The sequence below is a fragment of the Cornus florida genome, unplaced genomic scaffold, assembly GCF_030987335.1.
Source record: "Cornus florida cultivar Cherokee Brave unplaced genomic scaffold, ASM3098733v1 CherokeeBrave_3.0.0_Hap2_Chr07, whole genome shotgun sequence".
NCBI lineage: Eukaryota > Viridiplantae > Streptophyta > Magnoliopsida > Cornales > Cornaceae > Cornus > Cornus florida.
The window spans coordinates 75,172,383-75,316,561 of NW_026775577.1; the positions used below are offsets into that span (position 1 = coordinate 75,172,383).

General features: G+C 38.7%; 1 protein-coding gene, 1 long non-coding RNA gene and 1 pseudogene across 2 annotated transcripts; 2 read left to right on the top strand and 1 right to left on the bottom strand.

Moving 5' to 3' along the window:
• The first annotated feature begins 21,307 nt into the window (after positions 1–21,307).
• On the top strand, positions 21,308–91,820 carry LOC132267311 (RNA cytidine acetyltransferase 1-like). Its single transcript, XM_059768452.1, has 26 exons — positions 21,308–21,608; positions 21,770–21,861; positions 22,663–22,834; positions 22,987–23,109; positions 34,785–34,958; positions 35,183–35,293; positions 35,390–35,523; positions 35,626–35,719; positions 41,191–41,289; positions 55,387–55,523; positions 55,728–55,825; positions 56,845–56,968; positions 57,050–57,137; positions 57,219–57,318; positions 57,395–57,447; positions 61,419–61,595; positions 61,679–61,716; positions 67,335–67,428; positions 78,215–78,394; positions 78,729–78,837; positions 78,932–79,001; positions 79,079–79,226; positions 89,562–89,690; positions 90,380–90,505; positions 91,049–91,114; positions 91,202–91,820. Exons 1-26 carry the CDS (start codon positions 21,504–21,506, stop codon positions 91,457–91,459), a joined length of 3,099 nt encoding a protein of 1,032 aa, XP_059624435.1. The 5' UTR covers positions 21,308–21,503; the 3' UTR covers positions 91,460–91,820.
• Positions 91,821–130,325: 38,505 nt separating this feature from the next.
• On the bottom strand, positions 130,326–135,416 carry LOC132267312 (uncharacterized). The gene is made up of 2 exons (XR_009468975.1): positions 134,828–135,416; positions 130,326–131,927 (listed from the first exon to the last, which is right to left on the bottom strand). It is a non-coding gene; the product is annotated as an uncharacterized LOC132267312 (long non-coding RNA).
• Positions 135,417–137,912: 2,496 nt separating this feature from the next.
• Positions 137,913–138,011, top strand: LOC132267763 (small nucleolar RNA R71; annotated as a pseudogene).
• Positions 138,012–144,179: the final 6,168 nt, after the last annotated feature.

Consider the following 144,179-nt stretch of genomic DNA (forward strand, 5'->3'; position numbering starts at 1 on the left):
CCGAGCGATCAGAGCTCCTTCTCAATCTGGGCCTCCTGCAGCTGGTGGCTCTGCTTCTGCTTCAGGCCCCCCTTCTATCCCCAGCTTGCCGCCATGGGCCCCTCGGTACACTCGAACGGATGGGACGTTCGTGAAACCGAACGAGACCATGCTGAAGGATGGCCAGACCGCTATGGCCTACTACAGGAGCATGTGGACTCCGAAGGACATTGAGGCGGCAAAGGGCCTTTCCCAGAAGGACGTGTTCAGTCGCTTTCCCCAATCTGCTATGGAGGTGACTTTTATTTTCTAACTCATGAATTCTCTTATATTACTTGGTCTTGCCTTCTCCCGTTCTGACTATTGGTTTAACCGTTCTTATTGTGCACCTATGCAGACATTGTTTGGGATGATGGCTATGCAGAAGCAGGTGGAAATGGGGAACGCCAGGGCCCGAAAGTATTCTGACAGCCTGGAGGTGGCTAATAAAGAGAACGACCTCCTTGCCATGAAGAATACCGAGGTGCTGGTTCGGCTTGACAAAGCCGAGCAAGAGAGAGATGTCCTGAAAAAGGAGAATGATTCCCTTCAGGATGAGAAGGACGCCCTCCAGCTCGAGAAGAGCGTCTGGCAGACTGAGCAGGAATCACTCAGAGAAGAGAAGGCAGAACTCCAACGTCTTCTAGCTGATGAACAGTCTGCTCGGATGGCTTTTGAAAAAAGAGCTCTGGACGAGCGTACCGCTCTGATCGACGTTATCAGCAGAGTGGGTGGTGGGATGCTGGCCCTTCATGCTCGGTTCTCCAGGGTCGGTGCTCTTCGGTATGCTCAAGGATTCCGGGAAGGCTTCGCCGACCGGGTTCCGGATGAGGGACAGACCAGCTCCTCTCCGGATGAGGTAGACAAGGATCTGGGGATCGAGCCTCTGGGGGTCTATGTCGACCCAGAACCCACCGAAGCGGAGCGTATATTTGATGAGTGCCAGGACATCGCATCCTCAAGGATCATCACAGCTCCTCCTACCGCTCTGCCACTGACCGCTCCCCAATCGTCAACCGTGGCTCCCTCTGTAGCCACTGCTGACGCTGAACCCCAGCCGAACGACTCAGTTATTCACCTGGATTCCCCACCTCATGAAGGTGAGGCGGCTGATGGGGCCGAGGAGGCGAGTCGGCAGGACCAGGATGCTGTTGGTACTGAGGCGTCTAGCTAGGGCTCCTTCGAATTCTTCCAGTTCATATCTTCTTGTAATGATGGACACCTCTCTTTTGTAAACTAAATGTTCAATATTAATGAAATGGCCGAACTCTTTTTCTCTATGTGTTGTGCTCTGTTCAACTTATCTTCAGTACATATATATCTTTTCTCTCTTTTTCTTTTTATATTAGTTTTGCTGTGTGTTTGTACGGCATGTGCCTGGCGCTCGGCTAGAATGCCACTTGCCACTTGGCTTTAAATTTTTAGCAAGTGTCTGGCGTTCGGCTTATAGTGCCACTTATCTTGCTTAAGTGCCTGGCGCTCGGCTAGAATGCCACTTGCCACTTGGCTTTCAATTTTTAGCAAGTGTCTTGGCGTTCGGCTTATAGTGCCAGCTGCCACTTATCTTGCTTAAGTGCCTGGCGCTCGGCTAGAATGCCACTTGCCACTTGGCTTTCAATTTTTAGCAAGTGTCTTGGCGTTCGGCTTATAGTGCCAGCTGCCACTTATCTTGCTTAAGTGCCTGGCGCTCGGCTAGAATGCCACTTGCCACTTGGCTTTCAATTTTTAGCAAGTGTCTGGCGTTCGGCTTATAGTGCCAGCTGCCACTTATCTTGCTTAAGTGCCTGGCGCTCGGCTAGAATGCCACTTGCCACTTGGCTTTCAATTTTTAGCAAGTGTCTGGCGTTCGGCTTATAGTGCCAGCTGCCACTTATCTTGCTTAAGTGCCTGGCGCTCGGCTAGAATGCCACTTGCCACTTGGCTTTCAATTTTTATAGTAGACCATTGGAAAAGAAAATTCTTCTCTTCTTTTTTTGTAAATTCCGGTAACTTGCTCATTCATATGTATTTGATTAACAACAAATAACATCCAATTAAAACCAGAACTTAGCTTCTATTGATAGTACCTCTTCAGAGACGTGGCGTTCCAGGGCTTGTTGACCAACTTTCCCGCCATGGTTTCCAACGTATATGCCCCTTTGCCAATGACTTCTGCAATTCTGTATGGGCCTTCCCAGGGTGGCATCATTTTTTTGACCATCCCCACCTTTCTTTTCAGAACCAGATCGCCCGGGGCAAAATCCCTGTGTTTTACTCTCTTATTGTGACTATTCGCCAGCACTTGCTGATACGATGCTAGCCTTATAGCCGCTGCGTCCCTCCTTTCGTCTATCATGTCGAGGTTCAATCTTAACATCTTGTCGTTCTGATCTCGACTCCATGCTAAGCTTCTGATAGTGGGGACTAAATGCTCAACCGGTATAACTGCTTCGGTACCATACGCCATCGCGAACGGGCTCTCCCCAGTCGGCCGCCTTGGGGTGGTTCTGTAAGCCCATAGAACGTTCGGGAGTTCATCCAACCACTTCCCCTTATGATCTTCCAGCTTCTTCTTAATGCAGGCGAAAATGGTTCTGTTTGTGATTTCTGCTTGTCCGTTAGCCTGAGGATGACTTACTGCAGCCAACTTCTGGTTGATTCCATACTCCTCCAGCAGCTTTCTTACTTGCCTGCTGTCGAGGTTTGTGCCATTGTCCATGACTATTGTTCTGGGAACACCGAAGCGGCAGATAATGTTGTTCCAGATAAATCGTCTCACCTGAGTCTGAGTCACGCTAGGATACGGTTCTGCCTCCACCCATTTAGTGAAATAATCCGTGGCCAGTAACACATATTTGTTCTGAGCTCTTGCAGTTGGCAGAGGACCGACCACATCCATCCCCCATTGCGCGAAAGGCCACGGCGAGGCCATTACGTGCAATTCTTCAGGTGGTTGGTGGATCATTGGTCCATATCGTTGGCACTTATCGCACCTTCGAGAGAACTCCTCCGCATCTCTTGACATGTTTGGCCAAAAATACCCTTGTGTCATTGCTTTATGCGCTAACGATCTTCCCCCAGAATGATTGCCACACACACCCTCATGAATAGCTCGCAATACCTGCTGCGATTCCGCGGGGGTGACACATTTCAAGTACGGGCCAGAATAGGACCTTCTGTACAGCTGGTTCCGCACGATGGCGTACTTGGCAGCATTCTTTTTGAGTTTCCTAGCTTCATCCCTTTGCATAGGCAAAACGCCATCTCGAATATAGGTAATGATTGGGTCAATCCAACTCGGTTCATACGGTATGACGTTGACTTGCCAAGGGTCCGAGACCATCGGTTCTTCGAAAATGGACGGCTGGGTCACTATTCCCACTGGAATCACCCTCGCCAATGTTTCACCACAACTTGAAGCACTGCATGCTAAACGGTCTGCATCTGCATTCTGTTCCCTTGGCAACTGTATGAATTCAATCTTTGCAAAGTCCTTGGCTCTACGCAGAACGGCAGAACGGTATGCCCCCATCATGTCATCCTTGGTTGCGTACTCACCATTTACCTGCCGAACAATCAGCTGCGAGTCACTATACACTGTCAAACTTTTGATCTGTAGCTCTTTGGCCAACTTTAATCCATTTAGCAACGCCTCGTATTCCGCTTCATTATTGGTGGCTCGGAACTCAAGTCTGAGTGCTTGGCTCAAGGAAGTACCTTCTGGGGTTTGCAGTTTGATCCCAATCCCAGCCCCCGTCGGGTTAGAGGAGCCATCCACAAAAAGTTTCCAAGAGCCGCTTCTAAGGTCCTCTTCCGTATCTTCGGCATCACATTCTAGTAGGAAATCGGCCACCGCTTGCCCTTTAATAGCTGTTCTCGGCTCGTACGTTATGTCAAATGAACTCAACTCTATGGCCCACTTTGTCATTCTGCCCGAGAGCTCTGGCTTGTGCATGAGCGTTCTGATTGGGAAAGTTGTTAGAACAGCTATGGGGTGGGATTCAAAATAATGCCTTAACTTTCTTTTTGCATTTACAAGTGCAAGTACCACCCGTTCGGCCTTTGAGTATCTTTTTTCTGCCTCCATCAGTGTCTTGCTTACATAAAATACTGGGTATTGCACCCCTTCCTTGCAACGAATCAGAACGGCACTCGTCGCGACACCAGATACTCCAAGATATAGAAATAACTTTTCTTCCGGTTCTGGGGCTGACAGGACTGGCGGATTCTGCATATATTGCTTCAAATGAGTCAATGCCTGTCGTTGCTCATCCCCCCAGACCTGCCTTCCATGGCTCCGAATCGTGTCAAAGAATGGTTTGCAGTGGTCTGACAACTTTGAAATAAATCGACTTAATGCAGCTATTCGTCCTGTTAGGGCTTGCACCTCTCTGATCGTCTTTGGCTCGGCATTCTTAATCAAAGCCTCTGCTTGAGCGGGGCTAACTTCGATGCCCCTGCGGTTGACCACGTGTCCCAGGAACTGCCCGGAACTCACACCGAACGAGCACTTGGTCGGATTGAGCCTCATCCCATATCGCTTTAGTACATCAAATACATCTTGCAGATGCTTCAGATGATCATCCTTTTTCCTGCTTTTCACCACCATGTCATCAATATAGGCTTCGACAATCTTACCCATTTGATTCTTAAAAACTTTGCTGACAAGTCGTTGATAAGTTGCTCCCGCATTCTTTAATCCAAAAGGCATAACCTTGTAGCAGTACGTTCCTCGCTCGGTGACAAAAGAAGTTTTTTCTTCATCTGCGGGGTCCATAGGAATCTGATTATAACCTGAATATGCGTCCAGAAAGGTTAAACGCTCATACCCCGTGGTGGCATCCACCATTTGATCAATCTTAGGCAACGGGAAACTGTCCTTCGGGCAGGCTTTGTTTAAATTGGTGAAATCAATGCATACGCGCCATTTCCCATTTTTCTTCTGCACCACAACGACGTTGGACAACCACTCAGGGTAGTGCACCTCTCTGATAAATCCCGCATCAAGCAGCCTATCAACTTCTTCCGTTATGATCTGATTACGTTCTGGAGCAAATCTTCGCTGCTTCTGTTTCACTGGTTTGAAATTAGGATTGACATTCAGGGAATGACAGGAGACGGAAGGACTAATTCCAGGCATGTCGAGATGACTCCATGCAAATACGTCGACATTGTGGGATAAGAAATCCACTAGCTCTTGCTGCTCTTCTCTGGTCAGTCTTATACCCACTCTGGTAGTTCGTTCTGGCCTGGACTGATCGATCTGCACATCCAGAAGGGGCTCCTCGGTCAAGTCGGCTGACTCCTCCACCCTATTCTGCTCGAGTGGAGGTTCCTGTAATTGCTATCTGGGGCTTGTCGACCGGACGGGCGCCTTTCCCTTCCCTGCATGCTTTAGTGTGACGGAATAACACTCTTTGGCTGCGACCTGATCCCCCCGAATGTCTATCACTTTATCTCCATCGGGCCCGAGGCACCTCATGACCTGATGCAGAGTTGAGGGTACACCTCGGACTCTGTGAATCCATCCTCTTCCCATCAGGAGATTATACGAGGGGTGAATTTCCACAACCACAAAAGTTTCCATAAGAGCTCGCTCTGCAGCTTGAACTTCTACTTCCACCATCCCGACGGGTTCCACCCTCTTCCCATCGAACCCTAATAAGGGATTTCCGGTGGGCTTGAGCCTCTCTGGTTTAATGTCGAGCCTGTCAAATGTGTCCCTTGGCATAACATTCGCACTGCTCCCAGGATCGATCAGAACTCTGCGCACCAAGCACTCTGCCACTGTCAAACTGACTACCAACGGGTCGTCATGAGGCAGTTGGACACGCTGCAGGTCTGTCCAGTCGAACTTTATCTGCATTGACGGGCTCTGTTGGTGTAGAGTGGTCACATTGCCGACCCTTTTCTTCATCTGTGCCTGCCGCAGGCGCACCCGTAGCAGCTCATCTGGCTCTTCACTAGGCTCGGGTCGACCATGGATAGCATTGATTATACGAACTGGTTGCGAATTGTGGGAGCTTTGTTTATGACTCCTTTTTATTTGTTCCACTGGTCGATTCTGCTCCATCGCCGAGCCTTGAACATAACTCGCAAACTCCCCTCTAGCTATCAACATCTCCACTTGCCTCCTCAGGTTCCTGCATTCGTTAGTCTGATGTCCGAAATCAGAATGAAAAGCACAATGTTTAGTTTGATCCCTCTGTTCGAGGGGTTGTCTAATTGGCAGTGGTGGATGAAACTTGTCCTTGTTCTCCTGATATAACCTCGCCAGAGTGACCTTCAGCGGAGTAATCAACTCTTCCTCCCTGGACCTTTTTTCAGCCTTCCAAGTGGTCTGACGTTGCGGCTGAGCCTGCTTCTGCCTGATCTTTGCCTTGGACTTTTCCTCGGTCGACACAAGCGACGTTGTCCGAGCATTAGCTGCCTCCTCTTCTTCGAGGCGCACAAAGCCATCGGCTCTCTCATTGAGTTCGTCCATGGTAGCTGGCGTATTCACTACCAGACTGGTGTGAAACGGAGTTCCGCGTGTCATGGCTAACTTGAAGGCTTGAACTGCCGTAGTAGGATGGCATTCGATTACCATACTCTTAGTGAGATTAAACCTGGTAAGAAAGGCCTGGAGCCGTTCATCCTTGTGTTGCCGCATCGTGAACAGGCTCGAGATGTCCTTCGGCGGGCGTTTGTTCCCGTAGTACTGGCTTATGAACCGATCGCACAGGTCCCTGAAACTGCCAATGGAGCTCCTAGGCAAGTTTTTGAACCAGCTGAGCGCCGGTCCGGCCAAACTTGTAGGGAAGCATTTGCACATTAAAGAGTCGTTTTCCGTGTTCAGGGCCATTTTCAACTGGATATGATACACATGATCGATCGGATCGGTTGTTCCGTCAAACAGAATAAAGACTGGCATAGCAAACTTCCTTGGATGCGGCGCATTCAAGATCTCGTCGGTGAATGGTGAATCCACCGTCCGAGCTGCGGATCGGAGAGCTTCATTCTCTCTCTGGAGTCCGGCGGTAGCTCTGTGAGTTACGGTTCTGCCCTCCGAACCGTGATGAGTGACAGTAACCATGGAGGGCCGGTAAGACGGATCGAACGACCGTTCCTCTATGAACTCTCTCTGCCAAGGCGACGCTACTCGACGGCGATCTACCTCCATCACTTCCTCTCGGTCAAACCTTTCCCGCTGCGGATCAACGTGAGTCGAGCCTTCGTGATCTTCAACTCGACGAACATTTGGCGGCGAATTGTCCATCATCCTTTCATCACGGTGGTGAGCTGACTGATTGTTCTCGTTCTGATCGCCTTGATGCGCGATACTAGATGGAACACCTCCTTCTCCGACCGGAAGCGGATGCGAGACTGCGGGTATTTGCCGATGCTGCAATCCAGCTTTCAATTCTGCATTTTCTTTTCTGAGAGCTTCAATCAAATTCATCAACTCTTCAAGCTTTGTTTGCTGGACAGCCTCCATCGGATTGGAGCTTTCACCTATCATTATTCCCGAACGGAGTAAAGGCATTAATCTCAAGCTCGCGAGTAGATCTAAGCTTCGTGAGTAGGAATTTTTAGATCTGGCTTCTAATTCTCCGAATTATGCTCACTGTTTACAAGATCTGAATTGCCTGGACTCTAAATCCGTCAGATCCTGTCACAATCGAGCAACTCGCGGTTGCGTAGATCTGAAGTCACTCCTGCCAAAGCTTCAAGAATCGTAATTCCTCCAGAGTAGGTCACAATCGCTCAGATCTGGATTCAAATCCGCAAGATCGAGTCTCGATCAACCGAATTGGTTTGAATCCATTCGATCCTCCTCATTGATCAACCAAACTTTTATGCGTTTCCCACAGACGGCGCCAATTGAAGATGCAAGAAACTCCTTCTATTCTTTCTCTCTCTAGAATTCTTACACCTCAACCCGAATCAAGATCCCCCTCCTCTTCATTCCAACTCCTATTTATAGATATTTACAAGATATTTACAAGATATTTACTAATTGCTGGACCTGGGCCTATTCCTCAGTAAGCCCTGGTCACTCTTGATGGGCTTACTCCCGCTCGGCCCATATGGCAGTGTCTTTTTATGGGCTGACCCAGCTGTTCGGACTGAAGGTTGTGTTTTGCGAGTCGGACCTGGCCCATGTCATCCAGGGCCTCCTCAATGATGCATGAATAAAATACAAAAAGAAAAATAAAGAAGGTAAAATGCAATGAAAGAATATGTACAATGCAAGAAATGAAAAACAAAAACTAAAAAAGAATGAAAGAACAAAATAATGATAAATAAAAACTGTTTTTTTTTTTTTTTATGACATAACAAGTATGTACACACACACAATAAAATGAAAAGAAATAAAAATAAAATAAATGAAAATGCAATGAAATAAAAAATGCAATTTTATTTTTATTTTATTTATTTATTTATTATTATTATTTTTAATGAAAGTATGTACAATGAAACAAACTGAAAGAAAAATAAAGAAATAAAAATGAAAATGAATATGTATGATACAAGAGATAAAAGACACAATATGTCATGTGGGTGCTAAGTTTAACGTCTCTAGCAAGACGAAATACTACTTTGAAAAATAATCATTTATTATTATTATTTTTAATTTATTTTTATTATTATTTTTTTTTTAAGAGAAAAGAAACTAAATAAAATAAAAGAAAATGATAAAAGTAAAAGAAAGTGAAAAAATAGAAAAATAAAAAAAGAAAAAATCAAAAAGTCAAAGAGGCAAAGCTGTGATCGATCATAACTTGGATCGATCACACCATGATCGATCTTTATGCTCGCACGATGGGACAGAAAGTATGAAATTTGCAGAGCTTCGGAAATTTTCTAAGTATGGAAGTGAGATCGATCATGGGGGCTCCAGGATCGATCAAATAGTACTTGGATCGATTGAACATAAAGTTCGAACGATGGAACAGAGAGCTGAAATATGCAGGGTATGTTCGAACGATGAAACCGAGAAATGAGAATATGCAGAGATGATGTTCGATCGATCGAATCTCTCTTGTGATCGATCGAACTGGCACCAAATGCCTCATTTTGAGATGAAAGTGCAAAAAATCCTATGCTAAGCCCCATTGATGGTAACAAGAATAAAAATTGAAAATTGAATGGAAGAATGTACACAAGAACGAAAAGTTAAAATAAAAATAAAAAGAAATGAGGGAGTAATAAAGTTTTGAAACTCTATGAATACTAGTGTTTAACGTCTCTAGCAAGACGATAGACCAACTCACTAATCAAAAGAATCAAAAACTGGATATGAAACATCCTTATTGATCCTCTTTTCACTTTTCTCATTTAATGTCCCACTTATGACAATGAAATCATCCTCCAAAAGAATAACTTGAAAAGAAATGAAAGAGATGATATTGTTCTTTTCATCCACGGTCTTGAAAACAAAATCAATTATGGTTGGTCTTGCCTCTTTGTTATGTTCTTGAAACACATTCAAATGATCATTCACTTTGATAATTGGTGAGACATTGTCTTTCAAAGACTCATTTGGAATATCAAGAAACACCCTCTCCTCATCCCTCTTCTCTTCCTAAAAAATAATCATCTCCTCACCTTCCAAGTTAGCTAAGGAGTCCATTAGAGAGTTCACTTCATTTTTTGAGCTTTTAAAGTCAAAACCACAATTTTTAGATATTTCAAAAAGACATGTCTCAAGACGATCTTTGGAGATAATAGAAGGAATGCCCTCTTCCACTAGTTCCTCCTCCTCCTTTCCTACCTCTATAGTGGTCAACATCTCCTCACTCTCTAGAGTAGCAATGTCCGAGATAAAATCATAATCAAAATAAGGAAAGTCCTCATTAATCATGTTATACTCTATTGGATTAACTACTAACTCACTTGTCACTTCCTCCTCTATACAAGATAGAGTGCTAGGCATTAGCTCACTTGTCTCATCCTCCTCTTCACTCTTACCATCCTCATCTATATACATTGAAGTTCTTGTCATTTTTTCATTTGCCTCTTCCTTCTCCTCTTGACATGAAATAGTACTTGCAATTTGCTCAACTTGAGCTTCAAGTTTGGCTAAAATTTGATAATGTGAATTAACAAGTGGAGTTTGTGAAATATCACATCAAGTAAAACTAACACTTTTTCTTCAAATCCGGGTGAGTACCTAGAAGGTGGTGAATTTGGTTCTTCATAAAATGGTGGGGAAGGGTAATTGTCACAAGGAGGATAATGAGAATAGTCAAGTCCATAATAAGATGATGCGTGTTGAAATGAATTGGACTCAACCTCATAAGGATTAAAATATGGTGGAAGAACATAAGGTAAAGGGATGTAATTTCCCCCCAAACTTGGATCAAACAATGGCTCCATCCATATTCAAAATCCAAATGCAACAAATAATGGCCTCCATACGGCCGATGCTTGGACAAAGATTTAAGCAATAAAATGAGCCTCAATAAGGGCTATCACAAGCATACAAAGAAATGCACAATTAAAATACAAGAGTTCCAAGAATTGCTCACAACAGTCCTTAAGCAACTCCAAATTTTAATGTTACCTTTAAGCTCCAACAATTGCTTCAAGTTCCAAAGTTTGCCTCTCTTATAGTCAAGTACCTAATTGACAAATAATAATGAGAACAAGAGAAAAGAATATACAATGGAAAATAAAATATAAAAAAATAGAAGCAATCTAATGAACACTATTGTCTAGTTTAATTTCAACAAAACCGTTAATCCCTAGCAACGGCGCCAAAATTTGACAAGCCCCTTTCCAAGTGTTTAGAAAATGGACTTTTTAATGCGAGAGGTCGCTTCGCAAGGTCAAGATATGAATGTGGTTTCGGAAGCCTTTCTTATCAAATTTATATTTATAAAAACCCCTACTACAACTAATGAAGTATAGCGAGTAGGGATCGTCCACAGAGATTATACGTGTTGGAATTTAACTTTGACTCTAGTGGATCACAAGATTGCGAATGAGAGATTGATTGTTTGATTATACTAAAATTCAATTAATTAAAATGCAATTAAAATAAACTAAGTTGAGATAGGGATTTAAGAGATATGAAGAGAGGTCTTAGGGTGTTGGAATCACCACTAAGCTCATGTAATTAACCACTTCCTTTCCATTAATGGGGAATACATTGTTGTAAACAAAATGCGACTATCAATTGCAATATTAAGCATGGACCATCAAATTCATGTATGAATTGTCTACCTAACCAACAAATAAACTAAGTGTAGAACAACCCATCAAATCTAAGCATGACCCATCAAACTAGTCACAATTGTAGCACACATCAATCTAGAGAATCATAGAATTTGCAATAATAAGGCATGGAATATCAAACCAAGTATAGATTGTCTACTTACCTACAAGCATGAATTAAATTGTAGAACAACCCATCAACTATAAGTATAATCCATCAAATTAATTGACAAACCCATCTAATAAAAACACATGCTTAGCCATTACTAAATCCTTAATTAATCACAAATAGACATGCAACTAACATAGAAAATCTAATGTAGAGATCAATTCCCCAAATAATCACACATAATACAACATGTAATCAAATAGAGAATCAATAGAAAGAATTAATCCATATGAATCATGTAAGAAATAATTCCTAATTTAATCACACATAGACATGTAAATAAAATAGAGAATTAATAGGAAGAATTAAACCATAGAAATCATATAAATATATCAAGATTTATTAAATTCACATGGCTAGAACACTAATCATAACAATATATATAAATTCCCAAAAATAGAAATACAAGGGTTTAGATTACACAAAACATAGGACTCATCCAAGCCCTAAGTGTAGATCTAGCCAATCATGGAGGAGGTAGATGTGGTCATGAAACCCTCAAGGGTAAGCTCCAAACATGGCTCCATCTTCTTCTTCTTCCTCTTCTTCTTCTTCTTCTTTGAAGCTCTAGAGAGAAAGTGTGTTTGGATCTAGAGATGGGTTCTTGAGATGTACCTCCACTTCCCTCTTTTCTTCTAACCCTAATCTCTAACTTTTCTAGAGTGAGAAAATAAAATTACAATGTAAAAGTAAAATTGTGACGACCCTGGTTTTTAGGCCAGCGTGTCCTGTGATGAACCGAAGATTGACCCGATAACGGATCCGATATGAGGAAGCGAAAACAGAAAACAAGACTCTAAGAAATCAAAGTGACCTTCCATGAGGTCGTGGAACTCAATGAGAACTGATGCGGGAGCAAAAGATAAAAAATATGACAAATAAGCCCCCAGGAGCAAAATAGTCATTTTTGAAAAATGCGGATTCGGGTGCCACCGGGTACACTGTTGGAAAGACAACAAAAAAATAGTCAGGATGGACTCAAGAATCGTATGATTCGGAATCCGGACAAAGGAGAAACGACCTGACGAAGAAAAACGAGCACTTAAGGCTAAAAGGGTAAACTGGTAATTATCCAGGAAGATTCGGATTCAACCAAGCACACCGTTGAAAAGACAGCAAAAAATTAGTCAAGTTCAAAAAAAAAGTTCACTCGATTTGGAGTCCGGACGAAGGAGAAAGAGGGTTTGAAGTTGAGACGTCGCTGCGGCTCGACGAAAGTCATGGCGCACACGGCGGCCATGCACGAGCCCACCGGCGCAATGGCATGCACCAGCTGACAGTAAGAAAAAAAAAGTGAGGTTCCAGAACTGAGGCTTGAAACGGAGGCCGAAACGAATTTTTATGGAAAAACATGAAGAAGAAACCCCCCCTAAAATCGAGTTTTCTACCCGACATTATGAACGGAATCGAAAAAAACTCACTGTGAAATCCCCAAAATGCCCCTAGATCAGAACTGACAAGAGGGTTAAAAGTTGCTACAGTGACTGTCTGCAACTGAGAGCAAAAATGGGTTAGAATATGAATTTTTCTAGAAAAAAACAAAGAAAAAACCCCCCTCAAAATTGAATTTTCTACGTGACTCGCAAGATAATTCAAAAAAATGTAATGTAGAATGCCCGAAATACCCCTCCATGAAATCTGGTCATGGGGTCGAAAAAGCTGCTAAAAAAAAAAACAGAAAGCTGAACTTTGCGATCGATTTCAGGCACCAAGACGACATTTTCTGAAAAAACACGAAAAAGAAACCCCCCCTAAGATCACATTTTCTAAGCGAACATGTTAAAATAATAAAATAAAACTGATGTGAAAGGTCTAGAATGCCCCTAGAACAGATTACGCAACAATAATGCAAAATGAGTCCATAGGAGGCTTATTTCACCAAAAAAAGAGGGTTTGCCCGGAAATGACCATGCGCGCAAACGTAACTTACCTATTAGGACGTGCTACAATAGTCCACGACTTAAAAATACCACCGATGCAAAATTTGACCCCCCAACAGCCGAAAAGGCAAAAATGGACTTGAAATGGAAAATATGAAAACCAAAATTAGGAAATAGTTTCAAATGGCCGTTTGGCCCTTGGCCACACTTCATACAAGATAAATGAGACCCTATAAAAGAATGAGAATAGAATTCCCACACTCGATGTAACCATGGTGAAGCATTGACTTGCGATTTTTCAAGATTTTCATAATATTTCATGAAGTTAAAAAGTACATAGAATACAATATAATGGTCATTGGCCTCCGGCCTCATCTCATACATGTCAAATACGTTGTAAATAGTGTACTCATGTACACACTACATATATGAAATCAAATAATACATATTTTGATACATAAGGTTACAAAGAGGCATTTTATGCTAACACTTGCATACAATGGAAACTTAAAAACTATAAGCCATCCAAGGAGCAATGAGCAACACGAACCAAGTCTTCATACATAAAAAATGTCCGCACTACGTGGGTGAGTAACATAAAGCTACTCGTAGGAAATGAGCATGCATCGACCTAGCATTTTACAATTTTATCACCTTAAGGTGAAACATGTTAAAGGGGCTCATGCTACCTAACGTCTATGTCCAAGTGAGACTCGGGGAGCATCCTAAGCTACCTTAGAGTCTAAGCAACAAGAATCATGATATACATACGTGTATGAAACGAATCATGGTTGGGATAATCCAAAGAACACGATAAGAAGAATGCTTGAGCATAGATTAACATGAATTGTATTTTCAATACAACTGAACTAGGTCTGGAGTAATCCATACAAAATGACAAAAGCATATTTGAATACAAATTAACAAGAATCACATTATCCATGCAATTCAACAACAAAAGAGCATGTTATACAATGCAACAAGGTATAAGTTCTCAAAGCCATCAACTTAGAATCTAAAGCACAAATTAACAGTAGTGGTTCATGCCACCTAACGTCTAAGTTCTAAATGAACCAATAGGATCAATCATAAGCTTTGTTAGAACGTCCAACCACAATTTTCAATATCGATGCAATTTAACCAACATTGGAACTTCCAATATAGCGCATAAAGCACAATTTCGCAAAATTAACATCATGTAACTTAAAATGGAACGACAAATAAGGAACCACAAGTTACAACATCATCTAGTTATCAACTTGAAAATGAAATGCGAAATCAAACAAAGTGGATACTCGGACGTCACGCCGGATCAGACCGACAACATAGTTACTTTAGGGTTACTAGCCCATGGGTAACCTCCCTATGTGCGCACTAGACTACATAGAGGGACTATCCCTCGTACTAGAACCACTTCCTAGCTATAGTCAAACAACGACATCCCCAAGTTTCCAAAATCAACAAGTTGTGCAACAACGCATATATCAACAGGAATATGTAAGATAATCAACTATCTACCAAGCACAACCAAATTTGGAAACATATACAATACATGCTCTAAATCCACAACTAATATGATATGATGAATGTCGAATCTTTAGTGTGCGATTCATTACACGCTATGCATGAAAGATGTTAAATACGAAGTGTGCAAAGTATTACACAAGGCAACAATATATTCAATAAGGAAAACATATTCTCATGAGTACAAACATAGCAACTATGTTATCCAATGTTCAAAACATAACCAAATGAATATACAACAAGTCTAAATCCATGATTTGAATATAGAAACCACTTTTAAAACCCAACTAGATCATGGAGCAAATTAATAGAATTTAAATAGATAAACACAATTAAATTCTCTAAATTCCAATTCAATTCCAATTAACCTCAATTTAATACATGTTAAAGGACATGGCAAGGTCATCACCTATATCCATTTTAAAACTCAATTAGGTTGTTAGAACAACAAAGTAGAACTTTAATTAAATCATGCTAATTGAAATCCTAAGGTTCTAAAATAACTTCAGATAGTCCCGAATTAATATATACTAGTAAATGAGTCATGGCCAATACAAATATCAAGTTAAAACCTTAATTAAGCTAATGGGACCACGAAATAGATTTTAATTAAAATCTCTAGATTTTCAAACTTAACCAAATGCTCTCAATTTAACATACCTTAGAGAACATGCCAATGACTAATGTAATATCACATTACAAGTTTATTTCATTCAATTTAAGACCATGTGAATTAAACTTTCACTAACGTTAAATATAAATTAAAAGTTGCAATTCTCATGCAATTAATCCCAATTTAATATATGTGAACAACTATACCTAAGCTTAATTTTCTAGCATGCCACAATTCAATTCCAAGTTGTATATCACCATGAGGAATAAATCTTAAACAATGAATTTAATTAAATGAAAGGTTTGAAAACCTAACCGAATATTCTAAATCAAATATATGTGAAGCTATATGGGATGTAAGTCAAGAATATCAAATCGAAATTTAAATAAAGTGAATAGTACACTCGGGGCAAATTAATTAATCAAATTAATTAATAATTACTAATTTTCAAAACACCTCCAATTACTTTCAAATTCAACTATGTTGAAGAGCATGCTAAGGCCTAATATCATATGCTAACACATATTAATTTCAAGCTAGTTAAGGCCACATGATTTAATATTTTATTCTAGTAAAATATTAAATAAAATCTTCGTTACTTGTCCAATTTCTCTCAATTTAATATATGATAATCAACATACCAAGGGGTAATATTCTATCATGTCACATGTTTAAACAAGGCTATAGGTAACCGAGAAAATTAAATCACGTGTTACAAAATAAACAATTAAAATCTCTAGATTTAATATCCAAGCATGTAAACAAGTATCATAAGCATCACAAGCATGCTATATAACAAGAAAACAACCTAAAACACCCCCTACCTCAATTTGAGATGAAAACCTCAAATCCCCACTGAAAAAAAAGTGTCTCGAATTTGCTGAAACCGAAGGGTTTTGTCGGGGACAACACGATCTACATGAAACCGAAGGAAGCCCCATGAAAATCACAACTTGACCTCAAATCCAAACTCAAGAAATGGTCAGAAATGAATTCTAATAAAGGGGAATGATAGAACACATCGAGGGGAACAAAAAACGTGAAAGCCGAAGACTTTTCACTTAGGAAAAGTAAATCAAAGGAGGAAAGAGAAGGTGACAGCTCCATGGACGTCCATGGCTACTTCAGGCCGTGCATGGAGAGTGAGAAAGATGAAAAATAAAATATTTCACCCCCCTTTTATAGAAATCTCAAAAAGTGCTCCGAACGGGCCCCGTCGGGTCTGGAAAAGTGAAATTTGAGCAAACATGCTCAAATGGAAAAACTTCGTGAACAAAAAAGATTCAAAATTATAAAATATGAACAACGGAAGAAACGACGTTGAAAATCGAGTCCCGAGCATAAAGTTATACCCCAAATAAGTTCGGTAGCAACCGGGTCCAGAAACTCTGAAACTGGAGAAAAACGACTAGAACGGAATTCTAAGAGTCCACGACTTGACGAAATGTGAAAATGAATCTCGTACGAGGATCCAGGCTCCAGATGAGACATTTTGCAATAACTTTCGTTAATTGCACAATGGCCCCTACAAAAAGGGTTAATTGTGAAACTGCCCTAGAATGAAAATATCTTCCAAAAGATATTTTCTTAGATGCCCCTGAAATAAAATATATTCAAAATATATTTACGAAAAACACCCCAAGAAATGAAGAATTGTGCATCTATGCCCCTGTGGGCACCGGGAGCAACCAGAGTACTTTCTTGCAAAAGTAAAGATACGTATTTCAAGGAAACCACCCAAGATGAAGGCACGTGAAGTCAAAAACTACCCAAGATGAAGGCACGTGAAGTCAAAAACTAACTCCGAGCATGAAAAGTGAGGTTGTGCCAAAAACTGACAAACGGAGATAAGACAGAATAGGGAAAAGACGAAATAGTGAATAGTGTCCGAAAAATGAAAATGCAGAAATGACTCGATTCTCAAAGGAAGTTGTCAATCCACGGAAAAGAGTCTCAGAAATCATTTTCAAGTACTCGAGATGACACTAAGCGACAAGAAATAGAGTTTAGAAAGGAAAATTAAACGAAAAAAATTCATTCTTAAAATTTCGGGAAAAAGGAAAAGAAGACAAATGACCGGGTCGTTACAAAAATAATAAAAAGCTCCTTACAAAATGAATCAATTCCCTTTAAATAATAGGTCATTTTCTTAGCCACTAAGTCAGAAATATAGCCCAAAAATATCTAATCCCGCAACTTTTTGGTAGGTAGAGATCGGCGCGCTCGGGAATCAGACAGCTCACTGCAGCACATTTTCGATTGATCAGACCTTGTTCGATCTATCCAACTTTCGATCGATCCAACTCTGATCAATCTCACCTTTCTCAGATCTATCAAACTTTTCTCAAATCTATCCAACTTTGCAGTTTTTCAGCATCAGCCTCATTTTGCTCCAAATCGGCCTCCTTTTGCTCCCAATTTTCACAAAGACTTAGTTTGACTCCAAAGAGGCCTTAAGAAACCATTTTTAGCTCATTTTAACATCATTGACCTGAAATAGACAAAAACACAAATAAATACTAAAACGGGTAAATAAAGATAGATAAATGGACTAAAATACCCTCACTTAGGGGGTTTAAATGCGCACTTTTCAGCGCTCATTACCACACAATCCAACAATTGATATAACGATTAAAGAAATATATCAAACAATTCAGAAATAACTATGATAATATGGTATCAAGTTATCACAAAATATGAATGACTTATTATTTATTTAAGCTTCCTATATCATATGTCCTACATAAACTGAATCTTATACATGATGATATTTTATTATACCGTCAAATAAACATTCTCCATATCTAATTCATCATAAACATTTAATCTCAATTGCTAAAACATTTTAAAAGATTAAATCCATTCGTTTATTTAAAACATTCAAATAGCAAACATCATTATGATTGAGTCTATTTAAATTTATTTAAACCCAAACCTAGTTCCTATTTAATGTTCCGGAATCATAGGCATGTTTCTACGTTTCATTCTATAGATATGAAAAATACATAATTTAAACATGTAAAAATTCACACCGGAAATCAAATCAAAATTATGCATTTATCAATTCATAATACAAGAACATATATGAATCAATTTCATAAAACCTATATTCTAATCAAATTAAACATGCATAATTATTTAATTTTATGTGTTTAATAAATCCTGAAATTTCCTAGGTATGTGCAGAAACACGAATCAAAGGGAAAGAGATAGAAGAAGAACTTGCCTTAAACTTTCGGATCGAAAGTTACACTTTTTCTTCCTTGATCTTCTCTCTACAGGGTTTTTCTCCTCTTTCCTTCCTTTTCCTCCTTCCCTATCTAGCTCTCTCTCTATAATATATCACGTGAATATTTCTAACCCCCTTTTATAACCAATAACTATATATTTATAGGTTAAATAAAATAACTCTAACCCTTTTCTCAATCAAAGTCAACTTAAAAAAAATAAAAATAAAAATATTAAAAAAGTAAGTAAAATATGTTACGTATATAATTTATGTATATCTTTATTAAATAAATAAATTATATACATTCCATTATTTATTAATGGATTATCTAATAATACTTAAGTTACCATAATATTATAAAGTAACTTAAAACATAACACGTATCAAATCTATGTATATTTTTATTATTTAAATATAAAACATATACATCAGATTAAATATTACTACCCAAGTTACTATAAAAGTAATTAATAAATTACTCATTATTTATTAATGGATTATCCAATAATATTTAAGTTAACATAATATTATAAAGTAACTTAAAACATAATACGTATCAAATTTATGTATATTTTTATTATTTAAATATAAAACATATACATTACATTAAATATTACTACCCAAGTTAACATAAAAGTAATTAATAAATTATCCATTATTTATTAATGGATTATCCAATAATACTTAAGTTACCATAATATTATAAAGTAACTTAAAACATAACGTGTATCAAATCTATGTATGTTTTTAGTATTTAAATATAAAACATATACATCCGATTAAATATTACTACCCAAGTTACCATAAAAGTAATTAATAAATTACTTTCCCTTTTATATATGTATATAATATATATATATACACAAAACTATCCATGGGTAATAATTCATACCATAAAAGTAATTAATAATTTAATTTCCTTTTTATATATGTATATAATATATATATACACACACACACAACTATCCATGGGTAATCATCTATACCCACCTAACCTCCTATCCAAGTAGTCCATGGGACTCAATTGATTGGCCCATTACTGCTAACCATAACCATAAAACAAAAAAAATAAAGAAAATAATAAAATAAAATAAAACATTTAATTTACAATTAATCAAAATATCATTTAAGCACATAATCTAATTAAACAATTAACACATAGACAAATACAAATAACACATAGACACATAATCAAATACTCAAGTAACACTTAATTCAATTAAATTCATAAGTAATTATTCAAATAATCAATTAAATAATTAAAAATACAAATAAAACAAATAAATAAATACCGAGACTATCCTTTTAAAATTAGGGGTATTACAGTGTGTATATATATATTCAGATTTGAATACTTAAAATTTCCATTTTTAAAAAATTTCCAACTTCGTTGTGAAAAAAAAATCCACCCATATATATATATATATATATATATATATATATATATATATATTTACACACATATGCATATGTATAAAGGATTATGAAGTCGCCACACAAATTTGTTCTTGTAACTATGGAATCAAACACCAATATACATAACGTTTATATATATAAATATATATATAAGATTACTCTGGGTACATGTTGATCAAGAATTTCCCATTATTTTTTTTTGGGCAAATATATGAGTTATTTAGAGAGAGAAACCCAATTGTTCACTATTGTTGTCTATTATAGAGAACAGTGGGTACTTACGTGTAGATTTGAAATTTCCCACCTCATTTTCCTTGCAGCAAACACAATATAATTCGACACATAAAACTATATATATACATATATATTGTATATATATAGAATTCACACACAGAATTACTGATCCAAATTCGAAGAAACGAAGGAGCAATCGGCGGTGAAAATAATCGATGCCAAACCACCATCGCTGGCGTAACGCCACTCTACGAACCCTAATTTCCATCTCTTTGTCAAAATCGAAGCTCCGATATTGTCATTGCCTCGTTCACGTTGACCCTAATTCAAATGCCAAAACCATAATTCTGGCAAGCATGGTGATGTTGTGAACAGCAAGCCGGCCAACAAAACAACTACTGGTCCATCACCACTGACAAAACAAAACACCCATTTCCGAAAACAAAACAACTACCACCACCACCACCGTCGCAAATTCACCACATTCGAGGCATTAAACCCCAAGACCACATCGCCGGATCCAAGGAGACCTCCCTCGCCTTCGTCAACTTCACGGACTTGATAATGAGTTTGCAGAAGTTTTTCTAAGAGAGAGAAATGACCAGACATGGACGGTGATACAATTTTGATATTCATTTCATAATTTTGATAGTTTACAATTATAATTAATTAAATATTGGTGGCAATCTCGCCTTTTTCAACCTCTTAAGGGCTTGTTTGGATCAAAATTCTGACAATGGGTGTCATTGTTCAAAAAACACAAAACTTATATACAATTGTCATTTTGACAAACCTAAAAAGGTGTCATTATAATTAATTCTTATTTTAATTTTTTCTAAAAATCACTGGAATTGGTTGAATACTAATTTTAATTTTTTCTAGAACTCGGATTGGTTTTGATTTAGCACGAAATCGTCACGCATACCCTACTGGCACCTCAAACAGAAGTCCAGCAAGTTGAGCCGGTCTGGCAATCCAACGCTCCGGTTCAGCAGTATCTGTATTTAGTTAAAATATGGTGCAAACACATTATTTTAGTTAAAATATGGTGCAAACATATTGCTAAACCCTACTACATTCATAACTATTGCAAACTGCCTTCCTTTTTCTCACTCTTTCCAGTCCCCAAAATAGGGTTTTCCTCAAGACAGAAAGCGAACGGGTTAGAGAGAGAGGGGAAAGAGTTTTATCCACTTCGACGAAAGCTTCCCTTTTATTTCTTGCAGAGAGCAAAGAAAAATGAGGAAGAAGGTCGATGAAAGAATCAGAACTCTAATCGAAAACGGCGTCAAAACCAGACACCGTTCCCTGTTTTTCATCATCGGCGACAAATCCCGTGACCAGGCACTTCCCCCTCTCATTTTTCTCTCCAACTTTCACACACACATATATATATATATATATATATATATATATATATATATGTATGTATGTATGTATGTATGTATTTATACGTGTGTGTATAATATTGTTTCACTAGTTAATTTTGTTATTTGATTGTATAGATTGTGAATCTCCATTACATGCTTAGTAAAGCGGTGGTCAAGTCTAGGCCGAGTGTTCTTTGGTGTTACAAGGATAAACTTGAACTCAGCAGGTAAATTTTGGACTATTTTCTACTGGGTGAATTTACTATTGGCGGCTTTGTACCTTAATCATCATAAAGTGGAGTGAACCTCTCAGTTACTCAGTACTTTTTAATTTTTGGGTTAAAGTTATATGGCATTGGGAAATAATGAAATAATTTTACTCTTGAACTAGTGCTGTAACTATTATTGCTTGATTCATTTGAATTTATTGAACTTTAATATGTCAACTGAATGACCAAAGGCAAATTGAACTTGCATATATTGTGGTGGTGTTTATATTGCTTATTGTTGCCATGAACTACTTTGGAGATCATTTCCAGAAGATAATTTTAAAGTAGTACTAGTGTAAAACAATTATACTCTGTGTTTATGCATACACGTTTGTATGGATTATGTAAAAATGGGTGCAATGATGTTCCCAAAATGCATTTTAGAATCCTAGGAAAATCTTTTTATTTTTTATTTTTTTTTAGTGTCACATACCGAATGACGTTCATCAATTGGCTGCTGGAATTTATCTTGCCTATGGACATATAAATGATACCACTCATTCAACTCAGAAATCAAATTTTAATCCTTATTCCACTATATCTTACTTAAAGTTTCACCACATTCAATAATTGATCAGCCTACGTTGTTGTGTCTCTTCTTTTGAAGTTTCAGCTTAAAGTAGTTTCCCCCCACCCCCTCCTTTTTCTGTAATTCAAAATGTATAGTGTGAACTGTTTTTTTTCTGTCTACCTTTATTGAACAAAAGACTTCCAAGCCAATTGCTTGCTCACTCACAGTTGGTGATTGTGTTTTTGCAGTCACAAGAAAAAACGTGCCAAGCAGGTTAAAAAATTAATGCAGAGGGGACTGCTGGATCCGGAGAAGGTTGATCCTTTTTCGCTTTTTGTTGAAACTGGAGGAATAACATATTGCCTGTACAAAGATTCAGAGAGAATTCTTGGGAATACTTTTGGCATGTGTATACTACAGGTAGATGCCATTTGTCTATTGTGATTAAACTAATTGTGGCATAGCATTTGTTCATACTTTCTGGTTAATGCTGTGATAATTCTGTTTCCTCAAATTTTTATTTATTTATTTATTTTTTTAATTTACTTAGTTTCTTGTTTTCCCCTTTATAGGATTTTGAGGCTTTGACACCAAATCTTCTTGCGAGGACGATTGAAACAGTAGAGGGTGGTGGTTTAATTTTATTGCTGCTCCGTTCTCTGGCCTCACTCACCAGTCTCTGCACCATGGTCATGGTATGAGTCAAATTTTCTAACTGCTATTTTGCTTTACTTTATGGAAATTTTCTGAGGAATTGAGAAATTGTGAAACCTCTTTCTATTTTATTCTTCTTTACTTTATGCTTTATTTTTTCACCCTTTGGTTGATTTTCTGCTATTCCATTTGATATGACTATTAAATTATTAATGTTGCCTCAGTTTCTACTGTTGCTTCCCCTGCAAGATAGATACATATATTACGTAATGACAAGTTACCTTGCAAGAAGTTCTACTTCATCTGAAAGACACCTGCTTCCTATTGCTTAATACTTTCTTTCCATAGATTGTCACTGCTACTGTCAACATTTTCTGCTATTGCGTTTGATATGACTTTTAAATTATTAATGCAAGACAGATGGTGCTATTGCCTCAGCTGCTACTGTTGCTTCCACTGCATAATAAATGCATATATTACATAATTACAAGTTACCTTGTGAATCAACTAGTTCTACTTCATCTGAATGACACCTGCTTTCTATTGCTTGATACCTTATTTCCATAGATGGTTATTGCTAGTCAACGTACTGTCCACTTAGACCACAACACTTCATTCTGTCTTTATGGTCCTCTTTCGATAACAGGTACATCCATCACATCTCAACAAGGAGAGCGTCATCTCCAAAGTGCCAATTTTAGGTGGATCTGGCTAATTCGACTTGAAATCATGCTTTTATTGTTTTTGTGGGCAAATGACATTAACTGAAAGTTAGGATGAATAAGATCCGGTAATTAAATTGTTTGACCTTCCATGGAACATATATTCAACATTGTTCCTTTCGTGTGCACGCACTTAAATCATTTACAATCATTGAAATAGATCATCCGCCCGTATTAACTAAGTAATTTGGCCTTGGAGCAAAACCTGGATCAGTTCATGATGTTTATCAATTGTCTTTCTCCTCTTCTATTACAGTATCGATCTCAAGTTCTCAGAATTTGGCAAAAGTTGAGCCTTACATAGTGTTATTTTTTATTTATTCATGTTAATACCATTGATTTAGGGCTCCGAGATTTGTATTATTTGATTTGTTTTTTTTTTTTTTTTTGTTGATAAATAAGCAATTCATTAAAAGCTTTCAAAAGGGGAACGCGTCCCTACAAACCACAAAAACCTGGGTACCCTAAGGCCCTAGGGAAGCCAAAAACTCAATAGTCTCCTCAGCAGAGGAACATAGTCTACCCGAACCCCAAGAAAAGAGAGAGCTAATAACAGAAGATTTGAGAACAATGACCAAAGATTCCTCTCCTTCAAAATATATTCTATTCCGCTCCCTCCACAAACACCACCAAAGACGAAAGGGGGCCATCCTCCAAAATCCTCGAGCTTGTGGTCCCACCCAACCCCCTCTCTAGGTATCCATCAGACCCCTCGTAGATCTAGGCATGACCAGTAAACTCCAAATAAGCCTAACAAGAGATTCCAACATTCAACCGCTACTGGACAATGCAAAAGATGATGGTCAACAGACTCTCCATTACACTTGCACATGCAACACCAATTCACCGCGATCTGATTTCTCCTTCTCAAATTATCCAGCGTCAATATTTTACCCCACACGACTGTCTAAGCAAAGAATGCCACTTTCAATGGCGCTTTAGTTCGCCACACTGCCTTCCAAGGGAATACCACCCCAGCTGGGTCCAAAAGGCATTCGAAGAAGGAACTCACACTAAACATTCCCTTATAAGAAGGAATCCAAAACAAGAGAATCCCTACCTCCTCCACGGATCACCTGGCTGTACAAAAATACTAAGAAACCTAAGACATCATCCATCTCCCAGTCCTGAAAAGATCACTTAAAAAGCATGTCCTAAACCGGTCTCCCGCCATCAAGGCGATAGCAGTCAGCCACCGAGGCATGCCTATTAGCCGCAATCCTAAACAGTCTAGGGGGAAAGAACATGCTAAAGTGCGATCTCCACACCACAAATCCTCCCAAAACCGAATCTCCGTACCATCATGAATTCTGAATATGATATACTTAGAAAACTCATTCCAGCCCTTCTGAATGGCTTTCCAAACACCAATGCCACCAGGAATAGACACCACAACACCACCCCCCCCCCCCCCACCCAAAAAAAAAAAACCCAAAGCAATACAAGATAACCCTCCTCCACAACCTATCCCGCTCAATACCAAACCTCCACAACCACTCACCTAAAATGGCCAGCAGTCTCCTAATCCCAATTCCTCCGAACTTAACAGGCTTACACACCTGTTCCCAATGAACCAGATGATACTTAAACTCATCCCCCAAACCTCCCCATAAGAAGTTTCTCTGAAGTTTTTCAATACATGCAGCAACCGAGGACGGGATCTGGAAAAGGGATAGAAAATATGTAGGAATGCTCGACAAAGTGCTTTTCAACAAAATAACCCTCCCACCTTTTGATAAATATTGCTTCTTCCACCCCGCAAGCCTCCTCTCCACCCTCTCCACCATCGGATCCCAAGCACCTACAATACTCGAAGAAAACCCCAGAGGCAATCCCAAGTAAGAAATGGTTAAAGAACTAACTCCACAACCAAGAACAGAAACTCCTCAGTATCTTGGACCTCTCCCACTGGAATCAAAGTGCTCTTCCCGCATTCACTTTGAAACCCGAGATTGTCTGAAAACATATCAACACCGACCTCAAATACTATTTGATTTGTATTTTAATCTTCCATTTCTTGATATTTAAAGTAGAAGAGAACCAAACACTTATTTGAGCGTAATACCACTGAGAGAGATGGCGGTGGTTGTTTGGGACATAATAACAGCAACATGGGACTGATGTAGAGAGAAATAGGGAGGAGGGCTGAGAACATGAAGAAAGGAGGGGCAAAGAAAGGGGAGAGGTTTTTGCAATATTTTTTTTTGATAAGTATGATATCATTAAAAGTGCTCAAAAAGGGGAGCGAACCCAACATAATACATTAGACGCCCATGGCAACATTAAAGTTTTAAGCTATCCACAAAATCTAAAAGGTCCCCCATAGATTTACAATTTCGCCCATTAAACAAAAATAACAAGTTTGATAGTATATTGTATTTGAGAGACCAAATAGGAGATTCCTCTCCCTCAACAGATCTCATATTTCTCTCGCGCCACAAGGCCCACCATAAATAAAGGGGAGTGACCCTCCAAGCTTCTCTGACTCGGCTTTCCACTATACCCTCTCCAAGTCTCTAACATGTCTACTGTGGATCCGGAAAACACCCAAACCATACCAAATATCTCTCGCTTCCGCCTTCTAAGGGAAGGAAGAATCTGGGGCATCAATCAGGCTCTGGTAAAAGTACCTAACCTCAAAGACCCCTCTCGGGGAACCCACCCAAATAAGCTCATCCATACCCGCACCCTCCACCACTTGACAATAGATCAAAGCTATAAGAACTTTGTGACCTTCGTAAGCTCCCAATCATGAAATGCTCTACGAAATTGCACATCCCCTAAGTCAACCTCCCATCATTAAGACGATAACAGTCAACAACTAGAACATGCTTGTTTGCAGAGATCCTCAGAGCCGAGGAAATCTACGAGCCAACACAATGTCCCCACACCAACAATCCGTCCAAAACCGGATGCTTTTGGAAAATTCATCCCAACCCTTCCGGATAAACTTCCAAGCACCCACACCAGTCAGAAATCTCACCTCACTAGACACCCACCTTCCTTCTCCCTCCCCAAAACGACAGGTAATGACCCTCTATAATCTGGACCTTTCACCCCCAAACCTCCATAGCCATTTTCCCAACAAAGATCCAACCTCTTGGGACCCAACCCACCCTTCTTTAGAGGGGAGCACACTTTTTTCCCGGTTAACCAAGTGATATTTGAACTCTTCACCCTTACAACCCTATAAAAATCTCCTTTTTTTTTTTTTTTTTTTTTTTTTTTTTGGTTAATTAAGCAAATTCAATAAAAAGCGTTCGAAAGGGGAACAATGCCTTCTCATGCGTTCCTATGGACCCAAAGAAGAAATAAAATCAATTGTCTTCTCCTCCGGGGAGGAACTGCCTTTCGGAACCCCAAAAGCATAAAGATGTAATAAAAGTTGACTTAAGAACCACAATCGAGGATTCCTCTCTTTCAAAGGATCTATTATTTTGCTCCCTCCACAGGCACCACCATATGCACAACGGCGCCATCCTCTAAAACCCATGAGCATGACCTCCCACAAAGCATCCTCTCCAAGCCTCAATTAGTCCTCTCGTAGATCTAGGCATCACCCACGACACCCCAAACATGCCTAACAACAGACACCAACAATCAAAAGCCACAGGACAGTGCAAAAGAAGATTATCCACCGATTCTCCATTATATTTGCACATACAGCACCAGTTAACTATTATTTGTCTACGCGTCCTTATATTCCGTTGGTTTTGGATTATGGGGGTTTGAGAGCTTGAAGATCCCTATTTAGATTCGAGAATATGTGGCTCAGAGCAGATACTTTCATGGAGGGTCCTGGTGGGAGGAGGCTCCGGTGGTTGGCACTAAGAGTTTTGTTCTAGTTGGGAAACTTCGCCTCTTGAAGACTGAGCTCAAAAGATGGTATAAGGAGGTGTTCGGGAACTCAGGATGGAGGAAGAACTGGGCACTTGCTGATATTGCTGAGATTGATCGGTTGGAAGGGGTGGGTGGATTTGTGGATCTTCAGTGTACCCAGAGAGTAGAGAGTCAGGTGGAGATTGCCATTATGGAGGAGATTTCATGGCGACAGAAATTCCGGGCTCTATGGCTCAAATAGGGAGATTGCACTACGAAATTCTTTTATAGGCTCACTAATGCCTATAGGAGGGGCAACCATATTGGGCGGATCTGTGTGGATAGAGTGGTGTGTAGGGAAGAGGACGTGTGTAGGGGGATTGTTTCTTATTATCAGAGGCTCTGCTATGAGATTGTTGGTTGGAGACCCAGGCTCGGTGATTTTCACTTTGATTCAATCTCAGTGTTGGAGAGGGATTGGTTTTCTAAGGAGGAAGTGTTGAAGGTGTTAAAGAGCTGCAATGGTAACAAGTCTCCTGGTCTGGATGGGTTTAGTATGAGATTTTTGCTGGAGAGCTGGGAAGTGGTTAGGAGTGAGGTTATGGGCACTTTTTAGGAGTTTTATTCTCACGGGTGGTTTGAGAAGTCGTTGAACGCTTTTTTCATTGCCCTCATCCCTAAGAAGGGTGGAGTTTCTTATGTTAAGGATTTAGATCAATAAGTCTTGTCGGTATAAGCTTATTGCTAAAGTCCTTGATTTGAGAATGAGGGAGGTGTTAGATGGGGTTGTTTTAGTGTCTCAACTTTTGTTGGTGGTCGATAGATTCTTGACTCCGTTCTTATTGCCAGTGAGTGTGATGATTCTAGGCTGAGCAGTGATGAACCATGAGTTTTGTTCAAACCTGATATCGAGAAGGCGTATGATGATGTTAGTTGGAGCTTTTTGTTGTATCTGCATGGGAGGTTGGGTTTTGGAGAGAGATGGTGGAGGTGGATTGAGGATTGTATTTCCTCAGTTAGATTCTTTGTTCTGGTGAATGGATCTCCTACGGGTTTCTTTGGTAGCTCTTGGGGTTTGAGACAGGGCGATCCTCTATCTTCGTTTTTATTCCTTATTATTATGGAGGCTCTCAGTACGCTGTTGGGAAGGACAGTGGATCTGGGTGTTATCAGGGGCTTTAGGGTCGGTAGAGACTTAGGTCATTAGATGGAGATCTCCCATTTACTGTTTGCGGATGATACCTTGGTTTTTTGTGATGCTGATGTGTCTCGGTTGAGATATTTGAGGTGTGTCCTGGTTTGTTTCCAGGCAGTTTCTGGTTTGAAAATTAATGTAGGAAAGAGCATGCTTGTCTTTGTAGGAGAGGTTCAGGACACAGCATCTCTTGCTGCAGTACTTGGGTGTGGGGTGGGCTCTTTTCCTATCTCCTATTTGGGTTTGCCGTTGGGTGCTTCGTCAAGGAGGGTGGGAGGTTGGGATCTCGTGATTGAGCGATTTGAAAGGAGATTAGTTAGTTAGAAGAAGCAATATCTTTCGAAGGGCGGGAAGGTTACTCTTTTGAAGAGTACGCTGTTGAGCCTCCCTACGTACTTTCTCTCCCCTTTTCAGGTTTCTGCCTCGGTAATTGAAAGGATGGATAGACTTTAACGGAACTTCCTTTGGGGTGGACGAGGGGAGGATTTCAAGTATCATCTTGTTTGTTGGGATCAAGTGTGCTAGCCAATTCCGTTGAGAGGTCTGGGCATTAGGAGGTTGGCCCTTTTCAACAGGGCTCTTCTGGGAACGTGGCTGTGGAGATTCATAAGTGAGCGCCATTGTCTTCGGAGGAAGGTTGTTGTGCGCCGCTATGGGGAGGAGGGAGGCGGGTGGTCCTCTGCTCCGTTCAGATTCGCTGGAGGTGTGGGTGTTTGGAAATTCATTCGTAAGGGATGGAATGAATTTTCTAAGCATATTAGATTCAGAGTACGGGATGGTAGGGGAGTTCGGTTCTGGGAGGATTTATGGTGTGGTGATCGCCTGTTGGCTCGTTCCTTTCCCAGACTTTTTCGGATTGCTATGGATAGACATGCTTTGGTGGCCGACTGTTATCGGCTCGATAACGATAGGTTCGCGTGGGATTTGCTTTTTCGACGTTCCTTTCAGGATTGAGAGTTGGATGAGGTTGCAAGTTTGTTGGAGCTATTGTACAGACAGGAGATAGATGGTAGTGGCATTGACTCTCTGGTTTGGGTGCCTAACTCTCAGGGGAGATTCGAGGTTCGTTCCCTATTCCGTTGTCTCTCTGATTTTCATGGTTCTAATTTCCCTTGGAAGACAATATGGCGTTCCAAGGCTCCCCGCAAAGTGACCATCTTTGTTTAGACTGTTGTTTGGGGCAAAATTTTGACCCGAGATAATTTGAGAAAGAGAAGACAAGATTATTGTCAATTGGTGTTGTTTGTGCAAGAGGAGTGGTGAGTCTGTGGATCACCTTCTTTTGCATTGCCTTGTTGCTCACAACTGTTGGAGCCTTATCTTTGGCCTTTTTGGAGTCCATTGGGTTATGCCTCAGTCCTCGAGGGGTTTGATTGACGCTTGGCGAGGCTGTAGTGTGGGAGCCCACACCCGTGAGTGTTGGAGGGTGGTTCCCTTTGTGTTTGGTGGTGCTTATGGAAGGAGCGGAATAGAAGATCTTTTGAAGGGGAGGAATCTTCTTTAGGGGCTTTAAAGTTTTATATTATTAGCTCTCTTTTTAGTTGGGTTTTGCGGAGAAATTGTGTACCCCATTGATGAGTTTATTGATTTTTTGGGTTCAGTGGGTCCTTAGGACCTTGTCTCTGGCTTCGGGCTCTGTATGGCTCTTGGGATGTGTTTCTTGTTTAAACACTTTCTAATACATTTTACTTATAAAAAAAATACAATATAGATAGAAAATAAGCCTAAGTGACTTGAGCAAGGATTTCTTTAGAAGAAAGAACTGCAACACCGAGGACAGATAATCAAAGGAATCTTCCAACTTTAGAAATAGATCTAGATACTCCCCTGTGAAGTCTATAATTTCTCTCATGCCAAATACCCCACAACACAACCACAAACATCATCTTGGAAAGTTTGGAGGATTTGAAATTGTGAACACCAGGCTGTGAGCTGATTATATTAGGATTCTAATATTTCATAATTTGATTCTTAATATCCCCTTTTATATGTACATAAATGTTTTGGAAATAGAGGATTGGCAAGGAGGACATTTGTATGGGAGTTTCCTCTTATAATCAGAGTTTGTTCATGGAGATAGAGGATTGGCATCCTTTGCTCATTTTGATTCTAATTCTAAGTTGGACGAAATCGTTCTGTAAAGGCCGTTCTCTGAAGAGGAAGTTTTTAGAGCCTTGAAGAGTTGCAACGAGAATAAAGCCCCAGGTTCGGATGGGTTCTCTATGAGATTTCTCCTTAACAGTTGAGGGGGGAGGTTATGGGCACTTTCTCTGCTTTTCACTTACGGGCATTTTGAAAAGAGTCTGAATGCGACGTTTATTGCCCTCATTCCAAAGATGGGGGGAGTGTCGGACGTCAAGGATTTTAGACCTATCAATTTGGTAAGGAGCATTTATAAGTTGATTGCTAAGGTTCTGGCTTTGAGATTGAGGGAGGTGTTGGACAATGTCATTTCAGATTCTTAGAATGCTATTGTAGGAGGCTGTTGTATTCTTGATTCTGTCCTTATAGCTGGCGAGTGCGTGGATTCTAGGCTCAATTCTGGGGCGCCTGGTGTTCTATGCAAATTGGATATTGAGAAGGCTTATGACCATGTTAGTTGGAGTTTCCTAATCTAACCTTTTGGAGAGGATGTTTGATGGATAATGCCCCTTGACTCAAAAAAACTTTTGAAAAAAATTACCTTAATATTCAAGGGCATTGTTAGTTCTAAGATGATGGTATAACCTCCTCATCTTCAAAGAAGAGGGGAGGGGTTCGAGCTCGGGCGTGGGCAAAAAAGAGTGTGTGTGTTTGCTTTACCATCCAAAAAAAAAAAAAACAAAAAAAAGTAATTTTACATCAAACTGATTTTGAATTTCAGCATAAAAGGATTGAAAAACAGAGAACACCTGAGATCTACTTTTATATAAACCCAAGTTAAACGTGAATAATCATCAGTACATGACACAAAATAACGAGCACCAAATAAACCAGTAGTACGAGCTGGTCCCCAAACATCCGAACGTACTAACTCGAAAGGTTTCATACTCTTATTATCAAAATGAGACTTAAAAGTAGCCCGACGATGTTTTCTTAGATCGCAAGTAGTACAATTAAACTTAGAAAAATCAACTAAAGAAGGGACCAAGGCGCAAGGCTCGAAGACTATTTGAAGAGGGATGTCTATGGCGGCAATGCCACTGATAAGTTGAAGATGAGGTGGAATATAGAGCTGTCGGAGCAGGAGTTGGCTAGAAGTAGTAAAGTCTATCCTTCTCAAACCACCAATCATTTTCTTCGTCTTGGGATCCTAAAATAGACAACGGGAAGGGGAAAATTAACTGAGCAATTTAAATTTGATATGATTTTGCGAACTCACAGCAAATTAAATGAAAATTGAGGGATATATAAAACTGATGAAAAAGTGAGACTCGAAGTGCGGAAGGTACCAATTCAATGAACATGTGATTTGGTACCATTCGCTATAGTAACGACCAATGGTGAGAAAATATGAGAAATATCAGAAAGAAGAGATGAGTTACTTGTCATGTGATCAAATGCCCCTGAATCAATGATCCAAGGTGCAGAAGATGAAGCATGGAGACGGGTATTACCTGAAGTAACAGTAGTAGCGGTGGAGGAGGAGGGCTGATTTGCACGCTCACGCTTTACTAGAGAATCATACTCAGCTTTGGAGAGAACTACTTGTTCATTCGCAAGAGTGGGAGTATTCTCCGCTTGAACTGAAAGTCTGATTAGCCCAAGTTGGCTTGCCATGAAGAGCCCAGCAGAAGTTAACAGAGATTTTTTCATTCACAATGAGTACACTTCTTGCTGCCGCGACCCCCTTTGCCGTCACGAGTACCATAGCTTGGGTTGGAAGGACCTCTGCCCCCTCGTCCACCACCGAAAGTATCATGTTGCTCAGTAGGAACAACAAGAGCAGAGTGGGTTTCTTTCTCAATCACAGGGGCATGAATAGATGCTCTTCAAACTCGAGCAAAAGTCTCACTAGTTGTGGGTGTCTCCTTGCCAGACAAAATCTACAAACTGATTGGAGCGAGTTTCGGTTTAAGTCCAGATAGAAATTTTGCCACCTGATACTCCTCCCCGTGCCTTTTCTTTTGTTCTACGTTTGTAGTCAATGGTTGGTAGATATTCAATTCTTCCCACGTACCATTCAGTTCCGAGTAATAATCTTCAATAGAATGATCTCCCTGATGGAGATTAATGTCCTGGTACAACTGATAAATACAAGAAATATTCTTCTCTGAAGAATATTCATTTTCCCAGATATCCTTGGCAGATTTTAGGAAAGAAACATTGTTAAAGATCTCAGGCTCAATTTGAGCATCATCTTTCTCCTAAGCCTTAATAATCTTTTCATCAGTGGTGGGTTTGGTTGATTGAAGATAGGGAACACCTCTACGGCTTGAGACCATTGAAGGTAGTTCGAGCCTTTTAGTTTGGTGCTAATGATTGACCCAAGAAGATGAGAGTCCTTGGTATCCATAATGAGGGCTGCTGAATAAATGAGATATAGTAACGAGAGGGAGTCAAGATGAGAAAACCAAGATCAAGTCGAGATGAATCTGTGAGAAATTGTCGAGGAGAGAGCAGAGAGAGATTGCCGAGACGAGAACCGAGATCACTGAGGAGAGATCGCCGAGAAAAGATTGCCGAGAGAAAGCCAAGATGGAATCAAGATTGGATTACTTTTGGGTTCTTTGGGTCCATAGGACTCTCCCTTTCTCTTTTTTTGGTTTTTGTACAGCTCTTGGGACGTGTTCCCCTTTTGAATGCTTTCTAATACATTTTTACTTATCCAAAACCAAAAAAAAGATTGGATTATGAATAAGACTATAAAAAAAAAGAAAAAAAAAAATTAAAGAGGGATCGATTTACGCTCTGATACCATGTTGAAAGAGAGAATATATGAAAACGTATATCTTATTGAGTGAATAATACAATAATAAAACAGTGTTTATATAGGAGAAGCTACAGGAATAGGTGAGTGGAGAACAAGTAAACCCTATACATGGTAATGCTATATATGGTAATGAGGGGTAGGTGAAGGCGGTTACAGAATACAGAAAATACTAATAAACCCTAATATACAATGTAATCTAACTGTACACGTGTGACAACTCTACAATACTATACAACATTTATATAGACATCACGCCTTGTTATATTCAACTATTGAATAAGGGATTTGTAGAATTGTAATAAATTTTAAAATCTATCCATAGAGTAACTTAACTTAGAAGATGGTACTATGTGAATATCATTAAGATTATTATATATGTATAATGTACCCGATATAAAGATTATTATATTATGTATAATGTACTCGATATAAATGCAAAAGTACCATTTCATGCTTGAAGTGTGGTGACTATTTGGTATACTGTCAATCTTTCTTAACTGAATTTTTTTGGCACTTTGATTTCCAAGGTTGTCTAATGTGATTGCTCTTAAATGTGTCTTATATAAGATTTGTATTGATGTGTATAGAATGTGCCGGTCAAGTATCTGGGATATGTCGGCAAACCTCCTAGATGCATGCTTAGCAGAAAAAGGAAGTCTCCTAGATGTTTCTGCTAAGTGTCCACTGTCCAAAAAAATGATATTTTTTTTTCTTTTGTAAAATTAGAGACACGTCCGCGAAGTGTTGGATATGCATTCAAGAATATTCATGTGGTGGCGGTGCCTGACACGTGTCTAACATGGACATGACACTTTCATAGAAGTGTTCGTTCTTCTTAGACTGGCCAATTGATTTAGTGTTTTGACAACCATGTTAGCAGCAGAGATTGCCTTGCAGCCCTTTTAGATGATAGTTTAAAGTGTAAAAACATCCCAAGGCTGCTGGATGTTTGATAAATGTTTTTTTTTTTTTTTTTTTTTTTTTTTTTTTTTTTTTTTTTTTTTCTGTAATTTTGTTTTTAGTTTGAATCGTTGCTTTCAATACTTATGGAAGGTTTGTTAAATACAGGATGTTCATGAGAGGTTTCGTACCGAATCTCATACCAAGGCTGCTGGACGCTTTAATGAACGTTTTTTATTATCACTTGCATCATGCAAAGCATGTGTAGTAATGGATGACGAGCTGAATATTCTACCAATTTCTTCTCATATGAAGTCGATTACCGCTGTTCCAGTTAGGGAGGTAACCTTCTGCTTCCATGAACTTCTTATTGGTTTGAGTACTTCATGATATAGAATTGTTTTGAAGTGGTATGTGCCAATTGTACCTTGAATGCAAAATTTAAGTGTTTGTGTGATGCTTTAATGAAAATGCTTAATGGAAAGGTTGTCGGCTTAATATGTTCTTAGGCTATGTTTTGTTTGATTTTTCTTGGTTGATGTATTTACTAAACTGATTAATTAAAGGATTTGGAGGGGCTTTCCGAAGCAGAGCGGGATCTGAAGATTCTGAAAGAACAACTAAATGATGATTTTCCAGTTGGTCCTCTTCTTAGGAAGTGTTGTACAATGGACCAGGTATCAGTTGTGTGTTTCATCTTTGTCGAATTCAAATTGCCTGTCAGGTTAAATGGTGGTTTTATAGCTTAGCTTCTTGTTTAATTTTTTGAATAGGGAAAAGCTGTCATTACATTTCTTGATGCAATTTTGGACAAGACACTTCGTACCACAGTTGCTTTGCTTGCTTCTCGAGGACGGGGGAAGTCCGCTGCACTTGGTCTAGCAATTGCTGGAGCTATTGCTGCAGGGTAATGCACTTGAAGATATTTAGTTTGTTAAAATTCTATCTATTTTCATTTCTTTCCATATAAACCCTCTTTAATGACTGATTCGAAAATATATCTTTGCAGGTATTCGAATATCTTTGTAACTGCACCGAGCCCTGAGAATTTGAAGACTTTGTTTGAGTTTATATGTAAGGGATTTGATGCACTTGAATATAAGGTATGGTTGTTTCCATCCATTCGGATGAGGTACAATATCTTTTGATTAATCTCTTGTCTAATCATAATCCTAACAGAGTTTAAAAGGCGCCAAGAGGGGAGCGCTCTCAAAAGAATACACAAGACGCCAAAGGCGACAACTTTAGCTTTAAGCTATCCCCAAAATCCAAAAAATATCCCATAGATCTACAATTATGCCCATGAACCCAAAAAAAAAAAGAAAGGAAACAATATATATTGTATTTGAGAGACCAAATAGGACTCTCTTCACCCTTGAAGGGTTTCCCATTCCTCTCGCACCACAAATCTTACCATAAACAAAAGGGAGTGACCCTCCAAACATCCCTGACTCAACTCTCCACTAGACACCCTATCCAAGCCTCAATCAAATCCACTGTGGATCTTAGGAACCCCTAAGACATGCCAAACCCGATAAAAAACATAGCCCAAACGTAACAAGACATTGGGTAGTGCAGAAGAAGGTGATTCACGGTTTCCTCTGTCTTGTTACACATACAACACCAGTTAACCACAATCTGTTGTCTCCTCCAAGAGTAAGAATACTTCTGTGAGCCACACACCACACAAAGAATGCCACCTTTAATGGGGCTTTCGACATCCAAATCGCCTTCCACGGAAAGGGAGGGCCTAAGATCTCCGAAAGGTTGTGATTAAATGCTCTAACCTCAAACACACCTCTCGAAGTGCCCACCCGCACCATCTCATCCAATCTCGCCCTCTCCACCACCTAGCTAAAAAGCAAGGCTAAGAACTCAGTAACCTCCGTGAGCTCCCAATCACGAAACTCTCTACGAAAATGCACATCCCAAGTCAACCTTCTGCTATCAAGCTGATAACATTCAGTAACCCGAGCAAGTCTACTCGAAGAGATCCTGAACAGCCGAGTAAACCTACGAGACAAAATAAAGTCCCCACACCAGCGATCCTCCCAAAACCTGACGTGACTCCCACTCCGAACTTTGAACCTGATACGTTTGGAAAACACATCCCACCCTTTCCGGATAAGCTTCTAAGTGCCCGTACCCACTAGAGCTCTCACTTCCCTAGACAACCACCCACCATCGCCCTCCCCATGCCAGCAAGCAATGATTCTCCTCCATAAGCGAGGCCTCTCCTTTTCGAATGCCCAAGCCCCCCTTATGAAGAGGGGAGCACACCTCCCAGTTCACCAAAAGGTATCTGGACTCATCAACTATGCCACCGCACTAGAAATTCCTCTGGATTTCATCTAATCTCTGAATAATAGCCTTCGACATCGGGAATAAAGACATGTAATAGGTTGGAATGTTTTAAAGGGTGCTCTTCATTGGGGTAATCTTCCCCCCTTTCGAAAGGTACTGCTTCTTCCACCCTACAAGTCTCCTCTCGAATGGCTCGACCACGGGGTCCCAAATTGAAGTCCTCCTCGACACAACTCCCAAAGGGAGTCCTAAATAAGAAATTAGGAGAGCACTTACACCACACCCAACAACATCTCCCAAGTCCTAAATCCTTCGATTGCCTCGACTAGGTACAACTCACTCTTCCCGATATTGGTCTTCAGCCTCGAAACGATTTGAAAACAGGCCAGAACATATCTCAAGAACCTCAATTGATCCACCTTAGCATCACAGAAAACTATAGCGTCATCCGCAAACAACAAATGAGATATAATGAGCTGATTAGGATTGTTTCCCACGAAGAACTCTAGAATAGAAGGCAACTCTTCCGCACTCATCAATTTGCTGAAAGCCTCCATGACAATGATAAACAAGGACGGGGAGAGAGTATCACCCTGGCGTAATCCTTGAGAGCTAGCGAAGAAGCAAGATGGGGAGCCATTCACTAATACTCTGAACCGTGCAGTCAAGATGCATTGATAGATCCACTTTCTCCATCTACGACCCAGTGTTGTTAAAGGTGCGTCTAGGCTCCAGGCTCTTACATGCGCAACACTTGCACTTGTTGTGTGCCCAAGTGCGCCTTTGACAACATTTGCGCTTTCTATATGAAATATGAATATGCTTTAATAGTAATTTAATTTTTTCCATTGTGCGCCTCGCCTCACGCCTAGGCTCTAAAGGACCTTTAGCGACTTAGTGCGCCTTGGGCCTTTGATAACGCTGGTAGGAGTGTAGGACCAAACCCCATCCTTTCCAGCATATACATCAAGAAGTTCCAACAAACATGATTATAAGCCTTCTCGATATCCAGCTTGCAAATAATCCCCGGAATACCACTTCTAGCTTTGGCCTCACACTCACTAGCAACCAACACTGAATTCAAAATACGAGGGATGCCAAGTATAGCATTTCGGGACTCCAAAGTCACCTCATCAGAACTCTTTTCAAATGGATAGCTAAGACTTTAGCGAGGATCTTGTACACTGCTCCCACCAGACTAATCGGTCTAAAGTCATTAGCCTCTACAACACCACCCTTCTTTGGGATAAGGGTAATGAAGGAAGCATTGAGACTCCATGCCCATTAGAATGAAAAGAACTCAAGGCACCCAACACCTCTGGCTTCACCACCTTCCAATTTTGTTGGAAGAAAGCCAATGAAAAACCTTACCCGCCTGGGGCTTTGTCACCATCACAGCTCCTCAAAGCCTCCAACACCTCCTCCTCCTCAAATGGCTGCTCAAGCCAGTCCCTATCCTCAATGGAGATCCCCGAGAACTAGCACATCGAGCAACGGCCTTTAGCTAACAGTCTTTGTGAAGAGCTTCTGAAAAAAATCCACAAAACCGGTCCGGACATCCTCTTCCCTTGACACCATGATCCCATCAACATAAGTCCTCCCAATAAGGTTACCTCTTGTACGTGCATTTGCCAGGCGATGAAAGAACTTCATGTTTGGATCACTCTTTCAACCAAAGCGATCTAGATTTCTGCTGCCACGAGATTTCCTCCATCACAACAATGTCGCCAAACACAGCCTTGCATTCCTACCTCCGGCTCACCTCCAAATCACTAAGGCCTCCCTCCTTGTCCAATTCTGAAATTTCAAGAACAAATCTGTTTTTGCACCACTCCAGATTACCAAGCACTTCCTTGTTCCAAGTCTTGATGTCTCCTTTCAACAACCTAAGCCTTTTTTTTTTTTTTCAACCTAAGCTTTGACACTAAGATGAAGCTCAGACTGCCCCTAACCTCATAATGAGACCACCAATCTTGAACCCTTGCTTTGAAATTGTCCACTCGAAGCCACATATTCTCAAATCGGAAAGGGATTCTCCCACTCTTAACCCCTACGCAATCAAGAAGAATAGGAATATGATCCGAAGCTGCTCACTTGAGGCACATTTGGAAACTTTTCCTCAAATTTGCCTTAAATCAAGAACCCATCCAAGCGAGGAAGAGTAGGTGACTCTCGTCCGCTTGTCCATCTGAACTGACGGCCCTCCATCGGAATGTCAATAAGATGATAAGCATCAATGAAATCCGAGAACTCTGCCTTTGCTGGAGTCCATCTCCCTCCTGTAGATCTCTCACTTTGCGCCCTCACCAGATTGAAGTCCCCTCCTAACACCGCTGGACCGACCACCTTCTCCTAGCAAACAACTTCTCCCACAACCCCCTCCTCTCCACATCTCCCGAAAAAACCCAAAGTGAACCGTCTTCCTCCAAAGAGAATAAAAGAGCAATAGAGGACCTCCCTTTCCACACGTCAAGCTTCAAAACCAATCTCTTGGTCACAAAGAACCACAATACCCCCGGGGGTCCTCTCTGCATCAATCACCTCCCAATCCACAAATCTGCCCCCCCAAAAGACTTTTCAAAACACTGTCCGTTGGGCATGCCATCTCGGATTCTTGCAAGCACACCACTTGCGCTTTCCTTTTGCGAATCAAAGCCTTCACCACCTTCCTCTTGTCCTGGTCGTTCAGGCCTCGAGCTTTCCAACTATTTTGAGCTTCATAGACAAACAATCTCTTTCCCCCCTCCCTTCCTTCCTTCCTTCTTTCTTCTTCTCACTTCCTCCTCCGTTTCTATCCTCACAGTTAACATAGGAAATAAGATTTTTGAGCTCCCTCTCCCCCTTCCAGTAAGGAGCCTTCTTATGTCTCACCACAGCCGACTCGTCGTCAACTGCTTGGAACATCTCATGAACATTGTTTTCATTGCCTGCACTTGACAGACCCAACAAATTACCTGCCCCTTCAATACAACCCATGAACCACTCCCCATCTGCTCCTGCCATGTGAAGGGCTTTTTGCGTTCCCGGACCGCAGCCAAAGGGATATCAATCCCTACAGTGTCAGTGCCCTCCCAAACTGGCGGTTGAATTTCAACATCCCCAGCAAACTCAACAACAGACAAAGCCTCACCTTTACTGGTCTGCAGGTCAACCATCTCCCTCTCCCCGGAACAAAAAGGTCCTCTGTCCTCAAAAGCATCACCGGCCTCTTGTAAAACTGACTCTTCAAATTTTTCCCTGAAGCCAGCAGACTGAAGTTGCAGTTCTGCATGAAGAGCATCCGCAGATGCTTTCCCAATGTGTATCTTGGTTCCGCTACCATTGCACAAAACCACACTCCCATCATCCTTGCCACTCTACAGAATTTTCATCTAATCACACTTTGTTGCAGCAGACTCACCATTGTAATTAGAGAAAACCCCTGTATGGCTAGAGTTAACAGACAATTTCTTGCTATCTTCCTCCGAACAGCCTTCGGAGACCGACAATTTCTTGCTATCTCCCTCCGAATAACCTTTGGATTCCATTTCAAATACAGGCAAAAGTCTCCTACTCTCCGGCAACAAACCCCCACCAAACTCCTCGTTAGAACTCCTCAACACCCACAAGAGGGAGGAGAAGTAGAGTGTAGACATGTCTGAGAGATTGAGACAGAGCACATACCCGGATGATTAGGAGAGACAGATTATTTCACCCATTTCCGTTTTGTCTGCGGGACCATCTTCTGCTTTTAGCCCGGAGAGGTTGAGCATTTGAGTGGTGCATCGACTTAGTCCCAACCTGTGTTTGAACCCCAGTCGTCTTTTCACTGCTTCGATGGAGTTGCATCGCTCTGTTTCTCAAATCTGGAGGTTCATGAGCAGTATCAGTGCAACAATCAATCCCAGAAAGCGGCCCAAAAGAATTACTTAGGAAAGGCCCAACAGACTGGTCCTCCAAGAGACTTGATTGATGTCCACTGGGCTTAACATAATCATTGTGCTTTCTTTCCAGTCTTGAAAACCCCAAGAGCCCAGAGGCATGAGCTGCTGGCCCAAATAGTGCTTATTTTTCACATTAGGTTTGAACAAGGTTGATGCACTGTTTATTTATTTATTTATTTTGTTTGGAAAATTGAGAGAGCTACACTAATCTGTGTACTTGGGTTTTCGTTCCATAAACATGAAATTATAAATGGTGTAATTTCATAATTGCCATTATTCATGATCTTTTATCTTGTAATTTGAATAATTACTGTACCTTGTCTTAATCACTCTGCTTTTGTATGCAGGAGCACTTGGATTATGATGTGGTGAAAAGTACCAATCCAGAGTTCAAGAAAGCAACTGTGCGTATAAATATTTACAAACAGCACAGACAAACAATTCAGGTTAGTAATATGAAGACATGTTTTTCCTTTAACATATATTGTTTTAGGAACTATGAGAATTTTATTATGTGGGATGTGATGACTTCTGTATATCATGATTATCATGATGTTGCATAGTTTTCTGGCGTTGTGCGTACTTGCAGCTATTTTTTTTGATTTTGATTGATATGATATAAGTTCTGTTTTATACAAGTACCTCTAGATTTTTACCTATACATTAATTATGTGACATCATTTCTTAGTTCTTAATCATGTTTATCATAATGCTGCACAGTTTTCTGGCTGTGTGCATATTTCTGTTACGATTAAGATTTTGTTCGTCATTTCTCATTTATATAAGCACTTTCGGATTAAATCAGTTCTTTCTTAATGCTGGAAAAGCAATGGGTTTCATTGTGCCATGTTTGAGTTACTGTACCCTATAAAAGGAGATGCTCAACTCAATTAATCCTTATTTTGACAGTAATTAGCTAGAATATTTCAATTCTCTTTTATACCAGGAAAATGAGGGCAAGGATTAATATAGGATATGCAAATAGTGCGGCTTAGGTTCGCTTGATAGTTGATTATTGAGTATTGACATTGCCAGAGTTATATATGAACACAATCAATAGTTTTTTTTTTAGCACGGCCTTCAGGTGAAGTAATTGATCAACATTATTGTGGTCAGGGACTGTTTGGGGAATGCTCCATTTCATTGAACCGGTAGATTCTTAACAGCTTTTTATTGGGTTGAATTTTATTTTGATGGTCGCTCTTTTGGAAACTGGTGTTGTAGGAGTCCATGGCTTTTGGGGTCATGATGGCAATCCCATAAATAATTTGTGTAACTTTTTGGCTTTAGTAAAAGTGAAAGTGATGACACTAAATTGTTATGTGGAAAACCCTAGAAATGGAAATTCCACGGAATTTTTGGTCCTAGGCATGAACAATCCACTGTACAGAAAGATTTACAACCCTGGGTATACAATTTCTACCCATCACCCAACAAAAAAGAATGCTAACTGTAAGAAATTTCAAAGCCCCAATACGAGATTCCTCTTCATCAAAGGATCTTTTATTCCGCTCCTTCCATAAGCACCACCAAATGCAAAAGGGTGCCACCCTCCAAAAATCACAGCGTGGGATCCCACAGGACATCCTCTCCAAGCATCAATCAAACCTCTCGAAGAATGAGGCATGTTATCCCCTAGGATCACCTTGTTACCTTTCTCAAACAGTGTTGCTGACAAGCATCAAACTTTTTATCCAACAAAGTTGGCTTTCATTGGTTGTTCTTTTGTTCTTTGATCTTCAGAAAACTTGGTTGATTCATGGTAGATAAACTTTATGCTATGTTCAGTTGCTTGGAATTTGTGCTTTCGAATTGGAATTGGAGAAAATTTAGTTCGTGCAACCAAACCGCATTAATGGACTCTGTGTTGATTTACTTGATGGTAAATGAGATTTTTTGGTGTGCTATATGGATTGAATGTAATGGAGTATTTTTTACTATGTGTAGTAACTTTTTATCTTATGTCCACTTAATTGAATGCGGCCTCTATTTTGGTGTAAAATACAGAGATATTGTCAAGGATGAAATCAATTTATGGTGATCTAATTAGTAGTAGAACTTGAAAGTTTTCTTTGAGACTGGAAAATATTAAAATGGACTATAATGAATGATATAGAGTCACAATGTCGTTTTTTTTTTTTTAAATAAGTAAGAGTGTATTAAAAAGCTTTCAAATAGAGAACACATCCCATAAAAACTACACAAGGCCAAAAAAAGGCCACTCAACTCTCAAAAAGTCTAAAAAATCAACTCTCTCCCCCATGGATTTACAATTTCTCCCTGTGACCCAACAAAAAAGTGAACAATTAATAGAGAACTTTAGGACCCCCATTGGGGTCTCCTTGCCGTCAAAGGATCTCCTATTCCTTTCTGTTGATAAACACCGCCAAACACACAAAGGTGTTACCCTCCAAAAGTCTTGGGCTTCGGCATCCACTCTACAACCTCTCCAAGCCTTAATCAAACCCCTGGGGACCTAGGCACAACCCACTGGACCCCAAACAAACCCAATAGTAAGCCCCAACTGTCTTGGGCCACAAGAGAGTGCAGCAGAAGATGATCAATCGTCTCCTCATCTCTCTTGCACATACAACACCAATTAACAACAATCTGTCTCCTCCTTCTCAGGTTGTCCAGAGTTAGAATCTTCCACAGATCAACCATCCATGCAAAAAAGCAGTTCATTGTAATGCACACAACCTTAATCTGTTTATTGCCATATTTACTAATTTTACCATTCAAGTGTAATGATGTGTTAATACAGGTCACTTGGAAATGACATTACAAGAGCTTGGATATACACACACACACACACACACACACGCACATTTTAACATACCGTTAATTTGGATTCGATCTTATTGATTCTGCAGTTTCGTCTCTTTTTGAATAACACTTGAGCTCTGATTTGTTCTTTCTCCCTCTCTCTTTCCACTTATTTTTTTTCATATATAGTTTTCATTTTTTTAACATTCTTTATAAAATAAATTTCCAACAAATACCGTTTTGTGTATATTAAACAACTCATCTGCTTTCATCTCCTCACCCCCTGCTGTAAGCTGTTAGAATAACTTGCATTTGCAAAAACAAAAATTAAGTTGTGGCTTTCAGTTAAGGGATGTCTTTTTAGTTCACATTGTTAATCTACTTTGAAAAACGTTATAATCGAACCGTCTTTCGCCTCTCAGATTTTACCTTTATACGCATGATGGGTTAAAAATTCATAATCTGAATAATCTCATTCACTGGGGCCTTAGGTAAAGCTTTTGTGCAAACCACGTGTTCATTGACATGACTCTAGCCTCACGTGCTGGAGACTTCAACTCCGGTGACCTTCTTTGCTCTTTCTTCTGGTGTGACGTTCCTTTTTTTTGCTGCTTGTGTCTCTCATGAGATCGTTTTTGGAGGTTGCAAGATTACCTAGAATCTCGCAAGGAGGCACTGTGACGGCTGCCAATCCTTTTCGAGGCCCTTCAATTTATCTGGATGAAGATTCTATTGGGAGGCGAAGGGATGTCTGAGGTCTTGTTTGGTGGGAAAGTTTGACAAAGACCTTGGTGATAAGGATCAGATTGCTGAGTGGGCAGGCTGTGCTTGGCCTATCTCCAGTGGAGTCGGAGTTTCGCCACTTCCAGACTCTCTTTTCCTTTTTTGGCTTCCTTCACATGAAGAGGCTTTTCAGGTTCTGAGAGAGGGATAATGGGATTGGGGAGATGCCACATTACGTGTGGATATTTGGTGTTTTAGAATTGGGTGTTTTGGTGTTCTCATGGAGAACGGATTGAAAAGGGTGTTGCTCTACAGTCTTCCCCTTCATCTTTGGTGCCGCTCATTGTTTGTGACTGTTGGAGATTTGTGTGGAGGATTTGTGTTTGTGGAAGCAGATGAGACGAGAGATGCTGAGATTATTCATCTCACTGTGCGTGATGGTGGTGTTTGTCCATGATGAACGTCTTTGCTACAAGGTTTCTGTGCGGGAGGAAAAGCTTTCAGAGCTTGTTCCAACGATGGAGAGTTTGGATGGTGGGGATGGATTGCTTCTGTTAAGAGAGCTACAGGTTCACCTGGCGTTGAAAGGCTTTCATTGGCCCAAATTTAAAAGGCTGGAGCCAAAGGGTGATGTGTTGGATGAGGAGTTTGGGACTCCGCTGGCTAGCAATCCATTCCCCTCTTCTGCTTTCGATGATTGGGAGGGCTTTTCGGGTTCTTCTCTGGATGTGGGGAGTTGGGAATGGTTCCGCAGGAAGGAATTGAGCTGGAAGAAGGTATGTTTGTTCCGTTGGCTGCCGTGGGACCGGAGGGGGAGTGTATGGGAGGTGCTGTTGTTGAGGGAGCTGAAGGTAAGGAGGCAGCGTGGGTGAGGGATAAGGGTGTGGAGGTGGGTTCTCTCATGGGAGTGACTTTTGAGGGAAAGGTGGATGAGGCGATGGGTATGTTTCAGGATGTTCTCAATTTTCAGCAAAAGGAAGGTGTGGTAAGTTGGGGAAGGATTGTCTGTTTTAGGTGGGAGGGAGGTGCAGATTCCCACTTCCTATGTTACTTATGAAAGGAAGAATAGGGGGTCAAGGGAGAGGGGTAGAGGGGGGAGGCAAGGGAAAGAAAATTCAATTGTTTCCCTATGAAGCTACGAATCTTATCATGGAATGTCTGAGGTCTCAATGACCCGGAGAAAAGGATGGTGGTGAAGTTGGCTGTTCGTAAATGGAGAGGTCATGTGGTGTGTTTGCAAGAAACCAAGATTGCCTTGATGTCGGATATGATTGCTACAAACCTATGGGGTGGGAGATTTGTGGAATGGAGGGCCTTGGATGCTATTGGCTCTTCAGGTGGCATCCTTGTTATGTGGGATAATAGATGGGTTTCTAAAGTGGACTCTTTAGGTAGGGAGGTTCTTAGTATCGTGCATACTCTCTTTGGTGGAGGATGGTTTCTAGTGGGTTTTTTTCTGGTGTCTATGGCCGTACGGAGGACGCTGTACACCATTTACTGTGGGAGAAGCGGGGGGATGTCAGAAGGAGACGGTCGTTGTTGTGGTATGTGGGAGGAGACTTCAATGTTGTTCGTTCTCCTTTTGAGAGATCGACGGGGGGTAGGTGGACTTCGGAGATGGAGCTTTTCTCGGGGTTCATTGATGACTTTCAATTGCTTGATCTGCCCTTGGAGGGAGGACCCTTTACTTGGTTTAGTGGCCGTTATCCTCCCACTCTCTCTCGGTTGGATAGATTCGTCATTTCTGGAGATTGGGAGGAGAAGTTTCTAGATGTGATTCAAGCTTCTTTGGCGCGTCCTATCTTTGACCATATTTCGTTGGTGTTGGATTGTGGTGGGCTGCGTTGTAGAAGATCCCCTTTCAGATTCGAGAATATGTGGCTTCGTGCAGAGGGCTTTCTAGATAAGGTCCGGTCTTGGTGGGAGGGGTATGGGGTGGTTGGCACTCCAAGTCATGCCCTTGCAGGTAAGCTGCGTCTTTTGAAGGAAGATATAAAGATTTGGAACAAAGAGGTTTTCGGAATCTGGAATGGAGAAAGAATCGTGCTTTTTCTGAGATTGCTGAGATTGATCATTTGGAGGGATAGGGCGACCTTGTGGAGTCCTTGAGGAGCAAGAGGTTGGAGTGCTAGGCGGAGTATATTGAGATTGCTATAATGGAGGAGATTTCGTGGAGGCAAAAGTTTTAGAGCTTTGTAGCTCAAGGAGGGGGATAGAAATACGAAGTTCTTCCATAGACTTGCCAATGCTCACAGAAGGTGCAATCATACTGGGAGGCTTCGGGTGGAAGGGGAGCGGCTTTGTAAGGAGGAGGAGGTTTGCAAAGGAGTTGCTAATTTCTATTCGAATTTGTTCACAGAAACTTTTGGGTGGAGACCTTTGCTTGGAGGTTTTCATTTTGATTCTATTTCTAGTGAGGAGTGTTATGGTTTGGAAGAGCCTTTTTCTGAAGAGGAAGTCTTGGTTGTTTTGTAGAGTTGTAATGGGGACAAAGCCCCTGGTCCAGATGGTTTTTCCATGAGATTCCTTTTGGAGAGTTGGGAGGTGGTTAGAGGGGAGGTGATGGGTACCTTTCATGCTTTCCATGCTCAGGGTTGTTTTGAGAAGAGTTTGAATGCTACTTTTATTGTTCTCATTCCGACGAAGAGGGGGGGGGGGGGGGGGGGGGGGGGGGGGGGTGTTCGGGACTTTCGTCCTATTAGTTTGGTGGCGAGCATCTACAAGTTAATAGCCAAGGTCCCTGCTTCTAGATTGAGGAGAGTTTTGGATGGGGTTATTTTCTACTCTCAAAATGCTTTTGTTGGAGGCCGTCATATTTTGGATTCACCCCTTATTGCTAGTGAATGTGTGGATTCCAAATCGTGTAGTGGAGTTCTTGGTGTTCTTTGTAAATTGGACATTGAAAAGGCTTATAACTATGTGAGTTGGAGCTTCTTTCTCTATCCGATGGAGAGGATGGGGTTTGGTGTGAGATGGAGGAGATGGATTCAATTTTGTATTTCGAGTGCTCGCTTCTTAGTGCTTGTGAATGGAGCTCCGACGGGTTTCTTCTCTAGTTCGAGGGGTTTGAGGCAGGGGGATCCGCTTTTGCCTTTTTTTGTTCCTTATCGTGATGGAGGCCCTTAGTAGATTATTGAGGAGGGCTGTTGACTTGGGTTTTCTAAGAGGCATTAGGGTGGGCAGGGATGCTGCTAATCAGTTGGAGATCTTCCATTTGATGTTGGCGGATGATACTTTAGTGTTTTGTGATGCGGATGTGTCCCAGATGAGAAATCTTAGATGTGTTTTAATTTGGTTCCAAGTTGTCTTCGGGCTCAAAGTGAATGTGGGGAAGAGTGTTTTGGTGCCGGTTGGGGAGGTCCTGAGATTGCGTCATTAGCAGATATCCTTGGATGTTGTATTAGTTCCTTTCCTATCTCTTATTTGGGTTTACCCTTTGGATCATCCTCGAGGTGTGTGGGGAGTTGGGATCCGGTTGTGGAAAGATTCGAGAGGAGACTGGCGGGATGGAAGAAGCAGTACCTCTCTAAGGGTGGAAGGGTCACTCTGATAAAGAGTACCCTTTCAAGCCTTCCCACTTATTTCCTCTCTTTGTTTCAGATTTCCTTTTCTGTGGCTGAGAGGATTGAGAGATTGCAACGGAATTTTCTGTGGGGGGGAATGGGGGAGGAGTTCAAGTTTCATCTTGTACGTTGGGAGCAGGTGTGCAGGCCGATCCGGGTTAGAGGCTTGGGCTTTAGAAGATTGGTGCCTTTTAGTAAGGCTCTCCTTGGGAAGTGGCTTTGGAGGTTTGAAGTGGAGAGGCATAGGCTTTGGAGAAGGGTGGTAGCGAGTAGATTTGGGGAGAGGAGAGGAGGGTGGAGCTCTCTTGAGGTGCGTATTCCAGGGGGTATGGGGGTTTGGAAATTCATCCGGAAGGGGTGGGATGGTTTTTCCAAACACATTAGATTTCGGCTCAGGGATGGTAGAAGGATCTGTTTTGGGAGGACGTTTGGTGTGGGGATCGACCTCTTGCTCTCGCTTTCCCCCGGCTCTTTAGGATTGCCATGAATAGGTAGGCCATGGTGGTCAACTGTTATCGGCTTGATAGCGGGAGATCGTCTTGGGATGTTCATTTCAGGAGGCATTTTCAAGATTGGGAGATTGAGGACGCCATTGGTTTTTTGGAAATGCTGTATTGCCAGAGATCACGGGTGGAGATTCTGATGGTTGGGTGTGGGCCCCTGCTTCTCAGGGTCGTTTTGATGTTCTATCCTTCTATAGGTGTCTTACGGAGGTGCCAGGGCCCCACTCAAGGTGGCCTTCTTTGCTTGGACGTCTATTTTAGGGATGATTTTGACACTGGATAATTTGAGGAGGAATCGGGTGGTGGTCAACTATTGTTGCATGTGCCTTTGTGCGGAGGAGACGGCGGATCACCTCCTTTTTGCACTGCACCATGGCTAGGAACTGTTAGGATTTGATGCTTGATTTGATCTGGGTCATGCCCAGATCCTCCCGAGGGTTAATTGAGGCTTGGAGAGGTTGTATAGTGGGGGTTCAAGTCCGGGATGTTTGGAGGGTTACGCCTTTGTGTATCTGGTGGTGTATTTGGCTTGAGAGGAACAGGAGATCTTTCGAAGGAAAGGAGAATCCTATTTCTTTGCTTAAGTTCTCAATTTTCTCCACTCTTTTTTGTTGGGTGGTGGGAAGCAATTATACATCTTTAGAGGAGATTGTTGATTTTTTGGACTCTTTGAAAGTTTAGAGGCCCTTTTTGGTCTTGTGTAGTTCTTTTGGGCTTCGCTCCCTTTGAGCGCTTCGATACAATTGTCTTATTTATTAAAAAAAAAAAAAAGTAAAAAAAAAAAAAGGAGGAAGATTGGTGGAAGATGGTGACTGGATTCTACATAACAAAGTCCTCTACGAAGGTAGAAGAAAGAGGTGGTGTGCACGCGCCTGCAGCACGTGATTCTTTTGGCGTGGAGAGGAGGATGCATGGTTGGTTACCAAGGCCTTATCCAGATTGCGAACGGATGGCAGGGACACTTGGAAGTCAGAGGCAATGTTATCCTTTGCATGCTGATACAGCTGTTAAAGGGAGAGAAGATTTGAATTTTAAATCTGTGCCTTCTGTTTCCCAACGTACAAGGAAGGCATGTGATTGATTTAACCAGCAGGATTGGGCTGGGCCCTATGGTAGAAGGAATAAGTGGAAGGGATATGGCCCAAAGCGTCTTTTTTGCATCAAGTCCCAGTTTGGAATAAGCCCAAAGGAACCAGAGATCTTAATGCGGGTCAGCATATCATGGTGTTGGGCTCAAGGGGCTCTGATTTTAACCCATGTTCGGAAAGGAGGCCCAGTGATAATGGTGAGCCCAGTAACCATCGTTTTAAGCATTTGGGGGCCACCTCGGTTGGGCCTATTCTTTTTAATTCGTTTGGGCCTTTTGCTCGGACGGATCAATCATCTGATGATGCTGTTCAAATGCCTTCTTTGTTCCCTAAGAATCAGTCACAACAACGCAGAGAAGTGAGTTGTCGATTGAGAAAGGGCTGGCACTAAGTCGAAGAGTCACTCAAAATTTCCACCGGTCTGGATCAAAGGCAGAAGATGGTCACGCTTGCAAAAACAGAAATGGGTGAAAACCTGTGTTTCACATTCTTTTCCAGGTATGTGCTCTGCCCCAATTTCTGTGCATCTCCTTCTACTCCTGCTTCTTCTCCTTGTCCTTCTTTGAGGGTGTTGAGGAGTGGTGGTGGGGATGTTGGTGGGTGTTTGATACTGGAAAATTGTAGACTATTGCAGTGCCTGAAGAAGCCTCCGAAGGCTGTTCGGAGGATGAGTATGAGACTTTGTCAGTTTTCTGGAATCTGGACACGCAGGGACTCTTTCTTGCTATAGCGGTGACTCTGTTTCAACAAAGTGTGGTCAGATGAAGATTATGTCATGTGGAAGGGATGGCAGTACTGTTCTCTTATGCTTTGGCAGTAGGATCAGAATGAACATTGAAAAAGGTTCTGTAGTTGCTCTTCGAGCATACTTGCAGCTTCATTGTGATGGCTTCGGTAAATGGGTTGATGAGTCAGTTGGGTTGGTGGTGCTTGTGAGGGCAGAGGTGCCCTTCCTAATGATGCTGGGGAGATGGATGATTTGCAGACCAGTGAAGATTACCTTCTGTCTATTTCTAAGTATGTCGGGACTCTGAAATTCTTCCACCAGTACGGGAGAACAGTGAAACTGCAGGGATCGACTTTCCATTGGTTGTGGTTGAGGAGATGCAGAGAGGCCCTCATTGGGTGGATCTGATGGGGAGTGGTTCATGGACTGTATTGAAGGGGTGGGTAGCTTGTTGGGCCTTTCATGTGCAGGGGATGATAATGATATGGTTCACTGGATGTTTCAAGATGTTGATGATGAGTGGGCGTTGGTGAAAAATAAGAAAGGTTCTTACTGAAAGGGTGAGAGGGAGCTTAGAAATTTAATTTCCTATGTTAACGATGAGGGGAGGAGTGGAGGAGGGAGTGAGAAGAAGAAGGGTGGGAGGAGGGAAATACATTTTGTGTCTATGAAGCTCAAAATTATGTCTTAGAATGTCCGGGGCTTGAATGACCTAGACAATAGGAAGGTGGTAAAGGCTTTGATTCGAAAGTGGAGGGTGCAGCTTGTGCGCGTACAAGAATCCAAGCTGGAACGCTCAACGGATGAAGTGTTGAAAAGCCTTTGGGGGGCAGATTTGTGAATTGGGAGGTGTTTGATGCCAAGGGGACTGAGGGGGGATGGGGGGAATTGTGGATCTATGGGACAAGAGGTGGGTTTTGAAGGTTGACGTGTGGAAAGGGAGGTCTTCTATCTCTCTTTTGTTCTTTCTGGACTTTGGAGGAAGATGATTCTCATTGGGTGTTTTTGGGGGTTTATGGGCCAGTGGAGGATATGGAGGGGAGGGGGTTGTGGGAGGAGCTGTTGTTTGCTAGGAGTAGATGGACCTCGGTAATGACTTAGTTCTCAGATTTCATCGGCTCTCACCATCTCTTTGACCTTCCGATGGAGAGTAGTCAGTTCACATGGTCTAGTGGTCAAGATTCCCTGACTATGCCTCGCTTGGACAGGTTCTTGATTTTAGGTGAGTTTGAAGAGAAGTTCCAAATGTGTCTCAAGTGGTGTTGGCTTGTGCGATTTCGGATCATATGCCATTACTCCTTGACTTTGGAGGGGTAAGAATATGTGGCTTCGGGTGGAGGACTTCAAAGATAGTATTCGCTGTTGGTGGAATCATTATGTGGTTGGGGGCAGCCTGAGCTTCATTTTAGCAACCAAGCTTAGATTGTTGAAAGGTGATTAAATCATGGAATAAGGATGTGTTTGGCAATTTGGAATGGCGCAAAAATAGAGTTCTTGAAATTTCAGAGTTGGACAAGGAGGGAGAGGGAGGCCTTAGTGAGCTGGAGGCAAACTGGAGGGAGGAATGCAAGGTCGAGTTTGGTGAGATTAGTGTTATGGAGGAGATTTCGTGGAGACAGAAGTGTAAAGCATTGTGGTTGAAAGAAGGTGATTGGAATTCGAAATTCTTTCATCGTCTGGCAAATGCGCATGAGTGAGGAAATTTTATTGGGAGGATTCGTTTTGATGGGACTATGATGTCAAGGGATGAGGATATTCAGACTGGATTTGTGTCTTTCTACCAGAAGCTTTTTACGGAGACTGCTTCTTGATGGGCTGGAGTTCTCCGAGATTTCTATTGATGACAGTTACTGGCTTGAGAGGCTATTTGGGGAGGAGGAGGTGTTAGAGGCGCTGAAGTGTTGTAATGGTGACAAAGTGCCAGTCCCTCTGATTGAGCGGTTTGAGAGGCGAATCACAGGGTTGAAGAATCTCTCTCTCTCAAAAGGGTGTGAGATTACTTTGTTGAAAAGTACTCTTTCAAACCTTCCAACCTACTTCATGTCTCTTTTTCCTATGCCGAAGTCTGTCATTCGAAGGTTAGAAGAGATTCAAAGGAAATTTTTTATGGGGTGGTATTGGGGATGAGTTCAAGTATCACTTGGTGAACTGAGAGAAAGTGTGCCCCCCTTCTGGGCATTAGGAAATTGGATTTGTTTAACAAGGCGGCGTTGGACAAATGGCTTTGGAGGTTTGGGAGGGAGAGGAGCCGTCTTTGGAGGAGGGTTATTGCATGCCGGTGTGGAGAGGATGATGGTGGGTGGTTATCCAGGGAAGTGAGATTTCCAGCAGGCATGGGCGTTTGGAAGCTTATTTAGAAGGGGTGGGATTAGTTTTCTAAACGTATTTGATTAAGGGTTCGGAGCGGGAGCCACGTTAGGTTTGGGAGGACTGGTGGTGGGGAGATTATGTTCTAGTTCATAGGTTCCCTCGGTTTAGGATCTCTTCAACTAGATATGCTCTGGTTGCCGACAATTATCGTCTTGATAACAGGAGGTTAACTTGGGATGTGCAGTTTCGTAGAGAGTTTCATGATTGGGAGCTTGCAGAGGTTGATGAGTTCTTGGCCTTGTCCTACAGTCAAGTGGTGGAGGGTGTAGGAATGGACAAGATGGTTTGGGTAGGCATGCCAAGACGGGTGTTTTAAGGTTAGGGCGTTCTACCATAGCATGATGGTGATCCTAGGTGGTCCTTTCCCTTGGAAGGCAATTTGGAGATCGAAAGCCCCATTGAAGGTGGCTTTCTTTGCTTGGTGTGTTGTCCTCGATAGCATTTGATCGTGGTTAACTGGTGTTGTATGTGCAAGAAGACAGTGGAAAAAATTAATTACCTCCTTCTCCACTGCACGGTGGTGAGGGATGTTTGGTCTATGATTTTGGTCGCTTTTGGCATGCCTTTGGTGTTCCTAAGAACTACTTTGATACGATTGAGGCTTGGAAAGGGTGTCTTGTAGAGAGCCAATCCAAGGTTTTGTTTGGAGGGCCACTCCCCTTTGTTTATGGTGGGGTTTGTGGCGCATAGTTGTTAAAGGCTCAAGGCGCACAAAAGCGCAAAGGCCTCCTGGAGCCTAAGGCGCAAGGCGAGGCGCATGCCCGACTGAAGCAAGGCGCACGTTGAAAAAAAAAAAAAAAAACCTATATATAAAGATGCAAAAGTCAACTAAATCAATTACTTAAGTTGAATATTCAACATAAAGATGCCAAAGCCAACTAAATCAAGTACTTGAGTTCAACAGTAAATAATTAAACATAATAATATAAAGATGCAAAAGTCAACTAATTAGAATTATGAGATAAAACTAAAACAAACATAGACAATAAAATACTAGGCATCTTTTAAAGTACAAACTACATTCAAATTCAAGATAATAAAATAAATTCATGTCAATTATTGGTGTTGTAACAAAATAAACTAGATTTCAATTAGCAAAACCAGATTTCATGTCAATTAGCAAAACCAGATTTCAATTTCAAAGCAATATTAACATTTCAATTAAAAAAAAAAAATACAGAGCTGCAGTCCAGTTCCAAACTTCCAGTTCAGTTCATAAAAAAAGAAAAGAAGACACAGAGTTGCAGTCCAGTTCCAAACTTCCAGTTCAATTCATTAAAAAAAAAAAAAAAAGAGGGAAAAGAAGACACAGAGCTGCAGTCCAGTTCCAAACTTACAGTTCAGTTCAAAAGAGAAAAGAAAAGAAGACACATATTTCATAATAAAAAAAAAAAAAAAAAACTGTGCACAGAGAAAGTTTGCTATAAAGAAGAAGAAGAAGAAGAATCTGCTGAAGAAGAGAGAAGAATCTGCCGAAGAAGAGAAAAAAAGAGAGAAGAAAAAAAGAGGAGAAAAAAAGAGAGAAGAAAAAAAGAGAAAAAAGAGAGAAGAAGAAGAAGAAGAAGAAGAAGAAGAAGAAGAAGAAGAAGAATTTGCAGAAGAAGAAGAAGAAGAATCTGCAGAAGAAGAAGAAGAATAATCTGCCGAAGAAGAGAGAAAAAAAGAGAGAAGAAAAAAAGAGAGAAGAAGAAGAAGAAGAAGAGAGAAAAAAAGATAGAAGAATCTGCAGAAGAAGAGAGAAGAATCTGCCGAAGAGAGAGAAAAGAAGAGAGAAGAAGGAGAGAACAGTAACTTACCTGGATTCGGATTGTGATTCGTGAGAGAAAGTCGGCAGATTCAGATCGTGTCTTTGCTTCAAGCCTTCAAATCGCAAGCCTTTGTCTTTCTTTTTGCTTCAAAGTTTCTCAGCCCTAGCCGACTCACTTCACTTTGGCACTTTCCTTTTGCTTTTATTTATTCTTTTCTTTTAGTAAAGTTGTCTAAAAAGTATAATAAACAAATAATAAATAATACACAAACAGCAAATAATAAACTAATAACAAAATACTAACAAATTAAAGGAGGCGCGCCTTTTTTACGCCCGGGGCCTCTCGCCTCTTATGTAAAGGCGCACGCCTGTTCAAAGGGCATCGCCTTATGCATACAAAGGCGCAGGACTTGCGCCTCGGGCACGCGCCTTCGGCGCTTTTGACAACTATGTTGTGGCGTGAAAGAAATAGGAGATCTGCTAAGGGAGATGAGACTCCTATTTGATTGACGTTTGGAGGGGCCACAAGGTGGGGGTTCATGCTTGTGACTCTTGGGCGACGCCCCTTTGTGTTTGGTGGAGTCTTTGGAAAAAGTGGAATCTATCTTTTGGTGGGGAGGAATCCTCCATTGGGGCGTTGAAGTTTTCTATTATTAGTTCTCTTTTTAGTTGGGTGATGGGGAGAAATTGTATATCTTTAGATAAAATTGTGGACTCGTTGGGTCTATTGGACTCTTTTTTTGGTTTCGGTATTTGTATAGGTCTTGGGACGCGTTCCCCTTTTGAACGCTTTCTTATACACTTTCACTTATAAAAAAAAAAAAAAAAAAAAAAAAAATTGTAATTTTGTGCTACGAATTTTTTGTATGAATGAATTCTTGGAATTCTTTTTTGGTTTGGAGTCTATAAGTTAATTATTGAAATGCTAGATTGACTGACTGATCACTTTAATGTTAGTTGAGGCTGTAGGTATACTTTTTGGCATCTGAATTTTCTTCTTATATTCCTTAACTGATGATATGTCTGTTATTGACTTCTTCTTATGTGTCCTGGCAGTATATACAACCACATGAACACGAAAAGCTTTCCCAAGTTGAACTGTTAGTTGTTGATGAAGCAGCAGCTATCCCGTTACCGGTTGTGAAGTCCTTGCTTGGCCCTTATCTGGTCTTCCTATCATCCACTGTTAATGGGTATGGATCTGATTTAAGTTTTGATCAGATCATGTCATGAGTACTGAATGAGAGAACAAGAATTTCCTAAATCAACTCTTATGTTTCTTCCCTTGCAATGTCAAATGTTGATCATTAAAAATCTAAGCATGAAAAGTTCTTTTCCACTTCTGGAGGTTAATATTGAGGATTGTTGCTAATGATGTGCTCTTTGTTTACTCAAAGCTATGAAGGTACAGGTCGGTCTTTATCACTAAAGCTTCTGCAGCAATTGGAAGAGCAAAGTCAGATGTCTGCTAAGAGTGCAGAGAGCTCTCTTTCTGGTATTTCTCAGCTTCTTTCACATCTTTGAGATCTATGAACCAATATCATAGTTGCAGACTTCTGTAAGCTTACTGTTTTATTAAGCTGAAAGCAATTCAGCATGGGTTGTGCCTGATTTATCTTTTAATGGCAGTTTACATGTGCTAGAACTTATTAAACTTGTCAATTTACAAAATCCCCTTTCTGGTATTTCTCAGCTTCTTTCACATCTTTCAGATCTATGAACCAATATCATAGTTGCAGACTTCTGTAAGGTTACTGTTTTATTAAGCTGAAAGCAATTCAGCATGGGTTGTGCCTGATTATCTTTTAATGGCTGTTTACATGTGCTAGAACTTATTACACTTGTCAATTTACAAAAGCCTGATTGTCCAAAACTCATGGTTTTCTTGGTCTAGATTATCTGTGATGTGAATCAGGTAACTCCATTTATGTTGTTGAGCTTCTTGATAATCATACTTTCATATCAATGCCCATTTTTTATATATACGGACTGGTTTTAGACTTGAGTTCTTATAGGATTTAGATGCCTAGATATCCACCTAGATTGCATGGGTTCCAACTAGCATTCCATTAGGGGAAGGGCTGCTCTTTCTGTCATTCTGGAATGAGATGTGTATCTGATTTTTATGCCACTGATCCCTTTTAAATTTTTGCTGCTTCCGCAATCATATCTTATTGTTTAACGGGTTATTTTTTCTTTGCATAAGTTCATCTCTCCTGAATTAAAAATAAGTAAAATGATACTCAAGTTTGTCAACATGACATTTGGAATTCGTATGTTAACTGAAAAATGATTTGGTTGCAATTAGGCCCATGTCATTTCATTCAAAACCATGTTAGGACTTTTTTCTTTTGAGTGTAAATGTGACATTCTGTTCATAGCACGCTCTGGACTCCTGCCATGATTCAAAATTCTTGGATATTTTTGGATCTTGCTGGTAAACAAATATAAAATTTATTCATTAGTTTACTTGTTTGGGAAATTAAATCAGATTGCAATTTGCTCCAAATGCAGGTCGGCTTTTCAAGAAGATAGAGTTGAGCGAATCTATAAGATATGCTTCTGGTGATCCAATTGAATCCTGGCTTCATGCTTTACTTTGTTTGGATGTTGCAAATTCCATCCCTAATATCAGCAGGTTAGAATTTAGTTGTTCAAGGCAATGGGAAATGAAAACATCTTCTTTGTCTCTGTTGAAGTTCTCTCTCTTGTCAATTAGGTTACCTCCACCCAGTGAGTGTGATCTCTACTATGTTAACCGGGACACACTTTTCTCATATCACAAAGACAGTGAGTTATTTTTGCAGGTAACTACAAATTTCTTTGATCTTGGTTTCTATTTCTTTTCTCAACAGATGTTTGATGTGTACGTATTCTAATACTTGCAGCGAATGATGGCACTATATGTTGCTTCTCACTATAAGAATTCTCCAAATGATCTACAATTATTGGCTGATGCTCCTGCCCATCACTTGTTTGTGTTACTTGGTAAATTTTGTTCTCCATTATGCCTCTTCTAGTTGCCTTCCTGCTATTAGACTTCTACTTACTTTACTGTATGTAGGTCCTGTTGATGAGTCGAAAAACCACCTTCCTGATATTTTGTGTGTCATCCAGGTTTGCTGCTGCTTCTTTTTCACTCTTTCTTTCTTTTTGTTTTGTACACAGACATGCATCTCACTTTTCCCCCCCTTCTGCACATAAAGAAAGATGTTTTATTTTATTAATCAGTTTCCAATATATTGGTCATCTGCTTTTTTATCATGATTTGAGATGTCCGAAACTCTTTCTTTTGGCTATCCACAATTTTCTGGATTGAGTTCTTCACCCTTAACTGATATCTTCTTTATGCCGTTATGTCCGCTGATATGAATTGTTTTTGAAGTATCATTTTTTTATAAGTAATTTTTGCATTAAAAAAGACGTTCAACAGGGGAACGCATCCCTCAAAAACTACACAAGGCCAAATTGGGCTTCTAAACTCTCAAAGAATTCAGAAAATCTATAATCTCCTCCAAGGATTTACAATTTCTCCCTAGGACTCAACAAAAAAGGGTGCTAATAATGGAGAACTTCAACGTCCCAATAGGAGTCTCCTTTCCTTTGAAGGATCTCCTATTTCTTTCAGGCCATAAAGACCACCAGACTGCACACTGGTGCAACCCTCCAAAAATCACGCACTTGGGCCCCCACTATACAACCTCTCCAAGCCTCTTGATGACCTGGGCATAACCCACTGAACAAACCCAACAACAAAATCCAGCAATCATGAGCCATTGGACAATGCAAAAGAAGGTGATCAATTGTTTCCTCATCATTCATACACATGAAACACCAATTGATCACAACCTGTCTCCTCTTCAGATTATCTTGAGTCAAGATCTTCTCCATGATGGATGTCCAAGCAAAGAAAGCCACTTCGAGTGTGGCCTTCGAGCGCCAAATAGCCCTCCACAGGAAGGGGTCCTTTAGGTCATCCGTAAGACAGCTGTAAAGTGACTTAACATCAAAGCGCCCCTACGGAGAGGGAACCCACAATCAAGATTCAGAAGCATCTCCCACGATCTCCTGGCAGTACAACAACTCCATAAAACCAATGGCGCCCTCAATCTCCCAATCTTGCAAAATGCCTCAGAAACACACATCCTAAACCGTTGACCAAGGCATCTATCTGTGGCAATCCTGAAGAGTCTGGGAAAAATGGGAGCAAGCGAGTGGTTACCACACCGAATATCCTCCCAAAAATGAATTCATGTACGATCCCCGGCTCGAAATCTAATTTGTTCAGAGAATTCCTTCTACACTTTTCGAATGGATTTTCAATCCCCAATTCCACTTGGGAATCTCCCCTCAAAAGAGTACCATCCTCCATTTGTCTCCCTAAATCGGCTCACAATCACCATTCTCCAGAGTGTGTGCCTCTGCACTCCAAATCTTCATAACCACTTCCCCAAAAGGGCCTTATTAAAAGGCACCAGTCTTCTGATAGCTATACCTCCCACTTAAATTGGAGAACAAACCTGCTCCTATCTACAAGATGATACTTGAACTCCTCCCCCATACCACCCCAAAGGAAATTCTGCTGCAGCGCTGAGCCACAGGAGGGAATCTGAAAGAGAGAGGAAATAAGTAGGTAGACTCGAGAGAGTACTCTTCATCAGAGCTCTACATATATTGCTCCCACTGTTGTAAGCCTCTAGTTCAGCAATTGTTGTGTGTCTTTCCTTGTGTTCTTCATGTTTAATTTCTCTCTTCAATTTTTATATCTTTCAACAGAAGACAATGATGACGAATTGGTAGGGAGAAGAGAAAGACACCTTTAAGTACAATATATCTTTCAACATAAGACAATGATAACGAATTGGTAGGGAGGACACCTTTGCCAAGAACAAGATGAGAAGAACCATCAGCTAAACAATAAGAAGGTTTTAAACCAGAAAAGAGAGATGATATACCAAACATATCTGAACTAGCTTAGGACAGAAAGACCAAGGATGCAGAGGATTGCCTCACATGCAATATTACCTGAATTGGCTAAGGTAATGGTTGAAGTGGACAGAATAGTAGTTTGCAATATCTGAAGAAGCTCGCTAAGCTGAGATTGAGTGCATCATGAGAACCAAAATAAGAAACTACATGTCTAGATGTAGTACGAGGCTGTTGTGGCTGTGCAGTCCCATCGATAGCTTGATGCGCATAATCTAGTTTACCATATTTCACCCAACAATAAGGTTCAGTGTGATTTGTCCACCACAATAATTACACTTCTTGTCACTACGTCCACTAGTATGGCCACTGCCATGAAAACCACGACCATCACGACTACCATGAGATCCACCATGAATGCTACCATGACCACCTCCACTTCTAGAGACTAGGGCAGAAGACACTATAGGTGTCACAGTGGAGTTCCGTCCCATAGATGACCTCAGTAGTCAAGAATAAGCATTGGTAGTTGTAGGTAACTTTCCGCAAGTGAGAATATGATCCTTGAAGCCATGAATATTGGAGTCTAAATTGGGTAGAAATGAAGCAGTCATAAACTCCTCCCAATGACAATTTTGTTGTTCCAAATCAGCAGTAATCGTCTGATGTTGCAGTAACTGATAACATAAATATTTTAGTTTTCTGTATTACTCAAGACAAAGGTTTTCCAGATTTCTTAGTAGTAAAAATTTTCTCATACAACTCGTAAACTCGGAGAAACATTACTCTGGTGTGAAAACGACTCTGCATGGGAGTCCCAAATCTTCTTCGAGGAATCACAAAATTTAACTGTAGTGGTAATATGGGGTTTCATATAATGCCATAATCATTCAATAACAATAATCTCCTCACGCATCCAGTCGTCATATTCTCAACCCTACTTGTTAGAGGTGGAATCTTCAGTCTAATACTAAAGTTTCCTTCGCCCTGCATATCATCTTTGAGGTGTGTGGTTTTTCGTCAGCCATTGGTAGGATTGAAACCAATAGAAAGGAACTAGAAGCAAGAAGAATAAAAAAGAGAACATAATGTGATTCTGTTTGCAGAAATTTGAAACCGAAACACAAATTGGGAATTGTTTTACAGTATTCACATGCAGAAATTGGATTTAAATGCCTAGTTAAATGCAAAACTCGAAGGCCCAAGCATCGAAAATAGATTTCAAAAGCAACAATGGATCAAATCCAATTTCAGGAGCTGCAAGAACACCGAAAAGCTGACTGGGCAAACCCACATTGAGCCAAAGACTAGATCCCACTTCCATGAATAATCCAACAAACAACAATCAGGTTCCTTTCCAGTCTAGGCGCACCATTTGGGATGGATTCCAACCAACCGAAACAAAAAAAATGCCCTAAAATTCAGATAGAAAATTTTTGGGCTGAAAAACACATAAAAAAAAAAAAAAAAAAAAAAAATTGGAAAGACCAAGCAATTGGCTACATAAATTATACAAAAATCGCCATAATTACCATAAAATTTAGAAGATTAAGCCCACATGATTTTCGAGCATCTCAACCACACATGCTGACGTCACCATGATCATGATGTTGGCGGATGGACACTTGCGTCAATCCTACTCTCTCTGCTCCTGATTCTCTGTTCAGTATTTGGATGAGTTATGAACTTTGATCGGAGGCTCTGATACCAATTTGAGGCTGAAGGATTTTGTGTTTGTAAAGATAGAGTTGAAGAGGAAGAAGAGAAATTCTGTAAAGGATGAGGGTTTCTTAACGGTTTTCCACACCTACTTTTTCATATCATTGAGGAACCCTTAATGCATAAAAGAAATAATAAAACTCACTAACATCCTGGTCTGGTTGCCCTACTCATTTGAGCCTTATTTTTCTATTTAATCTAGTAGCCAGTAACACTCACTTGTAGGGAGTTCTTTGAGTTAATCTTACTTGTTTGTACCACAGTAAAGTCTTATTCAAAGTTTTGTGCATTTTTCTTTTCTTTTGTTGCAGTCCCTTTTTAATTTTTTAATAATTATTGATGTTTTATGTTTCTATTATTTTCATTCTCCTACATCATATTCTCACAGAAAGTATTTATTTTTTTAATGCTTGAAATCATATATTCCATCATCTTATTTACAGGTCTGTTTTGAAGGGCAGATTTCTCGTGAATCTGCTATCAAAAGTTTAAGTGATGGTCATCGACCCTCTGGAGACCAAATACCATGGAAATTCTGTGAACAATTTACAGATAAAAATTTTCCAGAACTTTCAGGTGCTCGCATTGTACGGATTGCCACCCATCCAAGTGCAATGAGGGTAATCTCTCTTATGTGAATATGAAATTGAGTTTATTACATTGATATTCATAAAAAATAAATAAGTTCCTTTTTTGGGTGCAGCTTGGATATGGTTCGACTGCAGTTGAACTTTTGACAAGGTAAGCGCATCTTTCATTCGGCTTCTCTTTCCTCTCACTTGGTTCTAAAGGATTACTCAGCCTTATGCTCTCCCTTCTTTTAATAATATGTTCTGGTTCCTTGCTGGAAATTATATTTTTATCATTCTATAAAGCCACCAGCTAAAATATGAGGACTTCATTAGATTGAAGTGTTGACAACTTGAACTTATTTGACAATGCACACAAAGAAGAAAGCACAAGTAGGAAAGTCAATTTCTGGCCCTTGTTTTGTATTCGGGTTACTTTAGAGGAAAAAGAATGTAGATGATTCTTATTCTTATTGGTTTTTGTGGTGGTCAGCCGGCTGAGTAAGATTGGTTTTCAACTTTTGAAGGTCTAAGCACCATTCGTGTTATAATTTTATTCACGTGCCTTGCAAATTTGAATATTTGATCCTATCAGTGAGTCCCAACTTTACTGGTAATAAATGGCTAGGAGTATCAGCTACGCTGGGAACATGTGTTGTGTGTCTAGTTATAGTGCTTGAAAACCTTTGTTGATGAATGCTCTCTTCTCTCTCTTTCATCTTCAGGCGCCGGAGTCTTATACTCGAGTGACATTCTCTGATCCGTTTGTCCTTTCCTCTTTCTTTTTCTTATGAAGTCATTCCTTGAAGTAGCCAGAATGCCACGAATCTTTGAGAGAGACACCATCAAGAGTGCAAAGCCTCCTAGAGGTCCCTCGATCTACTTGGACGACGATTCTGTTGGGAGATGCGGAGATGATTTGCGATCATGTTTGGTGGTTAAATTTGTTAAGGAAGTTGGAGACTCTGCTAAAATTTGCTAAAAGACGTTCAAACGGGGAATGCACCCCTCCATAGCTACACAAGGCGAAATAGGGCCTCTATACCAAAGAGTCCAAAAAATCAACAAGCGTATGGATTCATAATTTTTCCCTAGAACCCAACAAAAAAGAGTACTAATAATGGAGAACTTCTAACTACCAATAGGATTATCCTTTCCTTCAAAGGGTCTCTTATTTCTTTCAAGCCATAAACACCGCCCATAAAGGCGTAACCCTCCAGAGATCACAAACTTGGGCCCCACTATACAACCTCTCGAAGCCTCAACCAATTCTCTGGAGGAACTAGGCATAACCCATTGAACCCCAAACAATCCCAACAACAAAATCCATCAATCCCGAGCCATAGGGCAATGCAAAAGAAGGTGATCAATCGTTTCCTTGTCATTCTTACACATGCAACATCAATTGACCACAATCTGCTTCATCCGCTTAAGGTTATCCTGATGTACAGTTGGGGTATGCCTTCACTATAATCCTGTACTTTATTGTTTTATCTTTATACACAAAGCCATTTAGGGAAAAAAAAGAACCTACGGATAAGTTGGGAGATGCAAAAAGATGATTTTAAAGTATTTTTCTAAGTGTTAGAAAGCTGCATATAATACTTTTTTTTTTTAATAATTAGAATATATTAGAATGCGTTCAACAGAGGAACGCATCTCGAAAGCTACACAAAGGCCGAAGCCAAAGAAGAAGGTCCTCAGGACCCAAGGAACCCAAAAAATCAACAAACTCCTCTATAGATTTGCATTTTATTCCCATCCCCCAACTAAAAAGAGAACTAATAATATGAAATTTCAAAGACCCAATGGAAGATTCCCGTGACTCCCGTCGAAAGATCTTCTATTCCGCTCTTTCCAAATGCACCACCAAACACAAAAGGGTGCCTCCCTCCAAAAATCATGTGTGGGCTCCCACAAAACAGCCTATCAAAGTGTCCATCAAAGCTCTCGAAGACCGAGGCATAACCCACTGGACATTGAACAAACCAAAAATAAGGCTCCAAATGTCGCGAGCCACGGAGCAATGCAAAAGAAGGTGATCCACATACTTTCTATCCCTCTTACACAAGCAACACAAATTGACAGTAACCTGTCTTCTCCTTCTCAGGTTATCCATTTTCAAAATCTTCCCTCAAACTGTAGTCCAGACAAAAAAAGCCACTCTTAAGAGGAGCCTTCAAGCGCCAAACCATCTTTCAAGGGAAATAAGAGCCATAGAAGTCAGAAAGGCTATAGAACAATGAAGGAAAAAACCAAAAATCTCCCAAGAGGAGAGGGCACCCAAAAATTGGAGTCAGGGCCTCTACCATCGAACTATTGTCTATAAAACAGGTCCATAAATCGATAAACATCATCCAACTCCCAATCCTGGAAATGATCCTATTGCTCTCAAGCCGATAATAGTTGGAAACCAAGGCATGTCCATCAATCGCAATCCTAAAAAGCCTAGGAAAGGAGCAAGCCTATGGACTATCATCACAGCATAAATCCTTCTAGAAATATCCCTGCCATTCCAAGCTCGGAATCTGATGTGTTCCGAAAATTCATCACAGCCCTTCCGAATGAACTTCCACACACCTACGCCACCAGCTAATTTGACTGCACTAGAGGGTCAACCACCTCTCTCCTCCCCAAATTGGCGCGCAACAACCTTCCTCCAAAGCCAACATTGTTCGCCTCTGAATCTCCACAACCACTTTCCTAGGAGAGCCCTATTGAAAGGGATCAACCTCCTAATACCTAAACCACCCAACTGACAATATGATACTTTCAATTTTTTTAGCAATAGATGACAGAATCTGAAAGCGAGAAAGAAAGTATGTAGGGAGACTCAACAACGTACTATTCATAAGAGTAACCTTCTCACCCTTCGAAAGATACTACTACTTCCACGCAGCCAGTCTTCTCTCAAATCACTCGATCACAAGGTTCCATCCTCCCACCCTCCTCGACGAAGCACCCAAAAGTAGTCCCAAATAAGAGATAGGGAAAAAGACGACCCCACACCCGCACCGCAACAAGAGAATCAATAGCTTGAAACTGCCCCACAGGGTGGTGCGTACTCTTCCCCACATTTACTTTCAGGGTAGAGACTTCCTGAAAGCAAACCAAAACACACCTCAAATATCGCATATGGGACACATCCATATCATCTGCGACTCCATCAGATGAGCTGCATCTCTACTCATCTTGAAGCCTTTGATAAATCCCAGATCCACCGCCCTCCTCATCAATCTGACAAGGGCCTCCATCACAATGATAAACCAAAACGGAGAAAGAGGATCCTGTCTCAATCCCCGGGAGATGCCAAAAAAACCGGTCGAGGATCGTTCACCAAATCAAAAAATCTGACGGACGAAATACAAGTCTCAATCCACCTTCTCCATCTCTCCCCAAAACCCAACCTCTCTAGCAGATACAACAAAAAGCTCCAGCTGACATGGTCATAAGCTTTCTCAATATCAAGCTTACAAAGAACTCGAGGGACACCACTACTCATCCTAGAATCCACGCACTCACGGGCAATGAGAGCACAATCCAAAATCTACTGGCCGCCAATAAACGCGTTCTGGGACTTTGAAAAGACTCTGTCCAAGACATCCCTCAATCTTAGAGCAAGGACTTTAACTATTATATAAATACATCTCACTAAACTAATAAGGTCTAAATTCCTTCAAATCGGACGCTCCACCCTTCTTAGGGATGAGGGCAATAGAAGATGCATTCAACGACTTCTTGAGCCGCCCACCCAATTGGTTTAATTCGCTTGGCAGGTTTCATATTTATTTCTTAGGCGGTGTGTGTGGAGGGAATGGAATATGCATACATTATTGTGTTGATTGTTCATAAACTTGAGGACATAATGCTGCGTACACCCACCCCCTGCGGCGGTTATGTGGGTAATTTTTGGATTCTTTCACTCTTTTGTTAGTTTTACTGGAGATGAGGTGTCTAGGAGTTTAGTTCCTATTCCCTCTTGCTTGTGTACATGGTTGCACACTCGTGCCTCTTCCTGCACTATTGTTTATAATGAATATGATAAATAATATAGCGTATATATACTATTACTCCCTTGTTATATTTCTTTCTTTGAATTATATCCCTTTCCTTATTAGGAAGTATTATTATTATTATTTTTTTATAAGTAATAATCGATTAGGAAAGCATTCAAAAGGGGAATGCGTCCGTAATACAAAAACGGAAGTTAAGGACCCGTAGAGTTTGAAAGATCAACTAAGTCAACGGTAGAGGAGCAAGTGCTTCCTTTTGCATAACAAAAAATAGAGCGAAGGATATGAAGTTTCAAGGTTGCCAAAGGCGATTCCTTTCCTTCGAAAATTCGGTAATTCCTCTCTTTCCATATGCACCACCAAACACAGTGTGGAACTATCCTCCAATAATCGCGAGCGTGACTTCTCACTTGGCATCCTCTCCACGCGTTAATCAGACCTTTGGAAGACTGAGGCATTACCCAATGCATGTTAAATAAGCCGAAGATGAGGTTCCAACAATCGTACGCCACAGGACATTGCATAAGGATGTGATCCACAGACTCACCATCTCATTTGCATAGACAACACCAATTAACGATAGTATTGCCTCTCTTCCTCAAATTGTCTAGCATCAAGATCTTACCCCAGACGGCAGTCCAAACAAAAAATGCCACTCTAAGTGGAGCCTTGGAGCGCCGTATAGTCTTCCATGGGAAAACAGGACCAACAAAGTTGGAAAGGCATTGAAACATGGACCGAACATCAAATCTTCCAGAGGAAGGAACCCACAAAATGTCATCACTACCTTTACCAATTGCCTCCTGCTGATATAACATGTTCAGAAGGGCACATTCCTCATCCATCTCCCACTCCTGAAAAGAATGCTTAAAGCGCACATCCTATGTAATCCCACTGCTATCAAGTCGATAATAGTCAGCTACATAGGCGTGTCTATCGTCGGCTATACTATAGAGTCTAGGAAAGGAGCAAGACAACAGCTAATCTCCATACCATAAAACCTCCCAAAATTGGATGCATCTACCATCGCGAACCTTGAATCTGATATGAGAAGAGAAGACATCCTAACCTTTCGGAATGAATTTCCACGCGCCAACGCCTCCCGCGATAGAGACTGGACGGGAAGACCAACCACCGCTCTCCTCCCCAAAACGACACGAAACAAATCTTCTCCATTGGCGATGTCGTTCCCTACCGAATCTCCACAACCACTTTCCCAAAAGAGCTCTATTAAAGGGAACCCACTTTCGGATACCTAGAGTATTATTTATGCACATAAATTGCCCACCCTATTTGTTCTAGGGTCTATATGTGTACTTGAGTTGCACACTAAAATCAATTTGCCTAGGTTCTGACTGAATACAAAGTCACTGGTGCTTTATCTGGAATTGCTTTAAAATAACCAAAGGTGGCATCCACAATCAACTCTGTTTTTTTATTCACATATTTCTAGGACTGCTGGAGGTGTCACATCCTACATTGTGTCAGATACAGACTCCTCCTAGAAGTGTCCGTGAATGGTTAGATGATTACGTTGCTGAGCCTGTCAATGATATAAATTTGGTGAAGCATGTTAACATGCTATCGATAATATTTCATCCAGACATCTAGCAATGAGACATATTGTCATTTATAGACGTATTATGAAGTATTCTGATGCATTAAAAAAGCAGTTTATTAATTGTATTTACATATATTCTTTAGCTTTGGCTCATGTTGCTATTTACATATTCAAGGATCTCTAGAAGGGCAGCAATAACCATTTTATTGTGTATAGGTACTTTGAAGGACAGTTAACATATTTTTCTGAAGGAGATTTTGAAAATGCTTCGGAGTCTAAACATGTCAGAGTTATGGAGGCAGCAGAGAAGGTTCATTCTGAGAATTATACTTGGTTTTATATGTTATTATATATATATATTTTTTGGGGAGATATTATTTGTAAAACGTTAAGCCTCCTGTTCTAAAAATATGTCATTATTAAGACTGTTGAACAAGAGCTGCTGACAAAGTTCTGCTCTAGCTTGACTTGCTAATAAATGTCTAGGCCACTTGTTTTCTAGCTGAGCTGAGCTCAAACTTAACAGTTAGCTAGCCGATGGGACACGCAGAACCAGTACCTTAAAGTAAAAAGTTAGAAAACAAAATGAACTGACTTTGAGTTGCATCTTGGGTCAATGAGGCCCTGTACCAGGGATCTCTTCTAATTATTTTTATTATAAGGAGCATTTGATGTGTCAATATGTAACTTCGAAACGATAGCACTGAAGTGTTCTCAGAGCAAAAGGCAATATCGGGGGCTTCATAATTTTGTTGAACAAGTATTTGGCTTTAATAAGACACATTTCTTTTGTCTGTTTCTCCTTTGTTTGCTAAAATCAAATATCTGTTAATCGATTTATTTTTGAAAAAATTGTTGCATCTATGAAGCAAATGGAACAAAAAGAAAACACAAGTTTTCTTACAGTAGTAAGGAATACTAGAATTACTCCAAACACCGTTGAAAGACAACAGGGACAGCAAATGAATTTATACCAGTGTGGAAATTGAAGGAACCAGTGATGCAAAGAATAATTAATTGCCTTGGGTAGTGTCTAATCAAAGTTTTAATTATTGTATGGGAAATCTGAAAATGGTAAAAGCTGTCATTGATGCTCTGTGGGTGGTCTTAAAGTCAGTCTATATAACTGAAGTGTCATTAATAGTCCTATTATAAAAGGGACAGCGCTATGTATCTGCTGGACCAACTGTTAATCATTATAATTTTGAATATTATCAGTTTATAAACAGCTCTTTCTGGCTTTTTCCAGCTTTCCCTTTAGAAATCAGGCTCCGACGGTGATCGGAGTAACTCTAGTATTTCTTACTGTTGTAAGAAGACTTCTGTCTTTCTTCTGTTTGCTTCAAGTGGTATCAGAGCCTTCTAGTAAGATCTGTGATTACTGAGGATCTATGGCTAGGCAAGGAAACAAGATAGCCACAAAAGTTGACGTTCAAAACCTTTCTCATCAAATTTCTCGACTGAGCACTATATTAGAACAAAATGGAATCATTTCTTTTCTGAATCTAGACATTGGGAGACGAATGCAACAAATGGATGCATATCAATGTGAAAATTGGGTAAGACAGCCTGCTGAAGAGAGACTGCAGTGTCTTATGCAGTTGAGAAATGCAAAACAGAGTGCTACCAAATCAGTTATACAGTCACAGAATACTTGGACAGCAATGGTGAATGATACCAAGGAGTCTAAATTTTGGTGCTACAGACACAGGGAGCTGAGATGCAAATCTGTCAAGTGTCCAATATCACATGATCAATGCAAAATACTTCTTGCTTGAGGAAGACAATGGAAATCATGTTGATTTTGCTAATTCCAAATCAGCTTGGGATGAATACACTGGATGGAAAGATGAAGAATGTGAAAGGCTGGAAGAAACTTCAACTTTCTCGCTTCCGAAATTTGATAACTATGAAGAGGAATATGAAGAAAAAAATAAGGCAGAAGAGGAGAAGTTTGAAGAAGCAGCCAATAACATCTCTGAAGCTAAAGTAGCCGTCATCATTCAATCTTCATATTGTTAATTTGTGGTGAGAAAGTGGGACCCGTTGAAAAAATTGAAGCAAATATTTCAAGTTGATTCCAAAGTTGCAGAAATTTCAGACTTCACGCTTGTTGACAGACGAATAGGTGGAGATTTTGAAGATAAGACTATTGAACTTCAGATGGTATGTGGTATAGTAGGTATTACATCAGATTTAAGTTTATTGAATTATTTCATCAGAAATGAAGCTTCTTCATTCATGGAGTTCACAAATAATGGATTTCATTTTCATGACTTAATTTGGAATGGATTCTTGGCGCGACATATGGTTAGGTGTTGTTCCAATTGAAAAATCAGATTAATTCTTGCCTTGGATCCGGATTTATGGTCAAGCAGGTTTTGGAAATCTTCAAAATTTAAAGAGAGTGCCCGGGAAGTTCGTTCAAAGATATTCTTTGGCAGCAACAGAATAATGCTGAGCTTTGTTCGAGTAAGGAAACGAAGAAAGAAAGGTTGGAAGGCCTTATTTGGTTTTTTAATAGATCGTGGTAAATTGCTTCAAACTTGAGGACGAGTTTTCTTCCGTGCGGGGGGGGGGGGGGGGGGTGGGGGGAATAGCCTTGGAAAGTGTCTAGTCAAAGTTTTAATTATTGTATGGGAAATCTGAAACTGTCATGGGAATGGTAAAAGCTGTCATTGATGCTCTGTGGGTAGTATAAAAATCAGTCTAGAGAACTGAAGTGTCATTAATAGTCTTATAATAAAAGGGCCAGCCCTATGTATCTGCTGAAACAAGTCTTAATCAATATAATCTTGAATATTTTTGATAAGTTTATAAACAGTTCTTCAGGCTTTTCCCAGATTTCCCTTTAACTGTTTATAAACTGATAATATTCAAAATTATATTGATTAAGACTTGGTTCAGCAGATACATAGGGCTGTCCCTTTTGTAATTAGACTATTAATGACACTTTAGTTCTCTAGACTGACTTTTAGACTACCCACAAAACATCAGTTACAGCTTTTACCATTCCCATGACATTTTCAGATTTCCCATACAATAATTAAAACTTTGACGTGGAAAGATTTCAGCAAGTTGCTGAAGAATTTTCAGATCAAGAAGATGGAGTTTTACGATATGCAAGGTGTTGTACAATATTGTATGAGTTGACATGTTGTACAGTATTGTATGAGTTGTCACACGTGAACAGTTAGTATTGTATGAGTTGTCACCTACCCCTCATTACCATATATAGAATTACCATGTATAGGGTTTACTTGTTCTCCACTCACCTACTCCCATAGCTCCTCGTATATAAACACCATTGTATTATTGTATTACTCTCTCAAATAGATATACGTTTTCATATATTCTCTTTCTTTCTCTCTTTCAACATGGTATCAGAGCGGAAATCGATCCCTCTTTAAATTTTTGTCTTATTCAGACTCCGATCTTGATTCCATCTCGGCTTTCTCCCAACAATCTCTCCTCGGTGATCTCAGTTCTCATCTCGGCAATCTCTCTCGGATCCCTCCTCGGCTCTCTCCTCGATAATTTCTCTCGGGTTCATCTCGGCCAGATCTTGGTTCTCTTATCTCGGTCTCTCTTGCTACTATATCTCATTTGTTCGGCTGATACTAAGGAATCGCATCTACTTGGGTCAATCACTAGCACCAAACTGAAAGGCTCAAACTACCTTCAATGGTCTCGAGCCATAGAGGTGTTCTCACGGGCTTGAGGAAAACTGTCATATTTTAAATCAACCAAACCCACCAGTGATGAAAAGATTATTGAGGCTTGGGAGAAAGAAGATGCTCTGATTATGACTTGGTTATGGAATAGCTTGGAGCCTGAGATTTTCAACGTGTCATTCCTAGAATCTTCCAAAGATATCTGGGAAATCTCAGGGACATGTATTCTTCAGAGAAAAATATTTCTCGTATTTATCAATTGTACCAGGATATCTTTAATCTCCAGCAGGGAGATTGTTCTGTTGAAGATTATTACTCAGAATTGAAGGGCGTGTGGGAAGGATTGAATGTCTACCAATCATTGACTACAAACATAGAACAACAAAAACTTATCAAAAAAAAAAAACATAGAACAACAAAAACAGCACAGGGAGGAGTTTCGGGTGGCAAAATTTTTATCTGGACTTAAACCCGAACTAGCTTCGATCAGTTCACAGATTTTGTCTGGCAAGGAGATACCCATGGCAAGTGAGACTTTTGCTCGAGCTCGAAGAGCATCTATTCATGCCACTGTGATTGAGAAGGACATCCACTCTGCTCTTGTTGTTCCTGTTGAGCGACATGATACTTTCGGTGGAGGACGAGGGGGCAGAGGTCCTTCCAACCCAGGCCGTGGTACTAGTGGCGGCAGAGGGGGTCGCGACAGCAAGAAGTGTACTCATTGTGGCCGAAACAATCACTATGTTAACTGGCTCTTCATGGCAAGCCAGCTTGGGCTAATCAAGCTTTGGTTTCGGAGGAGATTACTCCCACTCCTGTGAAAGAACAAGTCGTTTTCTCCAAAGCTGAATATGATTCTCTGGTAAAGCGTGAGCGTGCAAATCAACCCTCCTCCACCGCTACTATCGTTACTTTAGGTAATATGTGTCTCCATGCTTCCTCTTCTACTCCTTGGATCATTGATTCAGGGGCATCCGATCACATGATAGGTAATCCATCTCTTTTTTCTGATATTTCTCATGTTTTCTCACCATAGGTTGTTACTATAGCGAATGGTGCCAAATCACCTGTTCATGGAATGGGTACCTTCCGCACTTTGGGTCTCACTTTTTCATCAGTTTTATATATCCCTCAAGTTTCATTCAATTTATTGCCAGTTTGCAAAATCATATCAGATTTAAATTGCTCAATGCTTTTTCTCCTTCCCGTTGTGTCTTTCAAGATCTCAAAACGAAGAAGACGATTGGTGGGGGGGTTTGAGAAGGATGGTCTTTACTAATTCCAACCAACTACTGCCCGATAGCTCTACATTCCACTTCCTCTTAAGCTTACCAGTGGCATTGCCGCCTTGGACAGCCCTCTTCAAATAATCTTCGAGCCTTGGTTCCTTCTTTAGTTGATTTTGCTAAGTTTAATTGCACTACTTGCAAACATAGTAAACATCGTTGGGCTATTTTTAAGTCTCGTTTTGATAAACAAAGTTTAAAACCTTTTGAGTTAGTACATTCAGATGTTTAGGGACCAGCTCGTACTACTGGTTTATTTGGTGCTCATTATTTTGTGTCATTTATTGATGATTATTCACGTTTAACTTGGGTTTATATTCTTAAAGATAGATCTCAAGTATTCTCTGTTTTTTAATACTTTTATGCTGAAATTCAAAACGAGTTTGATGCAAAATTACTTGTTCTTAGAATTGACAATGCCCTTGAAAATAAACTTAATGTTTTTCAAAAGTTTCTTGAGTCGAGGGGCATTATCCAGTAAACATCTTGTATTGACACCCCTTAACAAAATAGTGTTGTTGAATGGAATAATGGCCCACTCATAGCTATCGTTCGTGCCTTAATAATTCAAATGCATTTTCCAAAACATTTGGGCAGATGCAGTTTTTGTTACTGCTTATCTTTTAAACCGCATGCCTTCTAGGGTCCTTCAAGGAAAATTATCCTTCCAAATGATGTTTCCTGACAAAAACCCTTTTTCCATTCCTCCAAAGGTGTTTGGGTGTGTCTGTTTTGTTTATAATCTAAGCCCGGGACGGGACAAACTTAATCCTCGTGCTCACAAATGTATTTTTTTCAGGTTATTCTCGCACTCAAAAGGGATATAAATGTTACAGTCCAACTCTTCGTAAACAATTTATGTGTGCAGATGTAACTTTCTTTGAGGATGTTCCATATTAATTTTTTTTGATAAATAAATAATTCATTAAAAAAAAAGTGTTCAAACAGGGAACGCATCCTTAATAAACCACAAAAACTTGGGTACCCTAGGAAGCCAAAAACTCAATAATCTCCTCAGCAGAAGAGCAGAGTCTACCCAAACCCCAAAAACAAAGAGAGCTAATTACAGAAAATTTCAGAACAGTGATGGAAGATTCCTCTCCTTCAAAAGATCATCTATTTCGCTCCCTCCACAAACACCACCAAAGACACAAAGGCGCCATCCTCTAGAACCCTCGAGCCTGTGCTCACACCCAACCCCCTCTCCAGGTGTCCATCGGGCCTCTCGTAGATCTAGGCATGACTTAACAAACTCCAAATAAACCTAGCAAAAGGTTCCAACAATCAACCGCAATTGGACAATGCAAGAGAAGATGATCCACTGACTCGCCATTACACTTACACATGCAACACTAATTCACCGTGATAAGCTTTCTCCTTCTTAAATTATCCAATGTCAAAATTTTATTATTCCCAGGATGTTCCTTATTATTTCCAGGAAGGCAGTCCTTTGGAGGACTTTATTCTTCAAGAGTCTGTTCTTCCAACTCCAGTTTTTGATTCTGTCATCCCACCAACTCTTTTTGTCTATGCTCGTCGCCGGAAAAGAGTAGTTAATCATATTCTAATGACTGAAGTAGTAAACCCTGCCTTGCAACTTCCACTAGTCGCTTTAACGCTTGCAGATTCTTTCATCTCTCCTGACTCTGATCTTCATCAACCTATTGCTGTTCCGAAAGGTAAACGGTCTTGTACCAATCACCCTATCTCCAATTTTGTATCATATAATAAATTATCCTTCTCCTCTAAAACTTTTTCTTTGTCATTATCCTTTATTGCTCTTCTTAAGTCTTACAGGGAGGCACTTTCTCATCCATGGTGGAGGAAAGCTATGGAAGAAGAAATAAACTTTTTCAAATTGAATCATACTTAGTTACTTGTTCCTAAGCCTGCTGATAGTCAGCTCGTTGGTTGTCGTTGGGTTTTTATTGTTAAACAGAAGCCTAATGGTACTGTTGACCGTCTCAATGCTTGACTTGTTGCTAAAAGCTATACTTAGACTTATGGCCTTGATTATACTGAGACGTTTTCTCCTGTGGCCAAACTGAATTCTGTTCATGTGATAATCTCTCTTGCAACTAATCTTGACTGGCCACTTCATCAACTTGATATTAAAAATGCCTTTCTGCACAGTGACCTTACTGAGACAGTCTATATGACTCAACCACCTAGGTTTTAGTATAAGGGGGAGTGTGTGTCTCATCGCTAGATGTCTATCTATAGCCTCAAACAGTCCCCTCGTGCATGGTTTGATAAGTTCAGTAAAGCAGTGGTAGCTCATGGTATGACCAGAAGCCATGCTGAACACACTTTTTTTTTTTAAGAAAACGAAACGTGGTATTGTGATTCTTGTGGTGTATGTAGATGATATCGTTATCACCGGCAGTGACAAAGATGGGATACAAGTTTTAATCCATCACTTGAGTTCTAGCTTCCTTACTAAGGATTTGGGCAAACTTTGGTATTTTTTAGGAATTGAGGTGTCTCGGTCGAAGCAAGGCATTAGTCTTTCTCAGAGGAAGTATACTCTTGATCTCTTACAGGATACTAGATGTCTTGGTTCGAAACCTGTAGCTACTCCCATAGAGACTAATGTAAAACTTAAAGTAGATGATGGTGACCCACTTCATGATCTAGAAATGTATCGGAGACTTGTAGGTAAACTTATTGACCTCACAATCACTAGTCCAAACATCTCCTATGCAGTCAGTGTTGTGAGCTAGTTCATGACTAGACCTCGGGTACCTCACATGGAGGCAGTTGTACGCAACTTGAAGTATCTCAAGGGTGCTCTGGGACGTGGTCTGCTTTATCGATCTTCTGGACATCTTCGGATTGAGGGATACACAGATGCAGGTTGGGCGGTTCTCCTTCTGATTGACGGTCCACCACTGGTTACTGCACCTTCATTGGAGGAAATCTAGTAACTTGCAGGAGTAAGAAACAGTCAGTTGTGGCTCGTTCTAGTGCTGAAGCAAAGTATCGTGCCATGGCACACACTGCCTGTGAACTTACTTGGTAGAAAACTCTTTTACAAGAACTTGGGATTTCAGCCCAGTACTCAATTCCTCTCGATTGTGACAATCAGACATCTATTCATATTACTAGCAATCCAGTCTACCATGAGAGGACCAAACACATTGAAGTAGATTGCCATTTTATTCGATCTAAAGTTGACTCGAATGAGATTGTTACACCTTTTGTTCCTTCTGGTAGACAGTTGGCAGACATCTTCACTAAGGCGCTTCACAAGAACTCTATTGATTCCATATGTAGCAAGCTAGGAGTTATTGACATTTACTATTTAGCTTGAGTTGTCACGTTGTACAGTATTGTATGAGTTGTCACATTGTACAGTATTGTATGAGTTGTCACACGTCTACAGTTAGTATTGTATGAGTTGTCACCTATCCCTCATTACCATATATAGAATTACCATGTATAGGGTTTACTTGTTCTCCACTCACCTACTCCCGTAGCTCCTCCTATATAAATATCATTGTATTATTGTATTACTCACTCAATAAGATATACGTTTTCATATATTCTCTCTCTGGCAGCAAGTACTTAATCGTCACATTGAGTGAGATCAAGATCCACGTATTAAGGTGGAAATTCCAACTTTTACTAGGGAAGAGCGGCCATAGGAAGTTTTGGACTGGTTAAATGAAGTCAAAAGGATTTTTGAGCACCATGATCTTCCTGATAATAAGAAGAAGGTGAAATTGGTAGCTATTAAGATGAAGGGATATGCATCATCTTGGTGGCAGCAAGTTCAATTAACCAATTCAACTAAAAAAAATAAAAATAAAAAGTTTAATTAACCAGAATTCAATTAGGAAAGGAGCCTGTTCAAACCTGGACAAAATGCAAAGAATGATCCGGAGCCAATTCCTTTCCTTCCATTAAACTATGAAGGAATTCTATTTCAACGTTACCAGCCCCTTTATCAAGGAGCTCGCTAAGTTTGGGAACACACAAATGAGTTCTATTAGATGAGAACTCGAGTACGGTTGGCTGAGACAGAAATATAGGTCATCCATCGTTATTTGATGGGATTAAGGCCAGGTATAAGAAACCATGTGGAGTTACAGCTTTGTTGGACCTTAGCAAGTGTTGTCCAATTGGCAACAAAATCAGTCCTAAGTTATAGTATAATTTGAGATATTATCAAATTTTAAACAAATTTTCAGGCCTTTTTCTAGATTTCCCTTTTTTGGAGGCATGGGAGTGGAGTTTCACTACCATCTAGTACTTTGGGAGAAGGTAGGCCTTTTCAGCTTGGAGGGTGGTGCCTTTCAATATGGCTCTCCATGGCTAGTGGCTGTGGAGATTTGAGGATGAGCACCACAGATTATGGAGGAATTTCGTGCGGCTTTGGGAGGAAAAAGGCGGTTGTGCTCTCATGCAGTTAGTTCAGTAGGAGGTGTTGGTGTTTGGAAATTCATCCAGAAGGGTTGGAACGAATTTTCTAAACACATTAGATTTAGGGTTCGAGATGGCAGGAGTACCCGTTTTTGGGAGGATCTTTGTTGTGGACACCGTTCTTTGGCTTGTTCTTTTCCCAGGCTTTTTAGGATCGCTGCTGATAGACAAGCCTTAGTTGCCGACTGTTATCATCTTGATAATGGGAGGATTACTTGGAATGTGCGTTTTGTGCGTCATTTTCAGGAATTGGATGTTGTCTCTGCTTTTATGGAGCTTTTATATAGGCAGGAGTTGGATGGTAGAGGGTCGGATTCTCTCATTTGGGTGCCTTCTCCCCAGGGAAGATTTGATGTCGCTCTCTGTTTTGTTGTCTTTCTGGATTTTCAGGGGTCGATTTTCCCTAGAAGGTGGTTTGGCGCTTGAAGGCCCGTCTCAAAGTGGCCTTTTTTTACTGTTTAATTGGTGCTGCATGTGTAAAAGGGATTGGGAGTCATCACCATCTTTTGCATTGCCTTGTGGCTCACGACTGTTGGTGCCTTATTTTTGGCTTGTTTGGTGTTCAGAGGGTTATGCCTAGGTCTACGAGAGGATTGATCGATGCTTGGAGAGGATGCCTTGTGGGGCCCCTTGCCCGTGATTTCTGAAGGGCGGCACCCTTTTCTGTTTGGTGGTGCATTCGGAAGAAGTGGAATAGAACATGATTTGTAGGAGTGGAATCTTCCTTTGGGGCCGTAAAATTTTTTATTGTTAGCTCTCTTTTTTGTTGGTTGTGGGGAGAAATTGTAAATCTAAAGAGGAGATTGTTGATTTTTTGTTAGTTCCTTGAGCTCTTAGTCCTTTTGGCTTCGGCCTTTGTGTAGTTTTTGGGATGCGTTCCCCTTTTGAATGCTTTCTTATACATTTTTACTTTAAAAACCAAAAAAAAAAAAAAAAAAAAAAAAAAAAATGGCTTTTTTATTTGTTTGCTTGTCTGTTTCAAACTAAAGCTAACAGGAATATATGGTTAACCCATGCTTGAATTGATCTGCAACATTATGCTGCTGAGGTTAGAAGCACCTCCCCCACCTTTTGGTCAAGCTTGAGTACTGTCCTTGGTTTTTTAATCCGAGCCTCACCACTTGGGATACCATGTTTGATTCAGTTCATTTGCACCTCTAGCGTTATAATGCCCATTATAGTTCTTTCTTTTACAGTTCTATCTGAAACAGATGCCTGTACAAAAGAGTTGGAAGCGTTCCCCCCCAAATGATCTGCCAATTTGAGTTTTACATCTAGGTTCAGCAGGTAGATCTGTATGTTTCATGTGGAGTCAGCTACCAAAGAAATGTTTTCTCTGAATAATTGTTAAGTGTTCGAGAATATGATTATAGGAGTGATTAAAGCCCCTAAATCACTCGACAGAATATTGATATGAGTGAACCATGGGAGTGATTTTAGGGATCTTTCCTATATCATATTTATCACATGTTTGTATTCTTTCACCTATAAAGGTGATCATTGTATACAAAAATTAAGAGAGATTATAATAAAAGTGATGGAGCCTTTTGGGCTTTGTGTTCCGTGGATGTACGTTGTAGTGGCCAAACCATGTTATAACCTAGTTTTCTTTGTCTGTGTGTTCTTCATGCTTAATTTTTCTCTTCAATTATCTTTCAACATTAAGGAACACGGATTTTCTTTCCTGACTTTGGTAATTCTACCCATGCAGGTATCCTTACTAGAAGAACAGATAAAACCTAGGACGGACCTTCCACCTCTGCTTGTACATCCTCGTGAACGACGGTCTGAAAAGCTCCATTATATTGGTGTCTCTTTTGGGCTTACCCTTGACCTTTTTCGCTTTTGGAGAAGACAAAAGTTTGCTCCCTTCTACATTGGCCAGCTTCCAGTTAAGATCATTATTTTATTTATTTATTTTACAATGTTCTTGGTGCATTAATTTGCATTGAAACGTATTGGTAACCACCATCTGCTCTAAAAGATTAAGCTATTAGAGAGGGTGTAACTTAATATTTAAATCCTTTAACATGCCCCCTCACGTGTGGCCTTCTTTTGGTCCAACACGTGTTTCAATTTTAATTATCAGGGTGACTGTAAGGTTTGAACACAGACCTTGCCTGCTCTGATACCATGCTAAGGACCATCTATTCTAAAAGCATAAGCTATTAGAGAGGGTGTAACTTTAATATTTAAATCCTTTAACATGTATATTCATGGATCAGAGTACTGTGACCGGGGAGCATACCTGTATGGTCCTAAAACCATTAAACACTGATGATATTGAAGCTAGTGGATCGGATGAATGGGGTTTCTTCAGTCCCTATTACAAAGGTGGGTCCATTGTTTTAAGTTCAATGTTTTACTGCATTTTTTTGTTTCCAGATATCTCTAGTTCATAGATTGATATTCAGTAGTCCATCTTCAGACTTCAAACAAAAGTTTATAGGACTATTGGATAGAGGCTTCCGCAAGATGGAATCCAAGCTTGCTATAAGGTTAGAATTTTAAATTTCAGCTTCTTTTAGTAATGTTCTTATTCTTCAGAATATTCATGCTATCCATAATCTTTTAGCGTCTTGGATCCGAAGATCAACTTCATGGAGCATGAGTCTGCATCATTCGCCTCAAATGAATTTTTGAAGTCACTTGATGGGATCTTATCACCATATGATATGGAGCGACTGGAATTATACACAAACAATCTTGCCGATTATCGTTCGGTAAGGTCTCCATGCGATAGTTAGAATAGCTTCTGTTATGTATTTATTTTGATCTTTTCTATTATGGATATGAAATAGAAATGACATTTTGCAAGTTTATAGTACCTAGTAAATGTTGTTGCACAAAATATAGTTTAAAAATGGCCTCAAGTCTACAAAGCCAAGGTCCTGAACTTAACTATTTGGGTTTGGCTACGGATGTTTGGCACTAGCTGACTTGTCGGTCCCCTATCATCTCCCCTCATTTTATTTATTTATTTGTACTTGAGCAAACAGAAGAGGTAAAAAAATTGCGTGGAGAGATCTCATGAGGTGTCCAGCAGGCCATGAAATGGAGTGGGTTTGACCCAATATTTGATTGTATCCAAGGTCTTTTTTTTTCTGGATTTTGATCTAAATTTTAAATGTTGATTTTATTACCTGAACCAGGCATGGGTGGATCTCATTCAGATCATTAATATCAACACCTGTTTTAAAGTCGAACGATACCCTTAATAAAATAGCAATTTTTATGGTGTATTTGGGAAACTTATAGTTAGATCTCCTCGTAAATTAATGTGACTTTCCAAAACCAAATAATCTATCTTCAGGCAACTCAAGAGTTTGCTTCCAGATTTCTAGGGAACAAAGAGAATTCAGATTGAATATGGTGCTTGTGTGTGTGTGTTTGAGAGAGAATAGTGGTTGGGTGAGTGGAAGAACTAGAGAAAGATATGTTCCAATTTCTAGAGAGAAAGAGAGAGAAGACCAGAGGGTATATAGGGATTTTTCTCATACAGACATTGGGAAATGGAAGAGAGAGGTAAGATGGAGAATGTAGAAGAATAAAGTTTTGGGGCACTCAACAATGATGACTCTGAAAGTCTTCCATGGCAATTTTATTTTTTGATAAGTAAAGAAATATTAGAAAGCGTTCAAAAGGGGAACGCATCCCAAAAGCTATACAGGGGCCAAAGCTAAGAAAGAGGTCTTAAGGACCCAAAGAACCCAAAAAAGCAACGATTCCTTCTATAGATATACAATTTCTCCCCATCACCCAACTAAAAAGAGAACAAATAATAAAATATTCCAAGGCCGCAATGGAAGATTCTTTTCCTTCAAAATATTCCAGTGCTGCATCCTCCCCACACATCAATCAATTCCCTCGCAGATCAAGGTATGACCAATTGGACGCCGAACAAACCAAAAATAAGGCTCCAATAGTCGTGAGCCACGGGGCAATGCAGAAAAAGGTGATCCATGGACTCTCCATCATCTTTACGCAAACAACACCAATTAAAAGTAATATGTCTTCTCTTTCTAAGATTGTCTATGGTCAATATCTTCCCCTAAACTGCCGTCCACACAAAAAAATGCCACTCTGAGAGCATTCTTAGATCGCCACACCATCTTCCACGGGAAGATAGAACCAAGTCCTGGAGAGACAGAGGAATAGAGAATGGACCTCGAACCTCCCCTGAGGAGAGGGCACCCAAAATAAGGAATCAGAGCCTCTACCACCACCTTCTGCCTATACAAGAGATCTAGCAAGCTTGAAACATCGTCCACCTTTCAGTCCTGAAACGATTGCCGAAAATGCAGGTCCCACGAAAACCTACCGCTATCAAGCCGATAACAGTTGGCCACCAGGGCATGTCTATCGACAACAATCCTAGAAAGTTTGGGAAACAAACAAGACAACGGGTGATCCCCGTACCATAAATCCTCCCAGAACTGAATGTCCCTGCCCTCCGAACTCTGAATCTATTGTGCTTAGAAAAGTCATCACAACCCTTCCGAATAGATTTTCACACTCCAACACCAACAGCAAATGTAACCGGGCGAGAGGGCCACCCTTCTGTCTCCTCCCCAAAGTGACAAGCGATCACCCTCCTCCACATGCGATGTCATTCGTAACCACGTGCTCTAATTGATGTAGAATAGCTCGCTCACAAGTATTTGAGCATACATGATCATCGCAAATTAGGGAGGCTGAAAAGGTAAGGAGAATAGAAGAAAAAATAAATAAATAAGGAAAAGTCAAAAGGAAGATTGACAACATCGTGATTGGTGTAGTTGCCAACAATAGATAGCTTGATTGAAGATTGCAAGATCTAAGGAGGATTGTGCTCCATCAAATCTCAGCAAATATCCTTTTTTGAATTTCCCCATTAGTATTATTTCACGGATGCTTTATTTTATTTTTATGTTTGACTTGCCTATATAAAGGCAGGAGATGTAAGTTTGCAAGCAGACAATTATCAATATAATTTCAGTTTTCTCTCTTGTGAGTGTGTTCTTTGTGAATTCAAGGGTTTAACCCTGTTCTTTATCGTTTCCGCTTCGTCATTTGGTATCAGAGCAAGGTTCCGAATGCAAGATTCGCCTTTGTTTTGATGGCCGCTTCTCGATATGGAAGCAATCCCTCCAGCGACGGTGATCGGGATGGAGTAGCTCTTTTGTGGGCTAGGTTTACTGAGTTCCAGACCAACTTTAATCGAACCTTACAACGGGCGAGATTGGCGAGATTGACAACGGTAAAACCGTAGAACTTAACCGTGAGAACAACGGGCTACCCAACGATGCTGATCATGAACATCTTGCTGGTAATCACAACCCAAACCCACTGATTAGGCAACCGGCTATAAGGAAAATGTCCGTTTTGGTAACAACCGAGCCGTACAGGTATTTGGAGATAATCGAGGTCGATGGGAAATTGATAATTCCAACGATTCTTGTATGAAGATTGACCTACCCACTTTTCAAGGTCATCTTCGTATTGAAGAATTCTTGGATTGGATTAGTGAAGTTGAACGTTTCTTTGACTATATGAAAATCTAGGAGGAGAAGCAAGTCAAACTAGTGGCGTATAAAATTGAAGGGCAGCGCATCAGCATGGTGGGATCAAGTGCGAACTACCCGTGCACGCGACGATAAAGATCCAGTACGTACATGGGTCAAAAGGAGGAAGTTGATGAAAGTCCGATTTTTATCCCCTAATTACGAGCAAGTCCTTTATCAGAAATATCAGTCTTGCACGCAGGGAAGTAGAACCGTTGATGAACATGCTAAAAGAGTTCTATCGGTTGTCATCCCGTAACAACATGCTAGAACTTGAATTTAGCATGGTGGCCCGTTTTAAAAGCAGGCTACGGTGAGATATTGAAGGGAAAGTGGCGCTGTAACCGCTATTCAAACTGTCTGAGATTGTTACGGCGGCAGAGAGAGCATAATTGTTACTAGAGAAGTCGAAGAATCGGTCCCATGGTTCATATAATACCTGCGCACGCAAGGGTAAAGATCCGGTACGTACATGGGCCAAAATGAAGAAGTTGATGAAAGTCCAATTTTTATCCCCTGATTACGAGCAAGTCCTTTATCAGAAATATCAGTCTTGCACGCAGGGAAGTATTACGATTGCTGAATATGTTGAAGAGTTCTATCGGTTGCCATGCCGTAACAACATGGTAGAACTCAAATTTAGCATGGTGGCCCGTTTTAAAGGTAGGTTACGGTGGGATATTGAAGAGAAAGTGGCACTGTAATCGCTATTCAAACTGTCTGAGATTGTCATGGCAGCAGAGAGAGCATAATTGTTGCTAGAGAAGTAGAAGAATCGGTCCCATGTTTCATATAATACCCTACGTCCTACACATGACACGGGTAGAAATCAATTACAGACTGTAGTAACCCCTATTCCGACAACATGGTAAGGCATTGGAGATGGTTCATCAAAGGCCAAACCCGTAGCACCCACAAGACTTGCTGGAAGGGGAGCCCTTGCCATGAGAGAAAATCCCTATACACGCCCAAGTCTTGGGCAAGTGTTTAAGATATGGAGAATCTGGCCATAAATTCAACAATTGCCCTAAGCGATCGACAGTAAATTTGGTCGAGCATGGGAAATACGAGGGTGAGGAAGGTGAGTTCCTTACCTTTGAAGAAGAAGAGGTGATTGAAGGAGACAATGGCGAGTTGTTGTCCCACTCTTTAGTCGTGAGGAGGTTGATGTTCACGCCAAAGAAGGAGGAGCACAAGCAGCGTCATAATGTGTTCCGTACACGTTGCACTATTAACCATAAGGTATGTGACATTATTATTGATAGCGGCAGTTGTGAGAGCATTGTTTCCTTAACAATGGTTCGAAAATTTGGGCTTTAAACAGAGAAATATCTCCATCCATACAAAATTGGATGGATCAAGAAAGGCTCAAAAACGCGAGTAACTAAAACTCACACCGTTCCATTCTCAACTGGGAAAACATATGCAGAGGAGGTGCGTTGTGATATAGTCGACATGGATGCATGCGATATGATCTTGGGAAGACCATGGCAATTTGATGTCGATGCCACTCACTGTGGTATAGATAATGTGTACATGCTATACACGAAAGGTCATAAGATTGTTTTGGGTCCGTTGAAAGAAGTCGAATTTCCCAAAGGAAATTCAGTTATGTTGATCAATATCGAGGAATTTTTGGGCGAAGTAACAACCACCCCTGAAATCTTTGCTGTTATGTGCAAGGGGGAAGTGGTTGAACAACCTCCTTTTACAGTACCAGCAATAGTGCAGCCATTACTGCAGGAGTTTAGTGAGTTGGTGCTGGAAGACTTGCCTGATAGTCTCCCTCCCATGAGGGACATTCATCACCACATTGACTTGGTAACCGGGGCGAGCTTGCCAAATCTACCACATTACTGGATGAGTCCTAATGAGAATCAGATCTTATAAATAGCAAGTGGAAGAGTTACTACAAAAAGGGTTGATTCGGGAGAGCATGAGCCTATGTGCTGTTCCAGCCTTGCTACTGCCGAAGAAAGATGGCAGCTGGAGAATGTGTGTTGATAGTCGCGTAATTAACAGAATCATTGTCAAGTACATATTTCCCATTCCACAGTTGGATGGTATGCTGGATATGTTGGCGGGATCGAAAGTCTTCACCAAAGTGGACCTCAAGAGTGAATACCATCAAATCAGAATCCGCCCTGGGGATGAGTGGAAAATGGCGTTCAAGACAGAGGAAGGATTGTACGAGTGGTTAGTCATGGCATTCGGATTATCCAACGCACAAAGTACTTTCATGCGGTTGATGAATCAGTTACTCAAACCATTTATTGGTCGATTGGTAGTTGTTTATTTCGACGATATTCTAGTTTATAGTCAAATAGAGACAGAACACCTTTTGCTCTTGAACGAGGTATTAACAGCTTTGCAGAAGAATAAGCTGTTCATTAATCTAAAGAAGTGTAGCTTTGTGACCCCAAGCCTAGTATTCCTTGGCTATGTGGTTTGTAGTGATGGCATTCGGGTAGATGAGGAGAAGGTGAGGGCCATTTGGGGGTGGCCTACGTCGAAGAATGTGGGAGAAGTACGTAGTTTCCATGGCTTAGTCACGTTTTACCGAAGGTTCATTAAGAGCTTCAGTATTATTGTGGCTCCCATCACAGAATGCATGAAGAAAGGAGAATTCCAATGGGGAGAGGAAGTTGAGATGAGTTTTGTCTTAATCAAGGAAAAACTGTCAGCAGCCCAACCTTAGTCCTTCTAGATTTTGAGAAGCTATTCCAAGTGGATTGTGATGCCTTAATAATGGGAATCGGAGCAGTTATATCACAAGAAGGAAGAAGCTTAGTGAAACACGCAAGAAGTGGACTACCTATGAGTTGGAATTCTATGAGGTGATGCAAGCTTTGCATACGTGGGAGCATTATCTTATTCGTTAAGAGTCCGTGCTGTTTACAGATCACCAGGCACTGAAATCCATTAACAATCAAAACAGTGTTAATCGGATGCACGTGCATGGGCGACTTATATCCAGCTATTCACCTTCTCGTTAAAACACAAGTCAAGCCAACAGAACAAAGTTGCAGATGCATTAAGTCGGAGAGCAGCTTTTTTAGTGACTATGCGGGCTGAAATCATAAGGTTCAAGTGCCTGAAGGAGTTATACGAGGCCAACGAAAATTTTGGCCAAACTTGGGTAGTGTGTAAAACGAGCCAATCCTTGAAAGGGTTGCACATGCACGAAGGATTTCTCTTTAATGGCAATCAGTTTGTATTCCATGGGGTTCTTTACGGGAGCAAGTGGTTCGTGAATTGCATGGAGGAGGATTAGGACATTTAGGGTGTGATAAGACGTGAGAGCTGGTAAAAGAACGATATTATTGGCCGCAACTCAAGCGTGATGTGGAGAACCATGTGCGGCGGTGCTCAATCTGCCGAACTAATAAAGGCCAATCTTAGAATACTGGCATTTAGACACCGCTGCATATTCCAGATGCTCCATGGGAGGATATATCCATGGATTTTGTTCTAGGGTTGCCAAGGACACAGCGAGGAGCATACTTTGTTTTTGTGGTGGTCGATCGATTTTCCAAGATGTCCCATTTTATTGCATGCAAGAAGACGAACGACGCAGTCCAAATGGCCAATCTGTTCTTTAAGGAGGTGGTTCGTTTACATGATATGCCACAGTCCATTACTTCAGATCGTGACACCAAGTTCTTGTCTCACCTTTGGCGGACTTCATGGAAGAGATTCGATACCTCTCTTAATTTCAGTAGCACTAGTCACCCTCAGACTGATAACCAAACGGAGTTGGTGAATAGGGACCCTGGGAGATCTAATTTGCTGTGTTTGAGAAGAGAAACCAAAACAGTGAGATCTTGCTCTTGCCTAGGCCGAATTTGCTTACCATTGCATGGTTAATCGGTCCTTTGGCAAATCCTTGTTTGCGGTTGTGTATTGTTGTCCTCCATTGGTTGCTTTGGATTTGGTTTCCTTATCGAAGTTACCAGGGAAGAGTGTTGCTGCAGAGAAAATGGCTGAGCACATTAAGACATTCAGGAGAGTGTCATGAAACATCGAGAGGAAACTTACGCCAAACACAAGGCTGCAGCTGACGAGAGTATTTGAAGAAGGGGACCTGGTTATGGTGTATTTAAGAATAGAGAGGTTTCCAGTGGGAACATACAACAAGCTGAAGGCCAAGAAATATGGTCCGTACCAGATTCCAAAGAAAATCAATGACAATGCCTATGTGATTGGCTGACATACATGAATATTATCTGCCGGATTCAGGTAACTCGATGACGAGTTCTTTTTATGCAGGGGAGACTGATGTAGAACAGCTCGATCACAAGTAACTAAGCATACATGATCATCACAAATCAAGGAGGCTGAAAAGGTAAGGAGAATAGAAAGAAAATAAATAAATAAGGTAAAGTCAAAAGGAAGATTGGCGGTTGAGTTCACAATAAGCAACACCATGATTGGTGTAGTTGCCAACAATAGATAGCTTGATTGAAGATTGCAAGATTTAAGGAGGATAATGCTCCATCAAATCGCAGCAAATATCTTTTTTTGAATCTCCCCTTTAGTATAGCATGATTGAAGATTGCAAGATTTAAGAAGGATTGTACTCTATCAAATCTCAGCAAATATATATTTTTTTGAATTTCCCCTTTAGTATTATTTCACATTTCACAGATGCTTTATTTTATTTTTATGTTTGACTTGCCTATATAAAGGCAAGAGATGTAAGTTTGTAAGCAGACAATTATCAATATAATTTTAGTTTTCTCTCTTGTGAGTGTTATTTGTGAATTCAAGGGTTTAACCCTATTCTTTATCGTTTCTGTTACGTTACTAATCCTCTGAGCTATAGGCCCCACCCCGTCTCCATTGGATCTGTTCCCTGGAGTACCCTAAAAAAAAGGAACCTTTGCTCTCCCCAGCCATTTTGGGTTAAGAAGATGTGGAAGTGTTTCTTTCTATAAGAACGGTGCGTTCCAAGGTGTGAAGTAGGAGAGAAGGGATGTCATAATTGGGGTTTTGAATAAGACGACCTTTTTCATTTTTTCTTTTTCATATTGAAAAAGTAATAAGAATGAGCGGTGTTAAGCTTTTTATGTTCTTGTCGTCAAGTTATTTTTTTGCAAGGCCTCCCCTATAGTATCGTCACCGTAGTAGAGTTTAACCACCAAGTTCGGGATGGTTTGGTGTGGTTCCTCTACGCCTAGGACACCAGAATATCGAACTATGAACGAAGAAAGACATGAGAGAAAAGCATATTGGCTAGTGATTGTGAGACCCCAATTTTTGACTGGAGGGGACACCAAAGGCCTTTGCCCTTCCATCCCTTGGATAGATAAAGAGGGAGGGCAGAGCTTTTGGTTTTTCATTTTGTCAAAGAGTTGAACAACGGTTTTTTTGTGTTGTCAAAGAGTTGAACAATGAAAATAGATGGCGAGTGCCTGATCGAATTGATTAGGTCATGTAGGAACAAGGTTCAAGTACATCGGTCTATTAGGATGCCTCGGCTGCATACATCACTCAACTTCCACTTGACACCTATCGTAATGATAAACAGCTCGTCTTGTTGTGACCTTCTCTTGAATTCTCAAAACTTCTGTCGCTCCATCCTTGCAGGGGCAGAGTATCCGTCGCTGTCCCGACTGTGCTACTGGAGGCTCTACCAAAGTCGGAATAGGAGAGCACTCATCTTAGGGTGGGCTTACTACTTAGATGCTTTCAGTAGTTATACGCTTCGCACTTGGCTACCCAGCGTTTACCGTGGGCACAATGACTGGTATACCAAAGGTGCGTCCTTCTCGGTCCTCTTATACTAGGGAATCGGTCCTCTTAATGCTTTAACGCCCACACCGGAGATGGATCGAACTATCTCACAACGTTCTGAACCCAACTCACTTATCGCTTTAATGGGCGAACAGCCAAACCCTTGGAACATACTACAGCCCAGGTGGTGAAGAGTTGACATCGAGGTGCCAAACCTTCCCGTCGATGTGAGTTCTTGGGGAAGATTAGTCTGTTATCCCTAGAGTAACTTTTATCCCTTGAGCGATGACCTTTCCACTTGGCGCGCGCGCGAAAGGAGGCCTTCTTCGCCCTCCATCTAAGCTGCGCAGGAAAGGCCCAAAGCCAATCCCAGGGAACAGTAAAGCTTCATAGGGTCTTTCTGTCCAGGTGCAGGTAGTCAGCATCTTCACAGACATGTCTATTTCACCGAGCCTCTCTCCGAGACAGTGCCCAGATCGTTACGCCTTTCGTGCGGGTCGAACTTACCTGACAAGGAATTTCGATACCTTAGGACCGTTATAGTTACGGCCGCTGACACCGTGGTTCGTAGCCATGGCAATTTTATAGCTTTTTCTTTCTCTCCCTGTACTTCTGGACTCTATGTTGTTTGCCTTGTTTGCTTGAATTCTGATCTTATAAAAATACTTATATCTGTGCCTGTATATATATCTTTTGGTTACACATCTGCAAGAAACACTAATCAAATAGGATTCAAGTATGGATTTTAACATATAACATGGATCCGGACTCAGATAAACATGATCTGCTCCATTTCTTGCCCATCTGATTAACTTAATTAGTTAATAAAATCAACTTCAAATTTGGCCTCAAATTTTTTTTTTTGTATCCTTAACTTTTGGACTTACATTGTTTAGAGGACTTTTTTAGATAGATGACTGATATGAAGTAACTGATGAACAAGCATCTAAGGAGAAGTGTAGACAGAGACGGTTTTTATTAAAACGTAAAATTATATAGCTAGAATTTATAAAAGAAAATTTTTAAAAGACTCTTGTCCTATAAATTTGGTTTTAGAATTTGGTGCTCACCCTGTGACCTAGGATCTTAGATTCACACGCTGCTCACCTCTATGTTGTAATTGGGTAACACAATTACTAACAAGCATTGGGTTGCAAAATTTAGCCTTGTTTAGACCATTTTTTTGTTTCATTTTATTGATGATAATCTATTTTTGTAATTTCTCGTCGCGATAAAATGCTTTCTTTATATCAGTCAGGAGGAGTAAAACTCGATGGCCTTTTGGCAAATATAAGTTAAAGCAGGGAACAGAGCCAGGAAAAATTTTCGGGGGGCACATTGTAGTATTGTACACCATAACATAAATTTACAATATAATGTACATGCGTATAAGTCAATGTTTAGAGTGATATTTTTGGGATGAAATTAATTTACAGATATATAATATAAGGATTAAGGAAACAATTTAGGAGAAAAAAATAGGAAACATATATAGAATTCTATGAGGGAAGGAGAAAATTTAGGGGCGGGCACTTCCTATATTTTCATAAAAATATGTATATTATTATAAAATATATATATATATATAGAATATAAGAGAGGGAGAAAATCCAGGGGGCACGTGCCCCCCCGGCCCTTAACTCCCTCCGTCGCATAGTTAAAGCACACAATGTTGGTGGATTTCTTTTTCTAGTTTTGATAATAGAAAAGTATTTAATAAATTTCATCTTATTTCTTTTTTCGTGTACTTGTATGTCTAACTAGTTTTGCATTCTACAGATTCTGCACTTTGTATCGAACCTTTCATATCAATATTTCCTGGAGAAGCTTCCAGTTACACTCTCTTATGCCCAGGCCTCTGTTTTGCTCTGCATTGGCTTGCAGAAAAAAGAAGTCTCTGATATTGAGGTTGGTTCTTGACTTGTTCAACTACTGGTTCATTAATTTACACACCGGCTTATTTAAAGCAAAATTTGTAATTTTCTTTAACCATCCTGAGTAGAAGGCTGTGGCTGTGGTTTGCAAAACATTGTCATTACCGAGATGATCCTTGGGTTTCACCTAGGAGATTTTACTGGGAAATAATTTTGATTTTAGTGCAGTTGGGACTTTATGAATCACTTCATTCTTTTGGATGGTGTATGGTGATTACTAGGATGATTTTGCCTTCTTGGTGATCATGGCTTCTTACCAAACTGCATGAGTATTCTCTGTGCAGAAGGTTCTTGTCCTTGTCTGAGGTTCAAATGAAGATGCTTCTACCTCTAATATCTACTTTGATGGTTGTGGTAATCCTAGTTGATGGGCTGATATTTAGTGGTGATATTGTTGATTTTGTTATCTTTTCTTTGGTCAAAAGGCTTTGATCTTTGTGGACCTGCTGATGTCTAAATTTTACTGGGATATTTATGGTTAATCTGACACTTGAATGAAGATGTTCCTAGCTTTGATATGTACTGGTGGATGGGTTAATTTCCCATGATGGGTTAATGATGTTTTATTAATGTGTAGAAAACTTTATTAAGAAAGAAACTAGAGAAGCAAAACTGTGAAATAAATTTTATTGACTCATGTTCCTTTTATTGGTTTTTTTACAGCGAGAGATGAAGTTGGAAGGGCAGCAGATATTGTCGCTGTTCATCAAAGTTATGAAAAAGTTCTACAAGTATCTGTATGGTATTGCATCAAAGGAGATAGATTCAACCCTACCTCGACTGAAAGAAGTAAGTGGGGGAAGTAGAATATTTATTACAAGTTTAGATAATGCTGTCTTCTCCAGTTCAGTCCTCTTTTCTGTAGCTACATATTAGGCACTTTAGTTAGCAACATCCAGAGAAAACGAAATATTTATACGAGCATAGCATTAAATTTAGTAAAACTCGGTTGTTTATTGAAAAGTTTGAAGTGTCCAAGGCATTGCTTTTGAATATTACCATTATACTTGAATTGTTTTCCATTTTACACGTATGAACTTAGAGCTTTGTCTGCTTTTTTCTGCCATATCACAGTATAGCATGACGTTTTAAATTTATTTCGTTTAGAATGGTGTAGCAGCAGGTCTCAAAAATCCATTTCTTACCATTTTGCCCTCCTAAATTTGTGATTTACCATTTTAATATGCTTGTTTCTCAAAATTTGATCTGGTCTGTTCAGCCATCTCATCCTTCCAGATGCATCACGTCCATGTCTCAGTTGTTTTTACCTTCTTCACCTTCGACATTGAACTACTGATCGTAATATTTCTTTGGTTTCTCAATTTTTATCAGAATGTAATGGAACCTCACAGTATTTCTGTAGACGAAGATCTTAACGAAGCAGCAAAGCAAGTCAAGGTGTAGTGAACATTTTGCACATTTTTCTGATTCCTTATTATCCCTTTTTTAGTAGAGTTTCACTCACTCACTTGAGATCATATGTAGGATGATATGAAAGCCAAGATGGATGGTTTGTTGGATCCCGAGCTCCTCCAACAGTATGCAATCGTGGGCAGTGAAGTAGATTTTGAGAATGCTTTGCAAAATGGTGGGAAGGTACCCTCAGGTGGTCTCGTTAGTGTGAAATCCAATCGAACTAAGGTGGAAAAGCTTGGAAAACAGAAAGTTGGCCACCAGAGTGGAAACAAAAGACACAAGGAAGATAGTGGTGGTTCCAAGTCAAAGAAGAAGAGGAAACCTTGAAGCACTAGACGATGGATTCAACAATCATAGAATGCCACAACTAATTATACCGAGTTCTATACGGGAGTAAGGGATAAATTTTCTGTGGGAAATTAAATTATCATTGTAATATCATAATTTTTTTGTATCTCAAGAATTTGTGGTATGATAATTACTATCAATCAATTTAGAATATAGGGTGATGAACAATTTTGACATGGGCTTTATGCGTAAGCTCCATTTTGTGCTTTATGTTTTGGTTTCTCTAAGCTTTCTTCTTCTTTTTTTCCTTATTTTAAAGGTAATCAAAATTTTGTATACTAGGCAGGGGTACATTATCTTTTGGTTTACACAACTAATATTGAATTTCTGTTTCTGATTATGATTTATTTCCCTTTTCTTTCTTTCTTATTTGGGTAAAATCTCTCCTCGCTCTTGATCCGTTGAAGCTATATTCAATGCCCCAAATGTCTTCCATGAGCCACGCAGGTCAAGTTAGCTGAATTGGTTGAGTGGAGGATATGAACTAGACGGTGTATGCTAGAATAAATTTGCAGTCCGCCCAAATTTTTCGCCACTGCACTATTAAATCGGTAGAATTCAACATTTTTGCTCGAAGTGTTGTGTTGTCGAGAAAGTTGTTGCATGATGGTGGATCTAAAATTGCACATGAGAATATTTTGATTCCGGTTACAATGTAACGGGTTGCTGAGATAACTCTTGGAAACCACAAAGGGTTGGATGCTTGGAATTGAGCCCTTAGAATTTGAATTGGGCCTTCCAATTCTAATTTGATTGTTCAGTTCACTCAAGTGATGATAGAATTGGAATTCATTCTCAATGTTAAGGGTCTCAGTTACACAGTTTCAATTCTATGCCTGGATGTGATATTTTTTGTTCCAATTCATCGTGAAATTGAAACCTAAAAAAAATTGTCCACTCTCTCGACACTCCCGCTCACTCTCTCGACTCCTTGGTCGCCGAGCAGCGATCGACCACTCTCTCCGCTCCATTGGCGTCACCAAACTTCAAGATTCTCAAATGACCTAGTTCAGAGAAATCCATCATCATCCTTTTTTTTTTTTTTTTGATACTCACACACACATCTCTTCTAAGACTCGAACCCCGAATATTCTTTTGGGAAGTAAGAGGCTGATATCGTTAGGCCACTGGCCTGTTGGTAATTATTGAGTAGTTGAACCTTGGCACTAACAGCTATTTCAAAGTCAATATCCAGATTGTGCGAGTCACCGTTGGCAAACGTCGCGAATCGAGCCTGGGCTGCTTCACCGATGTTACAACACCTAAATTTCCCAAATGATACTCATTTAGACTTCCCTCTTCTGTCCGAAGGGTAGTGGCTTCGGTGACGGTGGTGATGAAAAAGAACCAAGAAGGAATAGGATGATGTGAGACCATGAAACCTAATTTCTTTGCATTGCATTGGTTTTTGATTGCCAAGGTTTTAAGGGAAAATGATGTATTTGAGGACAGTTTTTACTTAACTATACAACCGACTTAACTTGGCAATTAATGATTGTCATACTCTATCTATTGGGATAATTTTTGCAGCAATACTCGGTTTTGAGAACTGTTCGATTTGTTTGAAGGACGATAACGCACATAGATACGATGTTACTTTTGAATGGCCTTTGGGCCTATTTTTTTACTACAATTAGTATTGGGTTAGATCAATGTCTAAGGGAGTTTATCACTCCATTGTAGTACTCCAAACTGGGCTTCCTTGGGCTGCTTTTGTAATGTTGTCCAATACCCATACTGTACATACCTTGTATATTATACAATTTTATTTAAATTTTTGAAAAAAATAAATTGCATTATCAGACCTACAAATTCTGAGTCCTTCTCTTTCTATATATCTATATTTATATCAACATCTATCTATATCTATCTATCAAAGAGTTTCACATTATTTTTTATTTTTAAAATGCATTTTTCTATTTTTATAATATTATTATTCAGATTATTTTTATTTTTCTGTTTTGTGTGTGTGTGTGTGTATGTTTAATTTATTTTTCTCAGCTTCTAGGACAAAAGGACATATTTATTTTTCGTAAATTTAATTTAATTTAATTTAATTTTTTTTTTTTTTTGGTGAACCACATTAAACTCCCTTTTTATTTGTGTTTTGCACTAAACTCTCATTTTCTATTTTTTTATTTTTAATTTTTGCCAAAAAAAAAAAACCCCTAAACCATCCGGGGGGTTACTTAATAGATGAATGTTAGCTGAAAGGAGACATTGAGTTTTCTCATATATTTTTTATACAAAAATGCCCCTTACCTATTTTATATATACCCCAAATATATATATATATATCTATGCATTATCACTCTTAGCTACATATTATGGTACATATTGTATACAGTATTATAATGGTGTGTGTATCATTAAATATTATTTACACTATATATGCATTTCCAACCAACCTTCATACCCATATGAATATTATTTACATTATATTTGCATTTCCAACCAACCTTCATACCCATGTGAATATGGGTCTTTCCTTGAAATTTATCTGTTAATTTTTTTAAATAATTTTTTATATAGTTATATTGCACATTCATTTCTTTGATTTTTATTGATTTTTATTTTATGCATATTTGTTAAATGGAGTCATGTTGTCCCACAATTGTAATGCCTATTTTTTGTAATTTTTTTAATGCCTACATGTTATTCTTTTTATTATTATTATTTCAAAAGAGTTTTTTCCTAAAGAAATATATTCCTGACTAATGTGAACTGACGAGAATCATGACATTATTCTGGAACTGTTTAATCCACGCTTTTACATACAAAACTAATTATTTTTAATTAAATAAAAGACTACTTTCAAAACCTTTTTTTCTTTATCTCCTCAACAGTCTAGTAAACTGTTAAAATATTAAGCAAAAAAAAAAAAAAAAATTGTTAATTTCTATGAACGACGTCTTTTAGGTTATTTAATATATTAAAAAAAAAAAGAAAAAGAAAAAAAAAAACACCCAAGACGCATTCACAAAGCAGATTTTCAAACAGGCCTAATACATATTCTAGTCAATTTCTATTTCAGTTCACTTTCAGATAATATCTATTTGCTAAGTCACCCCCTCGGATGGTTGAGAGGTATTTTTAGCAAAACAAATAGAAAAGAGGGATTTAATGCAGTTCACCCTTTTTTATAATTTCAATTCCAAATGAATGCTTGATCCGAACAAAAGAATTGGAATTGTAATTTGATTTTATATGAATTCTAAAATTAGCTCGAACAGTGTATTTGGAATTGATTTTGTTGAATTTTCAACTGCATAAAATTGGAAGTCCAATTCAATTTCATTTCAATTCCAATTTTGTGCAACTGAGTGCACCCAAAGGGAAATTTGTTTTTCCCCACTCCTGATTTCAATTATTGAATTAAAAAAAAAACCCTTGAAATTGACAAATCAAAATATGAAAATCACTCTTTATGTTGTACCTAATCCCTTCATGGACTTGATGATGTCTTATCATGTTTCTGGTAAATGCCTAGCTTGTTCGGGGTTTTTCTCATCCGTCCTCTCTTGTGCGTTCCCCCACCAGGTGGGAGGTTAGTCGTCGAGGCCTGCGAGGATAGAAATCATGGAATTAAATGTGACGGGGGTGGCTATGGCCTTGAAATTGAAAATGTAATACCCCTAATTTCAAAAGAATAATCTCGGTATTATTTTTAAATGTTTTAATTGTATTTTTATTTATTTACTTGATTATTTGGTTATTTGATTAAATGATTAATAGAAATTATGTGCTTAAATGTTTTATTTGAATTAAATGATTAATTGACGTGTTGATTTAATTATAATTAATTGTAGATTAAATGTTTATGTTATTATATTTTATTTTTTATTTTATTTTATTATATTTTATGGATATGGATAGTAGTAATGGACCAACCAATTGAGAGTCCCATGAACTATTTGGATAGGAGGTGTAATGGGTACGGATAATTATCAATAGATAGTTGTGTGTATATATATATATATATATATATATATATATATATATATATAAGGAAAGTGATTTATTAATTAATATTATTATAACATTAGTATTAGTAATGAATAATCTGATGTATATTTATATAATAAGGATATACACGTAACATATTTTTAGTTACCTTTTTAATATTTTAGTTTTATTATTTTTTTCTTTGTTAAGTTGACTTAGTTTGGGAAAAGGATTAGGGTTATTTTATTTCCTATAAATATATAACTATAGATTAGTAAAAGGGGGCTAGAAAATATTCACGTAATATATTTTAGAGGAAAAAACAGAGAGTTTAGAGAGAGAAAGAAGGAAGAGAAAAGAAGAGAAGGAGGAAGAAGGAGGTTAGGGTTTTTATCAAAATCCTTAAAGCAAGTTATTTTCTTTTCTTCTCCTTTGATTCACAACCTATGCATGCTAGATTAATTCTAGGTTCTTTAATTGAATTTAATTGCATGATCAAATATGAAAGTTACAGTTCGTGTATTTTTAATAATGGGTTTGTTTGGTACTTTCATGTTTGATGAATTGATGCATAAATTGTGTTTATGAGGTTCAAAGTATGTTTATATAATGTGTAATTGCTATTTAAACAATCTGGGAACATAGATTTAGTTTGTAGATTTTTAGAAACAAACATGTAAAGGAGCAAAAGTTCGTCAGAGACTAAGAAGAAGAAGATAACACGTTTCGGTGGACCGATAGAGTGTATCGGTCGACTGACGTGGGTGTTTAGCCCACCGAATTAGGGAATCGGTCGACTGAAATATCCTGTTTAGGCCGCATCTTTTGTTGTCTGATTTTAATGGTTTTTGGAATTCTTTTTAATTTGTTTTAACACTTAAGTGGTATTTGGCTTTTGGGTTAAGTGGTTGTTGGTATTTGGATCACGTTACAGTGTTACGTAAAAATATACTGTACATTATATTAATTTGTTGATACATATTTGATCAAATAGGATAATAACGTGTAACGTGTTATTTGGGTAATTAATTTAACCACTTTGAACACTAGTTAGTGGTCGGATGGTTTTACCACTTTAGTGAAAAAATAAAGATAATGTTTAAATTGGTAATAACGGGGTGTTTATTTTAATACACATGATTGTATTAATAAATGATTTTATTTAATTTTTAAATTGTAAATTATTTTTGGATAATGATATATGTGTTTAATTAATTTTATATTATTAATTATGATTTAATTATATGAACAGATGTTGTGATCTATAAAAATGGTCTATGGCTGTGGTATTTAATCTATCTCTGATTTATATATTGTGGATGAGATTAATGTTTGTATAGGATGTGATCATGGAGGTAGCTAATAAGCTAGGCTCCTTAATAATATATTAATATGGTTATATTATGGATTAATGCACTATTATGGAATGGGGGCATATTAGGGACGGATTAACTAAAAAGGTTAAGTCCTACCTATTTATGGGAATGGATTAACTAAAATGTTAAGTCCTACTTATATTCGTGTCAAGTCAACATTATAGTTGGATGACATACCATAGTTTACTTTTATGGTTAGATAGTACTGATTATATATATATGATTATATGCCATGATATGAGCTTGAGTCACAGGATCAATGGTTAAGGTGCTTATATTGCTAGGGATGTGTAGCTAGATATAGTGTAGTTGTGTGCCCTGATAGGTCTAGGTACTTATGCCCACTATATGTGCGTTTTGTATGTTTGTCTACTACTCAGGTTGAGGCAACCCTATATATATATATATATATACTGACTCTTAGTTATTGTTGAATTAATTAGGATATATATGAGTTCTGAGTCTTTGTTTTGGATGTAGTAGATTAGAATTTGTTTGTGGGCCTGACCTACCATTATTTTTCAGGTGTTCGTCAGTTCTAGACTTAGGGATTGTTCGTGCCGAACAGAGACGATCTTTTCACTCCTCCAACTTAACGTAGGATTTCCTTCTTTATGTTTTAGTTGGATATTATTTATTTTAGTTGAATTTTGGATTAGGGGTCCACATGATGGATTCCCAAGTTATAATTTTAATTAATTACTGGTATTAAAGGATTTAGTTATTAGAGGTTTATTATTGGATCAATTAATGTGGATTTATTATTTAATATTCTTTCAGCTTTTATTCATTATTCTTAACTTATTTTGTATTCTATGCTTGTTTAAAACTTTAATTGTTTGATATTTCCTCGGGTTTGGACTTGGGCCTGATCAATCCATGTTTCTGAGTCAAGGGGTATCATAGTTGGTATCAGAGCACTCTAGGTTCAAGTGTCTCTAGGGATCTATCATTATTTTGACTTCCGCATAGCATATTCTTTTATTTAGAACCTAAGTTTAGGATTCAATGTATTCCTTTGCGGCCCGGTTAAATCGTTCTGACGTCTGTCTTCCTATGTTAATAGAATGGTTAATGCTAAAAGAAGACAGGCCAATCAGAGAAACAAGCAGTGAAGTGGAGCGACACGTAGGCATCAGGATTTCCTACGACATCAGTAAGTTGAGGAAGAGCAACAACTGCCTAGGTTTCAGGAGGAGGTTGGTCAGTTACACATTGAGCAGGATGAAGTACAGTAGACTCAGGAGTCTCAGGATCGGGGCTACAATCAGGGCAGGGATCCAGAGTATCCCCCTTAGATAAATGACCTCATTGCTCGAGCTATAGAAGCAGGTGTAATAACTACACTTTGAAATCAGCCACAGGTTCAACAGGCACGTATACCAGCACCAGTGGTTCAAACAAGTCATTGGGAGAAGGCTAGGAGTTCTTTCACAAAGGGGAACCCACCTGAATTCTCAGGCTCCACTGATGTGCAATTAGTTCATCAGTGGAAGAAGGATTTCGAGCGTCATCTTCGCATGGTTGAGTGCACGAAGGTTCAGAAGCAGATGCTTGCTACCTTCAAGCTGGTTGGGATGCACTCCAGTGGTGGGAGTCAATTACTTTCGCAGAGGAGAGGACTTCATTGACCTATGATCAGTTCAGTGCTCACTGCGATGAGAAGTACTTTCTATATGCGATCAAGACAGCTATGAAGAGGGAGTTCCTTAACTTAGAACAGGGGAACATCACAGTAGCAGAATATGAGTAGCAGTTTACACGCTTATCTCTATTTGCTCCAGAGGAGGTGGATACTGAGGAGAAAAAATGTACTAGTTTTGTTAATGGACTGATGTAGCCTATTAAGCAATCTATTACAGGTAATCCAGCCTATACTACTTATGCTCAAATGGTGGACGCAGCTTTGCAGCTTTATTAGCTGAATGTGGATTTTAGACAGACTAAAGGTGAGAAGCGGGGTGGCAGAGACTGCTAATCAGCCAGCTGAAAAAGGGAAAGATAATGGGAACTGACAGAATGACAAGGGAAGATTCCAGGGACAGCAGTCATGGAAGAAACACAAGGGCGGTTCGGATGCTCATAGAAATGGAGCACCTATTCAGAGGCAGCAGAATGGGGACCACAGGCAGGACAGGGTCAGCCATAGGCTAACCAACAGAGGAGATCGTTTGGCACCTTCAAGGGTAGTTGTTATACTTGTGGAGAGCTTAGACACACTTCCAGGCAGTGTCCTAAAGTTAACAGGGACAGCATGTGCAGCAAGGATAGAGGGCACCATTACCTTTACCTGTTCCACAGATTCCGCGTATTCAAGGACAGACATTTCCGGCTTTACTAGCAACACCGCAGTTGTAGGGATATGCACCGCAGCAATTGCATTATGGAAGGCTGTTTAACCCTGTGCCACAGGATGTTCTGGCGCCTCAGGCTATTGAGGGTATGTTTCCTGTAATGACCCGGTCATTTTCATTCTTTTCCCTTTTCTCAGATTTTCACGGATATTTTTTTTTTTTTTTTCGTTGATCTTTTCCTTTCTGAGTTCAGTTTCTCATCACTTAGTGTCATCTTAAGTGCTCGGGGATGGTTTTCGAGACTTTTTTCTTTGGATTGACAACTTCCTTTGAGGACCGAGTCATTTTAATATTTTCATTTTTCGGACACTTTTCACTTTTTCGTCCTTTTCCCTATTTTGTTTTTTCCCCATTTGTAACTTTGTTGGCATAACCTCACTTCTTGTGTTCGGAGTTGGTTTTTGACTTTACGTATCTTCATTCTAAGTGGTTTCCACGAAATACGTATCTTTACTTTTGCAGAAAAGTACTTTGGTTGCTCCCGGTGTCTATGGGGGCATGGATGCACAGTTCTTCAGAAACATTTCCATTTCTTGGGGTGTTTTTCGTAAATATCTTTTAAAGATATTTTATTTCCGGGGAAATATTTTCGGAAGATATTTTTATTCTGGGCCAGTTGTGCAGCTTTCACTTTTTGGAGTGGCCATTGTGCAATTAATGAAAGATATTGGTAAATGCCTTGTTTTGAGGGTAGATCCTCATACGGGATTCATTTTCACTTTTTGTCAAGTCGTGTACTCATAGGATTTCCTTCTGGTTGTTTTTCTCCAGTTTCAGGGTTTCTGGCTTCGGTTGCCGCCAAACTTGTTCGGGGCATATCTTTCTGCTCGGGACTCAGTTTTTGACGTCGTTTCTTCTGTTGTTCATCTTTTCTCATTTTTGTTATTTTTCATTCACAGTGTTTTGCCGTTTGAGCGTGTTTGCTCAAATTCCACTTTTCCGAACTCAGCGGGGCCAGTTCGGGACACTTTTAGGGGTTTTCTATAAATAAGAGGTCTTGAGAAGAAAAATCAGATTTTTCTCTCTCTCCTCTCTCTTGGCTGGCAGCCATGGCAGTCAAGGGGCTGCCACCCTTCTTCTTCATTTTCCGGTCACTTCCCTTTAGTAAAAAAGTGTAGTGCCTTAGCGTTTTATGTTCGCCTTGCCGTGCTCTACCTTTCCCCCTTATTCGAATCCGTTTTTGGCCATTTCTTGAGTTCGGGTTTGAAGTTAAGTTGTGACTTTGATAGGGCTTCCTTGGGGGTTATGTTCATCGTGTTGCCCCGACAAAACCTAGAAGTTTCATCGGATTCAGAACGGTTTTGTTTTGGTGGGGATTTGAGATTTCATCTCAAATGGAGGTAGGGGTGTTATAATTTTATATTTTAGTTGTCTTGCATGTTTTTGATGCTTATACAACTTGTATGAATGCTTTTGTTAAGAATCTAGAATTTAATTTAGTTATTTTCTATGGTTAAGATTTAATTCTCATGATTGTATTCAACTTAGAATTAAATTGTGGCATGCTAGAACATTAAGTTTTGATGTGTTTGTTAACATATATTAAATTGAGATTATTTGAATAAGAATTGCACTTTTTATTTAATAATTATCTTTTGTGAAAGTTTAATTCTCATGGACGTGCCTTGCATGAAATAAACTTGTGATATGCTATTAAATTAAGTTTTGGCATGTTCTTTAACATACTTTAATTTGAGAGCATTTGGATGAGTTTGAAAATCTAGAGACTTTAATTAAGAGAATTAATTAAAATCTATTTTTATGGTTCCATTGGTCTAATTAGGATTTTGAATGAATATATGTAATGACCATGCTATGTCCTTTAGTATATATTAAATTGAGGCCATTTGGAAATGATTTGAAATCTAGATAATTTAATTATTTTTATTTTTATTTAATTAAATTCTATCTTGTTGTTCCATGAATTTAATTTTGTTGTAGAAGTTGTTTCTATGTATAAATCATGGATTTGGACTTTTGTGTATTCACATAGTTGTGTTTTGAGTATTGGATAACATTGTTATTATATTTATATTCATGAGAACATGTTTTCTTTATGGAATATATTGTTACTTTGTGCAATGAATTGCACACTTTGTAATTGACATTATATATGCCATTTTAGAATTTAAACTCTAAGGCATGGATTGTGTGGTTTCAACCTACTTGTGCATGGAAGCTGATTTCGGACATTATATAAATTATGTATAAGTTGTGAACTTATTTGGTTTATTTTGGAGTCTTGGGACATTGTTGTTACATGTGACATGGCTAGAGTTTGGCTTTAGTGCGGGAGGTATGAGTTCTCCCCATTTATAATGCACACTTAAGGTGGTTTTCCCAACGGGTTAATGCCCGGAATAACCATTTAGTTCTCGGCGGAAATCCGAGATTGATGTCCAAGTCTTCCACTATTTGATTTCGCATTCAATTCCAAGTTGACAATCATGTTTAATTGTGACTTGTGGTTTTGGCTATTGGCGATTTGATGTTGTTAAGTACATCTATACTAAATTGTTATATTTAGTTGTTTTCACACTATTAGATTTCAAGTTGATAACTTAGAGAATCTATGTCTTGATGTGTGGTTTTAGAATTTCTAATTGTACTAAATTATTATATTTAGTTGTTATTGTAATTTTAGATTTCAAGTTGATGACTTTGAGAATCTATGTCTTGTTGCTTTGTATAGCATGCACCTATGTTGTTGAAATTGCATAAAGGATGTGTTTTATGCTAAAAATGATTTAAGGTAGCTTAGGATGCTCCCTGAGTCTAACTTTTGATATAGACGTTAGGTGGCATGACCCTTTTACATTATTTCAAGTTGATGTAAAAATCTGTAAGAAATCGAGTCTATGCATGCTTATTCTCTACGAGTAAACTTGTTTACTCACTCCGAAGTTACTGGGGGATTTGTTCAGCTACATGATTCAAGATTTGGAGATTTGCACTTACCTTTGGAGATTTGAAGTTTCTTTTAATGTATTATTGTTCATATGCAAGTGTTAGCATGTTTAAGTTTTGCTTATAAAGATGTAATGCTTAATTAGGTTCAATTATGTCATTTTGCCTTATGTTGTGTAAAGTGTACTTGGATCCGTTATTTAGAACCTATTTGATATGTATGACATGAGGCCAATGGCCAAATATGTTTAATTTAGCACTTGTACTCATTTGGCGCCACATTTTGTTTAAAAATGTAATTTTTCCAACTTTAGAGGCTTGGCGTGTCAAATTTTGTAAATGAAATGTAATGAGGCCGTAGGTCATTGTAACATGTTTAAGATGTCATATTACACTTGCGTATATGTTCACATCATCACACACTTGCATATAATTCAGTTTGATCATACCATAGGGGATTCATTTGAGACTTGAGAAGTTTTCTTCATTTTTGGCGTATATCAGGTTTTTCAGAGCTTTCTCGAGTCATTTCGGTCAACCATTTCATCATTTCGGTCGACCGATAGCCTTTGGGAACTTCAATGAATAGTAAGAACTCATTTTCCAGTAGCTTAGTTACTGTTTGGGCTTGTTTCGGTCGACCGGTTCTTCATTTCGGCCGACCGAAGTAGCTTTTCTTCAAAATCAGTTTTTGGGTAAAATTTCTGTTCATTTCGGCCTACTGAAATGGCTATTTCGGCTTACCTAAATAACTTCTTTCAGCTTTGTTCCTCCGACTTCAAACGGTCATAACTTCTTCATTTCTTATCCAAATAGGGTGATTCTTGAGCCTAAACTCAAAGATTTTGAGTCAGATTTCCAATGATACCTATGCCATTCTCAGATTCCAATCATAGTGGGAATTATTCATGTTTTAGAAAGGTAGGGTCAGTTTTCGCTTAAACCGGGAAAGGGCATTTTGTGGGATTCTTATCCAAAGTTCTTAGAACCTCTTAGAAAGTTATGAAATGATTAGATTATGTTGTATTCACCTTGTTTGAATTGTTTAGAGTCAAGTTTCTCTTTTTTTTTGAGAATTGACCATTTTGCCCTTGGTTAATAGTTTCTGCCCGTTTTGACATTTGTTTCCGCTTTTACTTTCTTTGAGTTTCATGACTTCATGGAAGGTCACATTGGTGTTTTGGGGATGATTTTTATCTCTATAGACTTTGGTTTTATCTTTTGCTTCCGCATTTCGGGTCTGTTATCGGATCAACTTTCAATTCATCACTGATGCACTGGGTTGAAAAACCCGGGTCGTTACATTTCCTATACATAGTAGATCTGGTCATGTTTTATTTGATACGGGTGTTACACATTCATTCGTATCTAGTTCATTTGTTGCATTATTTGGGATGATGACACATAAATGCAATAGATCTCATGGTATTTCTACATCTTTAGGCGATACCGTTATTTTACATAAGAGTGATGGGCCTGTGATATTAGATATTGGTAGACTTAGATTTCTAACTAATCTATTGGTCTTGGACATGCATTCTTATGATGTGATACTCGGGATGGATTGGTTATCTCACTACTATGCCTGTGACGGCCCTGATTTTACAAGCTAGTGCGTTCTGTGAAGTCTCGAAAGTTGATCCGATATCGGATCCGAATATGGAAACGAAAGACAAAACCTAGGTCTCTAGAATTACAACACATCTCTAAGACATCAAAGTGCCTTCCTTGAGGTCACGGAACTCAATGAGAATAAAAACGGAAGTTAGGGTTGAAAATAGACTAAGTATGGCCCCAAGGGCAAAATGGTCTTTTCACATGGAAACAAAGTCTCGAGAGATGTACTTCATCCCTAAGATACAAGTATGACTTCCCATGAAGCCACGGGACTCAAGGAAATAAAATGCGGAAGCGACATTTTAAAAAGGTCAAGTTTAGCCCTAGGGGCAAAATAGTCATTTACAAAAAGATTAAGGTGCCACCGAGCACACCGTTGGATAGAAGATGAAAAATTAATGAAGTTAGACTCAAAAATCACTTGATTTGGAGTCTAAACGAAGAAATAAGAACCAAAACAAAATCGGTGTCGTCGCGGCCAAAGGAGGCACCAAGGGAGACCCCATGCGCATGCACACGGCCAAGGCCTTTGTTGACAGCAGCAGCTTTTCAGAACAGAGAGCTAACATGGACCCTTAAACGAATTTTTTTGGAAAAACTCAAAGAAGAAACCCCCCCCCCCCTCTTAAAATCATGTTTTCTAGTTGACCATATCAAAAGGAACTTTTATTTTTGATGTGAAATCCCCAAAATGCCCCTCTGTTAAGTTTTTACATAAAACCTTAAAAAATGGAATTTGCCTCAAGTGTTCATTTGGTCGAATATGAAGTTGTGTGCTAAAACAATTGTGCACACAAATGTAATAAGTGTTTTGAAGTGCGCGGGAGTTGTCCACGACCCCCAAATATGCCCAATGTAAAATACGACTTATTAAACTTAAAATTTGCCTAAAATGACATTTAAATGAAAAACTTAAAACCAACATGCATAAATGAAAATGAAAAGGCGTTTGGCCCTTGGCCACACCTTAAACATATTAAAAGAGACCTAAAAGGGTGTGCTTATGCACATTTTACAGATCCCGAATTAAAGATAGCATGTTAAAGCATCCAATTTCATCATTTTTCAATAATTATACATGAAACCAAAAGTACTTAAAAGAACAACTTAAATGTAAATGGCCATTGGCTTCATTACATACATGTCAAATAGATTTTAAATAGTGTATCTAAGTACACTTTACATAACACAAGGCAAAAACAGCATATTGAGCCTAGTTGAGTATTACAACTTTATTAGAAAAATTTAAACATGCTACCACTTGCATGTACTTAAAATTATACAAAGAACGTTAATATAACTAAATCAACTTAGGGATGTTATGCATCCTAAAACCTCATCTCCTTACCTGAAACAAATCGCATTCAGAGAGGTGAGTAACTTATATTACTCGTAAGGAATGAACATGCTTATAACCTAAAGTTTTACAAGTTTATCAAATTGATATAAATCAATTAATGTGGTTCATGCCACCTAATGTTTATGTCAGACTAAAGGAGCATCCTAAGCTACCTTAAAGCATTTCTAGCACAAAGCACAACATTCATGCAATTCCACAAAATTAGAGCATACAACACAACGCAACAAGATATAGATTACCAAAGTTATCAATTTGAAATCTAAAATGCGAAAACAACTGATATAGTTCATGCCATCTAACCTCTATGTTCCAAATGAGTCTATAGGATCATCCTAGGTTACATTAGAACAATAAAACACAAATCACAATATCGATGCAATTTAACCAACATTGGAACCTCCAACATAATGCGACAAGATATAGATTATCAAAGTTATCAACTTGAAATCTAAAATGTGAAAATAACTAAATGATACAATTTAACATAATTGGAACATCTAATACAACATAGCAAGACATAGATTATCAAAGTTATCAACTTGAAATCTAAAATGCGAAATTAAATAATAGATTGACTTGGACATCACATCGAATCAGACTGAATAATAATAGCTATTTTGGGTTACTAGCCCGTCAGAAATTACCCCAGTGCGCACGTGTGGGGAGAACTAATCTCTCACCCTAGAGCCATACTCTAGTCATATTCGAGACAACGACATCCCAAGTTTCCAAAATCAATAAGTTTTGCAACAACGTATATATCAACATGTATATACTAGATAATAAGCTATCTACCATGCATAAACCAATTTTGGAAACACACAATACATGCTCTAAGTCCACAACTACAATGGCATGTAAAATGTCGAATCTTCAATGTGTGATTCGTTACACTTTCCAGGCATATAAATGTCGAATCTTCAGTATGCGATTCGTTACACGTAAAAACAATATTATTCAATATTGAAAACGTAGTCACATGTATACAACTAGTCCAAATCCATTATTTAAGTATAGAAACAACTTCTAAAATATGTGTAAACCAATGGACCAATTAGATAGAATTTAATTAAATAAAATAATAAATTCTTTATATTACGAAACAATTCTAAATGACTTCAATTTCATATACAAACTACAACTAAAATATCATTACATAAAACCCACTTATGTAAATTTACTACAAGTCTCAAATTCATGATTTAAACATACTAACAACATCAAATACACGATTAAATCATTAATATAACAAAATGAAAATTAATGACATAATATAATTAATTTCCCTTAATTCCAAATCTCATCCAAATAATCCCTAATTGATATATGTTAAAGGTCATATCATGGTCATTACATATATTAAGTCAAGTATTTATTTAAATGAATGGCACAATTAAATAGAATTTAATTAAAATAAAATAATTAAATATCTAGATTTTAAAATAACTCCAAATGATTCCAAATTAATATATGCTAAAGAACAAGTCAAGGTCATTACATATATCCAGTTAAATACCTAATTAAATCAATGGAACCATTAGATTGATTTTAATTAAAATCTCTAGATTTTAAAACTCATCCAAATATTCTCAAATTAATATATGTCAAAGAACAAGTCAAGGTCTAATTTAATATCATGTCTTAAATTAATTTCATACTAGATACAACTATGTGAATTAGATTTCATACAAAGAATAATTAAATTAAATTCTAGATTATATACAAAGGTATGCATATAAGTTATATAAACCTCAAAAAAACAATTAAGACACCAAGATTGTAACCCTATAAACATCCCCTACCTCAATTTGAGTTGAAAATCTCAAATTGTTGACCTTAAAGGTCATTCAAAGACCATCTAATGATTTTGATGATTACAAACCATTAAAAGTGTTATCGGACTAATATTTACATTGAGCTTGCAAAGCAAAAGGATCACATATGAAAAGCAATTATATTCAATCAAACAAGATGAAAACAACATTTCAAGAGGAATCAAGTTTACCTCAAGCTCAAAGCAATCATGATCAAGACTCGAAGAAAAAGGGGTAGATAGATTAATGAGTGGTTAGGATTCTTGTCAAAGTAATTTATGAATTTATTTGAAGCTCATGTCTATAGGCTCATGCACTAACTTCAAAGAACATTCTCATAAGTCATCAAGATCTTGCATTTTAAAAAGGAAATAAAAAAAAACCTCCATCTTTTAGGTCTTGTAACCGGTTAGGAAGAGTTCTCTAACCGATTAGATGAATGGACAGAATAATAATCCGAAAAATTGCACCTTATAACCAGTTAGGAAAATCCCTCTAACTGAGTAGATGAATATAACAAAGAGCATGTTCTGATCAATCACATCCTATAACCGGTTAGGATATCTGTTCTAACTAAGTAGTTCAATGGACAGAATGAACCATCCAAGTATGACTACTCATAACTGGTTAGGAAAATATATGTAACCGTTTACATTCACTAAAGTAGAAGACCATTTTTCACTGCATTTGTTATAACCAATCATGAAGCCTCTTGTAATCGAGTAGTTGCTCTAAAACTGCAAATGTACTCATTGTTGATGTAACCGGTTAGAATGGACCCTATAACTGGTTAGATAAGATCCAATCTCATCCTTTCAAGTATTTAAAATGACTTAAGCTAGATCTGAATCTCAGTATAAATTGCTCCAATGGTCATTCATTCATTTAATGTTGTGCAACCAACTCCAACAGTCATATTTTGAGCAATTAATGCCTCTCATTTACCTCTACACTCTAGATAAGACCAAGCATTGAAGAAGGTAAGGTGTGGTTAAGAGAATATTTGTAATATCATTCAAGAGCATTTACTTTAGCACTTATTCATCCAATCATATTAAACTTGAGCTTCATTTGATTCATTTATTACTCTAGTCTTGTGAGCTTATATTTGTACATCTATCTTGAGAGAGATTCTATCTTGTACTTCAAATATATACATTGATACAATCTTGTAAGGGTTGGTTTGACCCACTGGGTTGGTGTGACCCAAAGGAAGATTAAGGGAAGGTTGTTCTCTTAGCAAGAGGAAGCAAGGAGTTGCTTCATGTGAAGGTTTTCTCTCCACCTTTAACGAGAAGCTCTAGTGGATTGGGAAGTCTCAAGAGGGATCTTGAGCCGAGGAGTAGGAGTTTATGAACCTCGCTAAAATCTCTGAGTTATTGTTTACAATCTCTATTCCTAACTCTCTTACTTTTATGCTTTGAATTGCTTAATTATCCTTATTGATTATTGTTTAATAGTTAGTTAGAAATCACTATTATAAATCGCAAAAATTAGCCATTGACTCTATTCACCCCCCTCTAGAGTCAATTAGTGTTTAACAATTGGTATCGGAGCCTAATCTCTAGTCAAAAGATCTAATCATCTTAGAGAACGATCATAGCCAACTTTCATCAAGAAGGTTAATCTAACAATAGACCTTCTTAGTTTAATGGAAATGATTATAACTATTGGAAAATCAAAATGAGAGCATTTCTAAGAAGCTTAGATATTGATGCTTGGAAAACCACTGAACAAGGTGACCATGTTCCAACCAAAGATGTTGATGGTAAAAAGGTTCCAAAAATCGATGATGAGTGGACCCAAAATGAACGTAGGCTTGTTTAATGCAATGCTACGGCTATCACAAATCTCTATTATGCTCTAAGCAAAGACGAATTCAATAGAGTTTCGGATTGTGAAATGGCCAAAGAGATTTGGAATAGACTTGAAATTGCCTATATAGGCACTAGTCATGTTAACGAATCCAAAATGAATATGCTTGTCCATAAATATGAACTATTTACCATGAACAACAAAGAAACAATTAGTGAAATGTATTATCGTTTTACTAACATTGTCAATCCTTTGAAGGCTCTTGGAAAGTCATATACTTCATCTGAAAATGGGAGAAAAATTCTTAGATCTTTGCCTAAGAATTAGGAAGCCAAGAAGACCAGCATCTAAGAGGCTAAAAATCTCAACACACTTCCTATTGATGAACTCATTGAATACTTGATGGCGTACAAGCTAGAGATGAATGATGGAGATGATAACAAAGAAACTCACAAGAAAGATCTAGCTCTTTAAGCCACTACCAAAGAGGTTGAAATTGAGAAAGCTTTTGGTAATGAAGAAGAAGAAGAAACTGCACTCATCACCAAAACCGTGAGAAGAGTTCTTCAAATGAAGAAGTATCAAAAGAGCAACAACCTCAAAAGAAATAGTTCGACAAGTGAGCAAGGAAAAAGAGAAACATCTACTTGTTTTCATTGTGGAAAACCAGGGCACTTCAAATCGGATTGCTATGCTTACAAAAATGAAAAGGAATGGGAAAAGAAAGCCCAAGCCATGCGTTCTACATGGGAGGATGATGATTCAAATAGATCCGAAAGTGTTGATGAACTCAATGAATTGGTCAATCTTTGTCTCATGGCTGACAAAGATGAGGTAAACTCTAATTATGACTCTTTTGATTTAGAAACTGCTTATGATGAATTGGTTGATGCCCACAATTACTTGCTTGATGCTTTTAAAGAATTGCATAATGAATTAGGCAAGATGGTTCAAAAGTGTGTTAATCTTAAAAGAGAAAAAGATATTATTTCTCAAAAGTTTGAAAAATCTCTTCTTAAAAATGAAGCCTTGAAATAGGAAAAAGAATGTGAATTAGCTAAAGAATTGGCATCTATTGATTTAGTTTCAGAAAATGAGTCCTTGAAATTCATAATTGAGGATCAAATTGAGATTTTAGCCAAGTTCACAAAAGGTAGAGAGAATTTAAGTTTTATGCTTGGTAAGCAAATAAATGCTTATGCTAAGAATGGGCTTGGATATGATCCTCACAACAAAGATTCTTTTATTGAAAAAGAGAAAACCTTTGAATGACTACTTTGTTAAAAATTCCTCTCTAAGTCCAAAATGTAATTATTGTAAAAGGTTAGGACATAAGATTAATCATTATCCCATTAGGCCATGCACGACAAAAGAAATTTGGGCTATTAAAGGAACATATATGCCTCTTCCTAACTTTAATGGACCCAAGAAAATGTGGGTACCAAAAGAAGATTACTTAAATTCTTTTTGTTGGTTTGCTTAAAGACTTCATCTTCATTCAAGGACAAATGGTTCCTTGATAGTGGATGCTTAAGACATATAACGGGAGATCGATCAAAATTTCTCTCTATTAAGCCTCACAAAAGAAGAAGTGTCACATTTGGAGATAACTCAAAAGGCAAGGTCATTGGCATTGGATCTATTGGTATATCTTCTTCCCTATCTATTGATGATGTGTTACTTGTCAAAGGCTTAAAACATAACTTACGCAGCATTAGTCAACTATGTGATAAAGGATATGATGTGTTATTTAAATCGGATAAATGCATTGTTAAAAAGAATAATAATGAAGTGTTTCATGCTCTTAGAAATGGTAATGTGTATACTTTGCTTTTATGTGAATTGCATGATTAAGATGTTAAGTGCCTTGTATTTTCAAATAAAAATATTTGATTGTGGCATAGAAGGTTAGGTTATGCTAGCATGGAATTGATTTCAAAATTATCTAAGCATGAGTTGTCAAAAGCCTCCCAAAAACTAACTTTTCCAAAGATAAAACTTATAGTGCATGCCAAATAGGTAAGCAAATTAAGCCATCATTTAAAAGAAAAAAAAGGACATAATGACTACAAGACCACTTGAATTAATTCATACAGACTTGTTTGGTCCGGAGAGAGTAGCTAGTCTTGGTGGAAAACTCTATGTTTTTGTTATTGTTGATGACTACTCTAGATTCTCTTAGGTATTTTTCCTTACACATAAAAATGAGACTTATACAATTTTTTCTAAATTTTGTAAAAGAGTCAAGAACGAAAAAGAGTGTAAGATTAAAACCATTAGAAGTGATAGAGATAGAGAATTTGAAAACCAAGACGTTGAAAGATTTTGTGATGAAAATGGATATAATCATAATCTTTCGGCTCCTAAAACTCCTTAACAAAACGGAGTTATTGAAAGGAAAAATAGGTCTCTCTAAGAAATGGCTAGGACTATGTTGAATGAACATAAGTCTCCTAGATCTTTATGGGCCGAAGCCGTTAATACCTCATGCTATGTCATAAATAGAGTAATCATTAGAAAATTTCTCAACAAAACTCCTTATGAACTTTGGAACAAAAGGAAGCCAAACATTGGTTATTTTAAAGTTTTCGGGTGTAATGCTTTGTATTAAATGATAAAGATAATCTAGGGAAATTTTAACCTAAATCGGATGAAGGTATTTTCCTAGGATATTCTTTTTGTAGCAAAGCATTTAGAGTGTTCAACAAAAGAACACTTGTTGTTGTGGAATCCGTACATGTTGTATTCGATGAGTCATAATTGCCCCTTCCTACATGTTCTTTGGATGATAATGAGGATCTGATTGAGATTAAAAAGAATATTGAGAATTTGATCTAAACAATCCATCTCTTGATAATCTCTCTAAAGATGATCCAAAGGAAAGTCACTCCCATAATTACACTCTTCCTAAGACTTGGAAGCAAGTGGCTAATCATCCAATAAATCAAATTCTTGGCAATCCATCCAAATGAGTTAGCACTAGATCTCAAATAAATGATATTTACAATTATGTGGCTTTTGTTTCCCAAGTTGAACAAAAAAATATTCAAGAAATCGAAAATGATGAGTTTTGAATCTTGGCCATGCAAAAAAAACTTAACCAATTTGAAAGAAATAAAGTTTGGCAATTGGTTCCAAGACCTAAAGATAAGACTATCATTGGCTAGGAACAAAAATGATGAATCGGGAACAATTAGGAGAAACAAGGCTAGGCTTGTTGCTCAAGGATATAATCAAGAAGAGGGAATTGACTATAATGAAACCTTTGCTCCTGTAGCTAGGCTTGAAGCTATTAGAATGCTTCTTGCATTTGCATCCAATAAAAACTTTAAGTTATATCAAATGGATGTAAAAAGTGTTTTCTTAAATGGCTTCATTGAAGAAGAAGTGCATGTAGAACAACCATCGGGATTTGAAAGTTATGATTGTCCAAACCATGTTTTCAAATTGTCAAAAGCATTGGATGGTTTGAAATAAGCTCCAAGAGCTTGGTATGAAAGATTAAGTCGATTTCTACTTGAAAATGGTTTTATTAGAGGAAAAATCGACAATACTCTTTTTACTAAAACCATTGATGGCAACTTATTGGTTATTCAAATATATGTTGATGATATTAAATTTGGATTATCCAATAATGCACTTTGTGAAAAGTTTGCCTCTAGCATGCAAAATGAATTTGAAATGAGCATGATGTGTGAACTTACCTTTTTCCTAGGGTTGCAAATCAAACAAGCTCTTGATGGCATTTTCATTTGTCAATCCAAGTATGTTAAAGATTTGCTAATGAAATTTGGCTTGGAGGAAGTCAAACATACAAAAACTCCCATGATTTCATCTTTGAAATTTGATAAAGATAAGAAAGGCAAAAATGTAGATATCAAAAAGTATAGAGGCATGATTGGTAGTCTTTTATATTTGACTGCTAGTAGATTGGATATAATGTTTAGCGTATGCTTATGTGCTAGATTTCAATCTTGCCCTAAAGAGTCTCATCTATGTGCCGTTAAAAGAATTTTTCATTATCTATGTGGCACTATTAATTTAGGTCTATGGTTTCCTAGTCATACCTCCTTCGATCGCATAAGCTATTCGGATGATGTCTTTGCCAAGTGTAAAATTGATAAAAAAAAGGTAATAGTGGCACTTGTCATTTTCTTGGTCATTCACTTGTCTCGTGGTCATGCAAGAAACAGAACTCTGTTACTTTATCCACCGCGGAAGCCGTATATGTTGCTACTAGAAGTAGTTGTGCTCAAGCTCTTTACATTAAGCAGCAACTTGAACACTATGGTATCTACTTTGACCACATTCCAATTAAATGCAACAACTAAAAATCCCATTCAGCATTCATGAACCAAGCATATAAAGATTTGTTATCATTTTCTTACGGATCATGTTACAAAAGGAGATATTGAACTTATTTTTGTCAATTCTGATAAACAATGGGCCGACATCTTTACTAAACCTCTTTAAGAAGATAGCTTTCTTATAATTCGAAGAGAACTGAGAATGGCAAACATCTTTGAAATCTGATCTCACTGTGGTAAGTCCAGTGACATCATCTTTAAAATCGTTACTTTTCTAACCATTTAGTTAACACAATCTAACCAGTTATAACAAATCTAGATCTGAACTAACTGATTAGATACTATCCTCTAATCAGTTACATGCACTTAAACATTAAATCCTTTAATTCATATAACTGGTTACCAAGAGGTTTCTAACCGGTACGTTACTTACAATCTAGATCTGAAGTACTCGAGTACTTCCACCTCCTAACCTGTTAGTTGTTCTTTCTCCTATAAATACTCCCATGTCACTTTCAAGCGTCCTACTCGAGTACATCTTTCTTTCACTCGATCACATCATCATCTTCTTCCTCAAACCTCAACCCATCCCACCATGGTTCGTGTTTGAGGTGGTAGTCTCCGTCCCAAAAATACCCTTATCCGAGGTAGTAACAGTGGCCGTGGTAATTCTGGCAGAGGGGCTTCTCAAACTTCGGCCTCTTTTTTCATTGAAGAGCTCTTTTCCTCAGGAGAAGAATACAATCCCTCTCCTCCATCAACCCAACTCAAAAAAAAAAGAGAACTGAGACTCAAGAAGGTACTTCTCAAACTAATCCTCTTATCCTTGCCGCAAACTATCTCACCGAGGAGATGGAATCTCTGTTCAACTCTTAGTTCCACAATAGAGGTATTGCTCAAGGTAGGATCTTTGAAGCAGATTTCTGCATAAGAGAACAACTGTCCTTCTTCACAAAATTTCAAGCCATGGGATGGGATTCCTTCATTGAAATTAAAGAACCATACTACCCTACACTCATTCAAGTCTTCTAAACTCATTCGACTCTCAAAAATGGATATCTTCATTCCAATGTCAACGGGGTGGACATCAAATTCAACTACAAAACCTTGAATTCAATTCTAGGTCTTGAAAACCAAGGCAAGAAGATCTATGCTCACAGATCCGAAATTGAGGTAGATTGGTACAGTGAAATGATGGCTGTTATGCACTTAACTCAATATTTCTTCCGCGTCAAATCATTTCCAATCACCACCTCTCTGACTTTACATTTGAAGCCAGACTTATCCACAATGCATTGTTTTACTGCTTCACTCCACAGGGTAGTGGCAGAACTCATGTGTCTTACCTTGATCTCTTTCTAATCTAGTATATTATAATTGGGAAAAAGCTGAATTTGAGATACATCATTTTTCACCACTTTCTCCAATTTCTTGCTACTTTGGACGACACTCTCTCTGCTCCTGACAAAACTGTCAAATGAGCCTCTATGCCATACGGGATGGTACTCACTCGGATTTTCAAACACTTTTAAGTTCCTCTTGACTCAGAAATTACCAAAAAGGATCCGACTCGGGAAGATAAGCTCACTCCGAAAATCTTGAAAAATATGCACTGCCACAAAGTAAATGGCATTTGGGAAAGACTTCCTGGAGTTCCTACACCCGCGGATGCACCTCCGTAATCTGAGGTTGATATTTTCCAGGACAATCCCTTTGATTTTGCCCATCTTAATGCTCTTCTTCCTGAGAATCCTGAAAAGCCTCAAAATCATCCCCCTGTTCCTCCTAATGTCATTCAACTTCTTTATGACCAGTACATTGAGACCATGGCAGCTATCCAAGCTTTGGCTGATCGAGACACATCACTTGAGACTAGAGCTGATAGCGTTGGGACGTTGCTTCTCACTCGCTCGTATGACTAATCGTCCGACTCAACATCGTTATTCAACGAGCTATGGAGACTTATGATCTTATTGATCACCGGTTGGCTGTCCACAATGCAAATGCCGAAATTATAAAGGACTTTATGAGATTGGTGGCTGAGCGCATTCAGATCATTCCTCTTGGATTTGTCTTTCCAGAATAGCGTAAGAAGTCCAATGCTCCACCTCCTCCCCTACCCCCACCTCCCAGGGGCCGTGATCCTGTCGTGGAGATTATTGATTGATTATTTCTGTGCTTGATTTGGCTATTTTATCATACTAGTGCCCAACCCTTTGTTGTTAGGTCCTTTTTATATGCCACCTTTTACCTTTTTGAGATGTTAAAGGGGGAGAAGAATGAAATGATGTGTTATGCACCAAAATTGCTTAAATGAACACGAATTATTTTCAATGCAAATTTGTCTATATTTTAAACATGCATATTATTAAAGTTATATTCATTCTATGCATCATGATAGGGGGAACAATTCCTAAAATGTTATCTCATTTGCTTACAAACACATCAATGTTTTGTCATCATCATAAAGAGGGAGATTGTTGACCTTAAAGGTCATTCAAAGACCATCTAATGATTTTGATGATTGCAAACCGTTAAAAGTGTTCTCAGACTAATATTTACATTGAGCTTGCAAAGCAAAAGGATCACATATGCAAAGCAATTATATTCAATAAAACAAGATGAAAATAACATTTCAAGAGGAATCAAGTTTACCCCAAGCTTAAAGCAATCATGATCAAGACTCGAAGAAAAAGGGGTAGATAGATTGGTAAGTGGTTAGGATTCTTGTCAAAGTAATTTATGAATTTATTTGAAGCTCATGTCTATAGGCTCATGCACTAACTTCAAAGAACATTCTCATAAGTCATCAAGATCTTGCATTTTAAAAAGGAAATTAAAAAAACTCAATCTTTTAGATCTTATAACCGGTTAAGAAGAGTTCTCTAATCGATTAGATGAATAGACAAAATACTAATCTAGAAAAATACACCTTATAACCGGTTAGGAAAATCCCTCTAACCGAGTAGATGAATAGAACAAAGAGCATGTCCTGATCAATCATATCCTGTAACCGGTTAGGATATCTGTTCTAACCGAGTAGTTCAATGGACAAATGAATGATCTAAGTATAACTACTCATAACCGGTTAGGAAAATCTATGTAACCGTTTACCTTCACTAAAGCAGAAGACCATTTTTCACTGCAATTGTTATAACTGGTCATGAAGCCTCCTGTAATCGAGTAGTTACTCTAAAACTTCAAATGTACTTATTGTTGATGTAACCGGTTAGAATGGACCCAATAACCGGTTAGATAAGATCCAATCTCATCCTCTGGAGTATTTAAAATGACTTAAGCCAGATCTGAATCTCAGTATAAATTGCTACAACGGTCATTCATTCATTTAATGTTGTGCAACCAACTCCAATAGTCATATTTTGAGCAATTAATGCCTATCATCTACCTCTACACTCTATATAAGACCAAGCATTGAAGAAGGTAAGGCGTGGTTGAGAGAATATTTGTTATATCATTCAAGAGCATTTAATCTAGCACTTATTCATCCAATCATATTAGACTTGAGCTTCATTTGATTCATTTATTACTCTAGTCTTGTGAGCTTATATTTGTACATCTATCTTGAGAGAGATTCTATCTTGTATTTTAAATATATACATTGATACAAACTTGTAAGGGTTGGTTTGACCTACTGGGTTGGTGTGACCCAAAGGAAGACTAAGGGAAGGTTGTTCTCTTAGCAAGAGGAAGTAAGGAGTTGCTTCATGTGAAGGTTTGCTCTCCACCTTTAAGGAGAAGCTCTAGTGGATTGGGATGTCTCAAGAGGGCTCTTGAGCCGAGGAGTAGGATTTTCTGAACCTGCTAAAATCTTCAAGTCATTGTTTGCAATCTCTATTCCTAACTTTCTTACTTTTATGCTTTGAATTGCTTATTTATCCTTATTAATTATTGTTTAATAGTTAGTTAGAAATCACTATTATAAATCGCAAAAATTGGCCATTGACTCTTTTCACCCCCCTCTAGAGTCAATTAGTGTTTAACACAAATGATACCAAAATGAAACCTCTCTGAATCCGACGATACTTCAGGGTTACGATGGGGGCAATGAGAGGAACAACAAACCTTCTTGCTGCAACACCAAAATCAAACCCGAACTCAAAAATGGTCGAAACCGGATTCTAAAAGAAGGGAAATGAAGGCTTCGTCAAGGCCGACGATAAAGCCTTCATTGGCAAGGGAAGAATCAAAGGGGAAGGAGATGAAATGGAGAGAAGGTGGTAGCCCCAAGGGGAAAAAAAATGGCTGGCAGCCATGGGAGAGAGAAGAAATATCTGATGTTTTCTCTCTCCTACCCCCTATTTATAGAATTATCAAAAAGTGCCCCAAACGGGTCCCGCGCGGCCCCAAAAAGTGAAATCTGCCTAGATGCTCTCAAACGAAAAAACACCATGAACAAAAAAGAACCAAAATGAAATGAAAGAAATGGAGTCAAAAATCGAGTCCCAAGCAGAAAGATATGTCCTGAACAAGTTCGACGATAACTGGGGTTAAAAATCCTAAAACTGGGGAAAATGGCTGGAAGACAATTCTAAGAGTACACGACTCAAAGAAAAGTGAAAATAAATCCCGTACGAGGATCCAAGCCCAAACCAGGACACTTGGCATTAACTTTTGTTAATTGCACAAAGGCCCCTACAAAAAAGGATAACTGCACGAATGACCCAAAATGAAAATATCTTCCAAAAGATACTTTCGTAAAACCCCTAAAACAAAATATCTTCAAAAGATATTTACAAAAAAACCCCAAGAAAGAAGAATGTTTCCGAAGAAACTTTGCATCCATATCCCTACGGACACAGTGAACAACCAGTATACTTTTTTACAAAAGTAAATATACGCATTTCATGGAAACCAAATAGAATGAAGGTATGTGAAGTCGGAAATCAAATCTGAGCACAAAAAGTGAGGTTACACGAAAGAAGTGACAAACAAGAAAAAGACGAAAAAGGTAAATGTCCGAAAAAGAAAAGAGGAGATGGCACGGTCTTCACAAGGATGATACCAATCTCCCAAAAGAATAAGTGTCGGGAACTATTACCGAGCACTCATGATAAGCGCCAAATATTGCATATTCAAACGCCCTTAATTGCATTAGTTAAGCCCATTATTTGATCTTTGTATATAGATTATCTTCATTTTTGTGTTTTTGCAGGTTTATTTACTAAAAAGAAATAAAAACAAGGTTTTAAGGGTTTTTGAAGAACAAGTCATATCGGGCCTAAATATCAAGTGATTTTCAAGAAGAGATGGCCCAAATATTCAATGGATACATTCAGCATTTCAGAAGAGAAGAAAAGAAGCCAAGTATCATCCTTCACGTCCTAATGCAGGACTTCACGTCCAGACGCCATTCAGTTATCCCGCATCTGGATGCCATGCTTCGCGTCTGAACCTACGGGCCCCCACTTTTAATAAGTCAAAGTTTGTTCCCTTTTAAGAGGGAATTTGAATTTCAACGGGCTGGATGGTTTGGCAACCCATTTTAGGATTAAGAGGGGGCAAAGGCTTGAATTTAATTAATTAATTTTGGATTCTAAAAAAAGATATTGAGAGAGAGGGGATTTTCCTTAAGGTTTTATGCTGAGTTTTACAACAATGGGGCTGCAGGGGAAATCTTCTTCTTCTTCAATCATTGAAGTTGCTACCATGTCCATGAGGAACTAACTTCCTTCCTAGGGAGTTGATGTAACCTAGACCAAGTAAATATGTTGTAATTGCTATTTCAATTTGGGGATTCATCTTGTATATAATTGATTTCATAAATTAGAAGTTGTTTACATTGAATTGATGTGTTTATACATTGAAATAATGTATGTGATTTCCATTTGAATATATAGTTATGTTGATATGTTTATCTTGTCTTAGAAATCATATTGGCACAATTATGCACTTGATTTCCTGTAGTGACAATGGGAATGAATGTATGAAATAGTTATATTGGCATGTTAATTGAGAATTTGTATAGATTATACTTAAGGAAGATGGACCATGCTACGTCTTTGAATTAATTTAGTTAGGTAGATGGTTCATACCAACTGAAGATAATTTATGATAGATAATTGAATTTCATATGCTTCAACATATAATTGAAAGACCTTGATAGGCCATGCCTAGGAAGATGGTTCACACCAAAACCTAGTTTAGGTGGATGAACCATTCCAACCAAAGATGGGTTATGCTTAGTCCTGAAATGTATAATTTTCTGGAAGATGTTGTGGTTGTTTTATACTTCTACACATCATTTTATATACATAGTTATTTATCCCCAAGTTGAGTGTAAGTTAGCATGTGGTTTTGGTGAAGTCAATTCCCTAGTCTTTATCTCTATAAGTTTAATTCATTTAAATTCATTTTATTCACTGTTTTTATACAATTTCAATTCATAGTTTAAGTAACAAATCAATTAAACTATCATCTCTTTTATCAAACAAAAAAGTAATTTTACAATTTTGGATGCCATAAACTAGCAATCCTTGTGGTTAGACAACCCCTTGCTATAGCCTTATTCTACATTTATTTGTGCTATTGTAAGTGGTATTTTATGTAGTAACAATTTATAGCCATCAACTCATGACGAACTGAAGGGTCAAAACTCGGACTCAAAAAGGAAAACATCAACGGAAAAAAAAAAAAAAAATCCGTAAAAACAGGGAAAAAGAAAGGAAGGAAAATGACAGGGTGATTACAATCTACCCTCCTTAAAGAGATTTAGTCCCTGAAATCAGGAATATACCGAGGAGAACCGAACTAAGATCGAACACAAGGTCAAACCAAGGGATAAATCATAAAGTGCTAAAGTACAACTCCAAAAGCCTCAAGACCATTTGAAGAACGTGAAACCAAGAACTGATAGATACCCCCTCCTCTAAACAAATCAGCATATTAACCCAATGTCAATCATCGAAAGAATCCCAAGACAACGACACGTCAAAACAAGACACCTAGCCAAAAGTGACATGGCAGAAATAGTAGTGACCAGAACACACCCATAACGTACTCAAGTGCGTGGTAACAACGACAGCATCTAATGCTCACCCACATTTACTCGTCAATAAGGTAGCATCGACGACAACTAGTACTCGCCCACAACACACAACTTGGTACAGTAGTATGACAGTATAAGGCACTAGCTCATAACCTGACCCAACTTCTCGATACAAATGACATCAATGTCGAAAATGATTATTACCAAAAGCACTATGGGAACCAGGTATTTTATGAGAGTTGGGATAGCTAATCCCTAAACTCTGACAACAATGTCTTAGACACCATTACAGTTACGGCCTTAAATCCACAGTACAAGTAGAGCCAGCAACTCTTATATTGTAAAACACCCTTAACAACAACCTCCAGTCACGAATCCAAAGCCTGACAAGTCTGTGCTCTTAAGCCAATGGATCGGACTCCACAAAACCAAAAACTTAAACACCGATCTGAAGTAAACCTACTGTAAGGCTACATACAGAAGACAAAATATTGGATCAAAATCCCTATCGTGGACAACTAAATCCTCAAAACACGAGTCAACTATGTAGCTCACACATCTCAATTCTAACAACTACAGTCACAAAACCCCATAGGAATATAAGTAAACAACAACATACTGCGCATTACTAAGGGTACCTATCTGATAAGCAAATACAACATGCAAGAAATGTATTATTTCTATCTTCATACGAACCAACACATAGGCATATATCCTAAGCATGTTTCTAAGGCATACTTGAAACAACATATCATATAAACATACAAGGGAAACCATATAGAACAATGTCATAAAATTAAAGGTAAGATGGAATGCCTCTCAAAAGATACCTCATAAAAAGCGCACCTCGAAAGCAATGAGTCATATCTCTCATCGTAAGGAAAGGAATCATCTCCCAAAATGACCATTAACACCACACGAAACAAGACAACAACGTAATGGATAACCCCAATGTTAACCGTTACGAGACATCAACAAGAAGACCCCCAATCTAAGGTGTCAACGAGTTCAATGAGAACTTTTCAGGATTCTACCGAAACCCTAACACAACGCCCTAAGTCTCCAAAAATAAGGGAGAGTAATTAATTGCACCAACACAATTAATTACATGAAACCGCTCACATCCCAATCGTAGCTCGTAAGACCTATCCAAGGTAACACAAGAAGGATCCTAGGTCAACATACCTATCCAAATCCTGAAACCATCATCCTAAGAAGACAAGACACGAGAACCTTACCATTGAGGCTCACAAAGCAACTTCCCAACTCCCCAAGGAAGGACTCGAGTCATTCTCGACTCATCGTCCCATGACGCAAGAAACAAAGACTCCAATGACATCATCACATTAAGGTCACCATGAAGCCCCAAGAAATGATACCAACGCCTCTAACACAACCACGATTACATCATAAAGAGACAAAAGAAAATGAACAGTGCCTCCGTGGCCCACGTCTCATCCTGCCAGATGGAGACTACAACCTCACGCTCACATGAGCCTCATGTATAACCACCGTCAACCTGAAATCCCAGAACTCCTTAACCAACAAAACAAACTTGAAGGTCCTCGCCGTGGAGACCTTACAAGATGAATCCCCCTGACCGTGGAAGAACCCCACAAGGCGAGAACGTAACCAAGGGTACTACAGACCCTAAGAGATAATGCCCTAGCATTAATCTCACCCGACTGATCATGAACAATTTATGAAGAGCTAAGTCAGTATAGATGCAGACTACCGACTGACATGCATGCAAAATTACATGCAACACATATATATAACGAAAGCATATAAACACAAAGTATGGAAACACATGCAAAGAAAAACATAAGGCATAAAGAAGTATGCCACATACCTTCATGTCAAGGCAACCGAAGAAAGCATTTAGAAGCTTTCAAACACATAAGCATGTAAACATGCTATCATACCAAAATATGTTATCAAAACCATGCGAACATATCAAAGCAAGTTAACAAAAACATGATATGCACCCCAAACCCGTCATCCTAAGGTTTTCAAACCTATGAGCTCTGATACCATATGTGAACATGCCAGTGCGTCCTGTGATGTCCTAAAAGTTGATCCGATATCGAATCCAAATGCAGAAGTGAAAGACAAAACCTAGGTCTCTAGAATTATAACATAGGGTTAAAAATAGACCAAGTATGGCCCCAGGAGAAAAATGGTCTTTTCACACAGAAACAAAGTCTCGAGAGATATACGTCATCCCTAAGACATAAACATGACTTCCCATGAAGCCACGGGACTTAAGGAGACAAAGTGTGGTAGCGATGTTTTAAAAAGGGTCAAGTTTAGCCCTAGGGGAAAAATGGTCATTTCTAAAAATATTAAGGTGCCACTGAGCACACCGTTGGATTGGCGATGAAAAATTAACGAAGTTAGACTCAAAAATCACTTGATTTGGAGTCCGAACGAAGCAATAAGGACCAAAACAAAATTGGTGTCATTGCGGCCAAAGGAGGCACCAAGGGAGCCCCCCATGCGCGCACATGCCCCTGCAATTGGCAAAATTCCTTCACATTGGTCAAAGCAAGATAAAAATCCCTTTTTCTCCCAAAGTCGAATGTATTTCTAGGAAGACCCCTAACTTTTCAAATATTGTGCTAACCAAATCATTCGTAGGTATGTTCTCGAGAGTGAGTTTCATAGTATTTTGACCTTTTTTCACACTCTTGCTTATGGTGGTCACTTCAGTGCAAAGAAAACCACTGCTAAAGTTCATCAGTGCGGTTTCTTTTGGCCTTCTCTCTTTAAGGATTCGTATGCATTTTGTAGTTCATGTGTACGATGTCAGCAGTTAGGGTTAATTTCTAGAAGGAACATAATGCATTTGACTCTGATCTTAATCATTAAGGTCTTTAATGTCTGGGTTATTGATTTCATGGGTCCTTTCCCTCCTTCGAGTGGTTATGAGTACATTCTTGTAGCTATTGACTATGTTTCCAAATGGGTTGAGGCAATGGCTACTAAAACCGCCGACCATACAGCCGTGGTTGAGTTCATTCAAACGAATATCTTTAGTCAGTTTGGTATGCCACGAGCTATTATTAGTGATGGAGGTGTTCACTTCTATAATAGGTATTTCCATACCTTATTATTCAAATACTCTATCACTCATAAAGTTACCACACACAATCATCCCCAAACAAGTGGCCAAGTTGAAATATCCAACCATGATATTAAGAATATTCTTGACAAAATGGCTAAGCCAGATTGCAAAGATCGGTCCTCGAGATTGAATAATGCTTTGTGGGCTTACCGAACAGCTTTTAAAACTCCGATTGGCATGTCACCTGATAAGTGCTCAAATGTTGCACATTTTAGCACCTAAGCTAGGGTATTTTAGTCCTTTCATCTATCTTACTTTCAGGTTTTAGTTCTAATTCTTCTTTTTATCTATTTTAAGCCAAAAAGGTTCAAACGGGCTAAAAACAATCCATTAAGCCCTTTTTGGAGTCAAGTAGAAAATTCAGAAAATGTTTAGAAAATTGCACTAGAGCATCCACGATCGATCGCAGATTCTCCACGATCGATCATATGCCACGTCATTGTTCACAGCCACGTTAGTATTGGATAGGGCTACCACGTCACCGTTCGTTTAATTCACGATCTCTTACAGCCAACTGTGATCCTTCACAATGCTACGTCACCACCAACTCAGCGGATAGGATTGCAAGTTGTCAAGATGAGGCTGCCACGTCAGCTACGATCGATCAAAGAAGTTAAAAATCGATCGCAAAATTCCACGATCGGTCGCAGATTGCCTGATAATGTGTTGTTTTATTCCCTACTTCGCCCGATCTTCACCTAACCAAATGGCTGTGAGATTAATTCATTTTGGGGCTCAATTCTAACTTGTTTAGCATTTCAAGGAGCTTTTAAATAAGGCAAAATGAACCATTTGTCAAGGGTCTTGAATTTTTACATTGTAACTTTTATACTTTCATTAGTTCTTTCTCTCTAGAAAAGTTAAAGATTAAGGTTAGAAGAAAGGAGAAGAGTGGAGGTACCAAGAGCACATCTCAAGATTTACACACTCTCTCTCTCTAGAATTCAACAAAGAAAAAGAGGAAGAAGATGGACCCATGTTTGGAGATTTCCCTTGGGGGCTCCATGACCACATCCACTTCCTCCATGATTGGCTAAACTTCTCATTGGGGCTTGGATGAGCCCCAAGCTTGTAATCTAAACCCTTCTCTTTAACTTCTTGGAGAATTTATCTTGTGATTAGTGCTATAGCCTTGTATATATGATGAATCTTAGGTTCTCCTTTGATTTTTTTGGTTTAAGTCTTCTTATTGATTCACTACGTGATTACATGTTGTCTTATGTGTGATTATTTGGGAATCTTGGGTTCTCCTTTGTTAATTGCATGTCTATTTGTGGTTGATTGAGAATCTAGTGATAGCTATGCATGGTTTTCATTTGATGGGATTGTCAAGTAATTTGATGGGTCATGCTTAGACTTGATGGGTTGTGCTGCACATTAGTTTACTTATTGGTTAGGTAGACAATCCATGCTTGAATTTGATAATCCATGGCTTATTGTTGCAAATTTCATGATTCTCTAGATTAATGTGTGCTACAATTGTTACTAATTTGATGGGTCATGCTTAAACTTGATGGGTTGTGCTACACATTAGTTTACCTGTTGGTTAGGTAGACAATTCATACTTGAATTTGATGGTCTATGCTTGCAATTAGTAGTTGCATTTTGTTCACAAGAATGTTTTCCCCAATTAGTTGAAAGTATGTGGTTTAGTGAATGAGCTTGGTGGTGATTCCAACACCCTAAGCCTCTCTTCTTATCTTTTAAACCCTTATCTCACTTAGTTTATTTTACTTGCATTTTATGTTAATTGAACTTTAGTATAGTCAAACGAACCCTCTCTTTGCAATCTTGTGATCCACTAGGGTCGAAGTTAAATTCCAACAACGTGTTTAATCCCTACGGACGATCCGTACTCGCTATGCTTCATTAGTAGTAGTAGTGGTTTTATAAATGTAAATTTGACTTTCTAAGCTTCCAAAACCAAATTCATATTTTGACCTTGTGAAACGACCTCTCCCAAGTAAAATTCACCATCCCTCGCAGGGGCGTTGTCATCACCTTACCATCTTGTCTATGGTAAAGGTTGTCATATTCTGGTAGAGTTAGAGGATAGAGCCCTTTGGGCTATCAAAAATTTCAACTTTGATTTGAACTTAGCTGGCTCTAATCAGAAGCTTCAGCTTATTGAACTCGAAGAATTGCGTAATGATACTTATGAGAGTGCCAAGATCTATAAATCCAAAACTAAGGCATTCCATGATTGTCACATATTGTGTAATACTTTTGAGCCCGGGCAAAGAGTTTGGTTGTTTAATACAAGATTGAAACCTTTTCTTGGAAAACTTCGGTCACGATGGGAGGGTCCTTAAACGGTTACTTTTGTTGCACCCCATGGCGTGGTAGAGTTACGAGAAGACTGGAGAGTTATGGAAAGTCAATGGACAAAGACTAAAACTCTACATAGAGGGTAGTGTGCAGAGAGGCACAGTGGAGTCTATAGAGCTTGAAGATCCTATTTATTTGGACTAGAGAGGTCACTTTTACTTCGAGCTAGGGACGTTAAACTTAGCACTTGTAGGTTTGTACTTTAGCTCAGTTTGATTTGTTTTATTTTCTTTTTCTTTCTCTTCTTTTTATTTTGCTTTCTAGGTTTTTAGTTTTATTTAAGTATTTTTATTTTTATTTTTAGGTTAGATTAGCTTAGGTTAGACTTAAGATTATTTTTTAAAAAAATAATAATAAATAAATAAATAAATAATTGTCTCAAAAAGCTCGTACAGAGAACTTTCTGCTCGAGCACTGGCATTCGTAGAGCTCGAGCACAATCCCATGTGCTAGAGCATTTCGGCATAGCTAAATTTCGGGCTCAAGTGATTCTTCCTCGATTACAAAACCTTATGCTCGAGCACTGCATTTTAAAATCCTAATAAAACCCTTATTCCTTCCTCTCATTCCATTCTTTTCTTTCTAAAACCAATTCCTACTCCAAACTCTTAATTTCTTCTACAATGTTCTTTGATATTCTCCTCCCAGATCTGCGAGTCTAATTCAAGTATATCTCTTCATCATCTTCATCTTTACATTCTCCATTCTATGTGTATTTCAAATTTTAGATCTTGGATTTAAAAGATGAAATGCTTTGATGATTTTGATTAGGTTGCTCTTCATTATAGTTTGTGGTTGTTATGAGTGCTTAAAGGAGTTATGTTAATTGTACAATACAGGGATGAAGATTGGATTCATGGAGTTAAGTTGGTGTAGTTGCAGGTTCTGCCTGAGCCTTTGATTTTCTGCTTGAGCATTGTTTGAGCTTAAGCACTGTTGAATTTAATCGAGCATTTTCTCACTGTTTGCATATTAGGGTTCATTGTTGAGGTTTGAGAGTGATTCTTTTGGGATTCTTAGTTCATACATTCTATTAGAAGTTGAGATGGTTCATCCTTCTCCTTCTAAACGTGCTCGTTTGACTAGAGGTACTATGACAAGTGCGTGGAAGACTTGTCCTATTTCTTATGAGACGACCATTGACATAAAGGCGTTCGTCAATGATCCTCGCACTCGTTGGGCTATGAAACCTTTTAGCTACCAGCATCTTCTTCATACTATGATTCTCGCACCGATGAAGGCTTATCCCTGCCTTATCCGTCTGTTCTATCTTAACCTTGCCTATAGTGATAGTGAGCCTTAGGTGCTTAGGACTATAGTGGATGGGCATGAGTTGGTTGTTTCTCTTAATGCGATAACTGTAACTTTGGAGCATTATCATAAGATGCTAGAGGTATTAGATGAGAGGCGTCACTGTCCTACATTTACAACTTTTCCCAGGGCTGGAATTGCTAAGAGTTTGATTGAGGATTTGTGTGAGGGTAGGTTTACTATAGGAAAACGCAGTAGTACTACCAAATCCAAGCTTCCTAAGAGGTTGTGGATTGTAGATTCCATTATCTCTGCCAATGTCCATCCTAACACTAGGTCGCTTGCATATGCCAAAATATGAGAGCACTTCACGGAAAGCCTTTTTGGTCAAATTTAAATTTATAGAAACCACTACTAGTACTACTAGTAACGTAGTAAGAGTGAGCAGGGATCGTCCTAATGGATTTGCAAGGTACTGCGGAATTAAATTCGGGTTAGTAGGTCGAATGATCAAAGAGAGGTTTGGTTGGTTGAATTAAGCTAATGATTCAATTAAAAACATGCAAATTAAGAGCAATCTAAAGATTAAGGTATAGAGAATGAGAAAGAAGTCTTGGGGCATAAAGTTCACCGCTAAGCTTCACTTCACTAAACATTTAGCATTTGTCAATTTAGGGGGAATCCATGTTGTAAAACAAGTGTATCTGCCATTAATTGAAATGCTAAGCATGGACGGCAAATTAAACATAAATTTTCTAATAAATCTAGTGAGTAGCACAACTTATCAAATTAAGCCATTAACCATTCAATAAACCCACAGTTAATACACACACAAAAATCTAGAGAAATGTACTACTTACACTCATAAGCATGGATCATAAATAACAAGAATGGATTGTCTACCTAACTAGGAATTTAAAGCAACTACACTACAACTATACTAATGATAAGGAAATTTAACTAATTAAGCTAAGGAGGTAGCACAATTCATCAAGAAAAAAGCATAATCTATCAAATAAACCATAAGAGTAATCAATTAAGGACTATACCTTGACCATCACTAGATTTATAATTCCAACACACAGATATGCATTAAACTAATAAAATCTAGTGTAAGCACATGACCATTTATTCTAACATACATAGACATATGAATAGAAATAAAAGATCAATTGGAAGAATTAATTCATACAAATCATGTAGAAACTCAAGATTTATATATAGTCATGATCAAAACATTATTTATAACATAAATTCCCCAAAACTACAAAATACTAAGTTTAGGAAGCAACCCTAGGGGCTATCTCTAGCCTCAAGAGAAAGATTTAGCCACTCATGGTTGTTTGTCATCCAACCCTCAAGGGCTTTCTTCAATGTAGCACCATCTCTTTCCTCTTTGCTTTGCTCCAAAAACCCTAATCTAGAGAGGGAAAATTATCTAAAATCTATGTTTAAAGCTTGAACAAAAGTGTGTAAAAATTGGAACTACTATTGGAACACTATACAATTGGTTTCATTTCATTTAAATACAAGCCTCTTTGAGTAGGCAACAAGTCAGAAAATAGGCCTTTGATTGGTACAATCTCGCAGCTACAAAAGTTGGTGGAGTGAGTTCGGACACGCTCAGGAATTAAAAAGCTCATTGCCAGCAAGGGCTTTGATCTATCGAAGCTTATTTCGATCGATTGAAGATGACGTGGCAAAGATATTTTTGATAACTGGTGACCTTATCCACTGAGCTGGCACTACCTTAATTTCAATCGACTGAGGATCTCTTCGATCGATCGGGACTTCTTTCGATCGATCAAAGACTCTCTAGTGCAGTTTTTCTGACTTTTTTCAAATTTTCTCCTTAACTCCGAAAAGGAGATAATAGGCTTTTTTTAGCCTTTTTAAACCTTCTTAACCTAAAATAGACAAAAACAAAAATTAGAACTAAAACGGGAAAGTAAGATAGATGAATGGACTAAAATACACTAGCTTAAGTGCTAAAATGTATAACATTTGAGCACTTATCACACCAACTTAGATATTGCTAGTCCCTAGCAATGAACTACAAAGAAAAGAAAGAAATAAACAACTATAGAACAATAAACTAGAAAGCAATAAAAGGATAACGCCATTTTCGTAGGGAACACGATTGTATTTAGCGTATGCAACAAATCTTTTAAACCCCTATGTTACCCCTAATGGACGAGTGAAGTCTCATAAGGGTTTCTAGAAATGATACCCACAAACATTAAACTCTTTCTCACTAAATAGGCACCAATATACAAAACAAGCATTGGGAGAAAACTACCTCAAGTATACAATTTTTCAACCATCTCCAAGCAACTCTCCAAAATTTCAATAACATGCAAACAAATATGGTCCTCCACACATCAAGAGAATGATCATGCAAATCAAAACAACTCTAGAATACTTTTTAAGTGAACCGGCATCAAATATGCTATCTTAGCCAATTAATGAAATGGTCACAACCGGCCTCAAGTTAGCCCACAAATCTAGTACCGATCATCAAGATAAATAATGAACCTTTTATTAAAGTTTTATTCAACTAGGTGCACTTATTCTTTTCACTTGATATATATATATATATATTAAGGATCAAAGATGGAAGCATGGTGCAATGTAATGATCTCTTAAGCTTTTTAGAAGATTCATGAGGCAAGCGTTAGGTCAATGACTCCCAAGCCGGACGACTTTAGGGCATTAGGTGTAGAGACACCCCTAAGGACTTACAAGCTCAAATCAACTAGGTTATAAATCAAAACAACATCCATCTAATCATTTCCTACTCCTTACCTTTGGTAAGAAGTCTTCACTTTTTTTTTTTAGAAACCTAGAGTTTGGGCCCTCCACCTTTCGGCGTGAGAAATTCAATGCTTGATGAGGCTAGAATCCCGATTACTTAGTGAAAAGAGTTTTTTATCCACCTTTGTCAAGAATGAAAGCTTTCAAAGCACTACTAGCTCAATTGGGATATAACCAAATCAATAATCAACAAAGCATATACCCCACAAATGAATGCTAGTATGCGCCTGTACTAGTGTAGAACTCTAGAGTGAATCTCAAAACAATCATAAGATCAAGATGATGTGGACAAATGTAAGTATGATATCAATCTTTTGAAAAATTTACTTCTAAATGGCATCCATAAGGCATATAAGGAGTATTAAACTCTCAAGTCAAGCAATTGTTAAATTTTAAGTATCATGGTCCTCAAAAGATCAAAATCATAGCTATGCTCACAAATTATACCATATACATAGAAAATAAGTGCGACATGCCAAAATATGCTAACACACCCCCAAACTTAATATGTGCATTGTCCTCAATGTACAAAGATGGCAATAGATAGTGGAAAGAGTATAACAAATGGGTGTAACAAATAACACCTAGCAATAGAAGCTTAACATTGGAAGGCGCACCCCCAAACTTAGATTCCAAAAACCTATCTGAAAATGGTCACACTAGCAACTGTCAAAGCATATGCATCGATAATCTAAATAAGAGATGGAATGGAGAACTGGGATAAATCCATAGCATATGGCAATATAAAGCGCAGAATATCCAAAACCAAAATCAATAATGTTAAAATCCCAAAAATCCATGTATGCCAATAAATGCAAAACCAATATCCAAAACTATATGTATCAATGCAGTGCAAAATAATATCCAAAACTAATGTAAAGATAATAAAACAATGCAAATATCCCAAAAATATCAGTGTAGCAAAAATGTATCGGATCATGGAATAAGTAACAGAAAGAGAGAATGGTAGAATCATGGTGAAGCATCCGACGCAAGCATATCGATAATGATCTGTAGCATATCTGACATCTCTCGGCTCTGTCGAGTGAGAGACATCTGAATGTCTGTCCTCAAATCTGAAATGTCTCTCCTCGCATCTGTTATAGCCCTCGCCAGATCGTCAGATCACCTGGCTAAGTTATCATGCTGCCTCGCAAAATCATCATGCCACCCCGTCATGTCAGCTTTGAAAGAAGTAAAATCTAAATGAAGCTAAGTCAGGTTAGCTCTGTGGCTGGAATTTGAATTGGCATGATGGGAGCGAGTGTCGGCCTGGGGCATCTGCTCCATAGGTGGGACATATGAGGGGCCGACCTGCTGAGATGGATGGGGAGGAAGAGGTGGACCCTGCTGCAACGTGGATGTGGAAATAGTAGTATGCTGCCTCTGTCTAGGTCTAAATGAAAAAGGTGATCCCTGAGATCCCTCGTCTGCCTTTTCCTCTGCTCTCTGTTGAGCTCGCTGCCTCTTTTGCTTTCTATTATTCTATTATTTAAGCAAGCATTGTAAGTATTGGTCCACAGTTTTTTATCATACACCCTTTTCTCTCTCTACTCTGTAGGCTCTGTAATCTCAGCTGGGTCAAAGGAATAGCCCTGGTCGATCAATATCTGTGTGATAAGATGGCCGAATGGTAAAGGCCAAGTATTAACTCTAGAATTGTGCTTGAAGATAAGATTGTCCCAATACTTATGAATAATCTCCCAGATAAGAGCAGGAATAGATATCTACCAGCCCTGGCTCAAACTATAAAGAGCCTTTAGAATCCCCTCCCACCTCTGTGTACTGTGGCCTGAAGGAAAGGCATTAAGATGCAGCACAGAATCCAAGAACCAATAGTGGGGATCAATATCAACCCGGACTGCATATATATTGCCTAAATAGGCAGCCTATGGAAAAAGTGTAGCAATCATAGTCATCTCAGCAGGGTAAGCTGGAATGATCGGGTAAAGTGGATCCTCAGAGTTAGCGACCACTGGTGAGAGATGGGGACATCTGCAAGCGGCAGCAATGGCAGGAATAGAAATATCAATGTCCTGACCATTTATGGTCGTGTGCATCAGTTTGCGGTCATCCTTATCCATCTGGAGGTGCTGAAAAAATAGAGCAACCAACAGGGGATAAACTATAGTGTCTGTTGGAGTTATGATAACATGCCCCTACGGGTGAGCTCTGCAAATGACCACTCTGTTCGCTCTAACCCGATAAATAGCTCTCTGTTAAATCTGAATTCTGGCTCTAATTTCTTGCCGGAGAAATAGGGAGTAGGCACTGCCCTGACAATGGGGCCCTGAGCATCCATATAAGATGGCCCTGAAGATGTGGATGCAAATGTAGTAGCCTCAGATGATGAAGAAGATTCCTCTTATGGAGATGGAGGATGCGGCTACTCTCTTTCAGGCAAGAGTCTTTTACCTACGTTGCATCTGCAAAAGCAACATGTACAAGTTAGTGCACAGGTATAAAATGAGGTAAGCATCTGATAAGAAAACACAAAGCATGCCTAAATCAAGTAGAAACAAAAAATAGACATATAGGGTCATGCTTGTGCAAGAAGTGATCAAGAAAGCTTCAATAATATCATTCAACATGCTTCAACCAAAATAGAATAGATCATAGCACAATAAGCAATCTCAGATACACAAAACAATGCAATGATAACATAGAGGCCAGAAAAGTCACTTTTGGAAGCATTTAAGCAAAAATGGGATCAAAATGACAAGTATAGGATCTGATGTGCATAAAGGATGTAACGTGTGTTCACAAACCTAAAACTCAAGAAGATTTTACAATTTCATGGTAAGTAGACCCTAGGATGACATCGTATCAATTCTTAAGCAAGAATGTCTACAAATTCAACATTTAAGACTAATGGAACAAGTAGGACAACATGAAGAATATAATCATGGCAACTGTCTACCTAGAACTCAAGAAACATGTATATCATGAAATAAAGACTTAAGTGAATTACACGGCTGCAAAACACTTCAATCCTAGGCATGTTATGATACACAAGTTCAAAAATGAATCCTGGACATGGTATGCAACTATATGGCATGTATCTGAATGATGCACAAATAATAGAGTCAAACTCCAATCACAAAAATATCATATACTCCATTTCAACAAAATCAACATCCTATGATCACTCATGGCTCGTGACCCCTTCTAAGTAATATATAAGCAGAAAATTAATCGCTTATGGCTCGCGACCCCCTTTAAAGCTAAAATGAAGCAAAGAATGGTCAAAGACTGAGAATAACAAGAAACTTACCCCTTTTGAGTCAAAATCATCACCGACAAAGAACCTCGATCTCAAGCCCTTATTAGCTTCCAAAAATGGATCACAAGTATATATAATCAAGCAAATGGCATTTTAAAGATCAACTTTGTAAATTCAAGACAACATACCCCCAAACTTACTTCAAATGGCATTTTGAAATTCAAATTAAGCTCACAAGTGATTACTAAGGCCAAAGAATAACAATGACATCCAAACATGCATTTTGAACTCTAAACATTCATTTCCCTCCCCAAAACTTATTCAAAGATCAATGCCACAGAGATTTATTCAAAAGAAACACAAACTTTCAAAACCATTAATGTGACAAAAGTGTGTTCAAAATGTGTATAAACAAGCAACAAGTTTCAAATTATTCCAAAATGCACACAATTATTCAAAGAAGATCACATTTGACAATTTTCAAGTTTATCAAGCAACATTAGACCCCTTTGACTTCAAAAAGTTTAGTTTAGAAGGTCAATTCAACACATCTTTCAAGAAAGTTCAAAATCATGTCAATTTGGGTTAAAGGACATCAAACTTATACCCTAGCATGGCAAGAATCAAGAATTGAGAACAAACAAGTTTAATAGTACTTAGCACATGCATTTGGATGGAAAGAAAACAAACGGAACAAGTTTCAACTCATTTAAGGGCATTTTGGTCAACTTTGGAAATTTCAAAACTTTTGGGTCAAATTTGGAATTTTTGAAAACTTTGGGATCCAAAACATTCACATGCATTGTAGATAAGCATCATTACAAGAATCATGCATTGAATATTCAACAAAGGAAGGAATTAAACAACTCGACTTCTCATTTTCAAAACAAAGTTCAAAAATTCCTTCTTACATTTTGGAAACCAAAAAGTTTGTTCAAAAAGTCATTTTAAGCATTCAAGAATCATTTTGCCAAAACAATGCACTTTAACCATGAGCAATCAACAAATTAAGATAAAAAAACTTACAAAGAGATTCCATTTGAAACACATTTATGCATTTTAACTTGACTTTGCATTTTCAAGATTCAAAAACACAAGTTTCAAACTCAAGTCATATTTTCATGCATTTAAGACAACTTAGAAATAAATGGCATCCATGCATTTTCACATTAAGCAAAAGAAATCAAATCGAGGACATGCTCACCAATATTCAACTTTTGATGCCATTTTGCAACTCCTAAAATTTTCAAGATATTTGTCAAGTTCTAAAATTTTCCATTTCAATTCAATTCTTTCAAAGCAATTCCACTTTGACAATCATGCTTCCATTTCAAATTACAAAGCAACCATTCCAATTTTATGACATTGAATTCCAAATTCCATTCACAAATTAAGATCTCAAAACAACTTTCCAAAAATTTTTATTTTTCAACTCAATTCAAAAAATTTAACTTAAAATTTCTTTTCCAATTCCCATTTCAATTTAAATCCACAAATAACCAAGTGCATTAGGGATTTTAAAACCACAATCCAAGTTCATTTTTGAAAAAATTCGGCATTAGTTCCTCTTAAAAATTTGCATACCACAAAATATTCTTTCAACAAAGGCAACATAGCATGCATATATGGAATCAAAATTAAACTTTAAACATTCATAAATCAACCAATTTAAAGTCCCAAACTCCATAGAGACACAGCCCACAACACAATCCATATTTAAGCCCATCCTCCTTCAAAAATCTATACACTTCCCCAACTACATCAAACTCCATTCACAGCATCAACAAAATATCATCTACAAAATTCCCAACTTCAATTCACAACTTACAGTCCCAAACTCTATCAAATGTCCAACCTCCATCAAACAATATCACTGTAAAGTCCCAAATCTATTTCAGTCTCATTCCAATTCAAGTAAAAAAAAAATTATTTTTTGATTTCCAATTTTTTTGATTTTTTCAATTCCAGTTTCTATAATTGAACACATATATATATACAAACATATATTCAAAGGAAAATAAAACTAAAATTGAAAAATGTAAAAAATAAAAGAAAATTAATTATTAAAATCGAAACAAAAAAAAAAAAAACATGTTCACATACCCGACTCAAAAATGAGAAGAGGAGACGGAGAGAGAGAGATTCGGGATGAATCCAAAAATTTCCGGCCAACATTGGCCGGAAGTGATGATCAGAGCCCCGCCGGAATTTGCAGAAAACTCGCCAGAATCTAATCGGCTTCTCCTTGGCCTAAATCGGCCGGAGAAATAGGGAGAACTCCGAGAATGAAAGGAATTCGAGAGATTGGAGAGAAGAAAGAGCTTGGCCGTAAGCCAAAAGCTCGCCTGAAATGATGGTGGACGGTGGCGCTTGGGATGCCTTGGGCTTCGCCAGAAATGAAAGAGACGAAGGTGGGTTTTTGATGTTCACCGAACCGAGAGGGAGAGGTTGGGTGGAGGGTTTGAGAGAAGATAAGAGTTTGAGAGTTTGTGAGAGTGTTTGAGAGGGATGAGAATCGGGAAGAGAGAAAGAGAGGGAGGCCGAGAGTTAGAGAGGAAGAGAGAGAAAGAGAAAAGAAAGAAAAGAAAAAGAAAAAGAGAAAGAAAAAGAGGAGAGAGTATTTTTAAGGTTGGGAAGGCCAACGACCAAATTAATTTTCTCCAAATTTGAAAGACTTAATCTCGATCGATCGAACACTTACTTCGATTCATCGAAGGAGAGAATTGAAAGAATTATGGGTCAAGTTCGATCAATCAAAAAATTTCTCAATCGATCAAAACAACTTTAATTGATTAAATGGGATATGAAAAGATTGATTTAAGAACTTCGATTGATCGAAAGTTACTTCTTCGATCGATCGAAAAGGTGAGATCTTGAGAGCAATTTTTAAGGCAAAATGGGCCTTTGCAAAATTCGATCGATCAAAGAGGGGTCTTCGATCGATCGAAGATGACATTGAAAGTGATGAAAATACTGAAAACTGCCCGGAAACTTGAATGATCAACTCAGAACATATCTAGACAATGCAGAAAAGAACAAAAGAAGAAATGAGGGAAGAATAAGGTTGGAAAACCCTATGAAGTACTAGTGTTTAACGTCTCTAGCAAGACGTTGGGCTCTTTTAGCCCAGATCAAAAATCTTGTTAGACATCCCATTCTCAACGAGGTGAATTGAACTTCGAACCCTACCCAACAAATCATTCCCTAAGGAAATTGTTAGATTTGATTCAAGTAAACTTGATGGCTTTTGATCAAAGAAACTTTTAGGCTTCTATGCCCTTTCAACATTGGAATTCAAGACGACATCTTTCGAAGATTGATTCGAAGGCAAAACATTTTATTTTTCAACACATGGAGATAACTCATTTTTGTCAATTTTGTTTTCAAAACTTTTTTCCACAACAAAAATCTCTTCATGCTTGTCCATTGAATTAGGGTTTGGATTAAATATATTCAATTTCACCTTCATGTGGCCAAAAGAAAGCTTCATTATCCCCGTCCTATAATTAATGTTAGCATTGGCGGTAGCCAAGAAAGGACGGCCAAAGGATAACCGGGTTTTGGCTTTTTGGATTGGGAACCGGCTCCGTGTCAATGACTACAAAATCAGACGGGAAGAAGAATTTATCAATCTTGATCAAAACATCCTCAATTATACCCTGGGGCTTTTTGATAGATCGGTCGGCTAGTTACAAAACTACCGACGTTGGCTTTAAATTGCCCAAACTCAATTGGACCTATACCGAGTATGGAAGAAGATTCATGCTCACCCCTAAATCCAAAAGAGCTTGATTAATGACATGGTCACCTATGGTGCAAGATGTAGTGGGTGAACCAGGGTCTTTGAATTTGGAAAGAGTGTTGTGTTGCAAAATAGAGCTCACTTGCTTGGTAAGGACAACTTTCCTTGGTGCTTGACTTTTGTTCTTTTTCTTTAGAGTGCACAAATCTTTTAAGAATTTGGCATAAGCCGGAATTTGTCTAATGGCATCTAAGAGAAGAAGATTTATTTTAAGTTGCCGAAACACATCAATAATTTCATTCACCTTACCTTATTGCCTTTCAAAAGATGTGGTCGCTTTGAAAACATCCAAAAATTGAGCCTTTGGCTCAAAAGATGGGGTCCTTTTTATTAAATGAAAGAGGAATATAATGTGAAACGGGACGGGTGTCAACACTAGGTTGCACCGGTTCACTCTCTTCATTAGAAACATCAACTTGGTTATCAATCACCCTTTCACTTCTCAAAGTGGTCACCGCATTAACTTGCTCAAGTGAAGGACCTTCTGTCAGGAAAGTTGTCTCCACTACTAATTGTTGCTTAAGTAGGGGATTAAGAGGCATTTTTACTTTTTCTCTCGCATTCAATATGTTAGCTATTTGCCCAACTTGGATCTCTAGCTTGGCAATTGATTGTAAGTGAGAATGAAGCAATTGAGTATTCGCTTCCAAAGTACCTAAAGCCGATAGAACTTTTTCTTCGAAAGCAGGACTTCTAGGATGACTTTGAGAATCAGATGGTTGATTGGGACCTTGAGAATTTGAAAATTGGCTCACATTGGGAGCTTGATAAGGCAGACGATAGCCTTAAGAATTTTGGCCTTACAAGTTGGATGGAACATACTTCCCTTGAAAACCACCTTGGGGAGGATTTGAACCTTCCCCTTGGCTTTTCCAAGAGAAATTGGGGTGATTTCTCCACCCGAGATTGTAATGATTGCCATAGGGATTATTCCTTTGATTCACAAATGCAGCATTGACTTGTTCATGATGCTTATTATGCATATGTCCTTGGTGACAATTGGAAGTAATATGTAACACACTTGAACATGTAATGCAAGACTCACTAAAATGATGATGATGAAGGGAGGAATACACTTGATGAGCCGAATTTTGATTGATAAAAAATTGATTAAACCTTTGAGTTAAAGACTTCACCTCAGCAACTATGTCACTAGAATTTTCCAATTGATATAAGCTTGAATTCTTTCTTCTTCCTATATTCACATTTCTACCATTTCTAGAAGACAATGTTTGATGCATTGAGTTTTCACTCATGCTTTCATACAATCTCCACACATCATCCTCATGCTTATCCAAATAAGACCCTCCCATTGAAGCAGTAACCATGCCTTTATGGGTATCCAACAAACTTTTATAGAAATGTTGGATGATATGCCACTTAAGAATGTCATGATGAGGACATTTCCTAAGTAAATCATTCAACCGTTCCCATGCCTCATGTAACATCTCCCCATCCCCTTGTGAAAACTCACGAATTGAAGTTCGCATGACATTGGTTTTGAAAATGGGATAATACTTTCTCAAAAACTCTTGTTGCATTTCCGCCCAAGAAGTTATGGAAAGAGATCTCAAATTATTGAACCAATACTTTGCCTTATCTTTTAGGGTAAATGGAAAGAGTTTCAACCTTAAAACTTCTTCCGGCATGTCCATATACTTTACGGTGGAACAAACTTCAAGAAATTCATTTAAATGCTTGTTCCTCATTGGTTAGCCCAAAATAATTCGGGAGCATTTGTATGGTTTGTGGCTTAATTTCATAATGATGTGCTCTAAATGGAGGAAGTTGAATGCATATAGGTGCATTATACTCATTCGGCACATAGTGATCTTTTAAAGCCATGGGAGGATTTGCAATTGGTGGCTCTACATGAGCTTCATTATTAGCTTGGATAATAGGTGGTGGAGGTGGCATAAAGAATGGCCTTGACATTCTAATTGGAACTTGGCCTTGTGGTTGAAGAGTAAAAGGTCTAGGCAACCTAAAAGAACGTGCATATTATCATGTTGTTGCACATTAGGATGGAGTATGCCTTATTAGTCTACATGACCAAGGTCTTCAATATGATCATCCATTGATGCAATGGATTCACTTGAATTGCCCCTACTCCTTGGATTACGCACAATTGACTCAAGATTAAGGTTCAATGGAACAAGAGGGCGGTTTAAAGACCTACGACCATGCATGCACAATATAAGTCAACACAAACAACAAATAGCAAATACTTCTCCTCCACCACACAAATCAATCAACAACAAGCCTCCACATACATTGATCCCATACTCCCATGCTTTTCAACAAATGCAAGAAAGTAAGTTGCCTCTGCACGAGCCGATGATCAATAATGAAATAAAATTGCCTCCACACGGGCCGATGATTTAAACTAAGCAAGAGGGGTTTAGAAACGCTCACAAAGGTCCTTAAGAAACTTCAAGAAATTTTTAATTATTTTGCTTTGCTTTTGCAATTCAATTTTATTTTTATACTTTGCTTGCTTTAAAGTTCCCTTGCTTTGCTTCTCTTTGCTCCAGGTACCTAGTTTATTAATAATAGCAAAGTGAGAAAACAAAATAAAATAAAATAAAGCAAGGATTGAAAGAGTACTAATTCCTAATCAATTCCTAGTAATGCATTGCTAATCCCCATTAACGGCGCCAAAATTTGACACGAGGTCGCTTGCATATGCCAAAATGTGAGAGTGGTTCACAGAAAGCCTTTTTGGTCAAATTTGAATTTATAGAAACCACCACTACTACTACTACTAACGTAGCAAGAGTGAGTAGTAGTAGTAGTGGTGGTTTTTATAAATTCAAATTTGACCAAAAAGGCTATCGTCCCAAGGGATTTGCAAGGTACTACGGAATTGAATTCGGATTAGTAGGTCGAATGATCAAAGAGAGGTTTGGTTGGTTGAATTAAGCTAATGATTTGATTAAAAATATATAAATTAAAAGCAATCTAAAAATTAAGGTATAGAGAATGAAAGAGAAGTCTTGGGGCATAGAGTTCACCACTAAGCTTCACTTCACTAAACATTTAGCATTTGTCAATTTAGGGGGATTCCATGTTGTAAAACAAGTGTATGCCATTAATTAAAACACTAAACATGGGCAGCAAATTAAGCATAAATTATCTAATCAACCTAGTGAGTAACACACAACCTATCAAATTAAGCCATTAACCATTCAATAAACTCACAATTAATACACACACAAAAATCTAGAAAAATGTACTACTTGTACTTATAAGTAGGGATCATCAAACAACAAGAATTGATTGTCTACCTAACTAGGAATTTAAAGCAACTACACTACAACTATACTAATGACAAGGAAATTAAACTAATTAAGCTAATGAGGTAGCACAATCCATCAAGAAATAAACATAATCCATCAAATAAACCACAAGAGTAATCAATTAAGCACTTTGCCTTGACCATTACTAGATTTATAATTCCAACACACATAAACATGCATTAAACTTATAAAATCTAATGTAAGCACATGACCATTCATTCTAACATACATAGACATATGAATAGAAATAAAAGATCAATTGGAAGAATTAATCCATACAAATTATGTAGAAACTCAAGATTTATATATAATCATGATCAAAACATCATTTACAACATAAATCCCTAAAAACTACAAAATACTAAGTTTAGGAAGCACTCCTAGGGGCTATCTCTAGCCCCAAGAGAAGGATTTAGCCACTCATGGTTGTTGTCATCTAACCTTCAAGGGCTTTCTTCAATATAGGCACCATTTTATTCCTCTTTACTTTGCTCCAAAAACCCTAGTCTAGAGAAAGAAAATTATCTAAAAGCTATGTATAAAGCTTGACCAAAAGTGTGTAAAAATTAGAACTACTATTGGAACCCTATACAAATGGTTTCATTTCATTTAAATACAAGCCTCTTTGAGTAAGCAATAAATCAGAAAATAGGCCATTGATTGGTGCAATCTCGCAGCTACAAAAGTTGGTGGAGTTCGGGAGTGCTCGGGAATTAAATAGCTCACTGCCAGTAGGGGTTTTGATCGATCGAAGATGACGTGGCAAAGATATTTTTGAAAACTGGCGACCTTATGAACTGAGCTGGCACTGCCTTAATTTTGATCTATAGATCTCTTCGATCGATCGGGACTTCCTTCAATCGATTGAAGACTGTCCAGTGCAGTTTTTCTGAATTTTTTTGGATTTTCTCCTTAACTCCAAAAAGGAGCTAATAGGCACTTTTTAGCTTGTTTGAACCTTATTAACCTGAAATAGACAAAAACACAAATTAGAACTAAAATGGGAAAGTAAGATAGATGAATGGATTAAAATACCCTAACTTAGGTACTAAAATGTGCAACATTTGAGCACTTATCACATCCACTAGGACATAAGATCATTAGGCACACTGACTTTCTTCAGACATTATATGTTGTTTAGTTTGACCACTGGTACTCGATCCTGAGAATGATTTTTGGTCAGTTGCTTGAGTTTTGTTTTGAGATTGGTCCTGAGCAGATAGTTCCGTCTCACAAACTCCCTTTCCCTTATATGATTACTCAGCTATTAGAGCTATAGGGCTTTGAGATTGAGCAAGGTGTGTTTACTGAGGAGTCACCGTTATTCCGCTTACAGGAGTGGAAAAAGGTTTGGTCTCATATGTCTGAGGAGCACCGCAATGCGGTAAAGATAAGTGATGTTGCTCTAGAGGTTCCACCTGCCAAAGAGGCAGATAAGAGAGACGATGATGAGAGAGAGGATGATGAGAGTTCTAGCTTTGAGGAGGACATGGATACCACCGAGGACCAAACACAGACACAGGTAAAGCCTACAGCGCTGCCTGAGAGATCCTCTCAGGCTAAGATTATATAGTTACGTGCTGAGGTGGCACAACTAAGGGTAGAGCTGACAGAGTCCCATTCTGACCATTCACAGTCACTGTCTATCATTCAGAGCCTATTGACTACACAGCGGAGTATGTTGGACGAGCTTATTTGCTGTTCTTCATCTGAGGCTTCTACTTCTGCTACCATTCCTCCAGCCGACTGATTTTGCTGTTAGGGGCCAGTTTTTGCTTTATTTTCTATGTATAGTCATTATGATGACTAGGCAGATGATTTTGTTGTATTGTATTTCTTTTCTGTTGTATTCCTACCCTAAGTTGTAATTTGAAAGCATTGTACTGATTTGATATATATATATATATGCATACTTATTTGCCTATTATGCTGTAACGACCCAGTCATTTGCCTTCCTTTCTTTTTTCCTGAAATTTTGCGAATGAATTTTTTTCGTTTAATTTTCTTTTCTGAGCTCTATTTCGTGTCGCTTAGTGTCATCCCGAGTGCTCAGAATTGGTTTCTGAGACTCTATCATGTGAATTGACAACTTCCTTTGAGGACCGAGTTATTTTCTCATTTTTTGTTTTTCGGACACTATGCGCTATTTTGTCTTTTCCCTATTATGTCATTTTCCCTATTTTGTCTTATCTCCGTTTGTCAGTTTTTGGCACAACCTCACTTCTCATGCTCGGAGTTGGTTTTTGACTTCACGTGCCTTCATCTTGAGTGGTTTCCACAAAATACGTATCTTTACTTTTGTAAGAAAGTACTCTGGTTGCTCTCGGTATCCATAGGGGCATGGATGCAAAGTTTTTTGAAATTATTTTCTTTTTTTGGGGTATTTTTCGTAAATATCTTTTGAAGATATTTTATTTTAGGGGTTTTTAAGAAAATATTTTTGGAAGATATTTTTATTTTGGGTTATAAGTGTAGTTTTCACTTTTTGGAGGGGCCATTGTGCAATTAATGAAAGTTATTGCAAAGTGTCTTGTTTTGAGCCTGGATCCTCGTATGGGATTCATTTTTACATTTCCTCAATTTGTGTACTCTTGGAATTTCCTCCTGGTCGATGTTTTCCAGTTTCAGGGTTTCTGGCTCCGGTTTTTGCTAAACTTGTTTTGGGCATAACTTTCTGCTCGGGACTTAGTTTTTGATGCCGTTTCTTCCGTTGTTCATATTTTATCATTTTGAATCTTTTTAGTTCACAAAGTTTTGCAATTTGAGCGCGTATGCTCAAATTTTTCTTTTTCGGACCTGACGGGGCCCATTCGGGGCACTTTTTGAGATTTTTATAAAAGGGGGGTGAGATATTTCATTTTTCATCTTCTCCCCTCTTCATGCATGACCTGGAGCTCCCATGGTAGCCCAAGGGGTGCTACCATCTTCTATCTCCTCTTTTGGTTCACTTTTCCTTGATGGAAAGTCTTCGGCTTTAACGTTTGTTGTTCCCCTTGCCGTGCTCTACCTTTCCCCCTTATTAGAATTCAGTTTTAACCATTTCTTGAGTTTGGTTTTGAGTTCAAGTTATGATTTTTATGGGGCTTTCATGGGGGTTATGTTCACGATGTTGTCCCCGACAAAACCTAGTAGTTTCGTCGGATTCGGAGCCGTTCCATTTTGATGGCTTTTGAGATTTTCATCTCAAATTGAGGTAGGGGATGTTCTAGGTTTAAATTCTTGTTATATAGCATGCTTGTGATGCTTATACTACTTGTTTGCATGATTAAATATAAAATCTAGAGATTTTATTATTTATTTTTCTTGTACAGGATCTAATTTTCTTGGTTGCTCATGACTTGGTTTAAACATGTAGTATGATTTTATATTGCCCCTTGATATGCTCATTGTCGTGCATTAAAATTAAAACATTTGAATAAGTATTAAAAAATTTATTTAATATTTATCTTAGGTGAAAGATTAATTCACATGGCCTTAACTAGCTTGAAATCAATATGTATTAGCATATTAAATTAGGCCTTAGCATGCTCTCCAACATAGTTGAATTTGAAAGTAATTGGAGGTGTTTTGAAAATTAGTAATTATTAATTAATTTAGTTAATTAATTTGAATTCCGACTTGATATTCTTGTTTTACATACCATATAGCTTCATATATATTTGATTTAGAATATTCGGTTAGGTTTTGAAACCTTTCAATTAATTAAAATCCTTGTTTAAGATTTAATCCTCATGGTGATATACAATTTGGAATTGTATTGTGGTATGCTAGAAAATTAAGCTTAGATATAGTTGTTCATATATATTAAATTGGGATTAATTGCATGAGAATTGCAACTTTTAATTTATATTTAACTTTAGTGAAAGTTTAATTCACATGGTCTTAAATTGAATGAAACAAACTTGTAATGTGATATTACATTAGTTCTTGGCATGTTTTCCAACATAGGTGAATTTGAGAGCATTTGGTTAAGTTTGAAAATCAAGAGATTTTAATTAAAAGAATTAATGAAAATCTATTTTGTGGTCCCATTAGCTTAATTAAGGTTTTAACTTGATATTTGTATTGGCCATGACTTGTTTACTAGTATATATTAATTTGGGACTATTAGAAGTTGTTTTAGAACCTTGGGATTTAAATTAGCATGATTTAACTAAAGTTCTACCTTGTTGTTGTATTTAAATTCATGAGCTTATGTTTTCAATATTGAATATATTGTTATCTTGCGTAATGATTTGCACACATCATATTTAACATCATTCATGCATAGCGTGTAACGAATCGCACACTGAAGATTCGACATTCATCCTAGCATATTAGTTGTGGATTTAGAGCATGTATTGTATAGGTTTCC

Coding starts and splice junctions, on each gene's coding strand:
- LOC132267311 (XM_059768452.1), top strand. CDS start 21,504: ATGAGGAAGAAGGTCGATGAAAGAATCAGAACTCTAATCGAAAACGGC. Junction 21,609..21,769: donor GCGACAAATCCCGTGACCAG/GCACTTCCCCCT, acceptor TTGATTGTATAG/ATTGTGAATCTCCATTACAT. Junction 61,596..61,678: donor CCCATCCAAGTGCAATGAGG/GTAATCTCTCTT, acceptor TTTTGGGTGCAG/CTTGGATATGGTTCGACTGC.